The sequence below is a fragment of the Callionymus lyra genome, chromosome 5 (assembly GCF_982586985.1).
Source record: "Callionymus lyra chromosome 5, fCalLyr1.hap1.1, whole genome shotgun sequence".
In the NCBI taxonomy this organism is placed as follows: Eukaryota; Metazoa; Chordata; class Actinopteri; order Syngnathiformes; family Callionymidae; genus Callionymus; species Callionymus lyra.
This window is the reverse complement of record NC_141822.1, coordinates 23,566,893-23,711,071: the sequence shown is the minus strand read 5'-3', so window position 1 is coordinate 23,711,071 and position 144,179 is coordinate 23,566,893. Positions and strand designations below refer to the sequence as shown.

The 144,179-nt window shown below is 39.4% G+C and overlaps 9 protein-coding genes across 12 annotated transcripts; 5 read left to right on the top strand and 4 right to left on the bottom strand.

Moving 5' to 3' along the window:
- Window positions 1–7,295: 7,295 nt before the first annotated feature.
- nhlh2 (nescient helix loop helix 2) lies at window positions 7,296–8,838 on the bottom strand. The gene is made up of 2 exons (XM_087792568.1): window positions 7,960–8,838; window positions 7,296–7,851 (listed from the first exon to the last, which is right to left on the bottom strand). The coding sequence occupies exon 2, from the start codon at window positions 7,795–7,797 to the stop codon at window positions 7,426–7,428; it is 372 nt and encodes a 123-aa protein (XP_087648694.1). The 5' UTR covers window positions 7,798–7,851; window positions 7,960–8,838; the 3' UTR covers window positions 7,296–7,425.
- Window positions 8,839–45,151: 36,313 nt separating this feature from the next.
- Window positions 45,152–47,566, top strand: LOC148079831 (uncharacterized). The gene has a single exon (XM_087792567.1). It carries the CDS (start codon window positions 45,152–45,154, stop codon window positions 47,564–47,566), a length of 2,415 nt encoding a protein of 804 aa, XP_087648693.1.
- A 1,133-nt stretch (window positions 47,567–48,699) lies between these two features.
- hpxb (hemopexin b) lies at window positions 48,700–51,798 on the top strand. Its single transcript, XM_087792566.1, has 9 exons — window positions 48,700–48,789; window positions 49,185–49,210; window positions 49,386–49,460; window positions 49,540–49,685; window positions 49,757–49,910; window positions 50,095–50,307; window positions 50,384–50,476; window positions 51,131–51,409; window positions 51,476–51,798. The coding sequence occupies exons 1-9, from the start codon at window positions 48,725–48,727 to the stop codon at window positions 51,700–51,702; spliced, it is 1,278 nt and encodes a 425-aa protein (XP_087648692.1). The 5' UTR covers window positions 48,700–48,724; the 3' UTR covers window positions 51,703–51,798.
- A 5,182-nt stretch (window positions 51,799–56,980) lies between these two features.
- Window positions 56,981–58,729, bottom strand: LOC148079829 (gap junction alpha-3 protein-like). The gene is made up of 3 exons (XM_087792565.1): window positions 58,661–58,729; window positions 58,008–58,561; window positions 56,981–57,752 (listed from the first exon to the last, which is right to left on the bottom strand). The coding sequence occupies exons 1-3, from the start codon at window positions 58,727–58,729 to the stop codon at window positions 56,981–56,983; spliced, it is 1,395 nt and encodes a 464-aa protein (XP_087648691.1).
- A 6,237-nt stretch (window positions 58,730–64,966) lies between these two features.
- On the bottom strand, window positions 64,967–67,194 carry LOC148079828 (gap junction beta-2 protein-like). Its single transcript, XM_087792377.1, has 4 exons — window positions 67,024–67,194; window positions 66,350–66,502; window positions 65,250–65,398; window positions 64,967–65,186 (listed from the first exon to the last, which is right to left on the bottom strand). The coding sequence occupies exons 1-4, from the start codon at window positions 67,192–67,194 to the stop codon at window positions 64,967–64,969; spliced, it is 693 nt and encodes a 230-aa protein (XP_087648503.1).
- Window positions 67,195–68,684: 1,490 nt separating this feature from the next.
- sap18 (Sin3A associated protein 18) lies at window positions 68,685–69,844 on the top strand. Its single transcript, XM_087792564.1, has 4 exons — window positions 68,685–68,837; window positions 69,209–69,318; window positions 69,385–69,507; window positions 69,590–69,844. Exons 1-4 carry the CDS (start codon window positions 68,766–68,768, stop codon window positions 69,744–69,746), a joined length of 462 nt encoding a protein of 153 aa, XP_087648690.1. The 5' UTR covers window positions 68,685–68,765; the 3' UTR covers window positions 69,747–69,844.
- A 1,091-nt stretch (window positions 69,845–70,935) lies between these two features.
- On the top strand, window positions 70,936–73,679 carry rtraf (RNA transcription, translation and transport factor). Its single transcript, XM_087791513.1, has 8 exons — window positions 70,936–71,074; window positions 71,372–71,496; window positions 72,426–72,525; window positions 72,650–72,730; window positions 72,799–72,887; window positions 72,983–73,051; window positions 73,114–73,162; window positions 73,242–73,679. Exons 1-8 carry the CDS (start codon window positions 71,014–71,016, stop codon window positions 73,394–73,396), a joined length of 729 nt encoding a protein of 242 aa, XP_087647639.1. The 5' UTR covers window positions 70,936–71,013; the 3' UTR covers window positions 73,397–73,679.
- A 7-nt stretch (window positions 73,680–73,686) lies between these two features.
- Window positions 73,687–107,210, bottom strand: nid2a (nidogen 2a (osteonidogen)). Of its 4 annotated transcripts, XM_087791508.1 has the most exons (54): window positions 106,869–107,210; window positions 106,314–106,499; window positions 106,009–106,125; window positions 96,280–96,381; window positions 96,047–96,186; window positions 95,739–95,871; window positions 95,327–95,665; window positions 94,980–95,091; window positions 93,844–93,883; window positions 93,586–93,695; window positions 93,381–93,514; window positions 93,206–93,317; window positions 92,691–92,891; window positions 92,379–92,609; window positions 89,668–89,814; window positions 88,655–88,783; window positions 87,044–87,180; window positions 86,866–86,971; window positions 86,607–86,740; window positions 86,423–86,528; window positions 86,108–86,347; window positions 85,581–85,714; window positions 85,410–85,515; window positions 85,135–85,268; window positions 84,972–85,077; window positions 84,697–84,830; window positions 84,526–84,631; window positions 84,251–84,384; window positions 84,069–84,174; window positions 83,820–83,953; window positions 83,641–83,746; window positions 83,392–83,525; window positions 83,221–83,326; window positions 82,916–83,040; window positions 82,735–82,840; window positions 82,539–82,672; window positions 82,364–82,469; window positions 82,161–82,294; window positions 81,986–82,091; window positions 81,776–81,909; window positions 81,600–81,705; window positions 81,389–81,522; window positions 81,204–81,309; window positions 80,988–81,121; window positions 80,637–80,742; window positions 79,721–79,850; window positions 79,554–79,654; window positions 79,317–79,492; window positions 79,102–79,231; window positions 78,165–78,336; window positions 76,610–76,767; window positions 76,370–76,493; window positions 76,183–76,295; window positions 73,687–74,087 (listed from the first exon to the last, which is right to left on the bottom strand). In XM_087791508.1, the coding sequence occupies exons 1-54, from the start codon at window positions 107,070–107,072 to the stop codon at window positions 74,047–74,049; spliced, it is 7,176 nt and encodes a 2,391-aa protein (XP_087647634.1). In that variant the 5' UTR covers window positions 107,073–107,210; the 3' UTR covers window positions 73,687–74,046. The 4 variants fall into 4 exon arrangements, with proteins under 4 accessions (XP_087647634.1, XP_087647638.1, XP_087647636.1 ...); XM_087791512.1 differs by lacking the exon at window positions 106,869–107,210 and having other exon boundaries at window positions 106,009–106,241; window positions 106,314–106,439; XM_087791510.1 differs by lacking the exons at window positions 83,820–83,953; window positions 84,069–84,174.
- Window positions 107,211–113,359: 6,149 nt separating this feature from the next.
- ptger2a (prostaglandin E receptor 2a (subtype EP2)) lies at window positions 113,360–125,284 on the top strand. Its single transcript, XM_087791507.1, has 3 exons — window positions 113,360–113,485; window positions 114,746–115,645; window positions 122,519–125,284. The coding sequence occupies exons 2-3, from the start codon at window positions 114,824–114,826 to the stop codon at window positions 122,786–122,788; spliced, it is 1,092 nt and encodes a 363-aa protein (XP_087647633.1). The 5' UTR covers window positions 113,360–113,485; window positions 114,746–114,823; the 3' UTR covers window positions 122,789–125,284.
- The last annotated feature ends 18,895 nt before the right edge of the window (window positions 125,285–144,179 follow it).

Sequence of the window (144,179 nt, the reverse complement as noted above, 5' to 3'; positions counted from 1 at the left end):
GACATATGGTCACCCATCGGCCTCCACCATTACATAAGCCCGCTGTGCGGCAAGGAAGGGGTGGGGCGAGGTGTGTTTGTGGTTAAAACGTGCTACTTTCTCACACACTTGCACTCACAGGAGCGTCAGGCTGTTGCACTGCCCCTCAGCTCGGGCTCGGGCTTCTCCTGTCACTTCCTTCTCCGCTGCCCCTTCTGCCGGGTTTTTGTAAAGAATAAATTGAAGAGGAGTCGATGCTGCGGAAGCTTATGGGATGAGGAGCACAAATGGCCTTGTAGTGCTTCATGGGCGACGTACAGATGGACCCGTCCATTCAATAAGCTGGAGCAGAAGTCTGTCTCCTCGCCACTGCCAGAACCACAGAGCTTGTTTTGTCTTCTGAAGAGGACAATCTGTTGGTGCAACATATTGGCACTTTTTCTTCCCTCGCTCTTTTTCAAATAAAAACATTTCCCAGGGAAGATTGAGGCCCGGGACTAAGACAACATGGCATTTTTTAAAAGCACTTTTGTTTCAATTTGGTTTTCTCACAGCCATTTACCTCAAGACCACCAGCTGGATGTTATCTTTTAATGCACTAAGAACAATTACATTCTGTTTGGTACAACTTTTTCTTTTCTTCTCCTGAATGTCATGGTCTTTTCTTTTCATTGATTATTTCAAGGGTCCCAGGCCCAAATAAATCTGTATATATTAAATTATTACACTGCAAAAAACAGTGTTTAAGTCCCGATTCAAGAAAAATCAGTTGGAATTTATTTGTCACATTTAACTGAAACTTCCAGAAAAAAAAACTTCATTGGAATTGCTTTAAAGTCGTAGAACTAAAAAAAGAAAAATATCCTGATATAGCAAGATAAGCAAACTTTATTAATTCTGTATATCATTCTTTATTTCAAAAACATTGCGACAGAAAATGTTTCTAACCTCATTGGTAGACATTTTTAATGTGTCACGCCTGCACAGAATTCTTTAGCGAGAATTCTGACCTGCTCTAGTAGAAGAACTCACATTTGCCCAATCCTTAAAACTTATCACTGGCTGCCAGTTTCTTTCAGGATCCATTTTTAAATTCTGGTTCTTACTTTCAGATCTATTCATGGTCAGACTCCTCCTTACATCAGTGATCTGATCCAGCCTTACACCCCAGCTTAGGCTCTGAGGTCGGTGGATCAGAAGTTACTGATGAGGAGAGAAATCCTTCCAAGGTGTTGCTCCTTAGCTTTGGAACGATCTTCCTCTCTCTTCGTTCGATGGATCTACTGACTCCTTCAAGAAACATCTAAAGACATTTTTTATTCGTTCAGGCTTTTCGGCTAATTTTCTTGGGGTTGCTGTATTTGTCCTATGTGTCTTGGCCTTTTAAAGTATACTGTATATTTTAACTGTTTTTTGTTTTTGATTTTTAATGCGCTTTGTGACCCTGGTCTGAGAAAGGCGCATTTACAAATATTTACTTATTTACTTAATGCAGCATCATTGTCTTAATATCTTAAAATAAGAAGCTTATCTGGACTTTTCAGGTCAATGTTGCTCATCATTATGTCTAATAAGACAATTTTGCTGTAAAAAATGTCTTGAAATATATATCGAAAAGTCTTTTTTCTTACTGACCAAATAGACGATGACAAACTTCCTTTATCAAAAACTCCTGATATACTTAAAAAATCTGAAAGTGTTTCAGTCTTGTTCTAGTAAAATAATTTCAGATTTTGAAAGAAAATACAAGATGAGGTTTCTTTCCCCATCTAGCAGATTAAAGAAAATACTGTATAAGTAATTCAGACGTCATTACATTTTACTAGAAAAAGCTCACAAGTTTTGCTTCTCATCGAAATTCTAAACTATGACCAACTTACCTACATACAGTTCATTCAACAATAAATGATGGAGTCTACTGACTCCTTTAAGAAACATTTTAAGACGTTTCTATTTGTTCAGGCTTTTCCTTGAATTTCTCGAACTCCTGTGTTGTTCTCAGTATTATCTTGATCTTTAAAGTATGTACTTTTTTGAGTATTGTTTTGATTGTTTAAGCGCTTTGTGACCCTGGTCTCGAAAAGCGCTATATAAATAAATATTACTTACTTACCTGATTTTATTGAGGTGGGTATTTTGAATTTTTTTCTTTTAAGTATATAACAATTTAAAACATCATGAAACAATAATGTTGTATTTACTCAAAAATCTTACTAAAAAATCCAAAATGGCCTACTTTGCCTGACATGGGATCTTTTAAGAGATTATTAACCTAAACTTTGGCCACAAAACATCCTGGTGTACATATATCATTCACCAGAATTGTTCCCCGACCTCTGGGTCTGGGCCCGGTACTGGTCGGTTAATTTTGATACTGGCCAAGACAGAATGAAAGGAAGTTCATCTAATTTCTGCTGAATTGATTATTACTGTTGAAATGGGTTTCATGATTTTTCATGCACTTTGACGTCTGTTTGTTCTTTTTGTTTGAGCTATTTTACCTTTATTTGTATCTAAAGGACGGTCTCTTTAAATGATGTCAACATTTAACCAGTCTGTGGTGCAAAATATAGTTGATGACGGATCATATCCCAGTTACTTGGGGCAATCACCAGGAGACACCCTGGAAAGGTGGCCAGTCCAACACAGAACACATACAGTGAACCACTCTGTTAGCCACAGAATATCATGACTCATCAATTAACCAGTACGGGGGTGCAAGGAAACAAATAAGAACAATTGTGTGAAAAACATGATAAATAAAAAGCTCATGTTTTTTATTTTCAATGTTAACATTGAACATGTGTCTAAAGCAATATAACTATACCATTGATGTCCCAATTTATTAGTAATCTACACCACTTACCAGACCTCATAGCGAGTTGAAAAACCCAAGACAAACCATTTTTTAAAAGCCTATGAATCACTTTGATTTCAACTGAAGGAAACTTTCCAGATTTGCTGGGTGTCAGGGTCAGAAAAACTAAGCCGACAACAGAAAAGTCGCCTCCATAATTGCAGGGCCGGACACGGAAAAAGTGGCGGATGCTGAATTGAGAGAGATGTACAAGGCCCTTGAGCTGAAAACATTTTCTTCTCCCTTCAACTGCCACACGTACAAAACATTTGAAATAAGAAAATCTGCTCCTGGGAAACCTTCACCACACCTGCCTCCTCCCGAGGATGAAAGATTGACTTTGACTCCCACTGTGGACACCAGTTCAATAAATAATTTGCTTGACTTTACACCTCCTAATAAGGCTTTGATTAAAGCGCCCCAACATCATCCGGTCTTTTTATAGAAGCTGGGATCGGCCTATATTGCAAATGAATATAAATATTTGGACCTTTTTGCTCATACCATTTTGGCAATATCACATCTCGGCCGTGAGCTCGCTCATAAATTTCCATCTCTCTCAACCCTCCTCTCTCTTTCTCTCCTCGGGTTTCCCACGGGAGGTGCCAGACGGCCAGTAATTTGGTTGTCTTGGCTCGTCTGGAGTAACACCTGCCCCCTCTCTGGGGATGAGAGAGCCTTTCAGCCAGGAGCACACATGGAGGCTACCACTGCCTTTAGCTGCTGACCACTGCGCGAGCGCAGGCTGGGGAATCTGGCGGTGTGTGTATGTGTGTGTGGAGGTGCACACTGATTTAATCTGGAGTGCACAGTCAAGTATGAACATATCAGAATATTGGAATTCAAGCAATTATATCCAATATTAAAGTAAAAAAGAGTTTGATTCTTTTCTGTTTCACTGCTTCGTTGCAGCACCATGAACATAAAATAGTAATGTTTTTTTGACTTTAAGGTTTGATAATTTTGTTTTTTCTAATGGTCAAGTTTCTTTCCTCCATCCGACACTTTTTTAATTTTTAATTAAAACAAACTTTCATTGTTCCCAGAAGTTTATTCACTGCAACTTATATTGAGAAAATCTTTCAACTGTAAGTCTTCCTTCTAGAGAACTTCTATTAGCGAAGTCATCAAGGCCCCAAACATGGCTTATGACATCGATGTATCTAACCAACAGAACCGTTGTCTTCAAACAGAGGTGAGATCTTCCCTGTACAGAACTACAACTAGCAGAAATCAGGTTAAACCATCTAGAAATGTTAGCATCATGCTACGAGTCAAGTAGACTAAAGAATGGATTACACAATGGACGATACATTAAAGTGTTAGTTTAACCAAAAAGCTATTGGATAAAAAAGTTTGGATTCTTCAAAGGTTTTTAACTTGCAATTGTGAGACCTGCCTCAGGCCTTTTGTATTTCTATCTATTTTTTATTTTTGTTTAATTCATTTGAAGGCACTTATATAAACATGCACCTGTTGCAATGGGCAAGACGTGGCTATTGTTTTCATGTTTTAACATAAATGTCTGTTTCAATAATAAGTATACCAATACTTTATTTGTATTTTACATTTATATATATGTATCTGCATTACATTGATATAATTTGCAAGTACAGGATATGGTCCTAATGAATAAACTAAACATTGTGTTACACCACAGATAATAATTGTATGATCAACAGTGTCAAACTGGGATAAAAAAGACTTAGAATGGAGATATCAACATTATCAGCTGCTAAAAGGAGACCCTCGGTTTGATCTAAATCCAGTTAAAAGAACAGATGGAAAGTCTTGGCTAAGGCTGGAAGTTTAAAACAGGTCTCACAAATAAAGTTTTCACTTGACACTGTAAAAATATAGATCCTGCTGATTCATGTTTATATTTTGGATCAGCAATTGATTTCCTTTTTGACAAGCTAGTTAACCTAAATGTTTGTGTCTGTGTCTGCTCTTTTAAAGTTACGTAATTAAGAGTTTGAAATGACAAAAGTGTATCCACCGGTACCTATTACACTGCGGCACATAAAAAAAAAAATTCTTGTAAGCATCCGTAACTGCGAGTGGATGAAAGTTTAAAGTCAAACTTTGATTTCAGTTCTGAAGCAGATACGTGCAGACGCTGTTATCTCTGTTAGTAAACCTATACAGAGAATCTCTTTCCTTATCTATGCTATATTTTGCAAGTGTGTGTTCTGTGGGTTAAATAAAAAATAACTCCTTCTGTTCACTTGGTAATTAAATATTAATTCATCATTGATTGATCAGCAGCAGCAATGGTTTATTCACACACACATGCACATGAAAGCACATACACATGCATGCAAGCAAACATACGACTCCTTTTAACCATGTAATTTCAGTGCATAGATTTATCCTTGAATCATCACTGTTTAAATATTCAATTAGGCTGTGTAAAAAAAACTCAGTTTCACCCATGCCTGTCTATATATTATATATAAATGCATGTATTCATTTGGGACTTTTTCTTTCTATAAGAAGATTATGTAATTCAGTAGTTGGTAATATATGTTTATTACCCTTAATAAAATATATCCTGCTCTACTCCATTATGCTTTTAATTTCAGTGTCACTTTGTTTTCCTTTTCATATTAAATACTGACATAGAGATTATGATTATCCTTTTATTTTTTTGATTTTTTTTTGTAATAGGCCACCTGGGAGCCGGTGACGTCATAGCGCCACACCCACGCCACTAACGAGCGAGGAATTACACTCAAAGCGCACTGCGGTTTGGGAGGCTTTAAATCACCAGAAAAGTATTTTAAAAAATGAATTTGCGAAAGTGATCTTACTTGACTTGCTTCTATGTCTGCGTGGAAGTGCGTTACGTCATCTAACGTGTGCGCACGCATGTATGGAGCAGATGTCACGCGTGTTAAAAAAACAACAACAACAACAACATCTTGTTTTGTTTCCAAGTATTTTCGTATTTTTAATGAAAAATAACAGCGGAAAATATGAAAGTTTGTCCATTAGAAACCAGCTGTCACACAACACCTCTACTACAAAAGATCTGCATAAAGCAACAAGTAGCTACACAACCCTGAAGAGAGAAAAATCTTTGGATAGAGGATATGTTTTTCCCTTCACTATAAATCACGTCATATAGCAGAGACAAACTGGGTAGTAAGAAAAAAAAAAGAAAATTGTTGTGGTTCTTTTTTGGTCACAGCAGAGAGAGTTCGCCATCATGACCGCTGACTCCCTCTCACATTAAAATGATGCCAATTAATCTCTCAGTCACCTCTCGCCTGTTTAGGGAAATAAACATTTATGGAGGCATAATAAGCTCCATATTGAAGTGCTTATCGTTGCTGTGAATAGACAGCAGACATTTGAACAAAAACAAAAATGATAACATTAAATAATTTGACAAACAATATAGGATGAACAGAAAGTGCCTTTCACAGAGAACATATTCCACATACTAAAATAGAAGCAACAAACAGATATACATTAGTTTTACTAAAAGGACGCCAGCCTATAATAAATAAATAAATAAATATATTTAAAACAAGTCAATAAATAAATAAATAACTCCATTGAAGAACAACAAAAAAAAAAGATTAAGGTCACAATTTTATACGTCAGAAGTGGCACTTGTACGCAGTAAATCTGTTTTTTTCCCCCCTTTTCGGAGAAATCTAACCTAAGTCTAAAGCAGCTATGTGGTTTACATCCGTTCTTTCTGTTTCTTACATCTTTTTTAGAGGTGTAGATTGATGATGGGAGGAGGGATGGATCACTTGTCCGTTTTACTGCCAAGATAAGAAAGACAAGAAGGTTGTATTTTCGTTGATTTGCAAAAAAATATATTTCACGACTTTTCTAATATTTTTTTTATCATTCACTGATTGTTTTTTATTCGTGTGTATTTAAAACAAAAACTAATAATTTAATTGTGAATAAATCAAGGGACGTTCTTACCATAAATCGATAAGAGCAGTATTTTTTATGGACACACTTGTGGACGAAATCAAAACAACGAATTAAGCATATAACACTGTCATTTGAGTTTGTTTTTTTTAAATCAAAATCTAAAACATTTAAGACATTTTAAGGTATATTTTTGGTCACACTGATTTTTTTTTTTCAAGTTTTATCGTTTGAATTAAATAGTAACGGTTTTTAAAAAACATGGTTCGATGACGTGAAACTTTCCTCCAAGTGACTTCCAGCACCAAGAGTCATGGCTCCAGCAGGCATGTGTGTGAAGGATGATTCCATCTGACAAGCGACTCAAAAATCGAGACGTTTGCTCATCATTTCTCGTTGTCTCCAAACTTCTCTCCTACATCCATGAACAACCGCGTGAGAGCTGCCTCTTTAAGAGTCAATATTTACAGCCAATTTAACAAAAAAAAGTAGGAATTTCTAATTTAGACACGTTTTAAAGGCCTTTTTTTTTACGAATAAAGTCCTCCTTAAAATCCGGGCCTAAAAAATAGACATCCTGTACACATTATGAACATCATCTGCTTCAGAAAATGATCAGTCGACATTTAACCCCCCAGAAAAAAAAACAACCACGAGTCCAAATCTCTCGCGCAAAAAAAGGTGTTTCGGATCTAAACATCCAGGACGTGGTTGAGATACGAGATGTAGCAGATCGCCAGTCTGAGGATCTCGATCTTGGAAAGTTTCTTGTCCGGGGGTAACGTGGGGAGTAGTTTCCGAAGCTCCGCGAACGCCACGTTGAACGCCTCCACGCGGATCCGCTCCCGGGTGGCGTGGGCCGAGCGGTACTTGGCCGTGGCCCTCCGGCGCCTCCTCTTCTCCTCCCGGCTCAAGGGCTGGTCGGATTTGCACCTCACCCGCTCCTCGCCCTCCGCCGGCTCGTCCGAGGTGCAGCCCGCGGACCTGAGGCCGTTGAGCAGCGACTCCGGGTCGGACTGAGTCCAGGAGAGGTCCGCCTCCGTTTGGTCCGGACTGAGCATCATTTTTGGGTCTCTCTTGTGGTGGGGGGGTCGGGTGTCACTCTTTTTTGGAAGCACCTGAAAAAAAGATAAATAAACGATATATCAAGCGTGTTTTTTTTCATCCATCATTTGAACCATATGGATCTTATTTTTATATTTTTCTTATTTCAGTTTAAGACTCACCTCACAAAGTTGAGCGACAATTTTTCAACTCTTTTTCAACTCCAGATTAACTCATATTCCAGCGACACCATCAGCCGACACTTGACTTTTTTCTTTTTTTTTTAAGTGACAAACTTTACTTTCTTTTGAAAAGCAACATTTGGGTCTGAGTTTTGAAAAAAAAAAAAAATCTGGGGGGGAGAAGAAAAAAAAAAAGATGAGAAGATCCAGGGATGTTGAGAGATGGTTATCAGAAGAGTGTCAAGTGTCCAGCGGAGGAGAGACAATAGATGATGCTGAAAGTGGCTTCTTGTCTATCCGCGTGTTTCCCCGACAAAGATGTGTGAGATAAGAAGCGCTGATCTCTGGTCAGCTGAGGGCGGATAATCCGGGATGTTTTTTCCTCGTTCCACTCTGTCTTCCAGCCGAGTGTCAAATGTTAGATAAGATCCGAACCATCCCGACTAATAAAGGCTCACTTCAGGGACGGAGGGGATGGAATATATTTGAGGAACGGTATTGTTCTAACGCCGCCCTCTCTTACTCACTCCTTCTCTCTCTCTCTCCCTCTCGCTCTCTCTCTTTCTCACACACACATACACACACACACACACACACTCCTCACGCCCCTCAGCCCTCAAGCGCTCTACCTCCCGTGGGAGTGGAGGGCAAAGAGAAAGAAGGGATGTGTGTGTGATAAAGGGAAAAATCAGGAGAGGGGGGGCAGTGTGGTGGGTGAGTATGTGTTTTGGTAAATGATTAAAAATGTTTTTTTTTTTCGTTTTTTTTAAGGTGTTGCTTGCTACAGCATATGGCAGCGAGAGGAAGTATTAATATAAATCGATAAAATAAAAAAATAAAATATGAGGTGAACCATTGCCCAAGAGGGACCTTGAAATTAAAAATGTTATTTGGTGTTTAAATGCCAAGTTTCAAACATTAAATACAAATGTTCAATATTAAGGTCTAAATATTTCTGATATGATTTGTAGATCTGAAATAATTCCATGATTTTGCAAAGTAAACCCGTATTATGCCGGTATTTATTTTCAACAGATGAAAAACAACGGAAATATTTGATGTGATAGTAAAGGTTATTAAATAAGACGTCCCTTCAGGATGAAGCAGGAACCAATTGTAATTAAAATAGTATTTCAATTATGTTGAAAAAGAAGGTCCCCTTAAAAAATAAACAAAATAAGATTATAATGTGTCATAAAAACAAAAATGTAACTAATTCAAAGTATCTCGGATCAGATAGTATTAACAGTATAGATAATAGGTTTGGATATAAAAAGTTTCAAATAACAAAAAGACAATTTCCTATTTCCGTTATTTGTATTTTAAAAACTTTGTAAGATAGAAGAAGTCAATAAAAACATAATTAACCCTTGTGTTACCTCAGGTTCAAGGTGACATAAAGGACCGAAAAAATAAATGTGTTTATGGTCGTTCACCTTGACCCAGAGACAACACAAGGGATACCACAAAGACATTTGTTTTCGGGCATTTGGGTCACCGTGACCATGAGATAGCACAAGTGTTACCAAAAATAAGAAGATTGCATCTAGAACCAAGCAGTGAAGGAATCTGTGTCCAGCCCCAGCAGCGTAACAAAGATGGCTTCCATTGTGAGATATTATTCAGGGGTTAAAGTCGGCCGAGGAAACCGATGAGTCGAAACATCCTCTCCCTGCTGTGGAGCTGAACGTTTGTCAAAGCTAGCACTGACTGAGTGAAAAACGAAACTACAGACTAATCTCAAAATGATAGAACGGGCTCAAGCAGTGACGTTCTGACACTTTTAGTGATGGTTCTGTTCATGAAAACCACCTGTGCTGCCCTGTCATGACTGCTATTTTTTTTTGTGTCTACTTCAATTAGCACATTTTTGGGTCCTTTATGTCGTGACAAAAAACGTAATACCACTTGTGACACCATTTGTAGCTCAACAAATTCACTTAAGTTGTCATCCCTAATAGCCTAAGACACACGGTATATAAGCTGTTGTGCCATTATAAACTCTTTAACTGAAATAAACATCTGATATGCGGCACAAAATCCAACCTAATAAAATATATATTTTCGACAGAAGTGTTTCCCGAGCCTCGTCACTTCATCTGTGATCCATCCGCGGATACAGATTTCCCTGCTCAAAGGAGCGTTTGATTTCCTTCTCTTCAAAGTCCCATTATCATTAACCTATCATCTAAAATTCCACATTTGTTTCCGTCCATTTTCCCCTCATCTTCGGCGGGGCCTGGGCTCCCGAGGAGCGGCGCTGGCCAGCAAGTGTGGGGACTAGCTGCGCCTAACGAGGTGATTAAAATGATAACGGGAAGCATGGATGACTTGCCGTGGCCCGCAGCCACCGCCATGCATGCTGCCGCACACACACTCACACACACACTCTCACACACACACACACTGCAAGTGAGAGAGAAACCAGTGCCAGGAGGAGTGTATCAGTGTGTGTGCGTGTGATACAGGGGGAAGAAAGTGAATGCACTTGTGTGTGAGATGATGGACAGCTCGCCTTGGGCTCTGGCCGGGTCCGGGAAGTGTGTGTGACACAGGGAGACTCACAGCAGGGTGTATCGGAGACTTGTCAGGACCAGGAGACTGAGGTCTCCTGACAGCTGGAGCCTGTGGACACACACACATGCACGCACACACACACTAATTGTTCCGCAGAAGAAGAAGCTGGGTTCTGAGCTTGGTGGTCGGGAGCGGCGAGACCCCTCCTCAGACAAGACGGCCCCTGGCCAAAGACATGGAGGACCCCTCCTAGGCTGTTTTGTTCGTGCCTGCTGCAATTACACTCCACAGCTGATGTGGCGAGCGGAGAGACCCGGCGACTGACTGCAGGGTGGTTCTGTCACCAGAGAGCATGATGGGTCGATCCTGGTGCTGCTCCTTTACACGTTGATGCAGAGAAACACCAGAAGAAGAATTATTGTCTGTGAAAACAAGAGGGTTATGTTCAGTGTATCCCAGTGTGTGCTGGTGTTTTTTGTTGCAGAGAGAAGAGGTCAAAGGTTCAAAGTTCACAAAGCGTGGTCAAGTCCAGGAATTACCTGTTAATACAGGGAACAGGAGTCATCTTGTTTCATGTTATCATAGGATTCAACATAAAGGGTGTTTCATACAAAAGAACGTTTTGACTTCGCAGGAAACATGTTGTTATTAACGTCGGCGGCGACCGACCTTGTCCGACGGCTGATAATCGTGTTGGTGTGTCCCGGCCTTAACAACCCTTTTAGGTATCCAAAAACGAGATTGTAGATGCCTCAAATTGCAAAACGAGAATAAAAAAACAAACCCCCAAAAAGTAAAAAGCACTCAGAGAGGACCGACTTCCATCAAGCATCTTACTAACCAATGTCTTGGTCCTTTATTTGTCTATAATCTTTTGCCATTTGATATAACACTATCATTAACCGTGAAATGAACTCAACTGGACCCACAAACTAAACTAGAAAGAAACTGGATCTTGATCTTTTTTGAGTGACAAATCCTTCAAAAGAACTGTGGATCCAGATGGTAAATCAGAACACGGCAAAAAAGAAATGTAATCGGGTTCTTCTCTCATTATCATTTCCTTATAAAAGACAAAAAACAAAAATCAAATTATATTCACCACAGTCAACTAGTCACCCTGGAGTCAAGTATCTGGTATAAATGGACAACCAAAATTAAAACAAATATTTACCATGTGTTTACAAGTGAATGGATACAGGTTGATGATGAATTTATTGTATTCTTTATTGTTTTTAACTGTACCCTTCACAAAACACACCCATCAAAGTCCTTCACTCCATCATCAGTTTTACTCTCACTGGCATCTTTAGTTGTTAATATAATATATAACGCATACATAATTTAGTCTGGTCTAAATCATTAGAAAATAAAATGGAAACATCAGGTCTATATAAATGCTGCAACTTAATGCATTAAAAAAACAAGTGTTATACAATTGACCAAATTGATAAATAACTTAAGCACAAGACGTCCAACACACACAAAAAAAGATTAAATATTAATAAAAAGAAGCACTGATTTAGACTGTTATAACTTGATCACATAATCACACCATTGGAACCAAAATCACAAATCTTTCATCATATAGTTTAGAGTTTTGAAACATTGTGAACATTCGAAAAAAAGTTTCTATTTGGAGGTAAATTCTTCACATCTTTCTTCCTCTGCACTGATGTGTGACAGCAATTATTGCTCCCATTATTACACAGATCCAGCTGAGGTCTGAGACAAACGCAAGAATCAAACTTTCATCCAGAAATATCCATGCTTTCAAACAGCATATTTTCAGGTAAGAACATCTGATAAATTGCGTTGACCCAAGTGAGTAGTGGCAGAACCTGCGTGTCGGGGTGCACAGGAGCCTGCAGCTGCTTGTTATGTCAGGGAAAAAGCCTGGACTGGAGTGACACACTCTCTTGTCACCCATCACACAACTACAAATCTAAACAATCTGGGAGAGCAGTGGGATGGAGCTGTGAAATGGAAAGGATTAGTCACTTTGTCAGGGGGTGTGCAAGACGTCTCAGACAAGGAATGACGGGGGGGGAGTGCAAGTGGAGGGGGGTGATGCAGACTGATAAGTCCATTTAGAGCTTACCAAAATAGTGAGCACCCCCCCATCCCCTCCCTCAGACCTGAACCAAGGTTGTCCTCTTGACATTGATGTGACATCATAATCATCACAAAAATCCTTTTCCCTGTTTAAGTTATTGTTTTTTTCATTACTGGAGAAAGTGGTCGCGAGTCAACTCTGTGATTTACCTCCATGACAACGATTCATTTGAAGTGTTTCAGTTTGGTTTTAGGGAACACCACAGCACACAGACCGGCCTAGTAAAATTTAGCAATGACCTACTAATGGCCTCTGATCAGGGCCGTGTTTCAGTACTTGTTCTTCTGGATCTCAGTGCTGCATTTGACACCACCTACTTCTGCATAAACTAGAAAACCAAATAGGCATTATTGGAACTGCCTTAAACTGGTTTAACTCTTATCTATCAGACAGAACGCATTATGTACACGTCAACCCCCTCTCACAGACACACACTAAGGTCAGCTATGGTGTCCCACAAGGTTCTACTCTTGGTCCAATCCTACAATCTACACCGTGTTCCAAATTATTACGCAAATTGTACCTTAACAATCAAGGACTGTATTGTGTCTCAGGATCTCTTTGGATCACTGAAATCGATCTTAGACACCTGTGACCAGTTAGTTCTCAGGGTGATCCTAATTAAGGAAAAACTACTTATGAAGGGCGTTCCACATTATTAAGCAGATGACCATTTCCAAGCAATATGGGTAAGAAAAGGGATCTCTCTGCTGCCGAAAAGTTTGATATAGTTCAATGCATTGGGCAAGGTATGAAAACCTTAGATATTTCAGGAAAACTTAAGCGGGATCATCGAAAATGTTAGGAGATTTGTGGCTCATTCAGAGCACACACGGGTTTGTGCAGATAAGGGCACAACGAGGAAGGTTTCTGCCAGACAAAAACATCGGATTAAGAGAGCAGCTGCTAAAATGCCAATACAAAGTATCAAACAGATATTTGAAGCTGCTGATGCCTCTGGAGTCACACGAACATCAAGGTGTAGGATCTTCCAGAGGTTTGCAGTTGTGCCTAAACCTTCTATTAGGCGACTCCACAACAATGCTCACAAGCAGAAATGGCTGCAGTGGGGCCCAGAAATAAATGAAGACTAGTTTTTTGACGGCTTGTTCACTGATGAGTGCCGTGCAACTGTGGATAGTCCAGATGGATGGAGTTGTGGATGGTTGGTGGACGGCCAGCGTGTCCCAACAAGGACAACGTCAGCAAGGAGTTGGTGGAGTCATGTTTTGGGGCGGAATCATGGGGAGAGAGCTGGTCGTCCCCTTTAAGGTCCCTGAAGGTGCTAAAATGACATCTGTAAAGTATGTGTAGTTTCTGTCTGACCAGTCCCTGGTACAAAAGGAAGAACCGTGCTTTCTGTAACAAAACCATCTTCATGCATGACGATGCACCATCTCATGCTGCCATGAATATCTCTGCATCATTGGCTGCTATGGGCATAAAATGAGAGAACCTAATGGTGTGGCCCCCATCTTCCCCTGACCTCAACACTATTGAGAACCTTTGGAGCATCCTCAAGCAAAAGATCTATGAGTGTGGGAGGCAGTTCACATCCAAACAGCAGCTCTGGGAGGCTATTCTGACATCCTGCAAATAAATTCAAGCAGAAACGGTCAATGGATGCAAGAATTGTGAAGTTGGTGTCACATAAGGGCTCCTATGTTCAAATGTAACTTGAGCTGTTTAGATGATTTTGATTGAAATTCAGTATCTATTACCCCCTTGTGCTGCAAATTTAAAAAAAAAATAGCATTTTCAGTTTATAACAACCTATAAAATGTTATAGACATACGTTTATCGCTGGGAGGTTTGTTCAATAACATTCTTATTCATTAAATGATGACTTGAGAAAAATATAATTTGCGTAATGATTTGGAACACAGTGTATATATTATTCCACTAGGAATCTTGATTAAAAGACACTCTATAAAAGTCTGTCAGGATGATCTAAGAAGTCTCTCAGAACTCTTCAGCTCGTTCAGTACTCTGCAGCTTGTGTTCTGACTAAGACTAAGAGGTGGAACACATTTCCCCTCTGCTTTCTTCTTTACATTACAAGGACCTTACAATCCTTAAACTCAGATCTATTAGTTATATATAAATCTCTAAATGTAGATATGGAGCCAGGGACTTCAGTTTTCAAGCCCCTCTGCCCAGAGGGCTTAAAACTTTGCTTTTCGTTAAAGCCTACAGTCAGGACTGACTCAGGCTCTGAACCAGCCCTTTTTGGGTTGTTTTTTTTACCTGCTATAGGCTTAGATTGTTGGAGGTGCTTTAGACACCGAGCTCTCTCTCTCTCTCTGTATATCCTTATTTTTCTGCATTATATTCATCACCTGTTCAGTTTAAACCCACACTCTTCTTTTCTCCCGGAGACCCAGGGTGCCACCTCCAGAGCTGCTGCTGGATCCAGGATCTCCACCACGTCATTGGACCCAGCTTTCGTTTCTTTCCAGCACCCTCCATGGCTCTCTTACTCTACATTCTTTTCTTTCTCTATATCCTCCCTCACTCTTTTCTCCATCCATCTGTCTACCCCCCCCCAACCCCCCATCCACGCTCCCAGCCGGTCACAGCAGGAGGCCGTCAACATTGAATCCGGTTCTGCTCGAGGTTTCTGCCTTCTAAAAGGAAGTTTTTCATCGCCATGTTGTGATTCACTAATTTTTTAGTTGCTTGGATCTTTTTTCCCTTTCTCCACTATAGTCTTACTTCAACTGTAAGTGTCTTGAGATAACTTCGCAAGGATAAGACACAAAAAAATTGTATTGAATTGATTTACTGAACGTTGTTTTGTTGCATTTCTTTTTCATTACTAGTTAAACTCTAAATATGACTGTAGTGGGAGTTGTTCTTCTCAACCCAGAGACAACAAAAGGAATACCTAAAACACATTTGTTTTCGGGCCTTTGGGTCACCTTGACCCTGAGATAACACAAGGGTTAAGAATCTTCTTATTTTGTGTAAAATACAAATAACTGTATTGATCTGTGTATCAACATGAACATTAATCTACTCAATTTTTTTTAATAATCTAGGGGGGCCACATTAAATCACTTGGTGGGCCAGGCTAGGCCCCCGGGACACAGTTTGACGCATGTGGTTTTCTTTTATTAGTGTAATAAATGGACACTGGTCGTGGAATCGAGCGCGTATTTATTTAAAGATCTTTCAACTGTTTTGGGTTGTCCCTGTAATCACGACTTCCTTGGCTCAGTGCAGTGGCGAGGACCCCTGATGGGGCCACGTGGGGCGTGTTTGTGCCCAGAACCATGGTGTCCAACAGTGATGTAACGCCTCACATTTGCATCACTTGGACACAAAACATTCTGGGCGGTGAGCGACGCCAAATTGTCTTCGTGTTATGTCCCCTCTTTTCTTCCTGGGTAATGAAACAGGCATTAGACTGGACCCTGGCCGCACATATGGGCGTGTGTGTGTGTGTGTGTGTGTGTGTGTGTGTGTGTGTGTGTGTGTGTGTGTGTGTGTGTGTGTGTGTGTGTGTGTGTGTGTGTGTGTGTGTGTGTGTGTGTGTGTGTGTGTGTGTGGAGTGGGGGTGGCAGTGTCACTCCGGGCCTGAACAGGAGGTGTGGGATCCAGAAAGCTGGAGGTCCCATGTGAGAATGTGGCCATCGTCAGCGCTGCAGTGGCAGGCCTCGGCACCATCTGTGCTCCCATCAGGACGTCCTGCTCGCGCTCCCCGCCACCCAGACACATATGGACACACAAAGGTGCTCCGTCTCTCATGGACGCTGCCAGTTCTCACAGGGGACGCGGCGGCCAGAGGACGGTGAGGTAGTTTCGTCGACGGCGCTGACACAAGCGTGATGTCAGACGCGTGATGAGTCAGCGGATAAGAAGCATGAAATCACCACCTAGTTGTTGTTATGGTTCTACATGGATTCTCCTGATTTCAATAAAGGTTTAGACATGAATGTGGGTAAAATTAGAATAATCAGCTGATTGGTTTTTCTTCTCATTTTAAACTATTAACTAGGGTTGTCACGATACCAGAATTTCAGTTGTGATACTTTTCATTATCTTGGTTTAAAAAGGTAGCCTTTAGTGAATACACAACTTTATTAAACAAAGAAAACCAACAATCAAAGAGTGGTGATGGTAATTTTTTTTCCATGTAGAAAACAAAACTAACAATATAATACATTCAAACACTGTTGAGCAACCTTCAAGTATAAAAACAAACCCTTTTCAAACATCTGTCTAACAAATGTGCAAATAAATAAGAAAAGTGGTGACGATCGATACATAAAAAATAAAACATTTTTGTCTTATAACTGTAACTGTAAAAAGTTTGAAAGATGATTTATAATTGAACCATCTTTCCTGCTGATAACAACAACAACAACAACAACAACAAAAACAACAATAATAATGATACATTTTATTTGTGTGCACTTTACATGAATTGACCTCATAGGGCTACACAGAAAAATATATATATATATATATATCAAAATAAAATTTAAAAATCAAAATATTGGTTAAAACAATAAAAAAAAACTAAAAAAACACAAAGTTCCATGTTTATCAATGCATTTTAATCATTTATAACAATAACAATCTTTCATAAATAAACTAAAATCAGTGGAGGAATCAATTTCAATAATTTAATATAATTCTAAACTTTAGGTTTATTTCAAAGCTCAACATTTTAATATAATTCACATACAGCATAATGTTTTTTCATAAATAAAATGGTATGGGACTGTATTTGTCACTAGAAAATATTCTAAATCATGATTGCTTGTGTAAAAACGTTTCCTTCTCGAACACAAGAGTGAATCTCTGGACTTTAACAAGCTGCGGCTCAGATGGACGAGGTTCAGCGCCTCGTGTTCTTCACTGTCCACTTCTCCACTATCATTCCTTAATCACTGGCTCGTCCGGGCAGACTCATAAATCCACGCCTTGCTGGCCGTCCCGTCCTGCTCTCCAAAGACCTCCAGCTCCAGCACCTCCCTCTCCAGCCCGTTGACCCTCCATCTTGGCCAGGATCCCCTGCAGAAGCAGAAGAAGCACCTGCCTCATTTGCCGTGTTGGTGAGGCTCCACATCCTACTCCCTTCATACCTGATGCCCGTCCTTCCCTCCGGCCCTTCATACCCCCCCCGCTCACCAGTGGGGGCCCCTGCTCCTACGTCCAGGGCCTCCAGCTGGCTGATGAGTTCATTAGGTCCAGAAGTCTGCCAAAGAGTGTGGAGCTACTCTGGCCAAACCATGAGGGCATCAGGGGGCCCCTGGTGGCCATTGGGCAAGAAACAGGGCCGTTGGAGTTGGGACAGAAACTCTCCGGTAACACCACATGTTCACACCCACTGTCCACTCGTGGAAGTCGGAGACTGTTATTTCCAACATTAGCAATCTGGTTCCGGACTGCAACTTCAGTTGGGTATTGTGGGTTTGAGGGGGTCCACGCAAACAATGAGGGAAACAGATTTCTAATAATCCCCACAGGTCGCAGTGACATCTGGCCCCACACTTGAGCGTCGGCTGAATTAATGCAGAAAAACACAAAACAAAAAAGCGCCCGGGGCACAGATCCGGGGGACTTAACGGCCCGCTTTGTATGTGTGTTTATCAGTGTGTCAGTGTGTGTATTGATTGTGGCATTTGATCAAGTCAACTGCTGTGTGTGTGTGTGCACGTGTGTGGGTGTAAGTGAGTAAATTTAACTCAAATTAGTGGAGGTGTACAGCTGTTTTACACAGAAATGCACAATTGTAATTGACATTATGGAGATTTAAAGGGACCAAACTATTGTGTAGCACTATTTCAACATGTTAATCAGGTGAAATACAGTGTATTTCACTCTAATTTCCCTTTTTTTTTTAAACCTTCTCTAACCTTAAAAGTTGTTTTTTAAGGGATTATGGAATCACAAAATTTAAAAGCAATTCTCTTAGTGTAGCGTAACAATTGTTTTTCTTCAGAGTTATATTCAAAATAGTTTTCTGTGTGAATACGTTTCCTGATAATATTACAAGATCCACAGTATATAAATATTGTGCGTCATTTTGAATATACTGTATAAAGAAGAAAGAATTAGCCGTGCATTAAAATAAGGGTAGTCATATCAGTCTAGATATAGATAGTGTTCAGTTTTACGTTTATTTGTTTTTCAATCTCATCTTCTCAGTTTCATCAGTTTCACTAAATTACACCTTGGAGTCAAACCCATTGTTGCTGTGTTTACATCACTCATGTTTAATAGTAGATTTGTTTTTACAATCAGACATTTTCAACGATTGTACACTTCAAATTTTGCACAAGTTTTTTACTCACTATCGTGGAATTTTCGGTCAAACATTTGTATTGCTAGTCAACCAAATGATAAGCTGAAATCAATCAGTTTTCATCTGTGAAGGAACAATTACAAGCTCTGATCAAACATTTTTCAGTTGATCAAACAAGATATTTTTTTAAGATTAAAAAGGAGGAAAGAGAGATAAGGTCTTATTTTTTCTTCACATTTATTCATACCTATATACAGTATTTTACTTAACAAAATATTTACTTCAAACTTCTGTTTACATTTTTTTTTTGTATATTATTAATGTTTCCTAATGCTGTTTTAACTTGTGTCTTATTTAAGTGATCATTTATTCATTTTAAGTGAGCATTTTATATGTAATGTCCACATTATGCAACTTTGTGATGATCTTTTTCTTAAAATTACTTTTTACATTTAGCTGTAGCCAGAATCTCGTGGTCATAATGGAAGAACCTATTGAAACATGAATAACTTTTTTGACCCAATTTCTATTCTTAAATCTATGGAATGGTGCGACAGGAACATTTTTATCAACACTAAGATTAAGAGTTTAGGCTGAAACACTTGAGCTCAGTTGACCAGTACAAAAACATCATTTTTATTGAGAACATGTTTGAATTGTTTATCATTTTTATTGTAATTACTTTACGTTTGCATTAAAATCTTGTTTGACTGTACAGTGGATGAGTTGTTCCTATTGTAAATGCTAAACATGACAGTAAATAAAATACTTAAACCAGACTTTGCCACAGTTTACGCTTTGTCATTTTTTCCATCTTCATTTAACAAATCTATTCATTCAGGGTTGTGTTTGTCTCAAAATACAGAAATATCAAGTTTTCAGATTTTAGGTGATGATCTCAGTGTGGTAGAAACCATGACTGGATTGAAGGATGCAACAGGACGTCTTATTGGGAGATAGAAGATTGAAAAAAATCCATTGGAAAGTAAAGGGTTATAAAAAAAAAAAAGCAAACAGGTGTAAACCGGTTGAACAACCTGGAAATCTGGACTTTTCCAGTCATTTACAGAGTCTTTGTTTTTCACTGTCATATATTTTAATATATTTCAAATGTTGAAGAACATAAAAATGAATACATGTTTCATAATGTGACTCAAAACTGGTCCTTTCTTTTCTTTTTTTGAAACTCCTGACAGCCATTACTTCTACTCAGTGCCCATATTGTAGTCTTTGGTCACAGAAATGTTGGTCTCCCCGAGTCTATAGTTACTGGTTTGGTCGTTACCATTAACAAAAATGCAGTCAAGGCAAAAGAAGCTCACCTGGAGCTTCAAACCCGACATCTCCTTCTCTCTCCCCTCATGGTTTCTTGGCTCTCCGTCATCCTCTCCCCTCTCCTGGAGGGTCAGCTGGGGTCGGGGCCTCCACGGCTGGGCTCAGGTGTGGTCTCAGCTGGGCCGGAGAGGGTGAGGAGAGAGAGAAGGGAGGAGAAGAAACGCAAGTGGAAGAGATGAAAACGAGTCCGTGCTACAGCAAAAACTCAAGAGGGAGTTGAAATTAAAAAAAAGAGAAAACAAACATGTGCGATCACGCAAATTAAAAGAAGAGAGACAACAGCTTTGTCCCTCACCCGTTCTTTCTACACCTCCCCCATCTTTACTCTCTCCCATCCTCTCTGACTCCATCTCTCCTGGGAGAGGCCTGGCCGGGCTTGGCCTGAACGCCATCTGCTGCATAATGTAGCGGGATGGAACTCCAAATCCTTCATTTCCACTCACTGCCTGTCATCCACGTGTGTTTGTGTGTGTGTGTGTCCACTTGTGCGTCACAGTCGCACGCACCGAAGGGTGTTAATGTTTGAGTGCGTGTGAGATCTCATTTTACGGATGTTGTGACATTACCCCCGTCCTGATCCCGCGTTGAGTGACGGGGCTGGATGGAGTCTGGTGGTCCCCCCGAACGTGTTTCAAAAAAAATCCCAACTCTTGGGAAAAGAGTGTCGGAGCGAGCCATGGCGGCGAGCCAGTGATGTCATCAATGTGCTTTTTGTTTACAAGTTAACACAACACGGATGCGCACACACAGTGTGGTGTTTAAGCGGGCCCACCCCTCGCTACGCCACTGGTAACCCAGAGGTGCCGAGAGTTGTCCCTCCGTGGTCCCCGTGGGGCCACAGTGAATTGGGGGGCCATCTGTTTTCTGGTAATAAGCTTTCACTTCATTCACCCGTTCTCTCCATTTCCTCTTAACTCTTCTCCGCCTCTTCCTCTTGTTCGGTTTTTTTTTTTTTTTGCTCTTTGCTCGCAAACAAAACAAAGACGCTTCTGGATACAAACGCTGGCTGAGAGCTCAGAAGATAAGACGTAGGGAAATATCACAGCGTGACCTTTGAACCCCCGACCAGCTATCTATGGCTGTTGACACAAAACAAAAGTGACACATCCCTCCTCACACGTGCCCCCCCCTCCAGCTGCTGGGCACCAGCGCCACCACAGTATTTCATATCATTCCGTTCCGTCTTTTAAAATCATTTTCAGCCGCCCCGATATTTTCTCTCAAATAAAACACGGACTAGTCAAATCCCGCCGCGAGACGAAGGTCCAGCGTCGCCCCCCCCCTCACCAATGCCGCCCAGGCCAACTGCTTAAGATGTTCATCGATTTACATTTGGTTCACAAGGTTAGAACGTCTTCAGAGATGCCCTTCAAAATAATATAAAAAAAAACGAAACAGAAAGTAAACCCATAACAGAAGAGCCAAACTATGAGAAATGAAACCTCGTCGGCGCTGGTGGATCTTCACTCAGAGATCGAATGATGAATCGGACGTTTCATATGCCCTTTGACCTTCAAAACTAACTGTATTGTGTAAAGAGGTACTCTAGATCGAACGTGCCCTTCCTTGTCTTCAATTGGTTGTTAGGTTGTGGTGTTTGCAGCAGAGAGAGTAAAACTTTCATCAAGTTTATTTTTGTATCTCAGCTTCTGCTATAAAGCTAAAGGACTTGTTTAAAAAATGCTTTAAGATTATTTTCAAAGAGCCTATTTGTGTAAATGACAATCTATGGTTTCACATTAATACATATATTTCTATCTGTGGCTACTTCATTATGAAGAAACTCTTTTGATCAGGGGTCCTCAACATTTTTTGGACCCGTTGAATGTTGGCATTATTTTCACGGACTGGCCATTGGATACAAATGGCAAAAAATAAAAAGGCACGACCTGCAAAAACCAAATGTTAAGTCTAAAGGATCTCATTGTGACGTTGAATCACTACTTTAACTGTTTTTTAATTAAACTTTTTTTATGACCTTTATGTAACGTAGAAGACTGTCTTGAGAAAACAACTTTTAGACAGTAATATTTATGTTTTGATTAATTTGCTGTACCGCTTAATCTCTTATGGGGGGAGCTGGAGTCCATCCCAGTTTCATAGCGCAAGAGGAGGGGGACACCCTGGACAGGAGGCCAGTATTAAGCAGGGCACACAAAGACACACAACCATTCAAACACACAATCATACTTACAGAAAATTTCCCAAAGTTTTAAATCAACCTCTGTATAATTTTGTTCAGTGGGAGTAAACTGGAGTGCCCGGAGTAAACACACAACACAGGGAGTACATACAAACTCCACACTTGTCTTGTCAGTTTTTTCTTCCTGGTAACTTCAAAAGGTCGCTCAGTACTTCATATGAGAAAAAACACTGCTGTAAAAGAGTTTGGGGGTCACATGACACTCACAGACTCTCCGATCGGGTCACAGGGACAAAGTTACAAAGTGTAGGCATTATTCAAATAAAAGCTAAAGAGAGCTGCTACATGATGATAAGAACAATAATTACAGAAAATATGTAAACTAATAACAATAATTCAAAATGTTACTTGATGTTGCTTTAAGTGCCACATTTACAAAGATCCCTATGCAGATGCTACTTAGGTTAGTTTGACCACAACAAGGCAAAAGTAGTAGTAGTAAACATGTCTCTGTGCTACTGGTTAACTTGCTCATTTTACTAAACACAACTAGTTTACTAGAAAGACAAAATGCACACACACGTTACTATGTTAAATCAGAAATGTAAAAAAATCATGAACGGTGGCTCTCACTAGTTGACATGTACAACGTAAAAGTCTTACATGTATACATGTTAAAGTCAAAATGTACCCCAACTAGTTAATTAATCAGTTATGTTTTCTTTACTTGTTAACATGTAGGAAGTAAATTGCCTTCTCACGTTAACATGCTGAATTTTATGAGGCATCATGTTCACTAGTTATCCTCAGTTCATAATCTTTCAATCAATTTTTAATTTGTAACTAGTTAAATAGTGTGCATTATGCCTTTAACTAGTTTACTAGTTAACACTTTTAGACCCTCTTGTTACTGGTGCATTTTTAAACCTTCACTAGTTCACTAGTAATGTAAAACTGCATGACTAATTTACTAGTAAGCTTATTTTAGGTTTAACTATACACTAGTTAACTAGTGTTGACATGTGATATCGAGGATATGGAATAAATCGTCCACTCAACCATCAGCATAAACACAGAGAGAGTTTGTCTTTTTTATTAGGCACGACAGAGACGGACGCGTCAGCACTTCAATGCAGCTCTTCACCAACTGAAACAAGTGTCTTCTTCTCTCTGCATTCACCATCTTCAAAGGCAAATTGTTAGCATGTAACTATGGGAATTTTATACACGCAAAGATTTACACGATCGAATATATATTTCTGCATTTTTTTTTTATGACCTTGAACATGCTCAATTGTGTGTAAACAGATTCCATGTTTTTGCAGTGATACACAGTTACATGTGCTATTTTAATATAATAAACATTTACATGTATTTATTATAATAGGAGAGCACACAGATAGTTTGATAAATCTTCCCCCGAATGTCCATGTGAACAACCCAGCCAGGATTTGCACCAGCAACCAGACACGTCTCAGTTGTGCAGCTCCAAATGTGATTGAAGTGAACCTGCTCCTTGTGTGTGAGATCAGCAATTCCTTGTCTCTGCTTGTCATCATCTTGACCAGTCGGTCGCCTATTAGATGCTGATTGTTTAAGTTTTGCAGGGACATTGGGCCGCCAAGAATCGATTTGAATAGTTGCCATGGCGACGGCGGGACGGGTGGAGGCCGAATCCTAAAAGCAAGAGAAAAAACTCGGATGTAAGTTTCGCGTCCTGACATACATTACCACGGAGCGAAACCTTGAATGCGACTGCAACTCTGTCCAAGGTTTCTATTCCTGCCCGTCTTTTCTGCTCGTCTCGCTCTCCTTAAGGAGACGAGGAAATATGTGCGAGCAGTCACATCTGCTCCTGCACAACTTAAATCTAACAACACATGTATGTTTCATTACGGCGGCGCATGACAACACCCATATGTCTTCTGATATTGTTCATTATCCCGGCCGTTGCATTATCTGATTTATGCTTTCCTATGTCAGGTCTCAATACAGACGAGTGTTATATCATGATTATGAGCGGGCCGGGGCGCTGGGATGCCGTCTGCATCTCATTGAGATTGAATCAAGTGGATCAATATACGGAGAGAGGGGTGAATGGGAGGGTGTGTGTGTGTGTGTAGACAGCCTTGAGAGATCAGAGAACACAACTGATGTTGCCTCTATACAGTATTCCCCCATTCAGTCTTTCAAACACACACATGTATTTTTGAAACCAGAGTTTATTCTTTCATTCATTCATTTTCTAACGCTGTTTCCTCTTTGAGGGTGTTGGGGGGGCTGGAGCTTATTCCATCTCCTTCGGGCGAGAGGCGTGGGACACCCTGGACAGGACGCCAGTCTGTCATACATAAAGACACACCATTCCACTAATATGTTTCACTGTTGTTAGCGGTGGTATCCGACCACTAGGCTATGGGCTGGTGTCGTCCATTTGTTACCAGGAGGCATAGACAGAAAATATTGTATCGTTGATGAATTGATTCTCACTGTCTGAGAGATGTTTTTTTTATTTTCTTAAGACAGGGCTTTCTATGAAGTACCATTAGCCTGTTTCTTCTGACCCTGCAAAGTCTTTGATTTAGTCACATTTACCAAAAAAACAAGCGTGTTCCTGTGATTTAGAGTATATTAAAACAACTGCAACTTTTTACGAAGCCATCTTGTTGCAGAAAAAACGTTTTTTAACTGTTGTTAGAAAAAAGGTTGAAGGAAACACCTGTTAATTAATTGTCTTCAACTGAGGAGGGATGATAATCAATATTCTCCTAATAAAATAAATCGTATCGACCCTTAAACTTAAACACTTACTGAGATATTTCTTCCATCCGCATTCCACTGTCACTCTTAGTGTGTAGAGAACATCCTATTTTTTTGTTTGTTTCTTTGTTTTGTCTAATGAGATTGTTGAAGAAAAATGATTAAAAATGTATTTTTTAATAGAAACACATTCAAACATTTTCACTATCGCTATATTTAAATTGAGCATTAAGCATTAATTGGGTCAGTTAACTTAAACCCTAACCCTAACCCAGCCACTTAAAAAAATTAAAAAAAACAACATTACGGAAAATATGTCAAAATCTTACTTAACTTTACCTCTAATCCAAATTGAGTGTGTTTGAAATCAGCTGGTTTGTTGAATTGTACCTCTAAATAAAAGTATTATATTTTTAAATGATGTTTCTGTCAGTGAGGTTGTGTTGTGTGTATTGTGTTGTGAGTTACAGCCTCAGGCTAATATCTATCAAAGTAAAATGTTTATAGCTTCAATTTCCATCACATTTTTAAATAAATCTGAGGAACCATCCTTTTTTAAGATATCGACTCGTCAAATCAATGTCTGCTTTTCTGTCTTTGGCTTTTCATTCCGTGTCTGTTAAAGTCTGAAAACTAAAATCTCACAGCGTTGTCTTACATCCACCACCAGCTGTTTGAAAATAATTCAATGGATAAATCGACAATCCAGGGCCGTGCTCAATGACAACAGAGACACAATTTTTGTGTTCAACTATCTTTCTCCGTCCACACGCCTCTTTGTGCTGCTCATCAACTTCATGAGGTCATATCTCTCGAGAGGCGCAGCAGGCCGTCCGTCGAGCGGGAGTCGGACTCTTGCTCGCTCTCATTTGAGTGCAGATTTACAAGCCGTGTTGCCACAGGAGCGTTTTTTTTTCTAGTCTTATTTAAGGAGGTTTTTTCCGTGCTGGTTGTGCAGAAGCTGTCAAGTGAATACATGTCTTGCAGAGACCGACAGCAGCAAACAAGCTGTCTGTGATATGAAATTGGAAAAAGAAGGCAGCTCAGGTGCTTTGCTTATTTGGCCATTTGTTCTGAGAAAAAGATTCCCCCCTTGTTGCTGCGACTTATTTCGCCGCTTTGATGCGCACACACACACAGTCGTAAAACACACACACATGCACCTCACAATTACACTAATTTAATGCCTCATTCCCCCTCTATTAATTGCTGATTTGATGCATTTTTGTTCCTGCTCTGAATTAAGGGGTTGCAACATGCTTCACTACACAAAAGGAAGCTGTGATTTATTCTTCATCTGGGGTAAAGAAGAGAGAGGGGGGGGAGACTGGGTGTGGTGTTTGGGGCGGGGGTTCATGCATGGGCATAACCCGGCCCCTGAAGGAAGGTCCCCGTTGCCAGCTGCCATCTATAATTAAGCTGCCCCGCCGTGTCTATCACTGATTATGTTTGACCCGGCTAATAAGGCGAGTGTGTGCCATCCACATGTGGCAGGAGACCCTGTACCTTCAACTCTTAGGTGCCCCTAAATGGTAGATACACAATTATTGGCTGCTTGCAAATGACAAAAACTCGCCAAGATGTAATAGTTTGTGAGCAGGCGGTCACATCTGTAGGTACGCCATGATCCCAAAGTCCTTATTTTTTATGAGTTAACCAAAACTCAACTGAACCACTTGAGGTCACTTTGTACTACCCCCAAAAAAAAATGTAATTAATAAAAATACATTTTTATTTTATTTCATTTTAAAATGAAATGACACTGTACAGCCAATCAGCTGCGTCGTCAGATGTAACCCCGACACATGTCGTTGGGATAAAAGTCACACGAGTCTTTATGTTTATATAAAAGTGGTAAAAAGTGCCATCAAAATTGTTGTGTTCACTCTCAGAAAAAAATGTTTTTAAAGGGCAACTAATGTGAAAATCCAACTCTCCTGACTCACAAATCTTGAAATCTCCGCGAACAAGACGTTACAAGAGCAGCGTCCATTTTGATGTAATAATACTGTCACTCCTCCTCCAGCCAGCTGTAATCGCACCCGCTTTATTTATACAATGAGTCCCTTGGAGGTGTAGACTTGAGGGATTGATGGTGCGTGGTGACAAACCTCAATGCTTGACCAATCATCACAGCAGAATGGGTGAGGTTATGGTAAACAAGATTGAATCTCTAGAAAAACAACGTTTTTTCAGTGGGCGGGGCTTAAGCACATTTTCTAATGTAAATATTTAAATGAAAAGAGAGTTTTGTAAAAAAAAAAACAGTCACATACTGGTGAGTACAATTTAAATTAATTTAAAATTACTTGATTTTCTGGAACTCCTGTTGTGTTATCAGTGTTATCTTGCCATTTAAAGTATATACTTTATTGAATATTGTTTTGATTCTTTAGGCTCTTTGTGACTCTGGTCTAGAAAAGCGCTATACAAATAAAAATTACTTACTTACTTACAATAGAGGTTCAACCTCTGATTAAGACACACTCAAATCTACACATTAGTTGCCTTTTAAAAAAGGGTTGTTAACGTTTTTAGCACCCGACGTCATCACAAGTTAACATGCTAAAGATAGTAACAGAAGTCATAAATCGGTTGTTTTCATTCAAAGTGCATTAAATAGTTGTAGAATACTTTGCTATGGAGCAAAACAGTCACAACAAATCCAGAAATGACTCTGAGAAAAGATTGGATCAATCATCAGTCCGTCTTCCTCAGCCTTTGGGAGGTGAAGAAGGAGTTAGCTAGGAAATGGATGCTGGTGTTTGCTAAAAGGAACCGGAGGCAGCGTTGAGCTTGTCAAGCCCCAAGTAGTGCAGTCTTTCTCTGCTGTCAGAGTGAGTGAGAGGTGGAACAATTTTTCCTCCAGGTGAAAAGTTCTGCCAGTCACAGCGGAACAGACGCCCCACATAAATCAGCTTTAATTTGCTTTGTCTTTTTTTTTTTCTTGCTCAAGACAGGTTTTGGATCAGTTTCAGTTTCAGTGTAACTTATGAAAGACAATATTGTCGACACCGACTGAGATCAGATGTAGATTAATGTTATTAGTCGAGACCTCCTCAGCGGAAGACTAAGATTGGAGACTGTCGAGAGCTGTCCAAGACCAAGACATTTTGAAATCAATACCAAAATAACACAAATAGTACACACATAACATTGATAATATACTCCAGTTATACTTAATAATTGCGTCACATGTGTCATTGACAGTCATTGACTGTGAAACTAATCATAATTACACCTACAAACTGGTCTGGATGAAGAGAATCCAAGAACAAGATGGTACACCATTGATATTCACCTAGGATTTTGTGGGGGTCACATTTTCAAAAGGAATTTCTCTGGCATTTGCTTACTGTAGATTATCAGTACAAGATCTGGGAAAACTAGAGCTCCACTGCTTACCGTAAAAAAACAGCCTTTACCAAAAACAAAGCCAAGTGTTGGCAAGTGTAACTACAGTTTTATCGGCTATCTTATAACACATTCATTATTTAAGGGGAGGAAATTTGCCGCAGGCCAGATCAGGCGCTTTAAGCTATTTGGACTGGCACTAGGTTGAATAACCCTGTCATAGACCATAGAGACCAAGGACATAAACCATTGAGACTAAGCTATAGACCATTGAGACCAAGACCAAGAACCGACATGGGCAAAGTGCAGCCCCTTGACTGTATTTATGTGGCCATGATGAGGTCAAAGATCAGTACAAACTAACGATTATATAAATTAATAATTTATATTATTCATCGCTAGTCACTAAATAACACTTTTTTGGTTTATTTTTTGGGGCTTTCTTTCCTCCACTTTTGTCATTTACCTGTATGTGTATTTATTTCCCATTAAGATGATTTAAGTAAATATAAATAATATTTGTAAAAAATATATCAAATAAAAAAGAAGAGATTTTAAAACTACAACAAAATACTAATTTAAACATTTTTTAACTTGATTTTGTACTTTTCGCTCATTTATTTTTGCTTGATGGCCCCTCACAACAGACACTGTATAAAGTGTGGCCCCTGAGGAAATGTAATAACCCACCCTTGCTGTAGACCATTGAGACCAAGACTGTAGATCATTGAGACTAAGAGTGATCTTGAGAACTAGACTTTTTCCTCTGAATGTCAATGTACTGCTGACGACTGTTTTGCGTTGAAAACACCAGCACCAGCAGGGGGCGTTTGGTTATGTTTAGAATCAGAATAATTACAGTAAGCTTTGACAGTCAAGTTTATAATTATTATGATTCCAAATTATTTACTTGAAAAAAAAGGTTAGAAAGAATAATTGAAAGTGCAAGTTGGAACAGAATGTCCAAAAAAAAGTGCTGACCGTGCCTTTAAACTCCCCGCTCAAATACATAGTGAAATTGATTTTGTGTAATTACTTCTCTGAAAACTGCCGTCTCCTCAAATGGCAAATCCCAGGGAGGGACATTCTCGTTCCGGCGTGAGTGTAGCGATCAGTCTAAATTAATAATAAGCAAATCAAAGCGGCTAATTTAATGGCGACTATGAAAGATTAATACCTGACATTATCCGAGCTGCTGTGCTGTAAGTGGATACACCCACGCTCGAGGTAAACCAATCACATCTCCATGAATATGACATTAGACACATTGATTCATCAAGTTTGGAGACACGGTTTGAAGATCCAGAGTCCACCGAGTGTGACTGTTCTATTTCTGTCTCTGCATCCCTTCTTCCCTCTGAGGGTCCAGAGGCGAGAGATCAGTTTGGGGTGGAGGAGAGCTGGTGTTTGGCCTGAGGGCCCCTTGGACACAGATTCTGTCATTGTTCCACAGCTGCCACTCCACCCCCGCCTCTCCGTGGCGCTCCTCACCTTAAGGGGTGTCCCCCCCCCCCCCCCTGCTACCCCGCCTCTCTAATGAAGAGTGACACGCGTCCGGAGGATCGGATCTCGTCTGAAACCGAGGCCCTCGCCGCCTCTGCTTTGTCCCCTATTATTGACTGCTGTGGCGCACACTGACTTGCAGCGACGAGCGCGCCAAAATACCCAAGAGGCATCGCTCCCAAATCGGCAGGGGAGCTCAAAGGGCACATGCAATTGCACAGAATCATGAAGACCTAATTCTCTTTATTCATGAGCTGTGATTGATATTAGTGGAAAATGAGGCCCTCTAATTGTACCCCCTTATATGAGGAATTTCTTACGGGCCCAAATGATGCTCTGTGTGTGTGTCTGTGTGTGTGTGTGTGTGTGTGTGTGTGTGTGTGTGTGTGTGTGTGTGTGTGTGTACACGAGTGTGTGCAGGCTGCTGTGAGACATCAAACTGACATCTCCTAAAGGGCATCCAAGCAGGGGTCTCTGACATATCACTTGAAATATTTCATGTTGTCTTGTTGTTTCTGACAGTTTGTTGCCTTTGTATCATCAAGAGAATCAAAATACCTCCCCGAACAGAGTCCGTCTGAAGGAGGAATCCGTAACACCTGCTCAGTGAATAACTGACCGACAAACCTGTTGCTTATTTTGAACAAAATCATCCAATTTGTCATGTTGATTTTATTTAGTGTCCAAGCTTATTAGTGTGCAATACACTGCTTACATTTTTTTTTTTAGAAATTGTAAGATTTTTAAAGTTGGAATCAATTATAAAACAATTCATTTTCTACCGCTGATTCCTTTTAGCAAGATAACCCGGGGGCCAGAGTCTATCCCAGCTGCCTAGGGCGAGACGCGGGTCAAACACCCTGAACAAGTGGTCAGCCTGTCGCAGATCACTCACTGATACACATCCATTGACTCGTGCACTCACACTTCGACACAATTTATGTATGTTTTTTGTCTGTGGGAGGAAACCAGAGTACCAGGAGAAAACCCACTAAGCACTCATTAAATTAAGAAACTTAAATATATTACAATTCATTATTTTATTTCCACAGAAACTGTGATTTATTTTTCAGTATTTCTGCCACACGTTTATTATATCTGTGTATTTCTTTTGATAACTTTTTGGCTGTAAAAAAACAAAAAATCTGTTAAAATTAGCTCAATCGAAAACAGCAGGTTGCAGTATAGTTGGAATACTGCTTTGCACAACAGAAGAAGTTTTGTTTTTTTATTTGTAAAACGCCTTTGACTCTTTGAACATAAGGTCTTTAACACCTTCCTAAATCCTCACGAAACTCCACCAGGATGTAGTATTAATCTAACAATATTTTAAAACAAAAATGTTTATGTGAGAGTTTCAGACGGTTCTAATGTTGTGACATAGTCGCCATAATCCATGGCTCTGGTTGAAGAAATCGTTTTCAGTTTCATGAAAATTCAATTTACCTCATTGTTTTAACAAATAAACTTGCTTTTTACAGCACTAACTTATTTCTTACTTCAAAACTGTTGTTCAAGGATATATCTAGAGACATCCATGGCTTAAAAAGATTTGTACGGTGAAATGTATAAAACCGGACAGTCATATGATAAGAGACGACCATGTGAAATATATTTATTTAAAAAAATAATAAAGCAGCGTAACTCAACTGAAGCACAATGTAAGTACACACAATGCAAAATAGAATCTATTAAAAACAACATGATAAACGGAAGTTCGAGCTACTTAAAGCTTGGTAGTTTCAAGCAGAGCGCGGCGTTAGCGTTCATGCTAACTAGCTTCCCTGTTGCGTTGACTTACAAATCACAATATTACTTCAAATTTAGCAAAGTATCCTATTTCGTTGAACAAAAATAAAGTATGAATCTGACTATGGATTAAAAACATACCATTACGTCCAACAACAGTTGTGTTAAGTTAAGTTAAATTTCAGTTCAACTCACTTGGTACCACAGCTGAAAAGGAAAAGGATCTTGTTTGAAAGCTATCAGTCACGACAGAGACCGACAGACAACGAGGGGTTTTAAGAACACACAACAATCAAGGGGAAGTGGGATCAGGTGAGACGGAGACACAAGTGACACGAATCAGGGAGATCAGTGCTGTGTCTCAAATCGCATACTACTCTTAGTATACTAGAAGTTAGTAGGCATCAGTTTAGTGTACGTACTAACTAGTATGCAAATTCTCCACAGATAGTATGTCTCAAATCAAACACTGCTGCTACACACTAACCGGAAATCACATGACAGCTTCTTCTTCTACTTCTATTTAACGATGTTTCAACCAGCTGTTTGAACGCTATCAACGACACCTGCTGGCAGCACGTTTTGCACGTTTGGGAAAAGAAATAAAGAAAAAATATGAGAATCTAAATATTCGCGAGATATTTAAGCTGGTATCAGCAGCGAAGACGTGTTTATCCTCCTACTGCTGTGGAAAATACACCTGTAAGTATATGAATATATATGCATTTATATATGATGTAACTTCCGTTTAAAACGTCATTAAGATGGCGGCCGTTTAGTGTGGTTAGTGTCCATCGAACCATGCTCAGTTTTGTGGGCGTGTTAGTACGCCAATTTAGTGTGCATGTGGCACTAAATTTCGCATACTAAGAATTGAGACGCACTAACGCACTAAAAATACTAACTTTTAGTACGCTAGTATGTGATTTGAGACACAGCACCAGACTCAATTTTCTGGTAGTGGTAATTTAGTGCTCATTGTGTACTACATTTTCGCACACTGCTAATTGGAACACACTTGTGCACTCAAAATACCAAGCGTAAGTGCGCGATTTGGGACACAGCCTTGGACTTCACAATAAAACAAGGTAGTGAGACGAAAGGGAACACACTTCCCATGACACTTGGTATCTAGTGTGAAAGGGCACATGTGACTTTAAACATACAATCAAGTCATAAATGTATATTTCTTTATAAATAGTCCTTTGCTAAAATAGTCTCAGTAACATCCTTTAATAATTTAATGGTCACGATTTCATTATTCGCGTTAGCATCTCTTGAACCACAGAGAACACAGGAAATCCTTCGCTGCTCTCAAATGATTGTTTTTCAGCGTTAGTTAAGATTGTGCTACAAAAACAAGGAAGCTGTCAGCAGCTCCACTTGTCACTTGTGTCTCTCTCAGCTCGGCACGACGCATCCTTCTGAGCGATAATTGAAATCCACCAGGGAAAACACCCTGACCGGCTCAGGTAAGCGCAAATTGCGGCGTGCACAAGTTTTTTTTTGTTTTTTTATATGGGCCAGCGTGCACAGAACACACACTCCCATCAGACGAAAAACCAAGGTGTGTGTGCTCATGCGTGTGTGTGTGTGTGTGTGCTTGCTTTCAAGTGTGTATGTGCACCCACCAGTGTAATGTGATAAGCTCCAGCAAAGCACATACCTGATGCCATTAAATGCAATTTCCCTTGTGTGTCAGCCGAGCCATTTGTCAGCTGCTAACACTGCACGCTTTATTAAAAACCTCATCCGCTTCAATTAACTGCGCCCGCAAAGCAGTTTAACTCCACTGTAATCCTGTCAAGATGTTTAAACAGGCCACACGTACAGTTGTTACATCATTTCAAATCTTGTCGAGCAGTTTTTCCATCGTACATTAGCCCACTTTTTCAGCAGAACATTCTTCCGGACTCTGCGGTGCAGCGGGAAGTTTTCTCCTGCGATGCCGTGTTTATCTTGTGATTGGAAGAGTTTTTGGAAGTTGTTGACTCTGTTTGGTTCCAGAAAGCGTCTGGTCTGGTCCTGGGCGTTCGCTTCTCGCTGGTTCTGTTTAAGATTTATGAAGAAAATTGTAGTTTTTCTTTTGGAGACTTGGATTAAAAGTTGGAGGTTGGAGGTTCATGACGTGGGCAACTGGAAGGAGGCCTCTGGGCACTTTTTTTTGGCGTGTTAAAAAATTGATTTCTTGGCCGAAAAAATAAATTACAAAGCAAATGATTAAGCAGCCATTTTGAAAATTGAATACTAAGCATCTTCTTTGCCTCTTCATGTGTGCACAATTACACACTAACATGCTAAATAAGAACAATTTCTATTGCTTTCAAGTTTGATCAATGAGCTGCATGGTAAATGTTTGTAGAAATTTGAGTACTCACATATTCTGAGTCTCTTACTCATTAGATATTTGTTATTTAATTCGATATAAAAACCCTTTTAATTGTCAATAACAAAGTTTATCAGTCAAGGACTCATAATATAGACAATGTGTGGAAAAATGTCCTAAGGGGCCAATTTATATCTTGGGCCTGGAAACATAATTTTAAAATGTAGCTTTATTTCTATTCTGGAATAACTTAATAAATAAAAAAAAAGTAAACACCCTCAAATAAAGAAGAAGGTCTTTAAGAATTTAGAATTTGTACAAACTTGGGTTCATCATTTATTTGTTCTTGTATAGTCCTTTGATGTGACAGGTTTTTATACCTCAAATCAATGATATAAGGATATTTATTATCAATGATAATGATTAGATAATGATAGAAGTGTAAAGTGGGACTATAAATATATATTTAGAGGAAATAAAAATGATCAAAAAACAGATAATGTGTAAAGAAAATAGGGGAAGTATAAATAAAATTGATCAGATTCGGGCGAAAACTTGAATAATTGGGCTTTTCTTTAATTTCATTAAGAGCCGATGCCAGCTCTTGTAAATGTTTTCACAAAATCCCCAGAGACGGAGTCAAATAGTTAAACATCACTGTTCGCCTGAGTCGTGGCCACAATGAAAGAGACTAACAATGTATTTTGAATTAATCGATGTATTGTTTTAGAAATAACGGTGATAAGAAGCCAAACATTTATTCATTTGGTATTCATTTTTATCAGGGTATCTTAGTCTATTAAACACTCATGTTTTAAGTCCACTCCCACACAAACACGCACACACACACAAAGGTGTGTGGGCAGTTGAAACATGTGTGTCAGGATGATTGACAGCCGCTGACACACAGACATGATAAAATAATGAGGGTCGCAGCTGAAAATACTCCAACCTGCACCACAGAAACAATTTATTTTTCTCGAGTGTGTGCCGTCTTTTATTCCCACAACAAGATAACACCTCGCCACACAAAGACGGCGTTGAACCAACAACCAGCCTCCTTTTAGTGTAGGAACTGGACGAGCCAACTGTTAAATAAACGACTAATGTTGACATATTTTGGTCGTGATCGGCCATGTTGGATTCCTTCAATTAAAGCCGGAGACAAATCTCCTCGCCTAACACTGTGAGGGTCTTGGACGTCTGTGCGGCACACACACCTGGTGGTGGCGGCAGGGGTGTGTGTGGTGGTGGTGGGGGGCTGTCACTGGGGGGTGATCTGGGGTGGAGTTCTCAGGAGAAGTGGAGGTGTAAATTGGTTGAGCGGTGGGTGCAAAGTCCTCTTGATGCTTCATTGCTTCCTCACACCCGGAGAACACGTCGTGGGCAGAGAGAGGAGAAACAAACTGAAGAAGTTTCCATCCTGGAGTGAGACCACTGTGGAGGGAGGGGGGGATGGAGGGTGGAGGGGAGGGGGCGCTGTTGACCACGAGCAAACAGATTCACACTTTAATTTCATATCTATCAACGTGACGCTGATGAAATTTGAAAATGTAATCAGCGAAACCAAAGCTAAAGGCGAGCAGGTGTGACTCGCTGGTGATCATGACGGAGACCAATTGCAATTAGATCCAAAATGGAGGGTTGCTTGTGAGGGGTGTGTGTGTTGGGGAGGGTGCGGGGGGGTGCCCACTTGCACAGTATGTATTTTTAATCAGACTTATAAGCATCTGTGACGGAGGACGAGGTGATACAGCATGTAATGGTTCGCAAACATCCACACGTCGGATTTAAATGTCACCTGTTTGTCAGGTTTGTCCGTGTTTTGTTTGGCCGCAGAATTTATTTGACAGACTTTATAGTCCTAGGATGGACAGTATGTGAAAAAAAAGAAGATAAGAATATGAGCCCTTATTGGTTTGAAATTGTTGGAAAAAGCAGCATCACTTTCACTTCATGAATTTACAGGTCATTCCATAAATATGTCTAAAATGACTCAAATTAATCGTGAATAATGTCTTCACGACTCTAATAAACCCACTACTGCAATTTAAGCACATTTATTAAAGAAAGAAAATAAGTGAACTGAAGATGGAAATTAGCCGTTAGCTATAACCTTGCATATTCACATGCATTTTTACATTAATATATATTGTCCCTATTGTAAATAAATAAACTTAACCAAAACTTAATTGTAATAAGTAACAATTTTGTGAACATCAAAGTCAAAAGTTGTCAAAATAATTCCGTACACGGTCTCAGATTATTTATTTTTCTCTAGAAATGGTTGTTTATCTACTGTGTGTAGTATTTTTTAGTTTTGTAATATTACTGCATGTAATATTTTTCAGATGTGCCAGTTGTTGGCCTTGTGTTGAGAGGAAGACGATGATAAACGTTACAATTTGAATTAATGTATTAATCATATTATCTAAAGATCAACCTGGGAACAACTAAAGAAAGACTTAAAATGAGATAGATCACCAACTGAATAATATAAGTTTACGTTAATATATATATGGTGAATAAATGAAAACTCTGGGGCGTAATTACTAAAAGAAGATTCTCTATATCTCAGATGTTATCAGTTTGTCTAAACATGTATCAAATGCCTTAACATGGTCATAAATCGTCGCTGATCTCCTCGTAATTCCTCTTCATCAGCAGAGGCTTGTAGTTTCTGGGTCAAGCCCTGCAGCCAGTTGACGCCCCCCAAACCCCCAAATGCTGCTTCAACCAGGATTCATTTGTGGAATATGCCATCATTCTTTCCACTAACAACTCTTTTTATACGTAGATAGGAATAAAACAGCAAAATAAATGTAATATACTGATTAAACACGGTATTTAATCAAGCAAAAGATATAAAAATGGAATGTTACAAATGCATATTATAATCATACAGTTCACTAAAGTCTTAAGTTATGTTTATAATACAGTTGAATTAAATTGGTGACACACAAAGACTGTTTATGGTAAATATATCGCGTCAAATTTAATTAGTATTTAAATACAATTATACACTGGATGCAGCTGAAAACCCTCTCGCCCTCCGCTTTGGGAATTTTGACTTCCCTGGAAAATATTCTCATCAAAGCATAACTTATTAGAGTTTACGGTGCCATAAATATCCCATATTTGCTTTTGCCAGCCTGTGTGTTTGTGTGTGTGGCCCCTAACTCTACCATGTGCTAACCTCACACAGCTGCACAGGCCCCTGGAGGGTTTGTCACACGGGCAACAGAAGAAGTGTGTGTCTGGAACGTTTGTGGGGCGGAGTGGGGGGGGGGGAGGTTGTGTGGACCGAACACTGTGACTCTCATTTTCATGCCGCGCCGTTCTGGCAAAGACATCGTGCAACCGCTGTGGTTGTGCGTCTCCGGTGCTGCTGCTCAATCTTTGTGCGACGCCTGTCAGTTAGCGTTTCCATCAGAGGACGTCTCCTGGCGCCGAGGTCGGTCGGACAAATCCGACGCCGAATTAGCGAAGCCAGCTAGACAAGTTTTTCAGCGACTCAAATTTATTTTTGCGGTTTTTCTCTTTGACAAAAAGCATAAACAGTCCCAGACAACAGAGTTTCGGAGACTCAAATATCTCTGTCAATCAAAGTCCGTTTCCTCTGAGTGCGTTTTCTATCTGTCAAGGGTCACAGAGAGTGAGGATGAGACGCATCCCCTCCATCCCCCCATCCATCTCCTCCTCCTCCTCAGAGGTGTATCTCTACCTTGTGCATCACGTCTGGGCATGACCTGTTGCTAGGTAACCCTGGGTCACAGCTGCACACAGTGGCAGAGCCCTTTTTTTATTTATCAGTGAGTTATGTGGGAGACGGGGGCTGTAATTTATTAGTTTGATATTGGGCAGGCTGTGCAAGTTTGGGATTGTAAAAGGAAGCGACGCCTCCAGCTCATCAAAATGCTCATTCTGATCCGAGGGGCCTCGGTCCGCGGAAGAGATTCACAACAACGGAGGAGATCACAACATTACAAATTCATCCGCTTTCTTACTAGAAAAATCAAGCATCTCCAACAACAAAGCCAATGGTAATGCACTTTCCATGATGGTAATTGAACAGATGTGGTCAGAGCTTAGAGGGGCAGAAAAAAGATTTCATCTCACGACGATATTCCACCGATTCATGTCCAAGGATGAAGAGGCTGCACACAAACAATCCGGCTTTGTAGTCCCGGGTTCACCCTTGAGAGGGATCCAGGCTAAACTGCCATCAGACTAATCAACTTAACACGTTTCCTCTCAAAAAACTGCCGGATTCTTATGAGATGCAGGGAAATTCCAAGGTCGCCGTTTTACACCAAAGGCCAAACTCCTTTGAAAATAACACAAAAAATACGTGACCAATTCCAGCTGATGGGTTGGCAGTCTTTTTTTTTTTTAAGTTGAGACTCAGATCCGGGCACGGTGGGCCACATGTGGTCTTTTGGCTGGATAAATGTGGCCTTGCCTATTGAAATGATGGAGAAATGTTTATGGCAATAAATTATCAGAAGCATTTAACTCACCAAAGAGTGAAAATATAGATACACATTATATTGAAACATTCAGTATACATATTAAAATCAATAAATAATAAGGAAAACAATAATAAATATAATACAATTTAATAAAATAAAAATAGGTTGCCTCTGGGTCATGGTGAACGGTTCACAACAATATGGAACCACATTTGTTTTCGGAGTAACACAAGGGATATATATTTATAGATATAAATATGGTCTGGCATTATGGTATATAATATAAGTGGTCAATGCTCTTTGTCTAGGCAGTTAACTCTTGCACAACAAAATACATTAAAATTATTTTTTATTTGATAAATGTTCATTAAAATCATGTATTGTTTTATTTTTATTTTTTATCTTAAAATATTCCCTTCATATTAAGGCCATGTTTCTCTCCGATGGCAGTTCTTCAGATCATTAATAAGTTTACATGAAAGATTTTAAAGCTGAATGTGATCACAGAAACGTTAAAAAGAAAATGTATTAAAGCAGGATAGTCACTTAAATGGTTTAGATTATGGTTTAATGGGTATTTACTTTCCCTTTGATGGTGTCTTGATGTTTTTATTACTTTGCATCCGTGGTTGATATTAAAACTTCTCTTCTTCTTCTTCTCTTACATCTTTATGTTTTTTGTGGTTTTATTTTGATACCCGCATCCACCAAAAGACCATCTTTTAAAGTATCCTTTGATAATATTCTTGTTTAGTTAAGAACATTTTTTTTAATCAACCTCATGAGGTCTTGCTTCTTGCCCTGTGTAGCTGGGATAGGCTCCAGCTCCAGCCTCATGCGGGAATAAGAAAATACAATAAATGAATGAATTTAAATTGCTCATTGGTGGAAGCGAAGTGTATTGGTTTGTTTTCCAAAAGTTTCGGTGTGTCTTCTTTTGTTTGTTGTAATTGTGTGTGCATGTTGTGTTTTTTAACTATGACATCAGCTATCAATAGTTTGAATAGGGTTGTTTTTTTTTTTACTAGGTACCATCTTGCAAAGGTTAGTCTTTTCCCCACGATATACATGTGCGTTGGTTTACAAAAGACGGAAGATTTTAAAAGACATGATAGAAATGAATGCAACTTCCGTCTCCAACCCACTCCTGTAAAGTGGTTTTGGGATCACTTTAAATGCATAGTGAATGCACTGTTTGGATCAGGGACGCCAACCTTTTCTTAACTTAAAGCTTCTCCATGGGTACTTTGTGACCTGAAGGGCTACCATCAGTTTGTTACACACTTCATAAATTACTTAATATATATTATTAAGGTTAATAAATAATGCTCTAAAACAATAATCACAACATTGATTCTTCAAACATAATAATATTGTAATTGTATTGTGGCACCACATCTGTTACCCCTGGTTTAGATAATAGCTTTACTGTGTAAGTCAAAGCAATAATCACAGAAAATATGATTGAAAAAAATATATATTTGGATTTTATTATATTTCTCTGATTCTGATTCTGAATCAAACCTGAGGCCTGCTATATAATATTCATGTCCATATTTATTGCACAGCAGAAAAAAACCTCTCCCACCAAGCCCCATAATGCACTGCAACAGTTGAACTCAATGTAACAGAGGACAAAGTTTCTCATGAAAATTTTAATTTCTTATTAAAACAAACCTTCCGTTCGACACCTCTGATGTGGAGGATCTGGCAGGACAACGCTGCGAACGGCTGTGCTACATGACAAACTGCGTATTTTCCGGCGACACTTGACTTTCGTCTTCATTTGTGATCTGCTCCTCGTCCGCCTCCTGGCCCCGATGATTGCATCCCGGGTCGCCGGCACCAGGCTTTTGTTAAAGGCCTCTCCTTAATAATAACATGCGTGTGATGAATATTTCTCAGATGCTTCCTCCAGGCCATTTCTGATCAAAACAAATGCACCTGCACTTTTTTTTTTTCCTCTCCCCTTCCTCGCAACTCAACTCCCCTAGGACGGGTAAAAATTGACTCCCTGGCTTCCTCCACCAGGCAATTACGTGCCATCTGTTCCCATCTTGGTTCTTCCAGCTCGTTTTGTTTCTGCGATTGTTCGTCTAATATCATCGGCCTGAAAGTGTTAGTGAGGATGGGGGACTTTAAGGGGAGTACGGAGGGAGGGGTGGGGGGACCAAAAATGAGGAGTGGCATGAAGAGGAATTAATCGAATCTCAAGCAGAACTGGATCTTCCCCCTCTGAAAGGAGATAGTCCCAACAGATCGAGGACCATTACCATATTCATCACATATGATTGGCTGCTGTATGCAAAGTGCAGGAGAGCAATTGGACTTTCTTGACTGCGTTTTCTAAATCCATGTGTTGAACCTTCAACTCTTGTCTTCTCAAACTCTGCGTTCATGTGGAGTTGCTGCAGGGATCGGAGGCAATAATGAACCATTAACTCCGCTGTCATGCAGCTAACTGATTTATTTACATGTAAACACACACACACACGAGGCTGCCATGGTGTTATTGTTTTGTTACAGTAACTATTGGGGTCGTTACTCTCTGCCAGGCGCTGATATAATTGCGCTGATGTTGGGGGTGAAGCAGCATCTGGAAGTGAGGAGTTTTAACGCCGGTATCAATAACTCGTTGACCACCTCGGGCCCGTGTGATTCCACATCTTGGCTGACAGAATGGAAGATAGAAATAATCACTCACAACACCCGACTGGCAGCCTGTAGGACCCCGAGTGACACCCGCATACACTGATGGCTCATGAGACATCTGCGTCCAGGGAGCAGTGTGTGTGTGTGTGTGTGTATGTGTGTGTGTGTGAGAGAGAGGGAGTGTGTGTTTGATGCTTTTACTGTTGGAATCAAAATATGTTTTTAGATCATCATTGATGTGTATTTATGACTGTTCGTAATAAGAATTTCCTTTTTAAATTCACAGTAACAACTGATCATATATGAAAAGATATAAGATAAATCTTGAACAATATGGAAGAATTAGTGTTTCCTTCACTGTCCGTGTGACAGTAGGAATTATTTTAATCAAGTGCTTCTGAAACGAATTGTTTTGTCAGAACAAGCTTTTATGTGGTTGTTATTGTTATCACATGCTTTGAATTTTAGATTGTATTAACTATCTTTTTTTTTGTTTAATTATCGATATGTTAACGATCTTCAAATATTATTAAACAAGGGTTCATGAATCTGCAAGTTTTAGTTAATGGACATTATAAGGTCAGAATTAAAAATATTCTTTGTTAAATGAATGGAACTTTAATCCATAATATAAAATAACCAATAGTAAGTATATTAGTAAGTAAGTATTTTTTATTTGTATAGTAAAGGAAAAAATGTTTTTTGATGATTTTTCTGACGGTACTATCTCCTTATGGCTTGTTTCTCCAGTTCCTTCAGCTCTCACTAGTAGGTGATGCAGTGATTTTGACAGTCACTAATGCGCTGTGACCACTCTATCCAAGAGAAGCTGAACAGCCCTCTAGAGGTCAGTTTGCGAATTACAATCGTCTTTCCAAATAACAAAATTTAATAGAATAGAAATCGATTGTTTTTTGTTTTTTAATAGTGTCCTTAGTATTAGAAAACAATTGGAACATTTTGTAATTGATTGGCTGTTTTCAACATGTTATTTTTATTTTATTTTATTTTATACAATAACTTGCCGACTAAAAAACTAATACTATTTTTTAAACATTTGTGTAGCTCAATTTACGTTGAAAATAAAATCTAATTTCACAGAGTTCAACGTTAACCTCTACAGGTTTTTTACTATGAAAGCTTTAACTTTTTGTATTTGCTGTCATCTAGTGGATAATATTAGTATTGAATGGAAACCATGAATTCTCCAAAAAAACGATTATTGTTAACTTTATTTAATTGCACATCACACCAATTTAAATATTTATTCTAATGTATTTGTAAAAGCAATAATGTGTTGAATAATTTTTTGGGTCGAAAAGCAACAATATTTTACGATTGCTTTCCTTGAAGAATTAAAACTGCAAAAATCAAGTATATAACTACCATTAATGTGTATCATTATGTCTTGTATATGATGATAAAAGGTTGGGTGAAAGTATATCAGTCTTTATAACTTTCATTAAATATAAATCTAATGTTTGTGGTTAAACTGAGACATTCAAAGTGTTGCCAAAGGCCCGGATTTTCTTCAGATCATTAATGCGATACATGATGGACTTTAAAGATGAAAATGATCGCAGAAAATTTGGGAAAAAAGTAGATGAAAGCAGGAAAGTCACTGAAAAATGAGATTTATAGATTATGCAGCAGCAAAAATATTTATTTTTACTTTTCTAAGACATACATTTATAACTACTTTGCAAAGGCAGTAAACATTGTATAGAAAGGTAGAGAGTATGAAATGATTTTCCAACAGCGTGTGAGAAATTGCTAAAGAAAAGAGCTTAAAAGAAAGAGGGAGGGGAGACGAGAGGGGGAGTGACGGCAGGTGCGATGAAGACGCAGAAGCTGGAGGACAGAAACCCGCGCTGCAGCGACCCTGACTTCAGGTATGACCTTCTTGTTCTTTTACCTTTTAGATGTCTTGCATGAGTTTTGATTGTGCAGAAAAAACAATTGTTTGAAAACTGTGAAATTGTTCTTACTTTACAACAAATAAAACATTTTCATCTTCAGGGAACAAAGTTAAAAACGACTCATTTATTCCTATTTGGTTCTCTTAGTGTTGTACTTTAAAGTGACTGGAAAAAGTTTTCCGATGTTCTGGAACGTCGCTGAGCATCCTCTCAATTATGAATGGTATCATTTATTCTCTGGTCACAGCGCCTGAGCAAAGCTGACTGGTATCGTAGCAACATGTCTCATTCATCATTAAAGTGGAGTAACACGAGAAGACCCCAAGGCTTCTCTCCTGCAGACTGACAGGGATTTGTTCGTTTTCCACATGAACCGATCTCCTCTGTGACACCAGTGTGTTCAACTTTTTCTAAGTAGAATTCCAAAATTGTATCCATTTGCACAGCAAAATGACATGTTGTTGAGAAGCACGGCTTCTCTTCCTCTCAGCCTCATGTGCTGCTTCACCTGCTATTGTGTCCAGATATGATCCATATTCCTGCAGGTCAGGGCCTAAGGGATGGAGTGGCCGCTCTCCTGGCAGCAGCAGCACACATTCCACATGTTTGAGATGAAAGACAGAGCTTGAGTTTCAGTGCCCTGAGCTGATAAGAAGCTTCCACCAAAAGTGACAAAGGGCGCCTGTGCTGCCTTCGGAAGTGACCATCGGAGACCGTTTGAACGACCACGTCTTTCATTCTCACTCACCCACAACTTCAACAAACAGCTTTAATTCCTGATTAATTCACTTTTAATGGCTGATCTGACTCTCAGATATGATGCAGGTTTAGATGTGGGACGAGCTACAAAGAAGTGTGAACACAAAAGTGACATCAAGGGAAAATAGGACAGCAGATACGTGAGAGCACTTCAGTGTCTCGTGAGAAACCGAATATTGTGTTGGATGGATAAAGTTGCAACACTGGGAGGCTGTGACCCAGATTTCAGAAACAAACAAACACTGTGCAAAAAAAAGCTTTGTTTGTTTAAGTGACACATCTTTGTGAAAAGGTAGGTTCTGTTTTCTGATTGTGAGTTTATTTTAAGACCTGGTTTGTACTCTTTTTACTCCGTCACTCATCTGGAATCATGATAATATATTTTACTCAATTCATTATTTGAGAAATAAAAATATAATTAGACATAAAAACAATTAAGAATGCCACATTAATTGTTTAAAAACATTGTTTTTTAAAAAAAAATTTACCGGATGAATTTAAGTTTCGTTCTTAGTTGCAAAAGGCTAAAGTTTCAAAGAACAGCTATTCCACGCTAAAAGATCACTAATGAAAACTGAATGTTTCTTCTACCTATTGCCTTTTCATTTAATAAACTATTCATCCTACAAAAAAATGTTTCATTAAGGTTTAATGTATCGAAGCATAAAGTGTGGTATTGAGTTAGCATAGCATGATGTTCTTTTGCAATTATTTTAATGATTCAAATAATCTGAGTGGATTAAAGTGTGACTTAAAACGTTCACAAAAGTCTAATTTCATAATTTAAACCCTCAAGCACAATGACCCAGATAAATTAGAAATTTAAAAGTATAATCTTACCAGAAAAATTCTTAGAATTTGCCGCTAAGCTAACTGTAGATAGCTGTGTAGCATCCACCGACAACAAAACATTCAGCAGGAAAACAAACAGTGTAACAAACAAACCTTAACAAATATTGAGCCTATTTCTCTTCTAAACACTTGAGAATTTGAAGGGAAACTCAATCATTTCTCAATAAAACATTGTTTTAAGTTTTTGGCATTCTATGAAAATTCCTTAAATTCAGTTTTTTTTTAAAATAAATACATTTGGCTAATGTTAATTTTTAACATGCATAAAGTTTTTTATTATTAACATATTTTATTTATTAGTGCTTACAATGACAATCGTTTTTTTTCTGCTGTAACTGGAATTTTCTCATTAAGGGACTAACACAGAATGAACTTTTATTAAATATAATAACATATGATTTTAATCTGATTTATTCTGATTTCTATTTCAGAGTCTTTAAACTCCTGGATCAGATTTAAATCCAGACCAACCGCCTACAATGTTGATGCGTTCTCATTCTGAGAGGAGAGCCCTGCTGGGATTCACCGCCTTGCTGACACAGAGCACTCCAAAAACACAAGACCCTATATCTCCATCCCTCTCCTCCTTCACCTCCCGTGAATCCATATTCTCAGCCGAACCTCTCGCGACGCCTCCGCCCTGGGTGTCCCAGGCGCTCACCAACCTGGAGCAGGGCGAGAAAGAACTGTTGAGTCTCAGGGAGCGGCAGCAGGTGGAGGTGGAGGAGGTGAACCGTGAGTTGGACAGTGCCGTGTTCGAGGCTCAGAGAGAAGAACGTCGTCTCCTGGAGAAGATGGATAAAGATCACAGAGAAGCCCAGCGGCAGATGAGTCAACTGAAGAGGGAGAACTCCGCCGCCGTTCGGGTTGTACAGTCACTGGTGGATCAGCAGCTCAGAAAGATAGGGCAGCTGAAGGAGCAGATCCACAGATGGGGAAGCACTGCCACTGGAGCGAACAAATGTCAGCTCCAGAGAGGAGTGGCAGAGGCCACGCAACCATGGGAGATATCCATGACCATGAAGAGGGTGCGTTTCATAGCAAGCCCACAGTCGAAAACCTTCTGCTTGGGAGAGGTGGACGCTCAAGAGCAGAGCATGACGTATCCCATCGGTGTGTGTGGTGTCCAAGGTCAAAAGTGTGCTCTGCACTCAGGAGATAAAGCCTTTTTAAGCAGGACGCCCCTCGAGATCCGCAAGGATCCACCGCCCAACAAAATCTCGCCGAGGCACAGTCCGGATGAAGGGATGAGAGCAACGAGCGGAAACATGCGAGTCATTCGAAAACTACGTCTTTCAAGCTCGGCCGATAATGAAGATGACATCAAACTGCCAAAGTCTCCCACGACAAGACAACGGCAAGCGTCCGAATCCTCTCAAGACGAGGAGGTCGAGTCCGAGTGCTCGGACACGCTTGGGCAGGACATGGTTCTCCCGACGCCACAAGTGTCAAGTCAAGGTGAGTCTGAAGGCGATGAACCTGATGGTAAACAATGTGTGACAAAGAAAAGTTTGATGATTAAAGGAAAGAAAAATAGATTGGCTAAAGAGGAACTGCCCTGCGCTCTTGATGACCAGGTCGGAAAAAGAAGCAAAGATAAAACCAGACGTAAAGGATCCTTCAGCAGAGGCAGCCTTGTGGATCTTTCTCCGAACAGACAGCTATCCCTGTCCAAACAAAAGTGTGGCTCGTCATTAGACAGTGGAAGTCCTCCATCGCCCGTCGACAGTGAAGATTCCTCCGAGACCTACACAGTCACATATCCTGATCAGAAGGACGCATCCGAGAGAAAGATCAGCAGAATGCAAATAGCCCTGGAACCACCAACCCTTGACCAAAGCCAAGGACCAAAGTCTGTGGACGATCTTTCCAGATCACATACCCATGTCACGGTGGATCTGGGTCCAAACCGTGTCAGCAGATCAATTTCCCTGCCAGCGATCGAAGGTGAAAAGATACATCTCACCAAGGATTCAGAGCAAGACAAGAAGGTAGAGACCGTTGATGAGGTGGAAGGTTCGCCTGCACTTGATTCTGCAAGTCTTGTCAAGCAAATTGGAAAGCAAGGAACTGGTCGAACTGACTTCAACCTGCCGAGTGGCGTTCACGCGACCACGAAGGGCCAGCTGTTCGTGGTGGACTGTGGAAACGCACGCGTTCAGGTCACTGATCTCCAGAAGAACGTCGTGCAGCAGGTGTCGCCCTCCGGAACGGAGCGGTCTTCACGCATCTGCAACTACTTCGATGTGGCCGTTAATTCCAAAGGTCTGATCGCTCTGACCTGTGCCGCGGAACGAGCCTTGCTCGTGTTCAGCCGCCATGGACGTCTCCTGCAAACCTTCGGGGGAACAACCATCAGTTGCAGCCACGAGGAGCTCGATGCCCCGAGAGGAGTGACTGTGACACGCGAAGACGAGTTCTTAGTGGCCGATATCAAGCGTGGGACCTTAACGACCCTAAAACTCGACCACAAGACGGGGGCAAGGGTCGAGCGCACAGTGGTCTCAGGTTACCACAGACCCTATCTGGTGGCTGCTTGTCTCAACACAGGGCTGATGGCCGTGTCAGAACGGGGTAACGAAACTGGACGTGTCCCGTGCATACGTGTCCTAGATCCTGGCTGGACCACCATCAGAATCCTCGGGGTGTGCTCGGGTCTCGGTCCCGTCCTCACGTGTCCTTGGGGCCTTTGCATTGACAGCGATGGGGACGTTCTCGTGGCAGACTGGGGCAAGCAGCACCACCGTGTTCTACTGTACCCCGCGACAGGTGTCGGCTGGCCCATACTGAACGATAATCTCAGCAGCCCACGAGGTCTGGCTTTACTCCCTGAAGGTCAGATGGCTGTGTCCGACAGCATGAATCATACGATCAAGATCTATCGCTACAAGTGAACAAGAGATTAGAGCAAAGCATCTTTATCATTTTTCCGCTCTCAACTTTTGAACGTATTAAATTGGGGGCTTGAATATCTTCATTATTTACAAAGGAATATATGCTGGGTACATTTTGGTTTGATTAAAATTAGTCTTTGACTTTTAGATAGACAAATTAAGTTTTATATTCTTGCTGATTCATTTGTACTAACAAAAAACAGATATGGTTTTTATATAGTTCTAAAGAAATAGGATATATATTATGGTGGCTAGGACATGCAAAACAACTTTAAGCTCTAAAACAAAATAACAATTTCCAGAAAGAAATTCACTGACCTTGAAACCAAATTTCAATTCCTGTAATATAAATTTACCAAATCCCAAACACAATTATAATTTCTGTTTACAAATTGTAAAAGCTATTAAAGAAATAAACAACATTGAAATAAAACAAACAAAAAAAATCCTGTTAAAAAGAGGTAAATAAATAAAATTAAAATATCAAAGTTGTTCCTCTGTTTCTGGAAATTGTTACTTTGTTTCACAGTTTGTAAATTTACAGCCAAGATAGTCGATAGAAGATTAAAATAAATGTTTTTTAGGACTTGGCATCATAGAAATAATCATCTTTCTTAATTTTGTATTTGTGTATGATTAGAACTAGGGTCTTGTTTTAGGCCAAATGCGTAGATTGTACAAGTCTATAGAAAAGTTTCAATGGTAGCTCAGTAGATTCTTCTTAACTTTGTTTAAAATAGTAGACGAAGATTTAGGTTTGTGTTTTTTTTTTTTTTTTAACATTTCCTGAATCACATTTTGACTTAAAAAACATTCTAGTTCTGTTGATTTCTCTGAATAAAATCTGAATAAAGTTTGACATATTGTTTGTTTTGCACAATTTTCTTGCATAATCAGAACAGAACAGAACATTTAAAGGAATTCCCGACATTCACATAATTTACCGATAACTGGATTCTGGCAAAACAACATTGTGTCAGGTTCATATCTTTCCTTTTTGTGGTAATATCTCTGAGTCATTGTGTGTAGTTCTGTTAAACTTTGTTCGATGATCGGCCCATGCAAACAAACTTCCTGCCCTCTGAACTCTTGAGTATAAAAGTGCACCGTCAACTCTTCGCCACCACTGCTGAACTCAGTGGATCCTGGAAGAAAAACATGAAGTTGATCACCAAAGTTCTGGTTTTATGCCTCTGGGTGTGCAGGACATACAGTGTCCCAATGTAAGTAATAATACTTATAATTATAATACTGGTAATACTAAACTAATGTTAATCTTATCTATCTTATTTTGAAGCTCCTGTGTTGTCGTTGTTTATCTTGATCTTTTAAGTATATATTTTATTGAGTTTTGTTTTGTTTGTTTAAGCGCTTTGTGACCCTGGTCTGGAAAATCACTCTACAAATATAATTTACTTTCTTACTTACTTATTTTGCTTTAAATTTTAATTAAAGTCTGAATCTTGATTATTTTAGAACCAATATCATCATAATATTTTATGAACAACTGCAGATCATGCATTTCTTGTCTCATCACTGTTTGCTATCAAATACTTAAAAAGGGTTTAGGTTTAGATCATGGAACTGTCTAATATAATATTTTTACAATTCTTTACAGGCCCACAGTTGAAAACCCAGGAGGAGGTATGTGTTTTTGAACTAAAAAATAATTTTAAGAAAAAGAGCATGAAATGTCCCCTACAATTCATAACCAATGCTAAGGTCTACATCTGTTTTATTCCTGTGATTGAGTCTATGTTGTAATTATTACCCACAAGTGTAAAAAACATACTGTGTATCTTTTCTATTGACGGAGCAGATCTAGACCGATGTGAGGGTATTGAATTTGACGCCATCACTCCTGATGAAAAAGGAAACTATTTCTTCTTCAAAGGTGCACATATATATTTCTTAATTAAAGTCTTTCAATGTAAAAGTTTTTATTTTTTATATTCACTGTTTTGCTCATTTAGGAAACCAACTATGGAAGGGATTTGATGGTCCAGTGCATATGTCAAATGAGTTCTTTCAGAATCTAGGTGACATCCATGTAGACGCCGCCTTCCGCATGCACAACAAACAGAACTCCAAAGCCCACGATCACATCTTCTTCTTCCAGGTCCAGGGACTTTTTATTTTTAAGGATGATTTAAACACCACTCAGTTCTTGACCCTGCTGTCAACCTTCAGGGTGATAAGGTGCTGAGTTACTATAACCAGACCCTCGAGGATGGGTACCCCAAACTGATCACCGAGGACTTCCCAGGTGTGCCCTCTGACCTGGACGCTGCTCTGGAGTGTCCTGAAAAAGAGTGCAAGTCGGACTCCGTTCTCTTCTTTAAGGGTACGCTCTCAATCCTACCTTCAGATCTGAGTTGTGTCTGGTTAATGATATTGAATGTGTCAAAAATTGTCATGTGATTTACAACAATCGTTTCTCAATATAAATGTACATGTTGAGTGGAAAACTACAACGCTTGCATAGTTTTAGATGTGAATAATTATCAGTTTTATACCAATATCTCCAGGAAACGAGGTGCATGTGTTCGATATCGCCACAAAGACAGTGAAGACAAAGAACTGGCCTCACCTGCCTGCATGTACGTCCGCTCTGCAATGGCTGGAAAAATACTACTGTTTCCATGGACACAGCTTCACTGGGTTCCATCCCGTCACTGGTGTCGTAACAGGCAACTACCCAAAGGATGCCCGCAAATACTTCATGAGATGCTCGAACTTAAGTAAGTTTGACCAAACTATATATAAATCGTTAAATAGAGACATTGGTTTAAAAGTATTTACCATTGTATCTTTCAGCTCATGGAGGTGATTACAAGACCCCTAAATGCAGCGAAATCAAACTGGACGCTATCACCACTGATGACTCTGGAAAATCATATCTCTTTAGAGGTAAAATCACACCAAACATACCTAAAACAATTAATACATTAAAGACTTTATTTGTAGTTAAAAGAAAATTAATTCTGGCTCCCCCTAGTGTCTGAATAGAAGACATCATATCAAATAATAAATAGTTGATTATATAAATTATTTTACTTGTTTTCAAAGAGTCGTGAAATGAAAGAAAAACATTAATAATGTTGGAATGTTATTTAATATTGCTGTAATGCAGAATGTATTTCTCAGAGAAAAATTATATATTATATTACATAAAATTGACCAATACATTGTTTAAGAACTTTCTAAGGTCGACACACGTCCAAGAAAAAGAAAAATAATTTTAAATGTTATGAGCGAGACAAAACTCAAATCAATAATTTAATTAAATACAGATAGTTTGATGCTTGTTTTTAAAAGTTTTAATCAATTAAATAAAACTGATAAAGTGTCACATTGTAAGGCTCATGTTATTTTCTATATATATAAATTAATTCCAAATGATTAAATACAACTGGTATTAATGATTACTGTTCTATTCAATATTTTAAAACTTTATAATACTAATGGAATAATGAACTAAGGTACATATAATACAGTTTAAAAGCCTAACTGTTTTTACACCAATTGTCATGATGTTTAAAGCCTTGTTTTCCTCGCGCACAGGTCCGATCTTCATGCGTCTGGACACCCGTCGTGATGGTCTTCACGCCTTCCCCATCAACACGATGTGGAAGATGTTGCCCTCTAACTTGGAAGCAATTTTCTCTTACGCTGACAAAATGTACTTCATCAAGGACAATCAGGTGTACATCTACAAGGTCGACGCCCACAACACACTCATCGATGGATACCCCAAGTCTCTGAGCGATGAGCTCGGCATAGAAGGTCTCGTGGATGCTGCTTTTGTCTGTCCCAACCAACACGTCGCTCACATCATCCAGGGTTGGTTTACCGTCATTCTTCAATCGTCGTTGAACATTACAGCACTTTTTTTTTTTTCTTCAACAGGAAACTGGATCCGTGATGTTGACTTGAGCGCCACCCCCAGGACGGTGGGCGCGCCCCAGCCTCTGCCTTTGAAAGATATCGACGCTGGCCTTTGCGCTGGTGATGGAATTAATCTGTTCAAGGGACCTGACTATTACCACTATGTAGATGTAAATACGCTGGTTTATAGCAGAATCGCCCCAGTACCTATTAAGATCACTTCAGACATGATGGGATGTAGGGATTGAAGGAGAGAAAAAAACGTTTCAGAAGAACAGCATCAAGAGTGTGTCCTTAAATCATGTCATAATTCTCATGAGTAAAATAAATGTTCATAAAAGAAATCCAGTGTGACTCTTTCAACACAATGTCTTCTTCTTCATTTTGTAGATTGTGCTGATAGAAAGAGTGACCTATCATTTAGACTCTAGAGCAGTAGCTCCCCAAGTGGTGACGAGGAGCATAGCATTTTTTTTAATGGAAATTGTTATTGTCCTTATTTGACCTGTTAATGAATCATGACAAACCCTTATTTGTTCTGTGTAAGCGGGGCGTCTCTGAACATAGCTCGGTTGTTTCTCTCTGTTTTGTATAAAAATAACATTTATTTTAGGTTCAAATTAAATACATTTTAAGGAGCTTTTAATGTGCAACTTTATGGTAAACAAATAAAAGTATGCAAACGTTCAGTTAAGTAGAAAAATAGATGCATTTTTTATCGTTATCTCTCATAACTGTGGCGTCTTCTCCTGGAAATGGTGTAGGTTGAATTGTTTAAGCTTGTTAACTGTCACCACATTGAAGAGGAATTATTTTTCCTTTAAAAAAAAAATGAAACTAACATCCTGCCCTGAAAATATTAGTTGATGCAAATGAAAAGATCTATAAAATTACCCAATCTTTGAAAGAAATTATAATATGTTTAAGATTTTTTCATCAGATAAGGGGTCTGGGGGACTATATTTTTGCAGTCCTCGTGATGTCAGAGTAATGGGTAATGTTAAGACAGCTAAAAATTCTATTTTTTATTTATTGGATTAACAACTTTCAACTTCATTTAGTTTTTTTCACTAATCTCCCTCCATTTTTCTTCTCTGACCGTTTTTGTGAATATTTCTTGCCCCTTATATAATTTGACTTAATATAAATTGAGTTTATATATTTTATTGGCATCTTTAGGTTTTAAGTTTATCTCTTTTTCCTTTTTTTTTTAATAAGTTTTCACATAATATTATGGCCCCTTCGCTCCTCTTTTTTGGCTTGATGGCCCCTCACAACAAAAACAGTTTAAATTGTAGCTCCTGAGGAAACCTAACACATTTTCTTAATTCTTTTTTAGCCATGATGATTTGTCAATTTTCCAGTGACCTCACAAAACCATTCAGACATAATAATATAATATAATATATAATATTAAATCTTCTGTGTTGTTCTGAAGTTCTTCACACATTTGTGCATTGTGCGTTTGGAAAAATATATTACAGCCATTTTGGTCTACTTTTCTGACTCCTTGTTTGGAGGCACACGCCCACATGATGCACATGATACCACGGTGGATATGTCATGTTTGGACTCGTGCCTGTGCGAAGATCAAGTGTGCGGAGGTTCGCCCGCTGCATTCTGCATTGGTCTCGGGGTGACTGTGGTATTAGCAGGCATTTGAGGCCTTTCACTGCCTCCACGGTTTTTTGTTGCGCCTAAATCCGAGGGACTGTCGGAAACAATGAAGGAAGCGCTGGCCTCAGCACGGCTTAACGGGCGAGGCGGCCCCGGACACACAGATGCGGAGGGCGACCCGCTATCGAATAATGTGAACGTGCTACGATTTTTGCTTCGGTGCTGAATTGAGATATTAGCTGAAGCAGGTGTTAACGTTCTGGATCTACTCCCATGTATGATTCATTGTCATGCGTGCCATAACCTCAAAAAAGGACTCAGATTATCCCTAAAATTAATGAAATCCTGTCCAGATTATCCTGCATAACATTTTTCCCGGGATCGGTTTTCTCTAGATCAAATAAAAAAGTAATCAAAGGACATGTTAACATTTCACATTGATTGCGCTGAGGATTGTTATAAAGCTGTAAATGACCCGAAGAAAATAAATGAAGGTTAATCAAACATACATTTTTAATCATTTTATGGACACTGAAATGCCAGTTCATCGAGTTCATCATCTCCTGGACTATTAGCATCAATCAATCTCTATGAAGAAAATGTATCAAAGCTCATATGTTACCAAAACTTTATTCAGTTGCAGTTCTGTAAACATCCGAAGAAAAAGAACATTTACATCCACGTGTTCTAAAACAAACAAAGCACCATCCTTCAGAGAATCCTGCCAAGTGGATTGAACTGTTTTTACATGTGTCCCTCCTCGAGGGGACGCCATGATAGTCCCGTCAAACAACCTCTGTCTTACAGCAGTTTGGACTCTTGCCTAGCTTTTAAACCCATATTTAATTTCTCTTTAAATAAACAAAATATGTCGCTTCTCTTTCCGTCACCTTTTATTCAAATGTTTGACTAAGACAATGGTCCAGCAAATGTGCAAATGTCATATCAAAAAGACTAAAAACAGCTCAGAACATCAAGGTCATGATAGAAATAAAACAATAAAATAAATTACCAACCTTTGATTCAACTTGTTTAGAGACAAAGTTAAACATAATGTCTTTTCTGAGGGGGGAAATTTAACGTTTTTGTTTTTGGTAATAGGAGTGTTATTTGAGAACATTATCTACGATTTGTTTGGCAAGCTTGTTGAGTAAAGCCTACAAAACATTTTCTACAGAAAACATCTGGTGCTTTGGTAGTTTATTGGCAGCTCTGCCTGATCAGAAACACCATCTGTCAGCTAGTATTGCAGAACTGCATTGGTGCTGGAGAGTATTGGGCAGAATCCTTCTTTCTTTTACTGAATAACAAGAAGTTAACTGCCTACAAAGATCCTGTGGTAATATAAGCAGCAGTTGTTTTTTGTTTTACTTCCTGTTATTCATCAGTAGAGCTGCTTATTATAAGCTACTTTTTTTTACTCCTAATGTTTAATGTTTTATCACAACACACCATGTTGTCACATTATGGAATTGTGTTGCAAGTTATGCAAATTTCATGAAAGTGCAAAAGGCAAAATGTGTACAGAAGACATGTGTGAAATGAAAAATTGGCTTTTGCCTTTTGATGAGCAATTTAGGACATTCTAACAGGTTATTCAAAATAAAGATAAACACTTCTTACATTTGCTGAAAACAGGCAGTAAATGCATTTCATTTGCACTCACCAACAACCTCCCCATCACCCCCCTCCCTCAGAAAAAAAAAAAATCTATAGCTACACTTTGAAATCAACATCCTCGTTTAGCAAAACGCTATAAGGAAGCCCACAGTTCTGTCACACTGCAAACACAAGCATCTGGAATATGTTTTATGATCTCCACGCTGAAAAGCTAAACTTCAATTTTTCTAAAACTGTATTTTGAGGATTGTTTTTGGTTCTAACTACCATCAAACTAATATACCAAGTGACGACATGGGTCAGTGTTAAATAAATCAAGGCACTATTGCGGGTCTCTTTAACATCCGTAGCAACTATTTGTCAGTATGTACATATTTATACACTTATTATGAGTTCACCCTGATGTTACCGAAGTGATGTTGGTTTGGTTGAATTTGGTTTTAGACTCACAATACGACAACATTTGTCCAAAAGTGCAAACATATCATTGTTTCTCCATGTTATCCCTCTAAAACACAAAGTAGTACGTTTGACTACCAGATCTATCACTTTTTTTTTTATCACAATCCAAACTAGTCCTTACAGAAGTCTACATCTAGTTAATACTGGTTGGTGGTTTGCAAATACACCAAATGCACTATCTCAACAGGCCGTCGGTCCAACACCTTTAGAACGATTTATTTCTTTTGACAACAACAAAACTGCCTCAAGAACAGGACTACTCATGAAAATAGGCTCCAACATTTTTGGCTGACCCATGACATAGTGGTTACTGGGGCGGGGGGTTGAGAAGTTTACGATAACCAAAAGTTACATTTGACTATTGCTACCTGATAGAGCGACGACAATAATGGATATATAGCAGCATATATTGTACCACACCCATCACAGCTAGTGTCCTTTTTACGTGGTCATATTGTTTTATTCTTAAGTCTGCAATCCATGATGAATTCTCGGCTTACTCTCTGGCCTCCAGGTACAGTGCAGCATTAATAAAGCGTTAAGGCAAAATGGAAATGGAAATTTTCTTTGATACTGGAAATCAAGATTATGACAACCAGTTCCTGTGGAGATGTTCAATAATTGATGGTTCATTCAGTTAACTTTGTGTTTTGTGAAAGTCCCTTCTTCATTGTTGCGACTGTGACAATTTGGACAAGTCGTACACACAGAGAAGTCATCTATAGATAACTGTAGAACAGGGATCACCAATGCTGTGCCCATAAGGACCATTGATGGCATTTGCAAGGCATGTTCTATATATTGTATTAATGTAAAGAACATTAATACAATCTTTAATCTCTCAGCTAAAGGGGTCTTTGAAACACAACGCCACCTTACTTAAGGAACCAGTGCAACAGTGAAGACTGTCTCACATTAAGACTCATAATTTTCTTCTGGTTTGACTTCGGAGCAGCCCTTCAGGAGACGAGGGGTCTGACTACATCTCCATTAGCTTCCTCAAGAGGTTGCCTCGTTCTCTCTTCCTCTCGCAGTTTTATCAAAAACTGGATCTGAGATTTCTCTCGGCCCTTGTTCAGCACATACCGATAGTTTCGTCAATGGGCTCTGAGTTTCATCTTCTTGATTTCATTCACAGATTAAATCCAATGAATCAAAATGCCTTTACAGTCGGTACTCTTGTTCTCATAGTAGAACACACTGGGCAATCCTGAATTGCAAACTATGGTTTTTAATATGTGTCCCACAATATGACTAGATTGAGACTATCTGTGGCTCCCACTTATATCCCATGTTTAAAAAATGTAGACATCTTCAGGGTTGGAACAATGTTCCTCGTCCATAGAAGGTAACTTTTCAGTAAGATTCTTGCAACACAACAGATATTGAGTCTTTATGTCACTCTAATTGATGCGACGATAGAATATAAAAAGAAAGACATTAGTTCCAGGTAGGATTCCTTTGAATCAGCCCGATGTTCTAATGTTTGTCTTTATACCTTTTCTGTGCTTCGACTTTTAGTGGAAGGTGTTCTACAAAAGCTGGATGGAAGTGTGTATTTTAGATGTCTGTTATTGGGAATTTTCTACTCATAAATACACCTTGGGGGTTTTAATTTGAAGGGTTTGATAACAATGAGAGCCCTATGTAGTGGGTTTGGTGGATTGTTAGACAATTCCTGTGAAGCATTTTGGCAAGGCACTATGGAAGACTTTTGCATACCCCGAGTTCTGAGCCGTTATTTTTTGACAGAGTGCATGTTTTGGTTACGTAGGTGTGTATGTGTGTTGACAGCTTTCTATGCATATCCGTTGACATAGGAACCAGCTACACTGCCAAGTCATCCGGACGCTCTCGGACTCCGCCACTCCTACTGAGACGCCCGGGCTTCTGGACATTTGCTGCAGGAGGTGGATGCATCTCTGCCTTGGTGACCACAGTGAACCCCTCATCTAGTGGGAGCATAATCACGGGGGTGTTTCTTTCATCCACTGAGAACTGTTTGGCTGAAGGGGGGTAGAGAGGGGTATTGCGGGGCAGGGTGGGGAAAGAGGACATGGGGTCTTCTAAAGAAGGTGTTGAAGAGGAGGAGGACTCTGAGGCAGGGGGAGATGGAAGAGGGGATGAGGAGGAGTGTTTGCATTCTTCAGGGTTGCTAAGCTCCAACTCGATGTTGCTTCGGTTCTGCTCCTCTTCTGAGAGTGGCCTGCTGCTGGTCTCGTCGTAAATAGACCCCTGTAACAAGACGTCTTCTACCTGCATCGACGTGATCTCGGGTGGGGTGGATCTGTTCTCCCTGAGGGAGGCTTCAGTCGGACCGTATGCACCTCTTTCTGCCGATGCGTCCTCTATAAGGGTGACGCTGGCGTACACGGGCAGATTGTCTAGCACCAACGGTGAGCTTTGCTCAGGGATCGTCTCGGCATCTCCCGGCAACTCTTCGATCTTCATCAGCGCCTCGTTGGTGGGCACGAACTCATTCGTCACCCCCTGCTTGAGCTTTTTCCAGCCCAGGTGGTAGATCTCAAGCAGATTGAGGACCAAAGAAATACAGGCGACCATCAACATGAAGATGATAAAGATGGTCTTTTCTGTCGGCCTGCAAGTTTTCCAAAAGAGGTGCAATCAGTAAGACACTGATCCGGGAATACATTCATATTATGTTGAAAGTTGTGTGTTTAACACACCAGATATGACTAACTATAACCAAATATATATACCTTGTAAACACTAATAATATTGGGACAGACGTTTGAAGGGTATTTTGACAGTTTAAGGTATAAATATCTCCCCTTTCATAATTATTTTTGGATTTACAGACAAATAAAGAAACACTTGCTCTCAGTGATCTTACCTGGAGATGAAACAATCCACAGTGTTGGGGCAGGGCCAGCGGCGACATTTGTACAGAGGCCTCAGTTGGAATCCATAGAGGAAATACTGTCCCAGGATGAAGCCCACCTCAAACAAGGTCTTAAAGATGATGTTGAAGATGTAGGTCCGAAGTAAGGCTCCTCTGATGCGGATCTTCCCGTGCTCGTCGCGAATGGGAGGCTTCTCTTTCTTCAGCACTCCTCCGTTGTCTACTCCTTTGTGGTACAAAGGATCATGGTTGACCCGGTGGCGTCCAGCCTTACGGTGCTCCTCCTCCCGCTCCCGCCGCTTTTCCTCCATGCGTACGATGTGCAGGACGTGACCAAGATAGATCAGAGTCGGTGTGGAGACGAAGATGATCTGGAGCACCCAAAAACGGATATGGGAAATGGGAAAGGCCTCATCATAACACACATTCTCACAACCAGGCTGTTGTGTGTTACACGTAAAGTCTGATTGCTCGTCGCCCCACACTTCCTCTGCTGCCGCCCCCAGGACCAGGATCCTGAAGATGAAGAGCACGGTCAGCCAAACCTGAGGAGGACAACATAGAGCGTCAAGACATGATAGTGGATCGTAGAACTTGTTGCAAGTCCGAAGAGAATCAATTGAAGGGTATTTAGAGAAACTCGCCTTTCCAATGACAGTAGAGTGTTCCTGAGCATTCTCCAGCAGCCGCCCCAGAAAGCTCCAGTCACCCATGCTTTTCTCGATATTCTAGCCTAGGGATGGAACGGAAGATAGTTTAGCTCAGGGGTCCGTGACGCATGACTCTAAAACCACTTATTGATCTCACATCCTCCTTTTATTTAAAGAGGAATTTTGCAATGTATAGTATTGTAGAAATGTGTTTAAGGACAATTAGCTGCTCCACCAACTATCAAATAATTCTTAATAATTCTTAGAATCTGACTTTTTTTTTTAGGAAATACAATATTAAAAATGTATTATAATAATTGGGTTTACAATTTGATTGACCTTTAATTTGAAACGCCATACGCTTAAAATCAAATGAATTTGGTGCTTCAGTTTATCAAAAAAATACTACCAAAACTGAATAATTCTCATAATCTATTTGTTATAGTATCACAAGTTAGGAAGTGAAACAAAGTTTGTAATTATCATAATCTATTCGTTATAGTATCAAAAGTTAAGTAGCGAAACAAAGTTTGTAATTATCATAATCTATTTGTTATAATACCACAAGTTAAGTAGCAAAACAAAGTTTGTGGCTCCAAGTGAGTTTATAGGCTCTCTAAGTGATCAAAGTTTCCGACCCCAGGTTTTCATCTGAAGCCTTTGTGGCCTTTTGACATTGATTGGATCTTTATCCTTGAGCACACTTTACAAGAGTAAATGTCAATTCGGGACAAGCAACAGTTCACCAAGATATAGAATGAATCTGGGATTTTGTACACGTGATTAAAAATTAGTTCTAGGTCAATGTTGTCAAACTTTACGCACATAAGCCAACATTTATAGATGCCAAAACTAAACTGCAAATTGACTTTTCATTTTGATGGGATTGATCAATGGGAACTATCTCTGTGTTTTTTGTACTTAACCAAACCCTCAAATCTCTTTCATTCAGCATCAGTTCTACTCTTACTGGAACTATTTGTTGGCATGAATAATCTCTGAATCTTATTTTGATTGAATCTTTTCTTTAACACTGATATCATCATAGATAAAAAAAAATCAACGTGAACTTTAATCTACTGTGATTTTTGAGCCAACCATCCACAGTGGGCCACATGAAATGACTACGTTCCAGGCTAACTGAGCATTTGATCAAGTTAATCCAACAGTGTTCAGCCCGGTCTGGCCCGGCGGAGGCTTTCACGTGCGTGTGCACACTAGCAGACAATAGTTCACGCATCTGTTGGAAGCCAACGAGTGGATAACAGCTCGTTGAATGCTCGACTCATCACAGGAATGCTGAGGCGGGCAAATGTTTGCCTGTGATCAATTGATATAGACACAGACAGACAGAGGGAGAGAGAGTGAGACAACAATAGCTGATGCCGGGGGCGATTCTAGGATCAGATGTTCACTGGTGCTGGCTAACCCTGACCAAGCGAGAGAAACTGCTTTGTTAATTTGCAACCATATTTCACACATTTGAGGGAGAAAAAAAAACCCTGTCATTTTTAAAAAATGTACACTTAACAACAGAGTTGGCCCTTTCAACAATGTGAACCATTAACTAGGTCCCCAGGGATTTTTTCACATCATTTTAGTCCCAAATGAGAGCATTTGATCTTCTGCAACAATCCACATCGTCCTGACTTGATTTGTTTTTTTTTGTCCAAAGTCTTCTGACCCATCATTTACAAATGCAACATAAACTGTATGTAGCAACGCAGAAAGTTGCATTTTCCCACAATTTTTATTTTAATTCTTAGTCGAGGGCCAGCCAAAATGTACGGTTTGGAGGCTCAAAATTTCTTAGTCATCTTTGAAACACGAGCATAAACGCAAACACTCGACAAGCAAATTCCTTTCCATCAACGCGTGTGATTCAGAGACTTTAATCCAGTTTTGTTGAAAGACAATTTTGGTGCCTAAACTGGGTGATTAGGTACAAGAAGATTTGGTGTCTCTTTGTATCCTCCCATCTGAATTCCTGCTCCTAAAAATAAATCAAATAAAACAACTTCTAGGCCTGTTTAAAAGTCCACTGATTTGTGTGCTTCTGGAATACATTTCATCTCTTGATTCGCATTGAAATAAAATAAAATCACTGATAAAACAGGCATTTTTATCCAATTTACAGCATCATTCTCCTGGATTTTATATTACAATTGGTGGCTTTATTAACAATGTGTTTAATATTCTGTATATATACACTTTCACACAAGTTACTAAAAGCCACATTAACTTGTAACAAGAGCTACTTTCCGTCACATAATGACGTTAACAGAAGCAGTGAGCTTTGAAGAACCAGTATCTTGACCTTTAAAGTATATACTTTATTGAGTATTGTTTTGATTGTTTAAGCGCTTTGTGACCCTGGTCTGGAAAGCGCTCTACAAATATAAATGACTTACTTACTTACTTAGTATTTGATGGTTTACTCTGGATCCTCACACTAATATAGTGTCTCGTCAACTCACCAAAAAAATACCTCAAATAGTAAGATTTCAATGCCCCCATTTTTTTTAGTTTGGCCTGTTTTATGACCCAAACATTTCAAGAAAAATAAGGAGAAGTTGTACGTTGGACGAAATGCTGTCTGTCTCAAAAAAAAAAAAGCACAGAGAAGCTGCTGGATGAACATTGTTCAGGCCGGCTGACGCTGATGGATCAGAGCCTTTTGTGTCTCAAAACTGGCGAATAACTCACTGGCTTTGATTCTCAATTTACATTTTTTAAATACTTATGTCAAGTGAATATAGCGAATAGTCTATACACTTGTCATGAGTTCACTCTGGAACACAGATTTACACCAGGAATTATGCAAGAACCAAAAGTACAGGAGGTTAATAGAGTTTAAAGAAATTAGGTTATTATTATTTTTAGAATAATTCATTATTACATGTTGGGAATGTTTTGACTTTCTTTTACACCATAAATTACATTAAAAATGTGTTACATTGTTAAGCAGGAAAAGTATTATGTTAAAGAATGTATGATGTACTTAAAATGTGTCTAGATTACTAAAGAAAAGTTTTCTTTGGTTACGTCATGTGTTTTTAAAAGAAATTCTGATGTCATACCAGTTTAGAACCGACATTTTAAATCCTGGTCACCTTTTTTTTAAATCAAATATACATCTAGTTTAAACAGCAAGCACGGTTTCCGCTCAAATGCACTTTAATAAAATTGTTTTTTGTTGTCGTTAGTCTAGTTATTTTTACAACACTTTTTTTACTTCATTGGTGATAAATCGTGACTAAAGTTTACATAAAAACAATACTATTGAAGATGAAAAACATATCAAGAATATTATTGTAGTGGAAACATATCTGAAAGCAAAGGATTTTAAATCAACAGAATTGTGTTGGTTTTTTTTGGTCACTTTTTCTGGCCTCACAGAGAGACGCCGGCCTTGGCCTCCTGTCTCGACGGGAAGTAAACCCACCACTATAGGTGTCAGATAATCCAGCAGGTGGATGGATGATAATCCCTCCTCTCCTCCTCCCTCCCACTTCCACCTCCTCCCTCCATCACTCAGGCTCGTCTTCTTACCGTCTCCGGGCGGCGGCGGTGCTTCTTCTCCCGCTCCTGTCCTCCTGCTTCTCTGACTTCGGTGCCCGGCGGGTGGAGAGGGGGGAGTCCACGGGTCAGGAGGGGGGAGGAGAGAGTCACCAAGTCGCGAGGAAATGTCTGGGAATTGGCGCGAGTCGCTGTCAAAGTGTCTCGTGAAGGCTGCGACCCGCGTGGCCACTGTCCGCGGGAGAGGGGCGCGAGGGGGGGAGGCGTGGGAGTGTGTGGGCGCGTGTCACTCTCTGACCTCACCGGCTCGGTTCAACTTTTTTTTTCAGCACAGGTCACGTGAAAGCAGAGCGACACTCTTTTGTTTGGAAGTACTTTTAATTTACTTTTAGTTTTTTTTTTTACAACACAACTCATAACACTTAAAATTATTGACTCAACCTTGAAGAAAGAATGTCATCAGCAGAGACCAGTGTGTCGGACGCTAGAATAAACACTTACAGATTTTTTTGATTTTTTTCTACGGGACAGACTCTCGAAGCAGTAGGGAACATCTCAGAGTAATACTATGGGGCCTTTCGGAGTAATACTAATGAGCCTATTGGAGTAATACTAATGAGCCTATCGGAGTAATACTAATCAGCCTATCGGAGTAATACTATGGGGCATTTTTGGAGTAATACTATGGGGCATTTTTGGAGTAATACTATGGGGCATTTTTGGAGTAATACTAATGAGCCTATCGGAGTAATACTAATGAGCCTATCGGAGTAATACTAATGAGCCTATCGGAGTAATACTATGGGGCCTTTCGGAGTAATACTAATGAGCCTATCATAGTAATAGTAATGAGCCTATCGGAGTAATACTAAGGGGCCTTTCGGAGTAATGTTATGGAGCCTCTCGGAGTAATACTAATGAGCCTATCAGAGTAGTACTAATAAGCCTATCGGAGTAATACTATGGGGCCTTTTTGGAGTAATACTAATGAACCTATCGGAGTAATACTATGGGGCCTTTCGGAGTAATACTAATGAGCCCATTGGAGTAATACTAATGAGCCTATCGGAGTAATACTAATGAGTCTATTGGAGTAATACTAATGAGCCTATCGGAGTAGTACTAATAAGCCTATCGGAGTAATACTATGGGGCCTTTTTGGAGTAATACTAATGAACCTATCGGAGTAATACTATGGGGCCTTTCGGAGTAATACTAATGAGCCGGAGTAATAGTAATGAGCCTATCGGAATAATACTAATGAGTCTATTGGAGTAATACTAAGAGGCCTTTCGGAGTAATGTTATGGAGCCACTCGGAGTAATACTAATGAGCCTATCAGAGTAGTACTATTAAGCCTATCGGAGTAATACTATGGGGCCTTTTTGGAGTAATACTAATGAACCTATCGGAGTAATACTATGGGGCCTTTCGGAGTAATACTAATGAGCCCATTCGGAGTAATACTAATGAGCCTATCGGAGTTATACTAATGAGCCTATCGGAGTAATACTAATGAGTCTACCGGAGTAATACTAATGAGCCTATCTGAGTAATACTAATCAGCCTATCGGAGTAATACTATGGGGCCTTTTTGGAGTAATACTAATGAGCCTATCAGAGTAATACTAATGAGCCTATCAGAGTTATACTAATAAGCCTATCGGAGTAATACTATGGGGCCTTTCGGAGTAATACTAATGAGCCTCTCAGAGTAATGTTATGGAGCCTCATGGAGTAATACTAATGAGCCTTTCGGAGTAATACTATGGGGCCTTTCGGAGTAATGTTATAGAGCCTCTCGGAGTAATACTAATGAGCCTATCGAAGTAGTACTAATGAGCCTCTCGGAGTAATACTAATAAGCCTATCGGAGTAGTACTATGGGGCCTTTCAGAGTAATGTTATGGAGCCTCTGGGAGTAATGTTATGGAGCCTCTTGGAGTAATACTAATGAGCCTATCGGAGTAATACTAATGAGACTATCGGAGTAATACTATGGGGCCTATGGGAGTAATACTATGGGGCCTATCTGAGTAATACTACGTTGCCTCTCGGAGTAATACTAATGAGCCTCTCGGGATAATACTACAGAGCCTCTCGGAGTAATACTATTGAGCCACTTGGAGTAATACTACAGAGCCTCTCGCAATTAAAATATTTAGCCTCTCTGAGTAATACTACGGAGCCTCTCGGAGTAATTCTACAGAACCTCTCGGAGTAATACTAGGGAGCCTCGCTAAAGTATTTTAAGCGCGCCTCAAAGTCTGAAAGTTACGGTACAATTCCCTCAAATGTTGATCCAAATATATTTTTTTCTAGATCCTGCCCTGCCTGGGAGGACGCACGACTTAGACGGATGTTGGTTAAAAGCTATATATTCCCACTGAGCCTTAGACATCTATTAGAAATTTTGTATAAGCTTGGACGGAAATTTGCACGTCTATAATCGGTCTATATTTTAGACCAAATCTAGATGACATAACTTTATCAATAAATAGTAAATGAAAACACAAAATATAGAATAAACTATACTCAGCTGTTGAATTAAAACAAGATAAACAGTAATTTATCAATTTACAGAGTAGCTTAGATTTAGACTCGATTTTAACGTCTGAATCAAGGCCTCGTATCAACGTCTTGACGATTGAATGAAAAAGTTTATAGTAGCGACGGCTAGTCTAATTCTAAAAAACTTTTTAGACCACTTTTATACTGCCTAGATGTCTAAGGACATTTGGATGTCTATAAGATTGAAAAATGCTGGGTGGTTTGTCAAAGTCAAAATCTCCACCGTGCCACCGCCTTGGCCACCAGGTAGGCCAGCTCCACCATGTTCAGCACCATGCAGACTGAAGAGGCTGTGGCCATGAACACAGTGAAGATGGTCTTCTCTGTGGGACGTGAGACGAAGCAGTCCACCAGGTTGGGACAAGGCCACTGGTCACAGCGGAGCAGTCGAGGCATTTGGAAGCCGTCGTACAGAACGTACAGCCCGTACCTGTGTGGAGGGGAAATAACATTTCAGTAACAGACTGGATGCTAGAGCGAAAGTCATCCCTACATGAATCCTCCTTCGAACAGCAGTCTGAACACCAGGCTGAAGGCATACGTCCACCAGAGGGCGCCAGCTATGTGGAGTCTACGTGTCTTCAGTGTATCCAAATCAGAGTCCTGCTCCTTGCTGTGCAGGAAACCAGTTCTTCCAGAACTCTGTCACACAGAATGTCACTGAAATTACTCATCATATGAGTCATAAATATTTTATTTATTAATCAGATACAAGTTCATCTTGTTACAGAAGAGAAGGTATATTTTAAAATATTTTTTCTAACTGACCTGGGCTTTTACATCAGGTTGACTTAAAGCTTGATTGTGTAAAACTAACGATTTTCAGGTAATTTTTAAATGGCAAGACTTAATCTAGAGACCCGAGGACCAATGTGGGCCATTAGATTTTTGGCCCGATACTCAACATTTAAATTTATTTTGTGGAAGGCCTGCACATTTATTTTTTCCAAATACACAGCTCACATTTTTGAACAGAATAACAACAGGGTGTCCTGTGTACTTTTTTGGGGGTACGTATTATCCTGCACTTCCCCCTTGTTAGCACATTATCAACCCAGTCTTATAATATACTGTGTTTAATAGCTGTTTCATATATTTTTGTTTTACTTTTGTTTATTGACATTAAACCTTTTTCATGGATGTCCTCTCCATAATAGAAAAAAAACACAGAAACCTTTATAGCCAAGTAAGCAATCCAGGAATTCAAAACAGAACCAGACAACAAAGAAGCAAAGGCTAATAAAACGACAATAACGAGACTAATGGATTTGTAGGTAAGCAGCAGTTTCCAACAGCTCCATTTAAATGTTGCATATCTCAATAAAGTTCTATCTGTCTATCTATCTATTTTCAATGTTTTAACATGATGTTTGTCTAAATCAAATGATCTACAATTGAGAAATGTAAACCTTTGTAACGTTTTTTTTTTGTGTTTAATTTACATCAAGTATATATTTTTATTTCACTCTTTCTCACCATGTAAAAAGGGAGTTACTGCATTCTTTGCACCTTAATAAAATCGACTGGATACGCCCTTGTGAACCGTTGGTACAGTGACACGACAACAACCTGAGAGTTGCAAAGAACATGCACCTGAAGAAGCTGTCTGCGATCTCTGTGGTTGCGATAAGCCACGTGCATAGTAACCAGGAGCGTCGGTGTGGAGACGAAGACAAGCTGAAGACACCAGAGGCGGATGTGGGAGACGGGGAAGAATTGATCGTAGCAGACATTCTCACAGCCAGGCTGAAGATCAAAGGGAAACCACATGTTATTCAGATATAGATGGATATAAACTTTATTGATATCCGAGAGAGGAATTTATGATCCAGCAGCATTCATTTTCAAATAGAAAGAGTAATAAATATACACACATCAATGTCCGATAAGACAAAATTAAAAGATACTTTATTGTGAAAATGTAAAAATAAAATAGCAAAGATAAAAAAACAAGATAAAAAAAAAAACGGAATAAAAATGTTAAAATAAAGAGTGTTACTGGTCTTTATTAATGTTTTATTATTTCGATTTTGAGAAAAAACAAATGGCCAGAATTTCAGGATCAGAAGCAAAATTGGATAAATACATTTATTTCCAATACAAATTAAGAAACTGTCTTCTTGAGAGACTTCTAGATGCTACTAATGCCTCTAAATAATTGAAACAAACATGATTCTAAACTATAATCGCAGCTACAGTAAAGCAAAGGTGCTTCCAATCCTTCGTTTTTTCTCTTCCAAATATCAGCCAAAGAGGTGATGAACTACCTGAAGGGTGTTACAGGTGAAGTCTGACTGCTCGTCTCCCCACACGCTCTCGGCGGCGACCAGCAGCACCATGACTCGAAAGATGAAGAGCACCGAGAGCCAGATCTTCCCCAGACTGGTGGAGTGACGGTTGGCCCCGGAGAGCTGGGCGTACAGAGCCGGCCAGGACATCCTGGAGAGAATGATCGGACGGAAGAGATGAAAGCAGTGGATGAAGAGGAGTAAAGAAGGGAGAGAGAGTATGGAGGGGAATTCGAAATAAAGGAGGGAGAGAAGAGCAGTGCCAAGATCCATGTGAACCAACGAACCTTCCTGCCCACTGAGAGCCCGACGACACTGAGCCCATTCAAGAGACACAAACTTTCATCGCACTCGAACTTTCATCGCAGAGATTATTTAAATAAACCCTTTTTCTTACCTTGAGTCTGAACAATCGGATCAATTAATAGAAAAATATTGTTGGTCCGACCACCTGTTGTTGTGTTTGTGACTGTATACAGTAGGAGTGAGTGGATACGAGAACTACGGTAACCCAAGTTCGGGACGATAACAGAGCCGCTCTCTGTGCTCATTAATGACTGTGACCCGGAGTTTACACAAGAGTGGGAGTCGAGGCGACTTCCTCAGATTACTATCACAAAAGTGGTGCTGAAATAAAATAGGAAGCGGCTCAGAGTCGTTCCAGGACAAAGCAGTGATTCGGTGAAGTGGGTCAACATGTTTGTGAAGATCAAAAGAAAAGTTCGCTCTTAAAACCTTGATACCCAATTGTGTCCTGGTTGAGAGTTAAGAAAGTTAAGTTAAGAGAGGCGAAGTCCAGCACTGACATGCTTCATGTACAAACACGGCGGTGAGTGAGGGGGTGAGAAGCATGTGACTGCCGAGCTCCATGTTGGCGGAGGACTTGGCAGAGTGTCATGAATCACTTTCTTCCCTGAGTGAACGACTTTTTGGTATCATTGAAAACAACTAAAACGAGATTACAACTTCTTCTTTTTTTTTGTATCATTCATTTGTTTTTCTATTCACACCAGATGGGCTGGTACTAATAGCGACAGAGCAGTAGAGGCTGCAGGAGTTTATAAAAGAAGAAATAAAGAAGAGCAATAAGAAAGCATATTGATTTTGTTTGTTTCTTGTTCTATTTATTTTTCTGAAAGAGAAATAACATCAGAAAAATCATTTGTACGAAAAACCGAAAAATAATTAACTCAGAATAACAGAAATAATTACCACAAGACATTTTAAAAATAAATGAAATATTAGCACACACAACAAACAAAAAAAATAATAACCCCGAAAAAAAGGGGTGTTTTCTTCTCAAGTGAATACAATACACTTCAATAGAACACTTAAAAGCGTTTTACGATAGAGGGCAAAACCAGATAGTGTTTCCTGCGTTTGCAACACGGAATAAAATTGCGAAAAGCAGTATGATGCCTTGTTTTGTTTCAATGGTACAGACAAAAAAGAATTTCAGATAACCACTCCATCCTTAATAATGAAATTATTCAAACAATAACGTTTTTTTTTTTTAACCTTACCTTAATGAATCAATACATACGTTGCACTACTCGCACTTGTAGTTGATACTCCAAGCAGTAGAGGGCGCCACCGTACCGTTTGAACACTGCAGGAGACGGCTTTCGTACGAACTGACTTCCGGTGAAGCGCGGTGCTGCTTGTATGTTCGGTCAACGCACGCTAAGAAAGAAATCCAAATCGAGATAAAGATAATCGAGATGGCCCTTGAATCGCGGATCACACAAGAGGAGATCAAGAAGGAGCCAGAGAAGCCCATCGATCGCGAAAAGGTAAATTAAAATGACAGTTTATTTTGCTACTTTCGTGCACGTTAGCATGTTGCTAATCCATGTTTGCAATGAGATCTCACGTCTGCGTTATCTTGAGATTGTCGTGGATATTTCTAACTGGTCTTAAAACAAGAAGAAATATAATATGCATACAGTAATCGCGTGTCGATTAATGAATGAAACTATATATCTATTGGCAAACTAGCTTAACTATTATATTTGCATAACGCAACGCCATTTAGTTTTATGAACTTTTAGTCTTCGAAATCAAAATATACACCGAATGTGATGCTACTTTACGGGCTAGCGTGCGGAAAACATATCTTTATTTATTTCAACTGTTCATCGTAAGCTGTGTGTTTCTGTGGTAGACCTGCCCCCTTCTCCTGAGAGTCTTCACAACCAGCAGTGGTCGCCACCACAGAGCTGATGAGTTCGCTCGTGGAAATGTCCCTTCCAGTGAGCTGCAGATATACACTTGGTAAGTAGATGTTTTTTTATCAGCTAAACGTGTCACCGTCGTAACTAACGTTCGTGTGTTTTCCAGGATGGATGCAACCCTGAAGGAGCTGACCAGTCTGGTGAAGGAGGTGTACCCAGAGGCCAGAAAAAAAGGGACTCACTTCCATTTTGCCATCGTCTACCCAGAGCCCCGTGCGAAAATGTACAGGTTGGTTAGATACTTTTTTTTTCTCTAAATTCAGATTTCCCTTGTATTGAAATAGTAGTAATTGTCTGATTTTCCTCTGCAGATTGACTGATGTTGGTGGCACTATTTCTGGCAGAAAGGGTCCAGATGACTCCATAACTCTGCAGTCCCAGCGCTTCCAGATAGGAGACTACCTAGACATTGCCATTACACCACCAAACAGAGCCCCCCCTATCGGCGCACGCATAAGACCATTTTAAACATGTCTGTTGCTTTCTTCTTCTTTTTTTTTCTTGTTTTTGATCCATCTTGACTGATTGTCTTCTTGCTTTTTTATCATAATAAAACTTCGTTTCAAGGAATTTATTGTCATTTCATCCACCCACTGAAAGAATTTAGTTTCTGAGCGACTGGAATGAGCGCAATACTTGAACAGCACATCAAACATTACAAAACATGGAGCTGTATGGAAGAAGTCTTTAGTATCAATAGTAGCACAGAAGAGCTGTGGACCATAACATCGAGTTTGCTATGTTGTTAAACCAGGCTTCTTGCTGAGAGCACAGATGTTAACCAAGTATATTGTTTGGTGGTCTGCTAGCATTACGGCTTCCCTAGTGAGTTCGCAGTCTTGTGTCTTGGAGTGATGTCCTCAAGAGAGTAAAGTCTTCCACCTCAGGATGAGTTATGTCCAAACTAACTTCAGAAATTGATCAGCCGAAACTCATGTTTATATTGTCCAAAAAAAGTCGTATCAAAATAATCTATAATCATTATCTGTCAACCCAGGAGCTAAAGCTGCAGTCGGATGGTCCAAGTGTGTTTCTCCATCCACCACTTTTCTTAAACTTTGTCTTATTCATACCTATTTTGCTTTCTCAAATGGAACATGTGGAAATAAAATTATAAGCTTAACTCCGCCAATCTATGCCAATATGGTTATAAAGTGTATGTAAACTTTAATTAAAAAAAACAAACTAGACTATCAGATGTTAGAAGTTGGGATGGATTGACATAGTTTTATGGTACACAGCAGGGGGGCATAACTACATACATTATTATCCTGACAAAAATAAAAAAAACATATTTATTTGAATTATTTTGCAGATGTCAATTAAATCCAAAACATATTATTAATTATTTTGTAAAATTGTGTAATTCACATGCATCGTGGCGCATTTGTTGGAAAGGAAAACATGGATTAGGTTATAAAACCAGATTGAAGCAAAGTGAATGAACACTCAAAAATGATATAAATGTAGTATCTGTGTAAAACGTTTTCATAGTGATTTAATCTAACAAATTAATCTCTTTTATGCACATACAAACAGATGTTAAAACTATATTCACGTCATTTAATTTATTTTATAATATTTAATGTACGATACAGCATTTTCAGACATTTACTTTGAAACTCCAAATCGGAAGTGTCGAAGCCTGTTGGCGCGTGCGCTGTGTGGAGCACTGACGGCTGTCTTACGAGGGATCTTGATTTAGCAATAAAACTAAAACAAATCCGCTCAGCAAATGTTTCGAAGAAAGCTGACGGCTCTGGATTATCACAATCCTGGCAGCTTTGACGCCACAGGTTCGTTAAAATCGTGTTGGACTGTTTTATGTTCAGTTAAACGTGGACCCGGTGACGTGCGGCTTCTACGGAGCCCCGGAGATCCAAACTTCATTAGAAAATATCCCTTCTTTTCTAATATAGAACTGCTGTATTTAGAACATATTGTGAATTATTATTTTTTAACACATGTTTGTCAGATAATTTGTGATACAAATGAGTCGCAAACATACATGTTTTCGTAACCATTTCAAGCGTGTTGTTCGCTGTCGTTGCGTTGACTTTTCACAACGATATTGTCCATGTTTGTCTCCACAGATGAGACTCAGTTCAGGAACTGCGTGGTTTGGCTGGAGGACCAGAAGATCCGTCACTATAAGATAGAAGACCGAGGGAACCTGAGGAACATCCCGGGCTCCGAGTGGCCCGCTGCCTTCCAGAAGGTGTGTTCGAACCACTAATATTTACATGTCTGTCTTTTTTGTGTTGACAAAATGTATAATCCAGTTAAATGTGAATATGGCGTTTAATAGTGACATCTAAGTCGACCTGTGGATTTACATCAGCAAATAAAAATGAAACCAAGATACATATTATGGGGGCTGAGAGGTGGAAAACAAAATAAACACATTCAGAAATGAAACACAATCACTGAAAACAGATTACAAATTCACAAAAAAAAAACTAAAATCAATTGAACAATTAAACAAATTCACAAAACACACAATCGTTGAAACAACTTAACAAATCCACGGGACACAAAATCGCTGAAACATTTTGAAAAATGGAAAGAAAAGACCTGAAACACCTTTGTAATGTCTCTAATTTGTATTTTATTGATCTTTTTTTAATTTAATTTATAATTATTGAATTATTTTTTATTCTATTCTACCATCACCAAAAATAATCCAGTTTCTTAAGAAATAAACAAGTTCTGATTCTCAACTGTCAACATGACACTGTGTTCCTCCAGTACCTGATTTATTGTATTATTTTCTTTTGATCATTTATGATTCTCTGATTGAATCAGTTTTCAGTTGGATGTGGACCAACATGGTTTTAGCACATATAAATTAATTACTTTTTTACTTACAAATTAAAGAAAAAAAAAAGACTCAATTTCTATATCTAATGAACCTTATTTACAACTTGTTTTTGTGTCCCGTGTGATGAACACGGCTGAAATAAAGCCATGATATCTTTAATACAAGGACACATTTGGAAAACTTGCAACTGACGCAAACCTGTCGATGTTGGAGCTCGTCTTTGCGACTGTACACTCAAAGGCAAAAGCAAAGAAGAAGATATGAACCTGACGTCATCAACCTTCCACTTTATATGAAGTAATTGGTGTCTCTGTCGATGTGTTCAGTACCTTCAGGACGTGGGCTGTCCATTCGGTGCTGTGCAGCGTCAGGAGGCTGTTGACTGGCTGTTGGGTCTTGCTGTGCGATATGAATATGGAGACAATGGTAGGTGCTTTATTTCTAAGCTCAAATTAAAAGCCAGATCATCGCAGTACTGTTGACCACCAGTAGATGGCGCTGTAGTTAAAGTATTTGTCAGTTCATCTTTGCTCTCTCCTGCTGTGTTCAGTGGACAAGTACAAGGACTGTCAGCCGCTCTCTGCGTCCAGCGACAGCAACAAGCCTCTAGATCCTCTCGTCAACCTGGACAGTGAGTGACGGTTTAAAAAATAATTAAAAAAAAATGTGCTTGATTACACAAATGTCTGTCGTCCTCAGGTGACTCGCCAAACTTTAAAGCTGGAGTGACGGCTCTGGCCAACATCCTGAAGATACAGAGACATGACGACTATCTTATCATGCTGAAGGTGTGTGAAGTTTGGTTCAGCGGTTTTAAGATTGAAAGATATCTAACCTGATATATTTCATTAAATATTTCTCTGTCTTTCTTCTAAAACTCCAGGCAATCCGTATTTTAATCCAAGAGAGACTTTCTCCAGAGGCCATCAGCAGAGCCAGTCAGTCAAGAGAGGTAAAAGATGACTGACTTTTCAGCAAAGAACTCATTTAACTTGCCTGCCGTCATCTCTCCAGGGTGTTCCGGTCGCTCTGGACCAGCACATATTAGGGTTCGACACTGGAGGTGAGCTGGCCATAATATATCAATTTTTTTATGTTGTCGTGCCACACATGGTGACAAACTTTGGCGTTCATTCTTTCAGATGCCATTCTCAACGAAGCGGCTCAGATCCTGCGACTGTTGCACATCGAGGAGCTGCGGGAGCTGCAGACCAAGATCAACGAGGCCATCGTTGCGGTCCAGGCCATCATAGCCGACCCCAAGACAGACCACCGCCTGGGCAAAGTGGGAAGATGAGAGTCAAAGAGATGGAGGGGCAACTATAGTTTTACGTTGAAGAATGGTGGACGATAATGAGCAAATTTTCTGTTGAAATCTGAAATCCAATCCTAATTTTATTTTGTTTGAAGACTAAGGGACTTTCAGATCAAATACAGCCCGCTATAATCCACATGGACCCCCCCCCCAGCCCACCCCCAAGAACTGTCCTTAACTAAAGTCTGTTTCCTTTGTTTTATGTTTGAACTGATGCTGGATTGTTGTCATGTAGAATTAAAACAGACCTAGCGATGCAACACGAGCTCAAGTACCAAATCACATTTTATTGTTATAAATATCACGTCATGGAAAACAGGTGGTTGTGGAGAAACCGAGGTTTAGTAGTGCAGCAGGGCGACGGGCGATTGACCAGAAAACATGATCCAATTGTTGGTGTCGGGTTTAGATCCGTGGCGTTCACAATAACGTGTCTTTGATTCTTAGTTTCACAAGATTTTCTTAAGTACAAAAATACAGTAAAAAAAACAAAAACAGAATGAGGTATAAAACAAATTTACAAAACACTTATTTTGGGGGTTATATCTTTTTTAGGTAAGGGGGGGCGGAGGGTAGAATTGGCTCTGGTTTCCTTCAAGAGTTTTCAGTCGCAGGGTTCGGGTTTTCAGGAATCACCCCCAGACCTTCAGCACCGAAGGACCTGACGGGCTCCCTGCAAGACAAAGACATGTTACTATACCATATATTGCAATGTTTTACAATGCTGTAGTAAGAAGGGTATATTTGTAGTACTGTCTTGAGGACTTGACTCTGGTGTAGCAGAATTTACAGACCACATGACTCTTGACAAGTACTCTTGTACTTTTTTTTTACTTTTTTTTTTTTAATCAAAATTTGTCCAAAATGGGAAGCTATAAAAAGCTGCTAGAGTCCACTGTATCCTCTCGTCCTCAGTCATCGCTGGGATCTCGTGGTATTTCATTGTTCCTTTGCTGCAGAGGATGTAATGACTGCTAGCTTCTGAAAGTTTAATTGACACAAAAATGAACAAACGCTGCACTACTTGCATGTGAATTGTTAATAATGATAAAAAAAATCTAGATTTTAAACACAGTTATTTGAAATATAAACCATAAAATAATTTTGATGAGAATGAATTGACTTAAAAAAACAAACATATTTTTAAAATGTTAAATAACCATTAAGTATTGTGGAAAATAAATTGTGATATTTAAGGGTATGGATATTTTTTAACCTCCCGATTACTTGACCTCCTTGAAAACAAAACGAGAGCAGAAAGATGATGCAATAGTAATGAGAGAAGAGACGCACAAGTGTCTTCAATCTATCATCATAATCCAAATTACACTCTTCATCTGCAGCCGCCAATCCTGCGAAAGTCTGCGGCGCTGGTGTGATGTTGCAGATGTGTGTCACCTTTGACGACACGTCGTCCAGGCTGCCACTTTAGGGATTACCGTGTGTTCAAGACGACACTTTGTACTTAAAAGGTGCTTAACACAGAGCTTTGCGACCGTCTTAAAACCACACGAAAACGTCAACGCATCAAACGGGACGCAGGCAAAAACTACAGGTAGAGTCGCGCACAGCTGTGTAATCATTGTTCTTTGGTCTTATGTCCGCTGGCCACAAGTAAAGGGACGCACACAGCTGTGTAATCACCCATGAGTAAAGGTAAAGGTGGAGCAGAAGCTGCAGGCAGCTGTGTGATGACTGCTCTCTGGATGTAAAGCCATGAAACATGAGTGTGAATCCTCCTCACAACAGTCTCACCCTCAGGTTGTCAGAGGTTATGTTGATGAATGTGTTAGTGATACGTGTCACGATCCAGGGGCAACGATACGATATATTCTGATACTGTAGGAACAGTGATATAAAATATATACTTTAAAAGGCCAATACACATAAGACAAACACAGGAGTCCCAGAAAATCAAGGAAAAGTCTGCACAAATAAAAGTGTCTTCAGATGTTTCTTGAAGGAGTCAGTAGATCATCAAACACAGAGGGAGAGGAAGATCGTTCCAAAGCTTAGGAGCAACAGTCTGGAAGGATTTCTCTCCTCTGGTCCTGAACCGTGTTCAGCATCAGTAGATTCTGATCCACAGACCTCAGAGCCCGAGCTGGGGTGTAAGAGTTTTAAGGAGCGGGGAAATGTGAGTTCTTCTACTAGAGCAGGTCAGAATTCTCGCTGCAGGGTTTTGAATCAACTGTAGGCGAGACAGCTCCTTCTTGTTTAGACACCAAAATTTAAAACAAAAATATTTTTACAAACATTCGCTTTAAAAGCTGCTGAAGTCGACTGTATCCTCTCGTCCTTAGTCATCACTCAGATGTTATTGTCGCTTTAGTTGCGGAGGATGCAATGACTGCTCCAGTGTTTAATTGCAACACAAAAATCAACAAATGAAGTGTAAATTTAATGTTAGTCGTAATTAAAAAATCGAATTATTTTATTCTTCACACACTTAATAGAAATACAAACCATGAAAGTGATAAACTATGGTAATAGAATAATACAATAATATTAAACTTGAAAATGTTTTGAGAATAAATAATAACTAGTTCAAATTAAATAAAATATAAGATAATATATATAATATAAATAACCCCTTATTTTGACTCAAAGGTCAAAGACTTAGTTAATTAATAAAACTCTATTGCTTTAGTCTGTTGGAGGAAACCTGAACAAGAAAACCCATGCAAGAATGAACATACAACTACTATTTTCCAAAACAAATGTTTTCCATTGACACTTTAAAATACCAGATCCTCCTCTTCACTCACCTGATGGACAGTGCGATTCAGCTACAGCGAGGCCGTACAGGTGAGAGCGCTGTTCGGGAAGGTATTCGTCCGTGAACTGGCTGCTGTCTTTGCTCACGGCGATCACTCCGTCCCTGTGCGACGAGGGAAGATGGTGAGAACGAGCACAAGGTTGCGCGATAAGAAGAATAAAAACACATCCGCTGACCTCCTCCAGTCTGTGTAGTAGAAGTGGTTCCTGTAGTAAACCATGCTGAAGGGGTAGTTGAGGGTCGGGTGGATCACTCGCCGCCCCGAACCGTCCGGGGACACACACTCCAAACGCTTTGTGCCTGACAGACAAAAATGGAAATTAAGATTGAAAATGATTATAAGTAAATAAATCATATAGAGTATACATAGGAATACTAGTATTGGAAAACAAGTGACTTGGCTCTGGGAAAGTTACCTGCATCAGCCCAGCAGATCTGACCAGACGAGGCGTCGTAAGTCAAAGCATTCGGCAAACCGATCCCCTCTGACACCACCACCCTCCGGTTCTGACCCTCCACTGAGGCGCACTCTATCTTGGGAGCCTCCCGGTTCCAGTCGGTCCAGTACAGGGTTCTGTGGAGGTCGAGATCATCATCGGTGAGTGTTAATTCGTCGTGAGTCTTCATTTTGAAATCAAGGCAAATAAATGCAAAAAACACCTTCAAATAATCCCTAATGTGAAGTGACAAGAGGAAATCAGCGAAAAAAGGGCAGAAATCCTTGAGGCACCGTCTATCTGGCGCTGATGAGGTCACGGTCAGGTTACTCAGAGCATGTGCGACCTTTGAACTCTCCTCCCCGGAGAGTCTTAGTGTGTGTTTGTGATCACAAACTCTTTGAATTTAAACACCGTCATTCCCTTTGAAAAGCATCTCCAGGCTTCACGTGCATGTGTGTGTGTGTGTGTGTGTGTTGTGACACCGTGTGCGTGGAAACAACAGGTAACACACACCACACAAGCAATCACGTAACACATGTACACACACACACACACACGTCTGTGTGGCTGTTAATCAGTGTCAATGCAGTAAAAGCAGATGTGAAACATCTATACACATGTTTGTGGTTTGAAAAGTGCGTATGGAGGCTGTTGTGTGAGTATTTATTTGTGCAGGTGTGTGTGTGTGCTTCACAATCATAGTGTAAGTGCTAAATCATAAAAAGTACCAAAGCTGCCGCAGTCTTTACCTTAAGGTCTTGTTTTTGCACTGACGACACCACACACACACACACACACACACACACACACAATTTTCTTGTATCCACACATGGCCCTGATTCAGAAAATCAACTGTCAAACCAATAATGTGGAACATACAGTCCAGAGTTTACGAGTCAGGTTTCACTACCTCGTGTAATCATTTTTATACACTATTTCGACACACTAATACACACACACACAGTTCTAGAGTGGTATTATCTGGCAGGCACACACCGTGTTTATTATGTGATTAGATGAAAGGATGAATTACAGATGTGATTCCTGGAGAGAACTGATCACAGCCACATGCTCTCCTGTACTGTGTGTGTGTGTAGGTGTGTTTGTAGGTGTGTGCGTGTGTTTGTAGGTATGTGTGTCAAGCATTAATGGAATCAGCTAAAAATGGTCAAGATCTCTTGGTAACGCCCTCAGAGAAAACACTCTCTTTTATGACTAATTACAGCCGTCTCATACTTCATTTACAATCTGGCAGGTCTAGACTCATCAAGAGCCGTCTGTGGTTCGCCTCTAAACTGTTACACATTGTGTTAATGACCTCGCTGCAGATCTTGTTGTCTGACTGTGGACATCTGCTCTCTCCTCTGATCACCGTGAGTGTATTTTGTTTCAGCAGACAGGACCACCACCAGGAGGTCACCCATGATTGAGGACAGGAGTGAGTGGATGGCTGGTGGTTTTGGTTCTTGTGAATCTGAAATGAGTTTGCCTGCTCGCTGAGGATGAGGGGAGACGGAGTTCGGGGTCTTACCCAGTGGATGAGACGACAACGATGGCACGCGGGTTGACCAGGTCTTTGTCAAAAACGGTCCTCCTTCCGCTGCCATCCAGGTTGGCGACCTCGATTAAATCCTGGTTGGAGTCGACCCAGAACATCAACCTACGCTGGACGTCCACCGCCAGACCCTCGGGGCTGATCAGATCTTCAGGAAGTAGAGGCTCAGATGTTAATGCGTAACCCCCCCAAAATGCTTCTTAAATAGCCTCTCAATGCTTGAAGACCATCATATGGAGGTATATCAGAGACATCAGAATATTGGATGGTTGAATTTAACATTTAAAATGTTGAACAATCGATTTTCTTTTCTTTCTTTATTTATATAATAATTTTTATTGAATAATTACTAAAGAATTCATGAATCTGTATATAGAAATGTTTAATTGTTTTTTTTAATAATTAGATTCAACATTTAAAATATTTTATACATTATCATTATCAATATAATTCAATACGCTGATGCTATTATATTAACATTTTATATTGAATCTAAAAGGCTACAAATAAATTAATAAAAAATACTGAATGAAAAAGGAATTTTTAGTATAAAATCATTATTTTTTAAAATATTAATTAATCAATTTTAATTATTCAATAAAATAAAACAAAAGTTTATATTTTAATATACAAATTATTTAATTCTAATTATTCAATAAAAACAAATTCAATATTTAAATAAAGAAATTATTCAATTAAATTTATTCCGCCAAAAAATAAACGCTTGAAAAAATATTTCAATAAAAAATACTATTCCATATTATTATTACATTATATTCTGATGTCACTGATATACAGTAGATCCAAACATTACCTACAGTAACACGCACTATATATTGCACTATACACTACACTTACACAGACATATAGATAATTAAATACTCAAAAATCTAAAGGTCTCATCTTTTCTTACCTGTGTTTATAAGTATTTCTGGCTCCGATCCAGCAGACATAGAGGCTCGATTGATTGTCCTCGCAGACAAGTCCGTCCAATAGACATACTTGTCTTTGCAGTCATATGACAAGCCCACCACGATAGAGCCCTGGACACACACAGAATAAACACACATCGCTACAGCAAGACTGCATCAGCAGAGCATGACGGACGGATCAACAAAACGTCTTTACATGTAGGGTCAGTAGTGTTTTGGACCGTGTTGGATCAAGCTTGGTCCCATTAAGAGGCAGCGCTCCTATTTTCTGTCCCTGAGCGTAGAGTAGAGTGACCTCAGTGTCGGGAGGAGGAGGGGTCACGTTCGGCGTGGGGATCGGGCCAACGGTGGGAGGAGCCACTGAAGGAAGGCCTGGAGATAAAATGATTAGTTAGTTGATTTAAAAAGTGATTTATCATGACTTGAGACTCACATGCTGGTTTGACAGCATCATGGGATCTGGTCCCAGGAACCTCTCGTCCATCCTGGTCCACACACCAACAGTAAGTGGTCGCCCCGTAACACTGGACAGGACTGAGAGCGGAGCGTCAATGAAATATTGTCGGTTGACAAAACGTAGCCGTGTGAAACTGTCTTTACCTAAATTGTCCGTCGGGTTCACACTGAGGCAGGTACTGCTGTGGATCTGGGTTCCCTCCGTAGTGCTCTATCAAACTTGTCCTCCATCGCTCACACACGCTCTCGGGGCGCAGGGTCGGGTATACAGCGACTTCAGAAGAAAAAACAGTCAGAACCGAGGCTGTCAACGATTTAAAGCTTAAGCTAATCGTCTGAATTTACAAGCCATGAAATGTCCTTATTATTTTTTCAAGCTGTTTTTTCTGGTTTAGTTGAGTCGTGACAAGTGGGGGCGCATGATTTATGGGGACCTGAGCGGATGTCACATCTTGCTTTTGTCAAAATTGTTTACCTTGTTCAACCGGTTCAATAACTCACTTTACAGGAGAGCTTTAAAGGCAAACCCAAACCACTTTAGGCTCCCACTTTTGTTTACACTATACCTCTGGCTCACTTTTAGCAGCGCGCAGTTCCCACGAGACACCTCTCGGAGTCCAGAAAATAAAACATAGTCTAAACAAACAACAGAGCAAGTAGTTAGGAATCGGCTGATCCAATGATTCAGGGATCAGAGAGAAATACACCTCATAAGTCGACCACGAGTAAAGAACATGGGAATCTATAAGGAAACTCAGAGGCGGATCAAGCACAGGGCCATGTTATGTTTGGATTTTGTTGCCTTGGTAACGTCCGCCAGCACAGTGTACCACGAAATGACCACTTCAGATGTTTGGGCTGAGTCTCGAAAAACTCAATTTAGAGAAGCCACTGACTTCACAGAAGAGCCTTCATGTGTACATCGTAACGGGAGTGAGAGGCAAACAGCTCACAGATGCATGTACCCGTTCACTGCCAAAACCTCGTACATGTTTATGGATAACACATTATCCCTAACCCTCCGCTGACTCATCTCACAAAAACACACGATCAATCTTACTTTGTCGGCCACACTCAACGGGGGTAGCGTCCGGGGAGGTCCTCGTCCCGGATCGTTCCTGACCCTCGCGGTTGACGCACCAGCATTCTCCCGTGGAACCATGACACTGGGAAAAATAGCGAGTCCTCTTAATGCTTTTGAATGCAGCAGAAATTATTTTATTCTTTTTATAAATTAGCTCATTGTATTTAAGTATTATTTAAAGGTTTATGTTTAAGGACTACTCTCCTACATTTTATTTTTGTGATTATTTATGTCCTCCAAAAAACATTTAAACAAATATCAAAAGACCAATTTGAAAAAAAGTGCTTTCTTAACAGAATCTAAAAATGTGTTCTAAACAGTTGGTACCTGTCGAGAAACATAGTGTCCGTCGGAGTTGCACTGCGGCACATAGACTCCAAGGATGGGGTACCCCTCGGAGTTGGTGGTCTGGACTCTGTCTCTGTGGTGCTCACAATGGGTTTTACTGCGCTCTGGTTCATCTTTGGATTGTGATGGCGAAAAAAAAAGAAACAAGTTTTCTTTATATAAACTCAAAAATTATAATTTGAAATGTACACTTACCTGGTTTATCACAATCTGTTGGAAGGGAACCAGGTGCAGTTCTTGTTCCAGAGATCTCTTGTCCTCCGTTGTCCACACACCAGCAGTGTCCGGTGGAACCATGACACTAAAAGTACGTTTAAAAATTAATTATTAGCCACATCCCAAGGAGAAAATAATAAAAATAAAATAAAGCTTATAAAAACCTGTTCCTTTGCATATTGTCCATCTTCGTCGCACTGAGGTACAAACACTCCACTTAGAGGGTAACCATCTGGACTTGTGGTCTGGACACTGTCCCTGTGCTGCTCACAGTGAGATTTAGGAGGCTCTGGTTCATCTAAGGATGGAAATTATCCATTAATAGATCTACATAAAAAGTGAATGATTGTGGTGTTTAAAAAAAAAGATAGATACCTGGTTTGTCACAGTCTTTTGGGGTAACACCAGGCGCAGTCCTTGTTCCACTTCTCTCCTGTCCTCTACTGTCCACACACCAGCAATGGCCGGTCGAGCCGTGACACTGAGATTCAGACAACAAATATTAGGACAAGTACAACACAGAAGGATGAGAAATAGGAACGGAATGTAACCTGTTGTGTTGAGTAGTGTCCATTCTCGTCACACTCGGGAACAAACACTCCAGTTAAAGGAAACCCATCCTCGCTGGTGGTTTGGACACTGTCTCTGTGATGCTCACACTGAGTTTTGGGACGCGCCGGTTCAACTACAGATTTTACAGAAGGAAAGTCATATTTTATGTGCTGCCTGAAATAATTAAATTTAAAGTAATTTCCTCTCACTTGGTTTGTCACAATCCTCTGGATCAATACCAGGTGGCGTCCTTGTTCCGGGACGTTCCTGGCCCTGACTGTCAACACACCAACAATGACCAGTGGAGGGATGACACTACAAACGGAACAGTGAGTATGACAAAACAAACACACCATTTATCAGTAAATAAGAACACAATTAAACCTGTTGAGGTGTGTATTGTCCATTATCATCGCACTGAGGTACAAAGGCGCCGATTATAGGGTAACCATCTGCACTCGTGGTCTGGGCGCCGTCTCTGTGGCGCTCACAGAAGGTTTTAGGACGCTCTGGTTCATCTGGAGATTGAGGACAAAAGTTCACATTTAAGAGATGTTTAAAAATAATACGCATTTCATTACAAGTACCTGTTTGGCTACAGTCTCTAGGTGCACTTCCTGGTCGAGTCTTGGTCCCTGGTCTCTCCTGCCCACTACTGTCCACACACCAGCAATGTCCGGTAGATCCGTGACACTAAAGCACATACAAAGAGTGATGAGTCTAATGTTGGCTTGGTATGTATTTCAATTCATCAGTTCTCACCTGCAGTGGTAAGTACTGCCCGTCGTCGTGACATTCTGGAACAAAGACTCCAACCAAGGGGTACCCTTCAGAACTGGTGGTCTGCACGCTGTCTCTATGGTGCTCGCAGCGTGTTTTGGGGCGTTCAGGTTCATCTGTTTAAAAAAGTGTTATCAGATTACATTTTTTCAACTCCGCTGGTCATTCGAAGTCTCACCTGGTTTATCACAGTCTTTACGGGCAGAACCAGGTGGAGACCTAGTTCCAGGTCTTTCTTGTCCACTTTTGTCCACACACCAACAGTGTCCCGTGGAGCCGTGACACTTCAAATCAATCAAGGAGTTAATGTCATTTTTTGGGGAAATCTAAAAATTGGTCACTTTAAAAAACAGTCTCACCTGCTGTGGAACGTACTGTCCATCATCATCACATTGAGGTACATATGCACCGAGAATGGGGTAACCTTCTGGGCTTGTGGTCTGGACACTGTTTCTGTGGTGCTGGCAGTAGGTTTTTGGTCGCTCTGGTTCATTTGGAAAAAGACGTTCAAACACGGCATGCAAGACATTAAAAATGAATTATGTTAACCCTTTCACTCTGCTACCACCTTTCTATTTAACTGTCTTTGCTTGTGGTTTGGCGGTGGGTTTGTATTAACCCATTTCTTTTCCTAACAGCTCTAAACAATGACACACAGTCTCACCTGGTTCGTTACAGTCCTTTCTAGGGGTACCAGGTGGAGTCCTGGTTCCAGGTTTCTCTTGTCCACTTCTGTCCACACACCAACAATGTCCCGTGGAGCCGTGACACTTCAAATCAATCAAGGAGTTAATATCACTTCTTTTTTTTAAATAAAAACTTTAAACAGTCTCACCTGATGTGGAATGTACTGTCCTTCATTATCACATTGAGGTACATAGGCCCCGAGAATAGGGTAACCCTCTGGGCTTGTGGTCTGGACACTGTCTCTGTGGTGCTGGCAGTGAGTTTTTGGTCGCTCTGGTTCATCTGGTGAATAAACAACCACATGCAAGACGTTAAAATGTTTTTTAGCTATAATTTAATGTGACCTGTGCATTCCATATTTTTCCTAACAGGTCTAAACAATGACACACAGTCTCACCTGGTTTTTCACAGTCCTTTATAAGGGTACCAGGTGAAGACCTGGTTCCCGGTCTTTCTTGTCCACTTTTGTCCACACACCAACAATGTCCCGTGGAGCCGTGGCACTTCAAATCAATCAAGGAGTTAATACCACTTTTTTATTTTTTTTTTAATATATAAACTTTAAAAAAGTCTCACCTGTTGTGGAATGTACTGTCCATCATCATCACATTGAGGTACGTAGGCACCGAGAATGGGGTAACCCTCTGGGCTTGTGGTCTGGACACTGTCTCTGTGGTGCTGGCAGTGAGTTTTTGGTCGCTCTGGTTCATCTGGTGAATAAACAACCACATGCAAGACGTTAAAATTATATATGGCTTAAATTGTATGTGACCAGTGCATTCCATATTTTTCCTAACAGGTCGAAACAATGACACACAGTCTCACCTGGTTTGTCACAGTCCTTTGAAAGGGTACCAGGTGGAGACCTAGTTCCAGGTCTCTCTTGGCCACTTTTGTCCACACACCAACAATGTCCCGTGGAGCCGTGACACTTCAAATCAATGGAGGAATTAATGTCATTTTTTGGGAAAAATCTAAAAATTGGTCACTTTAAAAAACGATCTCACCTGTTGTGAAACGTACTGTCCATCATCGTCACACTGAGGTACATAGGCCCCGAGAATAGGGTAACCCTCTGGGCTTGTGGTCTGGACACTGTCTCTGTGGTGCTGGCAGTGAGTTTTTGGTCGCTCTGGTTTATCTGGTGAATAAAGAACCACATGCAATACATTTAAATTTTGATTACCTCCTTTAATTTTATTATGTTTTGGCTAAATGTTTGGGTGAACCAGGAATACCATTTATTTTCCTAACAGCTCTAAACAATGACACACAGTCTCACCTGGTTCGTTACAGTCCTTTCTAGGGGTACCAGGTGGAGACCTGGTTCCAGGTTTCTCTTGTCCACTTCTGTCCACACACCAACAATGTCCCGTGGAGCCGTGACACTTCAAATCAATCAAGGAGTTAATATCACCTTTTTTTTTTAAATAAAAACTTTAAACAGTCTCACCTGATGTGGAATGTACTGTCCTTCATTATCACATTGAGGTACATAGGCCCCGAGAATAGGGTAACCCTCTGGGCTTGTGGTCTGGACACTGTCTCTGTGGTGCTGGCAGTGAGTTTTTGGTCGCTCTGGTTCATCTTGGGAATAAACAACCACATGCAATACATTTAAATTTTGATTACCTCCTTTAATTTTATTATGTTTTGGCTAAATGTTTGGGTGAACCAGGAATACCATTTATTTTCCTAACAGGTCCAAACAATGACACACAGTCTCACCTGTTTTTTCACAGTCCTTTGTAGGGGTACCTGGTGGAGACCTGGTTCCAGGTTTCTCTTGTCCACTTTTGTCCACACACCAACAATGTCCAGTGGAGCCGTGACACTTTACAAATGGATCAAGTTAATATCACATTTAAAAAACATATAAACTCAGTCTCACCTGTTGTGGAATGTACTGTCCTTCATCGTCACACTGAGGTACATAGGCACCGAGAATGGGGTAACCTTCAGGGCTTGTGGTCTGGACACTGTCTCTGTGGTGCTGGCAGTGAGTTTTCGGTCGCTCTGGTTCATCTGGTGAATAAACAACCACATGCAATACATTTAAATTTTGATTACCTCCTTTAATTTTATTATGTTTTGGCTAAATGTTTGGGTAAACCAGGAATAGCATTTATTTTCCTAACAGCTCTAAACAATGACACACAGTCTCACCTGGTTCGTTACAGTCCTTTCTAGGGGTACCAGGTGGAGACCTGGTTCCAGGTTTCTCTTGTCCACTTCTGTCCACACACCAACAATGTCCCGTGGAGCCGTGACACTTCAAATCAATCAAGGAGTTAATATCACCTTTTTTTTTTAAATAAAAACTTTAAACAGTCTCACCTGATGTGGAATGTACTGTCCTTCATTATCACATTGAGGTACATAGGCCCCGAGAATAGGGTAACCCTCTGGGCTTGTGGTCTGGACACTGTCTCTGTGGTGCTGGCAGTGAGTTTTCGGTCGCTCTGGTTCATCTTGGGAAGAAATCCAATAATTTCTGTTCAGGCTGGATTTATTAGCAATAAAAGTTTTTCAGCAATAAAATGCATGCGCGTGTGTTTAAACTTTTAACTGCCCTCCGCCCACACACGGAGTGTAGCGGTGATATCACCTGTTTTTCCAGGCATTCCAAGGATTTGACCCACCGACCCAAACACTACACCACTTACAAGGTTAGGTACACACTCAGTAAAACCTGCTGTCTGTTTAACTTGTCAATGAGTTGAGAAATTGAGGGGTGCACAGGTCAATGTTAGCATGAAAGCCTTTGAGAGTCCTGACATAATACATCTGCTTACACAGGTTTTGCAACTGCACTCCAGGGAAGCCAATGAGGAGTCAACAGAGCTATTTCCCTTTTTTTTTACCTGGTTTGTCACAGTATGTTGGAGGTTGTCCCGCTATGGTCCGTGTTCCTGCTCTTTCTTGCCCGCTTTGGTCGACACACCAGCAGTACCCGGTGGAGCCATGGCACTGGAGTGTGGAGTAGTGTCCATTGACTTCACACTGAGGTACATAGGCTCCAACTATGGGGTGACCCTCTGGGGTGGTGGTCGGAACACTGTCTCGATGATGCTCACACCGGGTCTTTGGAAGCTCCGGTTCGTCTTTGACCAAAAGTCACATTATTAGTTTGTATAAAGAAAAACATTTTATACAATACAATTGAACTATTGAACTACCTGGTTTGTTACAGTCTTTGGGGGCAGTTCCTGGTGGAGTCCTTGTGTCTGGTCTCTCTTGCCCTGTAATGTCCACACACCAACAATGTCCAGAAGAGTCGTGACACTAGCAAAGAAGTAAGGTATATTATTAAAACATGATTTTTATCCATCTTTTACTCAGTGTATATTTGGTAGTACATACCTGTAAAGCCCGGTACTGTCCACTATCATCACACTGGGGAACATACAGTCCAATTATTGGGTATCCCTCTGGGCTGGTGGTCTGCACACTGTCCCTGTAGTGCTCACAGTGTGTTTTTGGACGCTCTGGTTCATCTAAATAACAAAATAAACAACCATGAACATGAATCATTTAGATAAAACACATCAAATATAATGTCTGAAATATAGCTCTTTTAGGTTTTTTCAAATATAACATGCTACATGAGGTCATGGCTCACCTAGTTTGTCACAGTCCTTTGGTGCTGTTCCAGGTGGAGACCTGGTTCCAGGTCTTTCCTGTCCCTGGTTGTCCACACACCAGCAATGTCCTGTTGAGCCGTGACACTGCAACAAAGTGTTTACGTTTCCGATCTCGATGTCTACGAATCCTCCCACTTGAGCCAGAATTTGTTTTACCTGCTGTGTTCTGTATCGTCCGTCGGTGTCGCACTGAGGAATGAAGGCTCCAACACTCGGCTCCCCGCCTTGTTCAAGACCACGCTGCAAACTGTCTCTGTGCATCTCACACTGGCTCTTCGGACGCTCAGTCTGCTCTGTAGATAAAAAGTTCCAAATGTTTTTTATTTATTGTATTGTTTTCATGCCCTAGATTAGATTGAGATCAAGTTTCTATCAGCTTGATCAGAATCAGTCAAACATACTTTTCCTGGCGACAATTAAATGCATCAACATCAGAACTCGTTGAAACAAAAACACACAAAAGCATGTAGAGAAATATTTTTACATCTGGCACTGGGTTGAAAAAGGGCGGAGGTGTCCCCACCCACCTCTAAGGAAACATTCACCACAAATAATGCTGTAAAATTACATCAGACTACATTGATGTTAAATTACTCCGAATTGTATTTGACTGTCCTACGGGAAAGGTTCATCAACAGTTCAAACTGAGAAGAGAACACACCTTAACCTCCTACACATTTTTCACACGTGCTGAGTTGCTCTGTTTCCCTATCACTTTTACTCCCTCTCCGGTCTTATCTCTCGCATTAGTGCTCCGACTCTTATTTTCACATTTGTCACCCTGCCTCCCTCCTTTGCCGCGACTCCTTGTTCTCGCAGCTGCGAGTTACTGCTGTGGAAGTTATTGTGTTTTCGCTTTGACAAATATGTGAGATCCCTCCAAATATCCGGCTAGTTTTGGAACATTCTGTCCTACGAGCAGCACTGTTGTGTCAACTGCACCTGACACAAATGTATCTGCAGGAGAGAATGACATCATGAGAATATCACGGATGAATCTGAAACACATGCCGTCTCCTGTACATGGTGTTAAGGGACTTAAAATTCTTGTTAATGTTATTCTAATATTTATTTTCATCTTAACTATTAAATGGGCAGTAGAGCTTTTTCTTTTAGGGGGCATATTTGAGTAATAATATCATAATTATTATTTAGTAATTCCAGTGATGGGTGAAATATTTGTATAAACGTGTTTTCACTATTTTCAAAATCTCAACTGGTCAGAAGATTTGATACTTGTGTCCAATTAGCACCAGTTCTGACATGCGGTAGTAACTGGATTGAAAAGAAATGCAGATTAATTTCGTTTTCGGATTCATTACTAAATTAGTAAAAATCTATATTTCATATTTTTGAAAAATAAAGACCATCTGAACTCACCTGGAAGATTCACCTCCTCATAAACGCCATCTCAAACACACACATTATAGCCCCGAAATAATAGTGACAGAAAATAAGACAGACAAAGTGTTTTGTGATATGAACACACTTAAAGCATCCTGTCAATATTTTAGAAGAATCTTTTTTCCAAAGCATGTTCCCAATTTTTTAAGCACTATCGAAGGAGTTACGCTGTTTCAAAAGCATCCGTTTCTTAACTACAAACTTAATTTTTCAAGATAAATGACCATTGAGATGATTAGCCATTGGAGTGAACATGAAGATTACAAATGTCTTAATGATAAATCTCTAACAGGGCCTGATATTTCTCTACAAATTGTAAACCCAAGAAAAAAACTCATTTTTACATTTCTGGCTAGTACTCACCAACACAGGTGCGACCATCGGAGCCAAATTCGAAGCCGCTCTGGCACTGACAGCGATGGCTTCCAGGCAAGTTCACACACTGAGCATGAGCCCCACATGCAGCCAAACCCTCTGTACATTCGTCCATGTCTGCAGGTGGGGGGAAAAGAAGAAGTTTTTCTATAGGAACTACAAGCTATAAACCACATATAACCTAATGCACATGTTAAAGCTACAATTAGGGATAATTACTAGCACTTTCAGGACGTATACAAGGTTTGTGAGGTACCCACACACCTGGACATTCTTAAAAGTATTGCACAATAACCAGGGCAGATCCCCACACCAATTACGTGACTAGAAAACAAACACTTTGGCTCATGGGAACTAAAGCAGATCCTTCAGGTCTCATGGTGCTGTCAGCAGGAGACAGAGACATGATGCTCAACTAATAACAGGCCAAGCACCACCTTAAAGCAATGGAAGTCCCAGGTAATGAGGTAATCCCGAGTGAAGAGGTCGAGGTAATGTGGGCTTCTGGTGTAGATGGAGGGTTAAAAAGGTGGGATTCCTTCACTCCACATATGGGGACGGAATATCCTTCCAAGAGGATCCCAAACTTATAACTTAAAAATGCTGCTTTGAACGCCTCAAGGCCTAAGATCAGGGGCTTCAAACTCAACTGGGTAGGGGGGCCACCAGAGGAGAATTCTTGTGGACTGGGATGCAGGCTAGGAGTCTTTCAGCTTTTTTCTCTTAAAGTAGTTGATCCAAATTTCATTTGTACCTTGTTTTTCACCATTTTTGTTTGGTTTAATTTTATGTAGTTTTTTGTGTCCTTTCCAACTCTATTGGATAACTATATAATCGGAGCTTCATAAATGATAACCCACCGCACCCATAAACACTTCATCCACTGGAGGGCCAAAGAACATAATATCACGGGGCGTCCAAAGAAACCTCCAATGCTTAACTATTAACAAACATTTGTTATGATTTGCCACAATAGCAAATGATTCAGTAAAAGTACACACCGTAACAGTTGCGTCCGTCTCCTGTATAACCTGTAGCACACTGGCATTGAAAGGCTTGTCCCTCCAGTGGGATGCACTGAGCGGTGGTGTCACAGTCATGGTTGCCAGCATAGCAGGGGTTCACTAACTCGGGCCCGGTCGGCTCAACTGAAAGAGAAGAATATTTCTAAGAATCAATTTATTTGAAATCTGGATTATTTTACGTTAAAGAGCATAGTGATTACAAGTCAACGTAACCAGACACACATGTAACAGAGTTTCAGACGAATTCCCACAACCCGGTTTCCTAAAAGGAAGTAACTCGGTTCATGTTCGCAATATTGAACATATGGACAACGTTAGACACAGTTTGTATATGGTGGAAAAAAAATACAGCAAAATAACTATAAAAACTTTGATTAATGTTATAAATCAGGTCTTCAAGGTAGTTTAAGTTGTGAGGAAAATATCTGCTCCTGATAAAGTCTCACACTCTAACATTAACCAGCAACAGACTTATAATCTACTTGGACAAATATACAGACACAGACATTAGCAGCAGCTTGAATTCATCTCCCGAGGCCAGAACCAATTCTGGCTCATTATCAGAGCGAGCGATAGGGTGACAGAGAGAGAGAGAGAGAGACTCTTTCAAGTCAGGAGTGTGTCTGGGAAAGACTGGAAGATGAGAGGGGGAGATACACGTGGACTGCAGCAACGATAGAGGATAATTAAAGAGACAAAGTGAGAGGTCGGGCAAACACGTACGAAAAACACAAACGCTTTAAACAGAACACCATCAAAGTCTTGAACACAGTTATCCACCTGTTGCTTTCAACCCTCGACAAGACGTTCAGCATTAGTAGTGGCAAAATGGCTGTGGTTGAGTACCACAATTACTACACTGTCAATCATTACTTACTGCTGCGGTTGATGGGAAAAAAATGTGAAAACTTGCTCGAAGGGTAACGCATAAATCTTGCGCAGGTATGAACTTGCACCAATTTTTGCGAAGAGCATTAATATAACAAAAATGGCCTGATCAGCAATTTTATTAGTGTACTGGCTCCAAAAACTGTACAAACTTTATAAATTACACTGTATTCTATCCCATTCCACTGAGTGTTTATGACATGATATCATCTGATCTCTTGAGACTCCCTTCTACAGCTGTGCAGCGTAAGGTTACCAGTATGCAGAGAAACAAAACTCTGCGTTAAGAAAAGACACGGAAGAAATACTGTTTATTGTTTCTGTCGTTCTTGTTTTGCGGTGGAACGCTTTAAAGAATCTGTCGATTAATAATCATATTTGTGGCAATCCTCTTGGAAATAGTAAGCCAGCCATAGTTTTTCATGAAAATGCAAAATATTCTCGCAACTTTGCAGGTGTTGTTCAACGAGGATGCCTCTAAAATAAGCATTCAGAGTCTGAAAAGTTTGTATCTTTTTGTGTGTATGTGTGGGGGGGAGGTGTTTTACCTCACCCTTCCTATCAGTTCACTGATTTTCATTACATCACAGGGCAGCTATTTACACAGCACCCCCCTACACACACACACACACACACACCAGCAAGAATATCTGTCATTGGCTTGGATATTGTTTCCCAGAGTGAAAGACCTGAGAACCCATACACATACATACACACACAAGCGCACACACACACACACCAATTAAATTATGTTTACAAAACCCCTGATCCCTTCAAGCTCTTCCAGCTGTGCTCTCAGAGTATCTCTGCACGTGTGTGTGTGTGTATGTGTGAAATGTTTGATCATAACCTTTGAAATCAGCGTGTTGACATGTGAATGACAGAAATTTGGTCTGGATTCCAGAAATTGTTGAAAAAAAACAACTATAATATGACTTGCTCTCCATCATCTGGGGTCCAAGAAGGTCCTTTCTGGACTGTCTCACCAAGACTGGCTACAGAAGCCTTTTGTTGACTGATACGGAACATGAGTTGTGTTTCTTTCTAGTGGGTTAGAAATAATTGTTCAAAATCTGACTTAAAGTGTACCAGATTTCGTTGTTTTTTTAATTTCCTTGAAATGTTAATACTTATCTGTACTAGATTGTGAAATACAACTTCTCCTGGCCAACTTTAATATATATATTTCATTTTTTTAAAATTCATCCAGGGTTAAAACCCATTACACAAGTTTTGATATAGGCATGTGTGAGCTATAACTGTGCACTTATAGTTGTTCGTTTAATATTAAATTGATTTTGTCACCGATATAAGTTTTTAAAGCTCAGGTGGACTACATACAATAACATGGCTGACGGAATTTCATCCCAATAAACTTGAGTTTGACACATTCGCAGAGGCCTAGTACTGGTCCATGAGGCTTGTGATATTGGCCACACATAAAAAGTAAAAGAATAATTTTTAAAAAATTGTATAATCGCTGCTATATTGGTTATTACTGTCTGAAAGTTTTTATTCTTAAAGAAACACTAAATATTCTCAGAAGTAGAATTAGCCAGTGACCCGCATTTTGGTCAATTTTTGAACCTGTAAAGGTACAAAAAAAACAACCAGGGTTTCCGCTGATTCCGCTTATGGTGAGATGTATTTCAAAACAATACTTAAATTTTTTTTTTAAAGTTGTGCAAATGTATTTTAACCGTTTTTATTTGAAGGTCGGTCCGTGAATATAATCAAACCATTCCGTAGTATAAAAATGTTTGGTGACCCCTCCTCTAAGTCTTTAAACAGCATCTCACCTCCCACTGGACTGATCTTGTTGGTGATGGCGTATCTCAGGATCCGTTCCTCCGTAACATACATGACGAACACTCTTTCCATTGTGATCTGCAGCGTTTCGACAGGGGCGGCCCGGTTGTCATGGCGACAGTCACGGTACGTAATATTCTGCTTCAGCTGGAACGAGAAGGACTCAGATCCTCGGTCTGCAGAGACCACCGAGTACTCCCTCACAGAAGTGGAGGTCGCAACTGGAATAAAAAAGATGGGGATCATCTTTAAGCAAAAAGTTTTGGGGAGTTTTCTGGTATAAATGTGGTCGTTGTTGTTACCGGATGGGTAATACTGGTAGATCTCCTTGAAAGGTTCCATGGTTATTTCAGCTCCAGGAGGTAAGAAAGGCACATTCCCCATCACGACTGTGTCAACGGTGAGGTGATTGTGGTCGTCCAGGCCTCGTCCTGTCTGGACGATCGTCACCCGCTGATTACCGGGATAAAAAATCATCTCTGCGTGACGAGTGAACTCTGCGCCTGGAAACACAATAAGTCACAAATCAGCAACAACTGATGTAAATGTACGCGTAATTGCAGCCGACCAGACCTGTTTAATTGGATCAAAATGTTCGTTCATGGTCCAACATTAGGGTTTGGCATCAGTGCTCAAGTTGTTTATCGTTAAAAAATTATTGTTACTGAACACAAACACACACACAGCTGTTTTCTATTGAGGGAGGGTAGAGGCTTGATATCAGCCTCACATCTCTGGAGAGGTTTTTTGGCTACAGCGAAGCACACAAACAAACACACCCAATGTAAAAAGTTAGAGTTGACAATAATTTCTTTACCCGTGATTTTAAATCCAGCCTGGCTGTTGGGGAGCTCCAGGGCGAACAACCACCCAAAGAGTTCTCCTATGGGTGCCAAAGCCATGAGAGCCCAACCCACCATCTCAGGAACCTGACCATGGACACACGGTTAGAAGGTTACAAAGAATTGATTCAGGAAAAAGAAGAGACTTACTTCGCTGACGGCTGTGTACGCTCTTCCGTCGCCCACCACGATATACGCGTGTAGATCAATGTTGTTCAGTTCGACAGGCGTGGAACCCACAGTCACTGTACCTCTCAGTTTACCGCTGACACGCTGAGGAGCACCTGAACAAGTGTGAAGAGGAAATAAATGAACACATATGTCTTGCTTTAAGACTAGAGGTCAAGTTTCTCACCATCAGGCAGACAATGGCGACCATTTCCATAGAATCCGGGTCTGCAGTGGCAACAATAACCGGAAGCATAGTCCGAGCACATTGCATTCTGGGAACATTGCTGTTGGAATCTTGAAAAAGAAGGTGTGGACGGTTAACGTTATTTCTTATTTAGTCACTGCTTTCTTAAATTAAATAACCTAGCATTTTGTTTTATTGGTCATTTAAGTTATTTGTTACTCATTGTTAGAAGTAAAACACCATAAAAACAGAACATACCTGGCACATGTTTCTTTATTCTCTGTGGTGTACTGGATCACTGAGGACCGACAAGGACAGCACGTTCAGTTTTAACATAACAGACACTTTTTTATACCAGGGCAGTCAAACTCAATTACACAAAGGCCCAAAATCCTCCAACAGTCTATGATGCTGGTCATAGAAAATGCATGTTTACTAAACAGTGTGAGCCAGACTGTTCTATTGTATTTTCATTCTTGCAGGCCAAGTATATCCTAAATATTTCCTTGTTTATAATCCTTCCTGTCGTTGAAAGTCTCTGAATATTTTTTTTAAGTTTCACAGTATAAACATGATTATTTATGATTATTTGCTGTGACAACCATCAAGCAATCCACAACAAATCACTTGTCTGGCTAGATTTCGGTCCCTGGCCTTGAGTTTCACCAAGGGATTTAGATTAACACCGGAAAATAAACAGTGGAAAAGAAAATGTATGATTTTTCATCCATGGAAGATCTTTCTTATATTCCCCAAAATAGGGTTCAGACCGACATAATTCACTTACGGAAAATACAAAGTCATCAAATTGTCTCATTAGCTTGTTAGCATGGTGATGATCAACAAAGTCCAAATGTTATGGAAGACTTGACTGGTCTTAAATATATGTGGGCGGAGTGATGTTAAAATGTATACACTACTGACACACTGCACATCCTCTCCCACACAGAGATATAACACAAGTCAAGACTAAACTCAGAGATGAACCAGCTGTTACATTCAGGGACTCTCACTGTAAACTGTCAACATTCAACATTATTTGTTTGGTCCTGAAATAAATATGCTTAAAAGACTTAGTCTGACTTTGAATGGACTTTCTGGGATTCTTGCAGGCAGGGAGATTGACAGAGAACACATTCTTATTAATGGTTGCAGAGGAGGGAGTCACTCTCGCACACCTGGGAGCTCAAGAGCACAACAGCAGTATTGTACTGGCAGCTGCTGAGCTGCTGAGTTGCTCACTGGCGGATGGCGAGGTACTGTTACCCTGCCGTTTCTCACAGTATCCTACCGACTCTTAATGGAACACCACCAGGAAAAAAAGAGAGGAGGGAAATTCCTCCCTTACCAGCCATTGTAACATACAGTTTGATTCGGTCTTTCACATCTCTTACCTCCCGTGTCAAAATCGACATCATCCTCATCCACTGTGACCACATGACCTCCAGGAGTGAGTGGAGATTCATTTCTGTGAGGAGGGTAAACATCTGCCTCCTCCAAAGGATCCTAACAAGGGACAGATGATGGTTAACAACTGTTTTCACTCCAGATATGTTATGTCTGTTGTCCGTGAAAGCCGATATCAACTCTGTCCAGATGCTTGTGAAGATAGATTTGGTGTGAGGTATAACTTATATATAATGACTTGCAGTTGGTTGAGAGCACAAACGTATAACATATAAGTCAAGTTAGTCACTTGTTCTGCTTCTACTTTTCTAATAGATGGTTATTTCTTGGATACCTGCGGATGCTGCTCCTCGGGAAGCTGAGATTTGCCGCCTTGGACATCCTCAGGTAGATTGGGGTGAGCATTGTTCCTCTGTGCTGGCTCCGAATTGTACCGGGGTTCAGGCGCTAGTTGTGCATCTTCACTGCCATGTGGACCCCTATAGTCTGGCTGATTTGATGGAGGCGTGGGTGATTGAGGGTTTCTGGGCTGGAGGGTTTCTACATCAGGAGCTGGGTGGAATTCTGGGTCACCGCCAGTTAAAGGATAATCCTCATCTTCCTCTTGATGGTCAGCTTCAAAGTTGTTGTTTGTATACTCCTCGAACTCAGCGTACTCTGGAGTGGTGGTTTCCTGTAGGAGTAAATACAAATGTTAATGTATAATAATTAGGACATTTTAAAGATTATATTGTTTAATTTTTTACCAGAGAGGTCCCAGGTTTTAAAGGAGGGGCCGTAACAAGAAATCCACTGATGGAGGCAGGAACAATGTTTTCAAAAGAGTAACGACTCCCCGTGTGGAAGAGCCAGATGCCCGGGATTCCAGTATTGCCAACTCTGGACAGGAAATAACACCGTAGATTACACTCTATAATGGCTACTTTCTTTGCGTTGCGTCACTATGTGAGGTTATGTGTTGAATAATATTTTAAAATAATGCTTTTATGCTCATGATAATTAATATATGTATCTGCGCAAAAGAGACATTGAGCCTTAAACATTTTGAACTTACTTGTAGAGGTTTTGAACGCTGTTGACATCAGTGGTGACACTGTGGTGTGGTCCCTCAGTTCGAGAAAAAATAAGAAAAGAAATTTCTCCTCTGCTGAAACCGACTCTTGCTGGAAGCTCAATGTTGACATTGTACGACTCCTAGAGAAAGATAACACAGAAGTTATAAGAATACTTTCAAAACATACCAAGCATTGAATAATTATTTTCTATATGGTACTACATTTATCGTACCTTCGGTCTGGTACCGAAAAAGTTCAAGCCTCCTTCAGGGTAGAGGAAGAGAACGTAGGAGTCCGACTCATCGTATCCAATGACTGCCTGGAATGTATTCAGCTAGAGAAAAACAAAAAATGAGTTTGTTAAACAGAAGTAAAAAGCAGTAAATAAGATGAGTATTCAAACACAACATATTTATCCTCTCAATCACTTTTAAATCATTTAAAGATGTTCAGTTGTTTTTAGAAGTAGATAATGATATCTAAATATAAAATAAACTATGTATACTAGCAGACAACATTTTGTCTTGCACTGTTTCTCAACATAATGTATTTTTATATATATAATATTAATGAATTGTATTTAACCGTTACAAATTGATATGCACACTTTGATGTAGGAGTCTTTTATTTTATTTAAATCTCATTTTATTTCAGGAAGTACAATTAGTAACTAGTTGATCAGCTAATGACCTTGACCTCTTTATCAGACTGACTCTAAAAGTGTATTCATCAATGCAGATGTCTTGGAAACAACCACTAAATATAGATTTGGAAAAGGTCCATAGAATTTTCGTTGGCTTTAAAGCAATGTACAATATCCTAGCTACAGAGACTTTACTTATAGTGTTACTATTAGCCCTAAGGCTAACTCATCACGTAGCTATGCTAATGTCACCAAAATTGTTTGCTAGCATTAGCTAGCTCTAAATAATGGCACAACTGGCTAATATTTTAAACATCCACGGCCTTGTTTTGTTACCTTAGCACTAGCATCTCAAATTCCAACCTCATGAAGAAAACCCAGCAGTACGTTGTCAGAATCTCAGCGTTTGTGAATAATTGTAGTCAGCTGTGTTGATGATGATTTCACCACGTCGCCCTCCGCTCACTTCGACCACCTTTGAGCTTCACTCGCTCCTCGTGTTTGACCTTCACACTTCTCCTGCCCTTTATCTCATTGACCTTCACTCATCCCTTGTTTTCGCAGCACTCACGTCTGAGCCCCTCGCACTTCCTCAAACTTAACACAAGATCCCAGTGTCCCAGTTGAACAGCCTCTAATTCGGGTGAATATAATATAACTTTTTTTTTTTTACTTTTCCATTCATTCAGGCACGTACCTAAAAGAGTGTGTATGTGCGAGTGTGTGAAAGCTACTCTGCCTCCTAAAACCGCAGTTGGAAAAACACAGATTTACTGAATGACTCTGTGATCCCATGTTTTCCTTTGGGACATAATCATGACACACACACGGACAAGGATGTGTACACACACACACACACACACACACACACACACACACACACACCTTGGTCTCTCAACCCCCAGCCCAGATGTTGATCTGCACAGCTGTCTTCCTGTGCGTCTCTGGACATCTTTCTCAAGTGACGTTCCAGCGAACGCTCCAGATGTGGTTACAGTGTGACACATGTTGCACAAACACAGATTCCTCATCCATGTCTAATCATGGAACGTACGTGTGTTCGGTCGCCTAATTGTTTACGTCCACATCTTTAAGCCATCTTCTTGTTTGTGGGCGTGGAGGATCCCGGAGCCCCGGGGTACCCTGTAACGAGCGAGGAGGGGGTCTTTCTGGTGTCCTTTTGTCTTTATGGAGGAGGGAAGGCGTATTTTTTGTATTGTATCTCCAAGCAATTTAAATAGTTGCCGCTTATTTTCTGGCATTCCTTAAATAGCAGATAAGACACACATTTGAAGGAGGCGGAAGAGCTCGGAGATAATGTGAGAGTCATTTGTACGCAAATGAAGCGTCTGTCTAATGACGTATTTTACCACACCTGAAGTGCATTAAGTTACAATACTCAAATCTAAAGTATTTGTATTTCTGGTTAACCAATACTGGTTAACTAGTTTAGATGCTCGCTCACAATTGTTCAACACTTGAGGGGAGGCGCAAAGAACAATATCATAGATACAACAACTTCACTTATATTGTTTCTATTAGCCACTATTTCTGTGTCTAAAATCGCATACTTCTCAATGGAGGTTAGTATGCATCAGGATATTGTACGTACTAACTATTACGCAAATTCTCGAAAGATAGTACGTCTCAAATCAAACACTGCTGCTACGCACTAACCGGAAATGACGCGACAGCTTCTTCTTCTACTACTATTTAAGGATGATTTCAACCAGCTGTAGGAACACTATCACCAACATCTGCTGGCAGCACGTTTTTCAAGTTTGGATCAAGAAATATGAGAAACGAAATATGCGCAGTATATTTACGCCGGGCTTGGCTGAAAATGCACCGGAAAATTCACTCCATTTGAGTGGGAGTAACGTAACTTCTGTCAACATCACTAAGATGGCGGCCGTTTAGGGTATATTGTGTCCATCGATCCATACTCAGTTTTGGGGGCGTTCAGTACGCCAATTTAGTGTGTATGGCGCACTACATTTGGCATACTAAGAATTGAGACGCACTTACACGCAAAAAATATTAAGTTTAAGTACGCAAGTATGCGATTTGAGACACCGCTTATTTATTGTGCTAGCATTAGCTAGCTTTGAAAATGGCAACTACTTGAGTTCTTTAACAATAATTGTTGAAAGCAAACTCTTCCTTTTTAGCTTTTATTTTCAGCTTAAAACTTTTATATTTAATATTTTTTTTGTTTTTTAGCTTAGCACTAGCATCTTGAATTCCAAACTCACGAAAAAAAAACCAGCATATATTGTTTTGATTGTTTAAGCGCTTTGTGACCCTGGTCTGGAAAAGGGCTATACAAATAAAAAATACTTACTTACTTACTTACATATATTGATATGCTGACAGATTCTTAGCATTTGTGAATAATTGTAGTTTTAATTATTTTCTGGCGTTCCTGCATAGCAGATAAGACACATTTTAAAGAGACGGAAGAGCTCAAAGATAATGCGAAAGTCATTCGTAGGCAATTGAAACATCTGTCTAATCCCATATTTTACCACACCTGAAGTGCACAACACTCAAATCTAAAGTATTTTTTTTTCCCTACAACACTGGTTAACTAGTTTGGATGCTCGCTCACAACGGTTAAACACTTGATTCAACCTTCAACATTTATCTGTAGCTCACCCTGTCTTGTCATGTATGTGTTGGCAAAGTTATGTTGTGTTTAGCAAACAGCTGGAGCTCAAGTAATTACCGCAAACACACATCAAAGATGGGACGGAGGGACCCCTGCCACACGGAGACCCTCCCTACAGGCCTTTTGTCACACCTCCGTTTTTAAAAGAGTGGCCTCACACAAGCAGACACACACACATTAATCGTCTCCAGGTCCAACATGCTTGTTGTCGCATCCCTAAGATGTTTACGCGGAAACATCAGTCGTCTGGTCCGTTTGTCTGAGGCTCAGAAGGCGGGTCTGGGAATCGCCCGCGAGCACCGTATGCTTCGTAGAATAGAATCCTGGGCATGAGGTGTGAAGCCAACATGCTAACTCAAACAGTCAACATATATCTTAATTAGGTTTGTTTTGTGATGCATCTAAAGTGAAGTATTTCATCCAACGCTTGTTTTGAATTAAAGGATTAGCAGCCCCAGGAAAAAAAAACACTCATTCCACATTGTTAGTTGAACCTTTACAGCATTATTCGTGAATTCGTTTGTTGCTAAGATCTCAGTTTTAATTGTAAAAATGGCAAGAACATGTCGGATTTAAAATAATGTATTATGAATATGGTGATATAGTTATATTGTAATTTTTTTCATACAAATTTGCCACGTGTGAGTAGCAATGGAGGGAAAAAGCTACGCTAACATTGACTTCCTGTTTAGCCTGTAAATGATTCAAGGGATTTGACAAAACCCACGGCAAAGTTACTACATGTGTTACAGATAAAGTGAGTAACACTGTAGAGTGCTTCAAGACGTTTCCGTTTATTGAGTCTGAAGAGGAGGAAGAAGTAAGTTTTAGCAAACCGTGTTAGCTTCATGCTACATCTGTTGAGTTATTTGTTTTGTTGTTGTATAAGTTTTCCAGTACACCAAATCACTTTGATTCCATTTAAAGCACTTAATCCATTTTTGTGTCATATAAATATTGCATAGTGCTCATTTTTGTTTGATCTGTTTTTCAACGTTTCTTATGAAATAAGGACTAATACTAACACTGTCAATTTGCTGGGAATTCTGGAAAAAAGGGAAATATATATATAAAAAAAGTGGTATGTTTCTCACAAGGTGTTTTTAGCTTCCTTAGAGTAATGTAAGCACAATTAATATAAGTGTTACTCTTTACAATTTAAATTTAAAGAAAGTAATATGGTTACTTATTGCTTTGAATTGAGAGTAATAAGTAATCAATGATACATTACTACTTGCAAACTAACTCCCAACAGTATCACACCAACTGGAATTGTTGATGCTTTTGAAGTGGTATTATTATTAATGTAGAACAGGTATCTCCTTATTTTTAGGAACTGAATTTTGTCAAATATGTGGAGGTTAAGTTCAGTTTAATTGTTTGAAGATTAAGGGAGCACCATATCTTAAAACCCTCTTCTGACACAATCCCTTGTTCCTCCCCCCCATTTTTGAGGTTGAGCCAAAATACAGACCTGATGTAACTGCTTGTGTGGATTATTTTTTTCCCCTTCAACAAACAATCTGCTGCTCTCAGACCCCGGCTTGAGATGGTTATTGTGATTAAATAAAGAAAAGCCCAGACATCAAACATCTGCTCGACATGTGCTCTGGCTAATCAACTTGTAAAATACAAACATTAGACATTTTTTATTCGGGGAAAGTCAATGACCACAAAACACACTTGGCCGAGGGTTTGTCAGCCGAACAACGTACGAACACAAAAGCTGCTTCCAGGGAACGAAAGAAAAACCCCATTCAACGGCATTATCACCGAGCTCTCCCTGCCTTCACTCCACCAGCTGGAGTCTTTTAAACTACCTTACTGTTCCCAGATGAGCCGTTCAATCTTCTCGCCGTGCTCATCACCACGTTTAGTCTACTCGCCTAAGTGACTTTGGCTGAAACGGTAATCGACGTCTCATCTTTTCTGCTGTAACGAAAAGTTCTGGATGGTGTTTGGAGTTAACTCGGGAGGTCCTGGCGTGGGCAGCTGAGCCGAGACGCTCCTGACACACATGGAAGAGACGAAGAGCAGCTGCAGGCCAGTTGCCATCCTCACCACAGTGCTACGAACGGAACTGCCTACAGCGTGGGAACTGGCACGCTACACACACACACACACACACGTGCACACACACACATGGGCTTGTATCTCGCTGTTGTCATACAAATATTGCTGATGGGGGGAGTTACTTTCTTGTCAAGCACAATCCAAAAGCCACCTCTGGCTGTCTTGAGGAAATTGTGGAATTTCAGGGCTTGTGAGTGAATTCAAAAAACCTTTGATCATCAGACAGAGAGAGGTAGTAAAAGTAGAGCCTTTTTTTCTTAGATGCCAAACACTTTATGAACATCTTAAAACAACAGAGGACGACAGATGGGACTTTATAAACAGGTTTGGACCAGTGTGTCCCGAGTTACCTCCAAAATGATGATACACTGTTTTATTTTAGTGCTAGAGTTGTTTAAACTTCCAACAGGTGGAATAAGACCAAGTGAAAGCCCTAGTTTCCCACATATCAATTCACCAATTGCACTGTACTTTCTTGAAGAATTTTTCAGCTTTTACAATTTAATTCAAAACTAGTTTAGCACAATAGTTTTGCCTTAGAGATCAATGAAAAGAAAACGCTTTGGAGCCTCGACCACAAAATGTATATTTACCAAACAGGAAGTAGGTATTTGACATTCGTGGTGTCTTTTCATTCTTTGAAGCTCAATTTGTCTTAATTATCGGTGTGTGTACTCCTCCACCAAACAAATATTTTTTCTTCAACACACTACTTATTTTGGACAACCATCATCTCTGTCCCTTCTCTTAAACACTGCCATAATTAGAGGTCACCATATCAACATGAGCATTACTTCATTGATTAGACCAAACCCTGTGCCTAGAGTATGACACCAGGACTGTTGCAGTGCATTATGGGATTTTTAAAGTGGGAGCTCTAAATGATTTTTCTTATGGAATTATATCACAACTCAATTGTAGTTTTTATTTCATTTAATTAAGTGTCACACTGACGTTTGATAGGACAATTTAAGAAACTAGTTGAAACTACTGACCTTATAAAATACATAACTACACAAAAAATAAGATTTAATTGATGTACAGCTAGATATTGTCATTATAAACGTATAGCTGTATCACAAAATAGCTTTGGTTTATTTCCCAACATTTTTATTCTGAAAAAAAACAAGTTTATTCCAAAGTCAAAGCTAAAGGTTACAAATGAAGATTAAATCATAAATTAAAAGAAAATGTTGGTATAGAGAGATATATATATCTACATATATAAAAATGTATTTGGTCATAATACAATTGCTCATTTATTTTCAGTTGTGTAAACAAAACACATGTTAAACTCAAATTTTTTGGTAAATTCTGAGGGACTTTCCAGCTCAGTTTACTACAGCCACAAGATCGTGTCCTGGCTAATATGTACCTAATAATGAGTCCTGAGCTGCCTCTTGGCTAGAACACACAATGAAACACTTAGGGTTGTGTTGCCGTGTTGCACAAACTTTCTGTTACAACTATGAGCAAACAACGTAAAGCGACCAACTTGTGCTCAGCGTCAAATCAAGTCGGTCCTCAGAGCCGTGTTCGATGCATTTAGGAAGTCTGCGCTCACTATTTCAACTAATGAATGTTGAAATAGCCGTGACCTCTTTAAACACCAGCATACCGAGGACCAGTGCAAACAGCTCTCGTCATTAGCTAGATTGAGTGACATGTTGTTTCAACAGCATATTTGTAACGTGGCTAAAGTGGCGCAATTACAATCTCATTAAGATAAAAAGCTACGTTTACACACTCGTTTCTGAAGCCAAAGGTTATTTATTTGGCTTGTGAAGCGTTTTGCTTTGCCATCGCAGTGTGAGACATCTCGACATCCAACCCCCCCGGACCCCAAACACAACACCCCCCGCCCTCTTGCTCCCACCTCCACCCCTGATATACATCCTGACAAACACACACCTCTGGTTAATCTGCTCACACATACATACCAGTCGACCCCCAACACACCGCCCAGGACCACTTCAAAGGAAGGTGCCAACATCCCAGCCAAGTCCAGACCCTTCCAAATGGACAACCCCCCTCCTCATGCAAGGAGAGGTTTTATAGTCCAGCTTCAGGCCCTAATCAACATCTCGGTGAAGGTGGACACACTCAGGGGCTAATTCCAACAGTTGGTGCTCGGAGAAGATCTAATCAGTTGTGTTCGCTCGGCACCGGTGTGGTCCCAGATGAGAACCGGGGTGTACCTCAGATGTGGCTTAAAGCTGCGCATCCCCACTTAAATATTTCAACATTGAGCTTTTGATCAATCAGACGGAAAGCTTAAGGGAAACCAGATCACTCGAAGAGGGGACACAGATGTGAAGGAGGACGAGACAAAAGGAGACCCCCTGCGGTTTTCACTTAAATCTCCCACTGCTGTCATCCCTCTGCCCCATATGCTGGAAATAAGCAACAAAGCGGCTCTGAAGTGATAAGTTCAGATCGTCTGGTCTTTACACAGCAGTAAAAAAAACATTTCCTCTCAAACAATACAAGTGCTACTTTTGAGCTTTAAAGTTAGTTTAACACAGTGAAAAACTTTTCACTAGCACACAGAAGCACTTGAAACCCTCTATAGATGTTTAGTAGCCCTTTTCCACTCCTATTCCATTACTTTATATTTGTATTTGATGCAATATTTTGTTGCTTAATAAAACCTATGTAAACCAAGCTTTTTATATTAATCATAGGCTACACATTCAAACAGTATTAGACACATCTGAATACATTTTTGAGATTTAAAGTAGCATGATGTTCTGGCAACTGTAATCAAAACCTGTCAAACCCAAAGGATTGGGTCCTAAAAAAGGCCAACCAAGTCCATACTTTGGAACCTGCAAAAGTTTTCAAATTTTTCAGTGACAGGGATGTCCACATTTCCTTTAGAGGAGCGAGCATTGGTCGAGTGTGAACGGTGACTTCCAAGAGTTTTTATTCAGAAATGTACCTTCATCCAGTTTAACACAATATTGAGAACTTCTTCATGGACAGTTAGCAGCTTCACTTTGTAGTGTTTTCATTTGACTCATTGGATTTTGTTATGAAAAGCTTACGTGGCATTACTAGAGTTTTGCCATTTAAAATATGAATCTTATATTTTTTAGTTGAACAGTATGTTTCATAACGGAAGCTGCGGAAAGAAATCTTCGTAAGGGGAACAAATTTGTGATAGGATGATGTCTCTTTTAATCTTTAAAATGTTCTGATTAAAAACACAGTTTTTTACAAGCAAGAGGTTCTAAATGTCGATGGGTAATAAGAAACTTCCAAAAAGATGTGAATTTAATGTAAAAGGAGATGTCTTTTTTTGCGTATCCCTGTGTGTCTTTTGGAGAAGCCTGATGCTAAAAGTTACATCACTACATTCTATTGTCTATATTTCCTATTTCCATATAATATTAATTTTTGTTTGGGGATTTTGGCTCCTTATGTCCAGAATCCATAGTCTAGGACAGTGTTTTATTAAATATATATATTAAAGACAATTTTTTAAAATGTCACATATTAGTTAACAGTTTAGTTATTTGGTCTAATGAATTTTTTTTTGGTCAGGTCAGGTTATAATGATTTCCAATGCATTATTCAATGAGTGTCTACCAAAGTGTAGAAAGTTGGCGATGCAGGGCAGTTAATACGATGAAAAACCACTCTGTTAAATGGCTTCAACACTTCTCCAATAGAAGTGAAGAAAGCCGTGTGGGACTCTCTTCCATCAAACCTACGATTATCACAACTGTTGAGAGATGTTTGTAGAGAGCTGGAAATTCTCCAGTATTTCTGCCACTCTTCAGGAACTGTCTCTAGTCCAGGATAGCACCATATATAAGCATTGGATTTTTTCACGTTCACGATTCTTTTAACATAAATATTCATCGGCACAAGTCTTATACACATGTTTTTAGCTGTTGCGTAACCAGTTAGAACCAGAGGGTGTTTGGGGTGAACAGTTTGCGGTGGCCCCTTGAGAGAGCCCCCTGGACCACCACCAAGATGTATTCCATGCTTGCTTGGTTCATGTCAGTCAATTGAAGTCATTACGGTGAAGGCCTGTTCATGTCCTTATTGCACAATTGACTGATAAATTGAGCTTAACTCACCTAATTCGATTACCCTGTGAGGGCTTGACCTGTGCTTGACTTGCACAACTTGAGTTTTCCTGGGAAAACTGGGAATCTGTCAGTATCCTGCACGGTTGCGTGATCAGATTTTCAGACGAACTGTTCTTCGGAACATTTTCATCTTTTAAGCCAAAGAAAAATCGAACTCAAAAAACATCTTGTTAGCAAACAGAACAGGAAGTAAAGTCGGCCGTAAGATTCAAGCATGACTGGTCACAGCCTGTTTGGATCTACCTGTGTGTGAACTAAAGGATAACGAGTCGGGAGAAGGGACTCTTTGATGACCCTTAAAGATGACCTCTGACCCCGCGGAGAGGTTAAGAGCCAGCTTACGAGGGAATAAAGGCTTACAAATAGACCCCCCACCCCAGGCTGATTACATGCGATGCACACATTTTAGGAATTCGGGACACCCCAAGGGATGCACGGCATTCCTCAGAAGAGGAAATAATAAGATGGTACCTTATTGGAGGGTCCTGTGGTCTGGCTCTGCTCCTCGTAGGCGGCCACGTTCTCCCATGTTGCCACCACAGCGTGCGTGGGGGTGAATTTGGCGTCCGGGAACCCCCTTTGCACCTCCTGGGCGAGCAGGTGAATGATTGCATGCATGAGTGATTGCAGGAAGGGGAGAGAGGGAGAAACAAAAAAAAAAAACAGGGAGTTTTCAACAAGGGAGTGAGTTAATGGATGAAGAGCTGCAAAGAGGAAGAGTCCAGATCTGAAGAGGTTGTTATCTAAACTTGACTGGACTGGAGTTTTTAGCTAACCTGGGCCACTCTGATGAGCACGCTGGGTGTTTCCGTCACCCTGTAGTAGATCTGCCCTCGACCCCTGCTGGTGTCGATGTCGGCCAGGAACGGCGCCACCACCGGGAAGTCCGTGGGAAAGCCGTCGTCCACGTACTGCTTCTCCATGGGTAGGTCCTGCGCTGAGATGATTCCATTGGTGGCCACCTACAGAGGGGAAGAAGCGTCACAAAATCAGCCTGGAACCACTGGAGAAAATTCATGAATGAATTGCAGCGTAAACTTGGAGATTCTCTCGAGGTATTACGTCGTGCACTTCAGGATTTACTTCCTGAACTTTATTACCAACAACCATGTCACAGGTTTCCAACATTTTTCGCTTTTTTTTGCACTTTGTTGAAATTCCAACTAAAGCACAGAACCAGAGTTATTTCATTTCAAATTAAACTGATCCTCAACTCATCATTTATTGGCTTACATGATTATTTCTGACTCACTTCTGCACAGATGTTTGAAGCTTAACACAGTAGATAGAATCTGTAATAGACTTTGCAATCGTGAGAAAATGATACTTACATAGAGCTTGGAGAAGAAGGAGTCGTAGAAGTAGAGGGGTCTTGGTAGTGACAGAACTTGAGAGGTCTCATCGTCACCCTCTGCCAATATGGAATCTCCGCTTAAAGTCCCATATGGAAAGAGGTCAGCTCTCTGGATGGCTGTGACCACACTCAGGCTGCAGGAGCCCAGCAGAAACAAGGCCAGCATTTGCCCCCTCTCCATGGTAGAGCCGGGGGGAGATCGAGCCGCTCAGCACTCAGAGACCAGAAGGAGAGAGACACAGATGGACTCACAGATAGAAGAGAAGAGAGGGAGAACTCACTCCTCCTCTCCTCTGAGGGGCTAATACTCTGGAGGGAGGGGAGGGAGGAGTTTGGAGAAGGGGAGTCACGGTGTCATCGGATTGGTCAGGGAGGGTCTGAGTGACAGCAGGCCAGCGCTGGAGGTAACATCTGGCTTAAATTAAAGCAAAAATAAATAGAGAATTTTTAATCCGGATGTAACTCTGTCTGTTTCGCAACTATAAAAATGACTCATTGCACAATGAACACACACACAATTTCTTAAAAGCGGATGTCCGGTCACATCTGTCAACTTATGGAACCACAAGTCTTCTTAATATCCCATCAGAGGTACTTTAAAAACTCACCTTTAATAGCGTGTGTTTTACTCAAGGCTTGGACGCTATGTTGCCCCCCAGTGGTTTCATACAATTTAGTTTTATGTTTCAAAAACTCACATTAAAACAGTCAGATTTTGTATTCATCTCAAACACGTTTAACACAGGCAGCCTTGAGCAATTAATCTTCAGACACTTTTAGGAGTAATATATGGTCAAAGTTAAATCTGCCTTTGCAAAATACTGAAAAATCCAAACAAATTCAAAAAAGCATAAACAGGAAATTACTTTGTATTCTGCACTTCAATTAAACTTTATAGTGTTAATATAGTTTTAGCAGCAACCAAAATACAAGTTTTAAATGGAAAATACATTTCTTAATAAAGATTGTATTTGTTTTATTATATTTATATTTATATTGAAATATTTCGGTATCTATACTATACAGCTAGCGTCCCAAACCTTTTCTTTTTTGCAGCGTGGACTAGTTCAGTTTTTTCGGCAGTATATACACAGACTGAACTTCAGATTAAAGCAGTAAAAATAAGTAATATGGGTGATTTCACACATTTTTCAATATGTTAACAGGTTTTTTTTTTAAACAAGCGTTACTTGGACATACCATCTTTCTTCAAAACAAGACACCTTTTAAGCAGACGTTATATAAATTGTTTTTTTCTGTGGCCTGGTAACAAATGCCTCACGGACTAGTCCTCGGACCAGGGATTGGGAACCACTGCTATATATGATATATGTTATGTATTTTACATGGGTTTGCACTGGTACGTTTTCATGTATTTCTACACACAATGATAGCTATGGGCTTGTTTATTTTAATACCCAAAGTGAGTAGTGAAAGACACCATATGTCACTCTGAAAACAGCCTTTCATAAATGAAAGTCTTCAAGAACAGAGGTGTCAAAATCACACAGGGGGGAACAAACCTAAAGAAAAAACAGTCTGAGCTGAAAACGGGATTAGCTTATATTTAATTATCCGACCATGTTTGATCACCGATACAAATTTGATTTAAAGCTTTAGTTTTGACACTCTTAGCTGTTTCAACAGCTTCAACTGTTTCAGTCCATTATAGGAGTTCTACAACTTTTCAAGCTTCAGTTTATTTTGTATTAAAGTCCTATATTATGAATTTAATCTGATTTCTGAGTATTCTGTAGATAAGCGTCATAAATAGGCAACATTTAATGCAGTGTTCATAACAGAACACAGTTTTAAAAGATTAAATATAGTTTAAATTTCATATATTTTTCCTGCTGTCTTTGCTTCATATACAAAGACATGTTCCAGTTATAACCTGCATCCTGACATAGATCCCTGAAATGATGCAGAACACATGCCAGCCTATAGGCATAGGCGTTGTCATGCTGACACAAAACCACAGAAGAAAATATGCAACAAAAAAATGGAAATAATGTGATAATACATTGGAGATGTTGGTGTCGACTAACATCGAGTTTGAGATGTTATCACTTGACAGTGACAGACATTAAAGAATGTTGACCGGGAATCAGTGTGTTCGATTGTAAGCACTCGCAAGAGAAATGGATGGCATAGAGGATTTAAAGTAAAAAACGTTTTTTAAAACATTTATTCCAATTTTGATACATGCCAAATTAACCACGAGGAGCTGATGATGTTTTTAGATGATACCATGCTGTGTGAAAGCCATTTATGCTATATCTTAAACCATTTTTTATAAATGGCGTTCGTATGGACACATTTAAATCTACGTTGAAGTACTTTCCCACGTACACTAAAGGATATACAGGGAGTATACAGAATAAGAATGCAGAGCTCCTAATTTATGTCTTGTCATGTTTTTAAGTGTTCCAGAACATCTATGATTTATTTGACTCTAGCTTAAAGCCCAGGTTCTTATCAGGGAGAAGTGTTTCCTTTGAAAGAGGCAGTGATGTATATGACTATGGGCGAAAACTCCACATTATATTAAATAACACATTTTGACAAAAGTTTAACAGAGGTCATGTGAATCCATTTCGTTTTACAGAGAAGTTGATACAGGTTTAGCTGTAATAAGTTCATAAGTAAGTAAGTAAGTAATTTATATTTGTATAGCGCTTTTCCAGAGCAGGGTCACAAAGCGCTTAAACAATCAAAACAATATTCAATAAAATATAAACTTAAAAGGTCAAGAAAAATACTATATTATGTGGCTGGACAGTAAACTATAAAAAAGTTCAGAGTAGACTGTACTTTCTGAGGAGGCTCCGATCATTTAACATCTGCAGGAAACTCCTCTGCATGTTTCTACCAGTCTGTGGTGGCCAGTGTCCTGTTCTATGCTGTGGTGTGTTGGGGTGGAAATGTGTCCAAGAGGAAAATCAACAGGTTGGACAGGTTGATCAGAAAGGCTGGCTCTAGGGTTGGCATGAAGCTGGACTCACTGGTGACAGTTGCTGAGAGGAGATCACTGGACAAACTACTGTCCATCATGGATGATGACAGTCATCCTCTGAACACTGTCATCAGTGAGCAGAGAAGTAGATGGAGCACGAATGCTCCTTACCAGATGCAACACTAATAGTCTCAGGGACTCATTTATTCCTCGTGCTGTTAGACTGTGTAATTCTGAGTTTGGGGGCAGGAGTGAAGTGAAAATATTAATTATTATATCTTTTATTTGTGTTATTTTTCTTTTATCTATTTTCTTGATGTTTGGATTTTTGTCATTTTTCTTTTTTTTATTGCACTTTGTTCTTTTTCTTGTTTTATGAATCTATCGTCTCTGTTGCTGTGTGCTGGAAAACCATTTCCCTGAAGGAGACCTCCAGAGGGATCAATAAAGTTGATCTATCTATCTATTGGAGTCTACTGACTCCTTCAAGAAACATATTAAGACATTTTGATTTGTTCAGGCTTTTCCTTGATTTTCTGAGACTCCTGTGTTGTTCTTGTGTTATCTTGACCTTTTAAGTATATATTTTAATGAGTTTTGTTTTGATTGTTTAAGCGCTTTGTGACCCTGGTCTGGAAAGGGGTTTACAAATACAATTTACTTACTTACTTACTTACGTACTGACTTACTTTCTTACTTACTTACTTATTCTGTGTTACACAACCATTCCGAGAAGCTGATAAAAAGTAAAACATTTTTAAAATGATCATTATTTTTATTTTATTTATTTATTTTTCAAGTTGTTTTACACCTAAAATGATAATGAAAAGGTTACAAGTATAAGAACGAGTGAAAGCTATGGCGTTCATGGACTCGTGTAGAGAAACTGCATTGACTAAAAATGGCCAGTAGATAGCACCAAAGTTAAACCAAAAGTTAAACCAAACTCTATCAACGAGGTTCATGTCCACACTTGAGGATACACAGCGCAGATTAAAAACAAAAAATCTGTTTTGTGTACAGGAATCAACCAATTCAATAACATGTCAGTCAATTTCAATTAGATTATTTATTTTATTCGTGAACTATTTAAAGAAAAAACAACTGAGTTAAATGGAGGACAAAATCTGGACTAGGTTTATATACATAGATTTATCTCGTGGTATTAGAACCAGAAAACAATTTCTGCAATGTTGCAAGTGTGTTGACACGTGTGCTCCTGGGTGTGTGTTTTACAGAGATTAAGGACAACAACAATAAAGACTGCCGATGTCAGCACTTTCCCCTCAACATGAGTCTAACAAAAGCTGTTTATATCAGCTGAGCTGCAGGTGTTCACCGTTTAAAACCCGGTCCAGGATCTCTCGGGGGAAATTGTAAAGTGTACACGTACTATCATGAAGGTATCTGCACAAACAATTAAGAGCACAATTCTTTTTTTAAACACCAACGTGTACAATCCCTCACTGAATGTTTCTAAAAGTTTTATATCTGAAAGGCGGAGCTACAAGATGTTGTATTCTTACTCTACAATATTTTATTTAATCTAAAAAATATCTTCCTGGATTATACATTATACACTTTAGTGAAAAGATAGATAGATCAACTCTATTGATCCCTCTGATGATCAATGGTCCAGCATATACCTTTATGTGAGAGTCAGTTTTGGTACTTTAATGATGCAGAGTAAAATTAGATAAGTGCTGTGAGACATCAGTGATGTCGTAATGACACTGCTAAGTATTTCTAAATGGCCTGGAGCTTTCAGTGGACATCACAGTCAATTTTAGAATTGGCAAATTCACTCAAGGGTGTGGACTATATATTGAATTTGTCCTTTGGAACATAATGTTAACTGCTAGGATGTGATTCATATTCACAATACGATCGTCAGCATCCATCAAAACAACGATAATGGCCGCCTTAAAACAGGCTGCATCATTACGCTTTAAATTTGTAAAGGTGGGAAACACTGTCTACACACTTTGCACTCTGACACACACACACACAGGCGTGTATGCTACCCCTCACCTATATCCAATTACACATGTCTTCTGTCTATTTGTGATATTTTTGGAGAGAGCTGCATGTCAGGCTTTCAGCGCCACAACCAGTGTTTATAAGAGAAGAGTGTTTATGTGCTTCTAGAGGAGGGTAGTAAACTGTGGTGGCACTTAGCTTAAACCACATCAACATCTGGGATTCAGAGTCTAGTCGTTGTGTTATTTTATTTAACTGGGATAACTCAAAAACATAGCAGACTCCAGATCAATGGCTTTTTAAATTTAGAGTCAACTTGAGGTCGTCCAAGAATGACACTGAGTGAACGAGTCAAATAATGACTGAGGGTGACTCAGAGAAGATCATAAAGGTGTCCCCTTGATGTCCTCTCGTTTAAAAAAGGACAAGAGAACTTTCTTCTGAGAAGTCTAAATCAACTCTATGTGAAGACGCTAAGTGACTGCCTGAACTCATCCGAGGCTGAGCATTGTTTAGTCAACCATACGTGCACACACCACCACATATACTCTCAAACTAATGTACATTATTTTGCTTCCCTCATAGCCACACATTGAGACCCACATGATCGCAAGAGGTACACGTGAACTACTACGTGTTTTTATTCGTAAAATATTTGTCACCTGCTGTTTTACATACCATGCCCTTTGCTGACACATGTTTGCCATTATATTTCATTACAATGAAGGCATCGGATTACTCAAACCCATGCAGGAGCCAAGGTCCGAAGCAGTTCAGTTTCTACATAGTAATATTTTTATGATTTTACTCCGTCACAGGGGGAGAGAGGGTCACTAAAGAGCAGGATGAAACCTTGTGAAACCTTGTGGCTGTGAGGTAAAATTTCTGAATCAATAAATTGTGAATGGCCCAAGAGATAATCACTATATACTGCTTAGCCTAGCTAGTCGATATGTTAGCTGCAACTATTCTGGTGAAATTCTACCTCACTGTGACACTACATTTTTATGTAAACTAACCTTTTATTAATGAAAGAAAAGGATGATAAAATATGATATCTATCCATTAAAAAAAACTAATAACGAGGATTATTTTCATAGCAATTACTGGTAATATGTGTCTGACTTTAACGTAAGTTAAACGTCTTCAAAACAATATTGTTTAATTCAGGGCTTTTTTTTAGAATTTTTCTTTTACGTGATCATCTAAGAAACAGTCATCATAAAATATATTATAAACAGAGTTCTTCCTGGAGTCATTTTACCTTTTTCTGTGCTTTGATGCTGTTATCTTTGCTTATGTCAACAGTTTGAGGAAAAAAACATTCAACACTGAGGTCAGACTGTCAATCAATCAATCAATGGACTTGTTTGACTTGCATCACGAATGTAAGTTTAGTAAGTAATATTTGTATTTCTCGTCGGGGTGTCAATAACTGTGGATAAGCTCCAGCATGCCCTCAGAGATGGGTGTGCACGTTCCGCGTGACGTCAGAGCAGCAGTCCCACATGCCCCTGGTTCATTCAGACCTGGATCATCCGTGGCGTCGCCTCGCCCTCCGGACTCAACGTTCCAGCGCCTCACGTTCACACTCGCTTTTTTGGCTCCTTCACCTCGGAGTCTCTCCTCCCAACAACCGGAGGCAACGCGTTCATACGGTGAGAGAAAAATGTTTGCGTGCTCTTTTACCGTAGTAACGACGCGTGTGCCGCCCGGTCTCATCCAGCGCTCTGTCAAAACTTTATTTAAAATATGTTGATTACATTTATTTTTTTAGCGCGAATCGATCAATTTTATCATTAAAAGTTTTAATAATACAACATTTAATTGTTCATTTTCACTTTTTATTTTTCCCATTTTAGTTCTTAATCTGGGTTTTTCTATATGGCTAAAAAGTTACGGTTTATTACGTTAATAATGTGAAGAAAAATATTTTAAATAATGAGCTTTTTAAATGGAGCATGTAGTGTGTGGTCTTTAATACACACCTGGACACATCTGTCAGGAAAATTATTTCACAGCTGCGAGAAAATATTTCTCTGCCAGAGAAAAAACAGCGGGAAGTTAGAGATGAACTTTCACAGCAATGATAAAAGTGGGAGTTTCAGTGAAAATATACCTTAATTCTGACAGTTAATTTCACAATGACGAGTGAGTTTTAAGGTCGGTTACACTTGAAAAAAAAAGAGGAAGTTTCCCAATGTTCCTTAATATGTCACCGATGCCTGTAACTTTTATTACAAGGAAGTAACTGATAGACTTCATGAAGTTTGCTGTCAATAAAATGTCAAAAAATGAACGATAAATAATGATCTGTCTGTTGTTTAGTGTCTTGTCAGAAGATCAAATAGTGAAGCATTTAAATGTGTACATGCATCTTCTGGCAAACTACACCATTGAGAGTTTTTCTTTCCAAGTCAATGCAAAGCATCATTTTTTGTATAGTTCTTGGTGTTTCCAATACAATTTACCATTGGCTTATGATACAATGTATCAAAGATAGTCAAATAAATAAATGTAAATACATGTTTGAGGCAAACACAATTAGTCCAGTAGATGTTTGATGATTATCTTTTTTCTGTATGTTAAGCTAAGAAAGTTAACGGTAAGCACTGCAAAACCTGACTTTAATGTTAAAATGTAATTTATTTTTGACACTGCTCTCAAAGGTTTAAAGTAATAAACTCAAAACTATTTACAATAAAATGTTTACAAAAGAGCTCAGTGATTAATCATTATAAGAGAAGATTGTGAGCACATTTTTCTTAATAACAAACAGAATGATAACACACAAAGAGAACAATGTGAATTTCTATGAAGTTATTTTTGTTTTTTTGAGGTTGATTAAAATATATTTATATATAAATATAGTATAATTTATTTAATTTGATTGTTTACATTTCTTTTTTCCGCTGCAGGTTTGACCAGAATGGCTGAAGACAACCTTGCTGAACATATTTTTTGACTTAAAAGCATTTTTTCAACTTCATCGCACCATGTCTCGGGACATCCTGGACCCGTGTCACGACAAGGAACACATCGACCCGAGGGAGAGCCCCCTCATCAGCGCCATCATGTTCGGCGCCGGCATCTTCGGCAACGTGGCCGCGCTGGTCATCCTGGAAATCAGGCGGCGCCGAGAAGCCAAAGCGATGGTGAACCGCCAGCGTTCGTTGTTCCACGTGCTCATCACGGTGCTGGTGATCACGGACCTGTTAGGAACTTGTCTGGTCAGTCCACTGGTGCAGCTGTCGTACGCACACAACACCACTCTAGTGGGTATGTCGTCGCTAGACAAAAAGGAAGTGTGTAGGTACTTCGGCGTGTGCATGACTTTCTTCAGCTTGGCCACCATTGCACTGCTCATCTTCATGGCGCTTGAGAGATGCTTCTCCATTGGTTACCCCTACGCCTACAGCCGCTACGTCACCCGTAAATGTGCCTACATCACCATCCCAGTCATCTTTCTCTTATGCACTTTATTTTGTCTCCTGCCATTTATTGGATTTGGTACATATGTTCAGTACTGCCCCGGCACCTGGTGCTTCATAGACATGAACCCTTCAGACCCGAAGCATCGAGTGTACGTCAACCTGTACGCCACCATCATGCTGGTCGTGGTGCTGGCCATCGTGGCGTGCAACGCTTTTGTGGGGTATCAGCTCTTGAAGATGTACCGGCGGCGAAAAAGAAATGGCGGTTCGGTCATGGGAACCTGCAGCTCCCCCAGGACTACGTCAATGGCCCAGGAGGTGAACCATCTGATCCTGCTGGTCTTCATGACCATCATCTTCATCATCTGCACGCTGCCTATCGTGGTAAGAAGCGATCACACACATCTGAGCATTTATAAATTAAACGTCTTGGCTGGTCAGAAGACATAAATACAAGCGACGGTATTACAGGTTTAAAATACTTTTCGTCAAACCAGAGATTCAATTACGACAATCAAAATAGGAACTTATGTGACTCAGCTTCTTTGAAAGTATTACACACTTCATTACCAATGTTGTGTGTATGTGGACAAAGGTGCACTTTGTTTATAAACAACTGATTAATGAATTATAATAAATCTTGCCATTCATAGGAGACTATGACGTGAATATAATGTGTCTAAACAATACAATTTACCATTGGCTTATGATACAATGTATCAAAGATTGTCAAATAAATAAAAGTAAATACATGTTTGAGGCAAACACAATTAGTCCAGTAGATGTTTGATGATCATACTTTTTTTCTGTATGTTAAGCTAAGAATGTTTACAGTAAGCACTGCAAAACCTGACTTTAATGTTAAAATGTAAATTATTTTTGACACTGCTCTCAAAAGGTGTGAAGTAATAAACTCAAAACTATTTACAATAAAATGTTTACAAAAGAGCTTAGTGATTCATCATTATTAATGAATCAAATTACCAACGAAATCAGGCGAAGACAGTTTGGGATGGGGCCATAAGTATTAAAAGAAATAAATAATAATAATCAAGATGTCAAGATGTAGTTTTGCTTTTTTAACATCTTGCTCGATTTTTTAGGTTTCCTTTCACTAATTCCACTGCTTAACTAATGCAGACGCTTCAAATCATATATCAATATACACATTTACTGCAATCAAATCAGAAGGAAGTTTTGAAAAGGCAGAATGAATTAAAGGTTTGGGGTTTAGGGACATTTAAAAAAAGGAACTGTTGTGACAAGAAACAGTTTAACCACATTCCTAAGTGTTTCTCAGCTAATCATTGTTTTACTTTGAAGTGAACAGTGAAACTCCTTCTCTAATATTACAAATTAAACATGTTGTTTTTCGTTTAATTTGACACATGAACTTGGATTATGAGAAAGAATTAGAATTATAGTGATGCCTCAAGAAGTGACTCGGATTTCAGTTTGTATTAACACTGGTCTTGTTTGTGTATGCAATGAAAATGTGTTTTTCACATACTTTATTTTTTCATTTTGAAGTTCAATTTTAAGAATAATGAGTCAATCACATGAATTAAATAAATAAATACAAGTTTTATTTATAATAATATGATTGGAATCTGTCGCTTCAGTTTAACTATGAGTTAAGAATAAATGCTATAGTCTTTGTACTGCATTGTTCCTCATGGTTGGATCTACTTTGTTTATTAAAATAAATAATATCAGGGTTGATTGACATCTGTCATCATCATTTTCATTGACTGACACGGAGCAGTCAAGCACGAAAGTAGAGATTTTAGAGAGCCTTAAGGGCTGAGGTGGATAATTACTGAAAGTCGATCCTCAAATGAACCATCAGTCAGAGATTATAGGATTCTCTGGCAAGACGGCTCCTGCATCTGACTGTGTTTACACGGAGGTTATAGAGTAAATATAAGATTATATAATTATTGATAACATCTTTATTATAGAGACTTATGAACATTACAGTGAAGAATACTACAAGTACTAGCTAGTACGACACATTACAAATAATAAATGCATTTTGTTTTTTAATAAATAACCCAGCAGATGATTAAATTATATTATATTGACCTAAACTGGAGGTCAATTGATTTTGAAGTCGCACAATTACTGTAACGGAGAACTCAGGATTTATCACCAAGCTCCAGGTCATATACAGTATGTGTGTGAGGAAAATATATCAATATATAGTTTTGCAAATATAATATTTTTTTATTAGACCTTTGTTGTGTGACAGAGATGCTGCAGACTTTCAATGAAACAATATCAAGACATCTGAACAGAATATTTAGGATGTGTTTTGAGCAGAAGAATGATTTGTGGCTTCTTCTTTTTTCAAAGAGTGTCTTCTCAACTTCCGGAAATGATCAGTGAAAAAAAACCATAATATTTAAATTCCACTTAGTTCTGGTACTTAATAACTAAGGCTCTCTAAAGACAAATCCCGGCTGTAAATTGAAGATTAAACCGGTCAGAAATCTTAGCAGTTTTCTTTCAGTCAATACATGTTTCCTATTTAGTAGCAGATTTATGTTTTTCTGTCCTGGGCAGCTGTCCCATCTGTCATTGTGGCATCTCATTTGGAGTCAGGTGGGGTCAGTTAGTGTGACAAGTGGCTTTTCTGTCAAGAATTAATTTATCACGATAAAGGTCAAAACTCCATGTTAGGTGATTTGTTCGTTGGGCTGTAATTTAACTTTCTCTCCAATACTAAGTGGCTTCTGATGGAATTATTTCTGGGACGAAACATCACAATCTGAATACGTTGACAATATAGTTCAGTTTTTCCCTTTTTAGGAAAGGTGTCTCTTGCTTTTGAATAGATCATCATAATTACATTTTTTGGTTTATAAGAATGAAAACATGTGAAACAACTGAAGAAAAAAAATGTATTCAAACATTTTACTGACAAATAAAGCCAAAAAGATCTTATGTACAATGCGAAATAATACATTTAACAATGTGTAAACTTTATTTAGTTACTATTATGTAGATAAATGTAGTAGCTCAGGTTTTTTTTAATTAATTGATCACTGACATGTACAGCTATAACAATGTAATGCATTGTGAAGACAGGAAGTTGCTACATATTTTCTCAAGTACTCCTCATGGTGAGGTAGTGTGCTGCTCGTTGGTATGACAGTCACTCAGTGACGGCAGCAGCGTCAGCGAGAGAGCAGAGTGAAGGACGCTAGGATGGGCTGAAGAAACGAGACAGCGGGAGAGAGATTATAAGCAGTGAGAGGCTGAAACAGAATTAGGAAATAAATTGAGAGAATATTTGTGTCCCTGCAGGCGAATGTGAGAGCATTAATTCTTCCTCCTATTGATTGGTTAGCCTTTAAATGTCCATGGAAGGTCAAATATTGAACCAGCACATTACTCTCTCGGCTCATATTTCCACAGAATTGCCACATTATCTCGGTGCCAGACATTTACCATTTGTCGACCATTGCTGCTCAAAGAAACCTCACTTGCAGTACATCAATCAAAGTGTGACATTCACACAGATCTCATGACCAAAAAATGATCTATATTAAATAGTCTAGTAATGTATCTTCACAGCAGCAAGTTGTCCCAAACAAGTAAAAATCTAAAAAACTCAACAAAAGAATAACTCAGACCAAAGTATAACAACCTGACTCTGCAGTAAACGTATCAGGAGAATGTAAACGTAAACACCAGCAGGAATTCTAGCCAGCTCACGTTCAGGAATACTCTGGGCCCACGTAGGTGGTTCATGGACAAGCCAAAACAAAACCACCTCCTTTTATCTCCTTTGAAAATCACCATAATTTGAAACATGTGTGACTCAACAAAGAGCAGCCAAGGACTGTAGTCGGAGGGCTATGTTACAATGAACATGTGTTAACAAAAACATTGAACATGAAGGAAAAAGAAGTCCTTAACAACATATGAAGTATATTTGAGATAAATGCCAAGTCAAACCTTTTAAAGAACATTCCTTTATTAGTTTGTTAACTGACTAGAACTGTTGTAGCCGTCATGCCAACATTGGTAACTTTCTTATCATTTAAAAAGTAGGAAGTTTCTCACTGTCTGTTTTTGCCGAGACCACGCAAGGCAAAGACAATTCGGAGACCGTAGATCTAGGGCTGCGTATAGATTAAAAATGGTGATGCCTTCACGTTGATATTGGTTTCTTGAATGATAATTAAGATAAATTCTTACAAAAAAAAACCTGACAAAAAGAAATATGACATCAAAAAATGATTCGAATCTCAAGTTTTATTATTATCAGGAAGTTCAGAACTTCCTCACGAACAACCGGAAAGAAGTTTTCAGTATTCAGGAATTAACATTAACACATTAGAAGCTTCACTTTGTGGTGTCGATGTTTGACTTGTGTTATCATTAACTTAGAACATTGAGATCGTGACAAGTCAAAGTCCATGAAAACCTTTCTATGAGACCATTATAGAATAGAAATAACATTGAATTTATCCTAAATATTATTCATAACTAAGAAATCTGTGTACGTGTGAACATTTTCAAGACCATTAATTCAATTGTATTCACTGAATAAGGTTATATATATGCATTTAATAGTTCTAGGAAAAATGTTTTTTTCTAGTGGTTTTGTTGAGTCGAACTGCACACTTTCACTCATGAATAATTGATGTTGAGTTTTATATAAACATTGGTTGTAGAGCAATATGATACTGAAGCGTGAGGTCAGGATGTCACACGGCTCGCACAGCCACATTCACTCTTCAAAACTCATGCACACAGATGCTTTTCACACAGGAAGGAAAACCTGAGATGCAAAAATTGTAACTCATTTTTCCTTCACTTTATCAATATTTATTTGTGGGATGGCTGCTAGATAACTTTGTGTATCTACCGGCTGACGTTGTTTCCAAGACAGACGAAACAAATTTGACTAAGCCTGTCATGCTTGTGAATTTAGTTTCAGATATGTCTCACTGAGGAATCCCAAGAGATATCTTTGTCAGAGTGATAAAAAGCAATGGTTCAGTTTCATTGGTCTTATATATCTGCAGCACAAACCTTCAAACCAAAATTTATACTCACACTGCATCATGGAATGATACTACCTTTGACAAATTTGCCAAATTATGTTCCTTCAAATTGACCTGATTTATAATATTAGATTTAACTAATAATATGTATTTGTTCTGTCACTGAAAAGTTGAATCAGAATATGGAAGGAGCGATGGTTTATTGACTGTGCGTGTTGAAAAAAAGCAGAAGGATGAAGATGGACAGCGCAGTAGAAATAAAGAACAGCCAGTGTCTTACCCGTCTAACCAACTAGCCAGATATGATCGTCTGCCACTTCATCAGAAGGCGACAAGTGTGTGTGAAAGTGCTCAATGCGTTCTCCCAGACCTTTCAGATTAACTTTTATTACACTTCCTGTCGCTGCCGCAAGAAGAGAGAAAAGAAAATAGTTTCGAATTTCCCAGCTCATTGTGGCAGAACAAAACAAAACAACGGTTTACTCGCAGAAACTCTCTATGGAACCTGTAGTTTTGTTTAACTACTTACAGCTGTTTTACAGTTTCTTCACATGTACAAAAAAAATGGCACACAATGAAGAGCTGCTATTGTGTTACTCTGTGATGTTTTTTAGAGTTAAGAGTAAGTTTTTGTATCTCAACAAAAACTCTTGGTGATAAACGCCAATATTGTAGATTAGAAAATATGCTGTTTCAAGGAAATATCCTTTGCTAGTGAGGGACACAAATGGAAAATACATTTTTACCTCCATGTTCACAGTGACAGATCACAATATTGAATTTCAGGGGTCCTTTCTTAACCTTGTTGAAAAGTAAACTCCTCATGTAGTTTAAAAAAACCCTCAGTGAATAAGGATCTTTTGTTTACAATGCTTTCATTCCTTTAAAAAAGAACAAATACATTAACTTGTAAGTTATAGAGGTTTTCTCTGTCCTGATCCTTGTTAGGAGAAAAGGCAGGAAAATTAAACCCCTGTCTGTAAACAAGTACTATTGTGAGGTCATTTAAATTTTACTGCCTATTGTTCCTGCATGACCCCAAGAGATACAAGTTTTTATTCAACCTGCGAGCCGTCATGGCTTCCACGGATTGTATCAACTCCGAAGATCTCAGGAGCTTTGCTCCTTCTTCTACCCTACTGTTCGGTGATTCATTTGCTTTCCAGACAAAACATGATGTAACCTGAATTATTTTTGTTACTCTGACAGCTCACTGACCAAAATCATTTGAGTCTGGTCCTTTGAAGACCACAGACCTCCGGTTTCATCTAGACCAAGGGTCTTGAACTCAACTGGTCACCAGGGATCAACTGTTCTGGAGACTGGGCCACTGGCCGGGGCTGTCTTTTAGCCGTTTACTCTTAAATGATTTTACTAATTTATTTTATTTTTGGATGTTTAATCGCTTCTGGATTTTCTCTCCTTTCTTGTCTTATTCTATATTGAAATGTATTTACTTTGTGTTTATATATTATTCTTCTTTATACTCATTTTTTTAGATGTACAATTTTTGGCATTTTCCAAAAAGAATTTAGATTGAAAAAAAAGTGTTTTTTTTGCAGATTTCTGTGAATCTAATTTTCGAAATTTCAGAAATGTTTCTTTGTGTTTTTCAATTTTCAATTAAAAAAAATATCTTGCCAGATTCTTGAGACTTTTTATTGTATAAATCTGTTCCACCTTAACGACATAATCAAAGCCATATAAATGTTAACATTGGATGAAATTATCTTTATTCCTGAACCATCTGAAGTTGAAGAAAACAGTCCCTTGCTCTGCATGCGTTCATAAAGACTTAAGACAATAAACAGAGGGCCGCAGAATAGCATGTCATGGGCCGCAGATGGCCCTCAGTCAGCAAGTCTATTATTTATTTGAGGTTATTGCAGGAATGTGGCTTGAACTGATCTCAATGTGTCCCTCAGAAAAACAAGAATGCAGGTCAAAACCACACGTCTAACAGAATGGCGACAGTTGAAAAAAAAGTTGTTTGTAATTAAAAGCTTCAATTCGTCTTTTGAATTTGTTACAAAAAGCAGTTTGGCTGGTTGGGATGACGTTTGTTTGAAAATGAAAACTAGTGTTGACTTAAGGCCTTCCATGTTTTTGATCTCCTGCTGAACATGTGATACTTGTCTGATTTAGTTTGGGAAATTTGGAGAGGATGTAAAATCCACGGTCATACAAAGAGAACAGTTGCTTGGCAGCTAACCTTCTTTTTTTGCCTTCTCTTCCGCAGATCCGTGTCTACATCAACTCTTATGTGAAGAACCACCAAGAGTCGCACGCTCTGGACCTGATCGCCCTCCGTTTCATCTCCATCAACTCCATCATCGACCCTTGGGTGTTCATCCTGCTCTCCCCCAGCGTGCTGCACTTCTTCTGGGCTTCTCTCTCCAGAGTTCCTAAGTATTTCTCCGGAGGTTCCATTTTCAACTCATCAGGGTCCAAAGCTTTGTCGCCCACGAACCTGGAGCTGTCTCAGCCCACGCTGGTGCAGCATCTATGACCATATCCCATCGTTTATTAGCTCTATTTATTGCGGGCCACTGCGAGTGCTCATCACCGCAACATTTCTCCTAATATGAACTCTAATCCCTGTTTGTGTCTCATCACCTTCAGCTGCTCCATGAGATGAAGTCGTAGACAGGATTATCCGGTCCAGACGCTCGTGTTTATGCATGTAAAGTGCATCTACCTATTTATGCTGCTCATGTTTGTGTCAGGCTCATATATACAACTGCTAATGGGAGGTTATTTAAAGGCCATTGGTGGACTTCAATTACTCTCGCGTCATCAATCCCAGAAGTATCCACCTCCAAGTGAAGATCATTATTACATCATAATGGATTCCACTCTCGTAACCTTTTGTTCGCCCAGATTTCGGACGACGAGAACTTTATAAAGTAATAACTTTGGTCACGATGAGAGACTTACTGCATCTTGTAAAGGAAGACTTAGGAAGTAGTAATTTAGGAGAGATGGGTTTTTACATTAGTTGCCCTTTAACCTTTTTTGGCTTTCAAGGGAAATGCTGACTCATTAACTTTTCCAGTTATATACAAACATGACTCATGATTGAAACAACTGAGCGTAATACACAACTTTACCCTGGTATGTCCGAATGTAGGTAAGAAAAGGAAAAATGACAAAGACTGATGTAAAAAAAAGAAGTCTATTTTATAACTGAATACAGTAGCTAAAAAAACTCAGATCTTCAGAAAAGAGCTCAAAGGAAAGAAATTATACTCTAATATGTATTAAATATTTTATGGATTTATTGAAATTGGACATATTTTCATTTGTAATGGGGGTCTGAGCCCACTTTACCTTAAAGAAATATGTAGATCTGTTTGGGAGTATTTGAGACATGCTATAGTATATTGTATAAAGAATATAACAAGTGCTGCTCATAATCATGATCCACAACAATGGGTTAAGAATGTATTTGTTACGGCTATTCAGAAGATAGCTTCTATTTCTATTCTAGCTTGATAATGTTGACCACCTCTGACCCGCTAACTTCTGACCTGGCTGATGACCTGCTTCTGTAATCTCTCCCACCGTCCCCCTGATGAGGTCAAAAGGCCAAAGTCCTGCTGGGACAACTCAAGGGTTTCAATTATAAAACAGAATCATTCACATTTTTAAAAAAAAAGATGGGTTTTCAATGTTTCCATGGTCTCATCTCATGTTAATGGTAAATAGAAGTGGTTAATTTACGAAGTGGACTCTCGTTTATTCTTCAAATGACATTTGAGTCCAGAATGAATCGTGTTTCAAGGCAAGAGTCGTGACGAGTGATGTGGTTGGAAGAAGCCATAACAAGAGGAAAGAAAGAGAAGTTGAGTTATGTCCTAGTGGAAGCTTATTATTTTAAACATGGCTGTGTACGTTTGAGAAACGCACCATTAATCTCACTTCTCTCACTTGAAAGAGATTATTTGGAGGATACACACGGTTCTAATCAGCATAGGTGCAGAACCTGTTGCTGCACTCAAACATAAGGAAACCATTACGACCATCCACACAGATGATGTCATCAGATTGGAGTCAGAGACCTCCTTAATCAGGGTTAATATAAAACATTATAAACTGTTAAGTTAATTCATAAAAGTTGCTCTTGAAGTTTTCACTTTGAATTGTATGTATGTACACTTTTTTATTTGATTCATCTTTTGAAAAAGCTATTCGAGCCTCTTGATCACATGACTACCAAAGTGGAGCTTTTGTTCTGTACTTTGTGTGTGAAGCCTGTGTTGTTAAAAAATCATCAGTACACGTGAGAATGGACCGTTTTGAAAGTCAAGAGTCTTGGCTACGATCACCTCACAGACCAAAACAATCTCTCAACTGCTGCGGCTCCTCCATCCTCTCAAGGTCCACAAGATTCATATCCAGTAGCTGAGACCCTACAGCCCAAAGACTTGCTGGACCAGAGAAGAAAGGGGAATATTAGACGGGTCAGAATCAAAAACAGCAGCCTCAATAAACAGCATTCTTCTTAGAACGTTACACAACACCAGGGGGAATAGTAATTGTTGCCATAACCTTTTCAGTATTTCTTCCCTTAAAAGTCATGGAGAGCAGACAAGACTTAAGTGTCTGACAAACAAAATAAGCTGCGTAGCTGCCTGTTTGCGTGTGAGTGTGTGGATCGTCTGATGCGTCCATCATGTCGAATTCACCGCTTCCTGTGGATGTTTTGTGTGTTCAAACCACGACAATATGTGTGTGTGTGTGTGTGTGTGTTTATGACTGACAGCTCTGAAATGTAATGATGTCAAAGAGAATGCTGGCAAGATATTCAACTGTCTAATGAAATAAATGTACTGTAAATGAAGTGCACTTATGTGCATGTGTGTGTGCACATTTGTACAAGTTGTGTCAATAAACGTCTCATCCAGCAATGATTTGGTTCGACCGGCTTCGTGCATACAGAAAAACACAAACACACACATTCTAGATTTGTGTCCACATGCAGACAATAAAACAACATCTCTGTGATCCACGTGTGTTTGGTGTATAACCTCTAGCTCACCTCTAGATGGGCATTTGGATAAAATATACATCAGCGGGGACCAAAACATCTGCGGTTTTTTAACCGACAGGAAGCAGAACTGTCTCTTTCATTTCTGTTTTTTTTTTGTTGAAACAGCTTTTCCTCTGCGTGCTACAGATATGACTCATGAGTGATGGAAAAAATAATTAAATGAAAGTTACATTTACTGGTGGCATCTTCTTAATGCATCATTTTTAGGTACATCTATGTCTATAATATTTGAATATTATATATATATATATATATATATATATATATATATATCACCCATCATGACATGTTTTGAAGTTATTTTTATAAAGTTCTACCGCGTCAATAACACATTAAATCAACACATTAATAGTCCTTTAATGTCAACAACAGACCTTAGATATGGTGACTGCAGGTGTGTGTTACTGGCAACAGAGTTTGCACTAACTTCGTCATTTCCTTTAAGGAAATTAAAAACTGTATTTTGAGAACCATCAACATGAAAGCTGGACAATGTGATGGTGCTGGAGATTTGTCTCAAACTTTAGTGGACGGCGAACACATGAGTCATATTTAGGAAGAATCAAGTGGTAACATCTTGACTCAGATTGTTGCCGCTCATTATCGCAAACTTATTTTTATTTATCGCCTCATTTGCATTTGATTATCTGAAAGTGAAACTTCACTCTCCTCCAAACAACTGGCTGGCTTTGAACTTTGTGGAAAATATGTTGGCTGCGACTGGCCGGCGTCCAAACTCTTTTAGCTAATTACAACGAGCCTCCTCTGGCTGCTGCTCCTGGCAGATGAATCACCTTTCAGCAAGAAGACATTTCTTACTTTTACACTCTACTTCAACTATTATACCAATGTTTTTCTCTCTTGCTCTCACAATTTCTCTTTCTACATGTCCTCAGGTTCTACTGGGGTGATTTATACACAGCTATGAATTCTGGGCCGGAGGCATCCAGTGCAGACTCTCATTTATATTCACGTCGTTCAATAAACTGAAATTTCATTTAAGACTCCAGCGAGAATCATGACGTGTGAGGGAGAGGGACGGACGTGGAGGGTCAACTTCTGTCACATCGATGATAAACTCTGTATCCTGCCAAGTATTACTTTGAGCAAAGATTCATAAAGTGGTGTGGAACTGTTTGGATCATGTGACATGTCGTCTGTCTCTATTGCAAAAATGACTCAAGTCAAATATGACTCACTGATGGCTTAAAGTGATAGTTCACCTTAAACTTCACTCATTTTCTTCTCACCCTCAGGTCGACTAAGAGTAATAAGTTCCTATTTTTCAACGTTTCATCTGCATCCAAAAATTCACACCTTAAAAGATCCAAATACCTCCATGGCACTCGTCTGTAACGTCGATCTTTTATTGTAGCCTCCAGATTAGGAATCACTCCGAAAAAAACGTAATAAAGTCTGTATTTTAGGATAGTTTGTAGCAGAATATCCCAGTCTTTCAGCTTCATCTTGAAGTCCCCCATTGAAACACAGCTGAGTTATATGGATGTTTTTAGGCGTCATTTGATTGAAGATGCAGACGACTGAGCTCCAGTCGCTACCTTAAAATGAACAAACATTTTTTGTCAATAACTCTAAAAATTAGTTTGAATTTTGGTTGAACCATCACTTTAAATCCACAAACTAATTTCATATGGCCTGCCGGAGTGTTGGCTCAAATCAAAGTACATTAGCGTTGATATTGTGACCTACAAAAATGCCAGTGTTTGAGTTGAAATATGGATCACAGCCTATCCATGTCAACAATTACACAGAGAACTACAAGAAAAGAAACTCATTTCTTGAAGGAAAAAGATTTGCTCTTTGAAGGTGGAGATAATTAAGATATATTGTGCATCCAAGAATAAAAAAATGCTGCGCATGAGACTCATACTTCCTGTTACGGACACTTTGGTAAATTTACATGTTGTTCAGCAACTTAGATGGTTAAATTTAAACCTAAATTCAAGAAACATCTCAAGACGTTTTTATTTGTTCAGGATTTTCCATGATTTTCTGGAACTCCTGTTGTGTTATCAGTTTTATCTTGACCTTTAAAGTATATACTTTATTGAATATTGTTTTGATTGTTTAAGCGCTATACAAATAAAAATGAATAAATACAGTAATTGTAAACCCTGATTGAGTTTAAACTCCTGGTTGAAACTGCAGTTGAAATATAATTATCTTCTATTTAGTTCTACTGGACAAAACGTTATTTTATGCTTGTCAGAGAGTTGACGTTCAAACACTCCTGCTGCAGTAGCGCTTGATTTCTACACCGCAGCAGCAGCTAAAGCGCAGTCAGCGAGAGACAACTACATATTATTAAAGTATTCCCCGGGAAAACAACAGCACATGCCACTATCTGTAAAAAAAATGTGATCATCATTAGAAGTACACAGCTTTAATTCTATCGGAACTGGATTTTAGATAAGCGTATATGTGAAGAAATAGTTTGTGATGTAGTGAAGTTTTGAATCGCATGTATGATCAGGGATCTGTTTGATCAGTGACGTCACAACCTTTGCGAGAAGTATTTTCCAGCCACGGAAATTCCACGGTGGTGTAGCAGACCCAACAATCATCACCATCACGAGGGCACGCTACGCTTAAGGCTCATTTTTGCATTGGAGGGAAAAACAAGACCGTAAAATCTCCTTAAATAAACATTGTCAAAGATCAGCCTTTATCTCTGTCGCTAGCACATCCTGATTCTCATCTGAGCTGACATTTAAAGACATTATTACTATCAGCACCAACATGATGAAGGCTCCCCTGCTGTGCCTGGTGAACCCTGAAAACAACGACTGCCGCCAGGAAAGGAAGGAGGATGTTACTGTATGGCACAGTAATGAAAGCCGCACCAGAGGTCAGCGCGAGTGGCCGGGTCAACTCAACACAAGAGATTGCTCTTCAACCTACTTCCTCCCTCACACCATTCCTCTGGGATCACTGCAGTCGACACGAACCTACAACACACCTCTCATGGGCCTCAGTGATTCTGCACATCCTGATTACGAAATGTTGAGTGACCTCTTCATCATTCGTTCCTTTCTCCTCTCTTGGGTCACTCGTTTCATTTATTTAAAAATACTCTTTTTTCACATGCATTTCCAAGGCTCATAGTGGGAATTTTAAACCACATATTTGAGTCAGATTGCGGGAAAATGAAATTCCTAAACAGACCTTGAACAGAACCGCAGTTGCACGAACTCGACAATTAAGTAGATGCACGCCAGTTCTCACGGTCACTTCCTGTTTACATTTTAAAGAAAAGTCAGTTTGGTTCACCACTGATTAAACAGCCGTGATGTAAGTGAACACAACCAGATTGAAAGCTGTGAATTAAGAGTTATTTTCAGGTCTGTAATGGACATCATGTCGTGATATTAGTTATGGTATGTTTCTGGTTTTGACGTATAAGATTAAAACCAAAGCATCAGTATCTACCAAAAGCGTTGAGCTTCTTCCTCGCTTGTTACTCGACACACAAATGTATCAAACACACAAGACATGTAAACATAATCTTGTACGACACTCAAAACTGACCACAAACTGTTTTGTTCAACTGAGAAAAATCTCTAAACTTAGGAAAATGGTGTCACAACACGATCTGGAGTTTATAATCCATAAGCTTGTGTCTTCTCGTTTGTGACCCTGGTCTTGAAAAGTGCTCTATAAATATAAATTAATTACTTACTTACTATTGTAACAGTTTATTTTCGTGTCTAAACAAAAAGGACCTGTCTTAATACAAAATTCTGCAGCGAGAATTCTGACCTGCTCTAGTAGAAGAACTCACATTTCCCCGATCCTTAAAACTCTGTATTAGCCGCCAGTTTCTTTGAGGATCGACTTTTTAATTCTGGTTCTTACGTTCAGATCTATTCATGGTCAGGCTCCTCCTTACATCAGTGATCTGATCCACCCCAGCTCAGACTCTTAGGTCTGTGGATCAGAATCTACTGATGGTTCCACGCACACGCGATGGCCATTAAGAGTTCTTAAATTTGTATCTATTTTAACTGTGTATTGCTTTTGATTGTTCAAGCGCTTTGTGACCCTGGTCTAGAAAAGCACTTTACAAATAAATGTTACTTACTTACTTAATTACAATTTTAACCTTATGTGTTCATTGGTGAATTAATGTGATGTCTAGTCAGTGCTTTAGTCAAAAAGGTTGAATCATTTATTCCACACAATTTGTATACAATGTAGCTTTTAGCTATGCTAGCTTAAGCTAGCTAATTCTTTTTTTTAATTATGTCGTCAAAGTTTTCAGAGCAGAAGTTAGAAAATGGCGGCTAAAGTCAACGCTAGCTATTAAGCTGTGACTGTAACTTTGAAAAAAAGCCTCGTCATTTCGTAAAAGTTATCATGGTCGTGTTGACTGGTGAGTTCCACATTCCCATGAGGCGATCAAATCCAATTGTCCCGGGTCAAACTTTGAATATCAACATGAAACGCTCACTTCATGTAATTACCTGTCGATGCGTCAGCGTCATTTCCCACAATAATGACACGTGGTATCCTGCACCTCCTCCGTCGAGCCCGGTTCCCTGAAGAAACTATTCAAGTCCGAATATAGCAGCCGTTGATCCGGGCTGGCATCGGCCGTAAAAGACATTAAAGCTGCGTAATTGAAAAAGTGATTCATTAGCGCGGCACCTTAATTGGATAATCTCTTCCATTCCTGTGATTTGATGAGGTCAGCGGAAGGATGTGTGGACTTTGGCTTCCAGCACAGATTAGATTGCAGAGATCTGATACGTTGGTACGCATATAACATGGTTTTTGAACTGGAAATACATTAAAAGTGTGTGACTGTGGCGAGTACGACTTCTATCTAAAATAGTTAAATTGAATATTCGGTCACTGTATTCTAACTTAGCTCAGATTTTTACTTTTGAAGAACAAACATTTAAACTCTTGTGCGTCACATTAATTCCTGTTTTTTTTTTAAATATTTAACCTTCCTGATATTGACTTCTTGTAGTTGTCAGGTCGGTAATGTGTGCCTTTTTTCTTTTATTTGTTCTTTCTTTTCCCTCTTTTTGCATCAAGGAATAGTCTGAACTCGCAGAAAACTACACACTTTTAGTTCCAACCGGTCCAGATGACGCAACGTTAGCTTTGTTATTCATCCTGCTTTCCAGTGGCTTCCATAAGAAACACAAACCTGTCTTTTGCTCTCATTTAACTTTGTTCTGTCTGTGTGTGTGTCTGCTAGTGTTTGTGTGTGTATATTTGTGTGAGGCCATTTCTAAGCGTGGGTGTGTGTTTGTGTGTGTGCCCGCAATTTTGTATCCCTTTGCGCGTTTGTGTATGCACATGTGTGTGTGTGTGTATAAGTGTGGTTGTGAGTACATTTCTGTGTATGTGTGTGTTACTATCTGTGTGTGTTTACTTGAGTGTGTTTCTGTGTGTATAGGTTTCCCTTATGTGTGTCTGTACATGTGTTTGTTTGTGTTTGCATGTTTGTGTGATTATCTTAACATGTTTACTCATTTCATGTCATAATCAAATAATCATGATTGATAATATAAGATGTAAAAAATGAAGAATTAATAAGATTTATTCTTGTTTAAAGTTGAGTTTTAATGTAAAAATGTTCCTCACCACAAGTTGATTGAAAATATCTCTCTGGTTAAAAGTCAAAAATATATCATGACGATGAAAATAGAATCTACTAATAGTATAATATTAGTTTGTTTGTTTTTAAATTATCCTTATCGACAGCTTCTAATATCTTGCAGGAATAATACTCAGAAATATATACATTTTAGATTAAATAAAAATTGTTTTATTTCATTTTACATTAAATATTTTCCCAACACATCAACAACATTACATTATCTTTACATAATAACTAAAAACAATGTTGTATTGAACCTAATGTAGCCAGTGTTTGGTCCTAATTAAAGAACCTCGAGAACAGAGCCTTGTGGGACACCAACTGACCTTTGTTCTCAGGGAGCAAATGCTTTGACTGAGCAGCAACACAATCATTGACGCAGAGGCTTCAGAAGGACTCACACTCTTTATCTCTCGGTGGCCTTCAGCCAGGGATTTCCTCTCCCCGTCATGAGAAGGTTAAAACAGCCTGTGACTGGATGGAGGTCAGAGGTCGTCACATTCACAAAATAAATAGAGCTCGGAGGGACAGAGGACGAGTACGGACACGAACTTTAGCACAGTTTTGCTCGGATTAAATGTCTTCTGGTAAATTGTGTTGGAGAAAGGAAGCTGGAGATGGTAACAAACAACACATAAGCTGCATGAGAGCAAAGAAAAAGAAAACTATCTAAAACAAATTTATGGAACTTCTTTTTTTCCACATTCCTCTGAATAAACGCTTGTCTTCATCTTCGTCGTCTGATCACTGCTTACATATTCACACAGTCTGACACGGAAGATTTTAGATCCTGAGTTAAGAAGAAACTTCAATAACACAGAGAGATGAATATATATTTGTACTTGATGAAAAAACACTGGAATAATCTTTTATTTTCTTCCTGTAGTGACATCAGTGTCCACCTCTGCAGATTTAATAAGGGATAAAGGGGAATATGAAGAGAGCTCTCACTGGAATGTTGGCATTTTCTATGTACAGGTGTCCTAGCATCCAAATATTTGTCTGTCTGACCTACCATCCAACTATTTTACTGTCTGTCTTACTATCCAACTATTTAACTGTCCATCTTATGTCTAACTAATTGTTTGTCTGCCCAACTATTTGTTTGTCCGTCCAAATATTTGTCTGTCTGTCATACGTCGAGCTATTTTACTGTCTGTCTCACATTCAACTATTTGTTTGTCTGTCTTACGTCTAACTATTTGTTTGTCTGTCCTACTGTCCAACTATTTGTCTGTCTCTGCTACCGTACAACTATTTGAATATCCTGCCATCCAACTATGTGTCTGTCTCTCTTACATCCAACTATTTTACTGTCTGTCTTACATCCAACTATTTTACTGTCTGTCTCACATACAACTATTTCTTTGTCTGTCTTACGTCCAACTATTTGTCTGTCTGTCCTACCTTCCAACTATTGGTCCATCCTACCATCCAGCTATTTTAGTGTTTGTCTTACATCCAACTATTTCTTTGTCTGTCCTACCGTCCAACTATTTTACTGTCTTTCTTAAGTCCAAATATTTGTTTGTGTATTTTACTGTCCAACTATTTGTCCATTTTACCGTCCAGCTATTTTACTGTCTGTCTTACGTACAACTATTTGTTTTTGTGTCCTACTGTCCAACTATTGGTCTGTCCTACCTTCCAACTATTTGTTGGTATTTCCTTACGTCCAACTATTTGTTTTCCCTACCATCCAACTATTTATCTGTCGGTCCTACGGTCAAACTATTTGTTGGTATTTCCTTACGTCCAACTATTTGTTAGTATTTCCTTACGTCCAACTATTTGTTGATATTTCCTTACGTCCAACTATTTGTTAGTATTTCCTTACGTCCAACTATTTGTTAGTTTTTCCTTACGTCCAACTATTTGTTGGTATTTCCTTACGTCCAACTATTTGTTGGTATTTCCTTACGTCCAACTATTTGTTAGTTTTTCCTTACGTACAACTATTTGTTAGTATTTCCTTACGTCCAACTATTTGTTAGTATTTCCTTACGTCCAACTATTTGTTAGTTTTTCCTTACGTCCAACTATTTGTTGGTATTTCCTTACGTCCAACTATTTGTTGGTATTTCCTTACGTCCAACTATTTGTTAGTATTTCCTTACGTCCAACTATTTGTTAGTATTTCCTTACGTCCAACTATTTGTTGGTATTTCCTTACGTCCAACTATTTGTTGGTATTTCCTTACGTCCAACTATTTGTTAGTATTTCCTTACGTCCAACTATTTGCTGGTATTTCCTTACGTCCAACTATTTGTTAGTATTTCCTTACGTCCAACTATTTGTTAGTATTTCCTTACGTCCAACTATTTGTTAGTATTTCCTTACGTCCAACTATTTGTTCGTTTTTCCTTACGTCCAACTATTTGTTAGTATTTCCTTACGTCCAACTATTTGTTCGTTTTTCCTTACGTCCAACTATTTGTTAGTATTTCCTTACGTCCAACTATTTGTTAGTTTTTCCTTACGTCCAACTATTTGTTGGTATTTCCTTACGTCCAACTATTTGTTAGTTTTTCCTTACGTCCAACTATTTGTTAGTATTTCCTTACGTCCAACTATTTGTTAGTATTTCCTTACGTCCAACTATTTGTTAGTATTTCCTTACGTCCAACTATTTGTTAGTATTTCCTTACGTCCAACTATTTGTTAGTATTTCCTTACGTCCAACTATTTGTTAGTTTTTCCTTACGTCCAACTATTTGTTGGTATTTCCTTACGTCCAACTATTTGTTAGTATTTCCTTACGTCCAACTATTTGTTAGTTTTTCCTTACGTCCAACTATTTGTTTTTCCTACCATCCAACACGTTGTCTGTCGTATGCCTGCCTGTCTGTTCCTCCATCCATCCATCCATCCTGCCAGCTATCTACAGCTAGAGGATCATTTTTCATTAGGGTTTACCACGACTAAACCTGCCTCAAACATCTATGTCCAGATTGCACAAATCTTGTATTTGTTTTGACCAATTCAAAAACTAAAATTCTCTAAGCTTCTCTCCATGCTTAAGTCATTTTTTATTTTTGTTATTCCCCTTTTCAGTATTCAAACAATCGAGCACAAATTCTCTGAGGACACATGGTGGAAAAGCTGAAATTCTTGGTGATGACTTTGCCAGAGCTGCAGCGGTGTCCTGTTTCTGAGACTAATTTAGGAAGAATGATGCAGCTTCATGTCAGTCGCGGTTTCTATTCCTTTATTTAAAACCATTTTTTAAAGGCTCGGTCTTACAAGGCTGGGTGGGCTGACTTTATGTTGTGAGCAATAGTTTATTCCTCCGTCAAACCGCCCCGTGATGCCTCGGTTCACTGTCGTGTCAGTGTTTTCCGCTGAACAAGTGACATCAGGGTTTTAATGATGGTGAAACTGGAAGCGGGGGCGCTGTGGTCAGCACAGGAAGTGATCTCCTAATTACTCACGGCGACGGGTAAAAGCAGTGTTTTTAATGACGGGTGAAAGCAGAGGTTCTTTTGTGTGTCAAACAGCAGCTGAAGATGAAGTAAGAATGAATGAATCAATTATTTACTTCCTGGACGAGAGGACGCTCTTGTTTTGTTTTTTTTTGTTTTTTTCTTGCTAGCATTTGAGCTCCTCACCTGCCGGTGCTGATACGGGGGCTGCGTCTTGGCTCAGGTGTCCTGCAGCTGGTCACTGAGAGATTCCAGCAGCTTCCCTTAATGTGTCACTGGGGTCTCGTCTCCAGCCGCTGCAGCACATGTGGACGCTGATAAGAATTCTCATCCTCCCTCTTCACTATCTCAGCACGAGTTTGTAAGAAACGTTGATAAAAATGTGCTAAAAAAGTGGTAAATACAACTAATTGAATAAAATATTTGAGGAAATAATTCCATCACCTATTTTGGGGGGGGATAATAAATAAAAACGCTTAATTTCGCTGGTTCAAAGCCCGAGCTTATGGGGCGTCTGGCAAATGACAGTTATTTGTTAATGATGTCAGTCCATTACGAATCCATTCACATCTGTTCGGTATGGGTGGGGTCAAACATTATTCTGGAGAAAATTGAGGGATTTTGTCAAAAGTTCTTGATCTGTTCAATATAATCAAGAACATAAGATATTCCCTAATACACATGTTTTTAAAAGAATGTGTGATTTGTTAATAAAGAAGATTCAAACCCCAGACGAGGAATAATGAGAAATACAGTCAAGGATATTTGCTCTTATCTCAAGTAGAAACAGAGCGAGTTACTCATTCTAGCACTGGATGACACAACGATATCAACATTAGATGATACTTTAATGAGGATCTGACACATATATCCTTCTTGATTCAGGGATTTTCACATTTGAAATCAGCTCTGCTGCATAACTGTCATGATAGTAGTCAGAGAAAATGTAAGTTCTACATGTCCTTCTATATCATTGGTTTTATCAGCTGTTTCATGTTGTCGCTAGTGTCGACGGGTGAGAAAGATGCTGTTACTGTTCACTGAGTCATCTTTTATACATATCTAGGCATGTTTGGTGCTGTTTATTTGCTATTTTGTATTAAAGTTTTAATTAAACAAACTACTCAGATTGAGTCATCATGAGCTGTACTTCAGGTCAGTTTATCTCTTATAGTACTTTCAGAAACAAAACAATATTAAGATGGAGCCACAAAGTCTCAGCTCGGGGACAAGATCTACGTCAGTCATGTGATAAGATGAGGTTCACACTCGTCTCTGTGGAAGCGATTGATGTGGCAGATGATGGACGCTGAGTCAAATATCTGACTCAGTTTTCTTGATCTTGTTTTAATTTAGTTTGTTGAATGTTTAAAACACAACAGATGATCATTATTGCAAAACTTCTTCTTTTTCAATTCAAGGAATATATTTTTACAGAGAATATCATCCAATTGTTATCATCAAATATTTATATAATAATAAAATGAATGGAGGAAGAAAATAGCGAATAAAAAAACTTTTGCAGCACAAAACAACACTAAACGTTCACTTTGCTGTAGTAAAACAGATCTTAAAGTGGCATCACCTCTTCATTGTGTGTATTAATTATTCCATACAATCATTTATGTTGATCACATCTCAGTTTAGAAGACATGATCGTACATTTCGTCTTTAGAATTTTTCAGATTCTCATCTATACATCTGTGATTTTTGTTCAGCTACAAATCTTCCAACATCATGTTTTATTTCATCATCCTCAACTTATATCAAGTGAAAAATCTCTTATATTCCAACCTATTTCTCTGTATTTTCACTTGTTTTTACTATGGAAGTCAATAAAATGGTGTTGGCAACTTCACCCTTCATGTCACACATAACCACGAAAAGACTGTGACACTGACAAAAAACATCTTTAAAATATCTTTAAAATCCCCAAATTTCGAATATAAAACATATTTCCATATAAACCACACAAAACTATATTTAAAAAAAAAATGTAAACCAATAACTGATCCATAAAGTAGTTTAGAAAACTCTACTCTACCTGCACTTTTATCCTTAGAGGATTTAGTTTTTATTCTTGCTCAAATATTTTGTTGTTAAGTGTCTTGGAAAGCACTCTTTAAAATAATGTATTTGTATTGTTATTATTAAATCTTGATGTAATTGTAATAATTGAATCAGAAAAATGGTCATCATTTTGAAGATCACAAGAAATGTATCCCACCATTGGGCATAACTAAGTTCAGTATTGGATAGATTTGATAGAAAATCACCGCCTGTGCTTCCTAAACTTGGAACTCGGGAGACAAAGTTTCAGCCTGACTCTCGGTTTCTGGTCTGCCAAACATGTTTTTGTGAATCATTGATTGTTATCTCAGGAGATGAGTGAGAACTTGCTTATTTACTACTTTTGTTTCTAGAGTTTCTGAGCCGCACTAAAATTCATGGGAAAAGAAGGACTTTTTGTAACTTGTTGTTGTTTTTCTTTTATTGTGAAATGTAAATGCAGTGACAGTGACAATGACAGTCCCAGAGGAGAGCAGGAACAGAACAAAGACTGGCACGTCAGCTTCTTCTCTCACTGGATACACATTCTTCAGGGGTGTGTGTGTGTTCTAAGACGGAGGTGTGCTGAATGAGGCTTGTCAAGACTGGTTCAACTAACGCTAACGTCTTCCAGGAGAGTAAAAGTGTGACTGTTAACCTAGCGACACAATTTGATTCTTTAAAGTTTCTAGGAGTAACGGATGACATTGATAATTTCTCTGATCTCTTCCGAGCCAACTTGACGGACTAACAAAGCGTTTTAACAATCAAAACAATACTCAAAAAAGTATATACTTTAAAGATCAAGATAATACTGAGAACAACACAGGAGTTCCAGAAAATCAAGGAAAAGCCTGAACAAATAGAAACGTCTTAAGATGTTTCTTAAAGGAGTCAGTAGACTCCATCAAGTGCAAAAAGAGAGGAAGATCGTTCCAAAGCTTAGGAGCAACAGCCTAAAAAGGTTTCTCTCCTCTGGTCCTGAGCCGTGTGCGAGGAACCATCAGTAGATTCTGATCCACAGACCTCAGAGCCCGAGCTGGGGTGTAAGGCTGTATCAGATCAGTGATGGAAGGATTGTAAAGTGCCTTTCTCAGACCAGGGTCACAAAGCACTTGAACTATACAAAACAATACACAGTAAAATACATACTTTAATAGGCCAAGATAACATGGAAACAAACACAGGAGTCCCAAGAAAATTAGGAAAAAGCCTGCACAAATAAAAATGTCTTAAGATGCTTCTTGAAGGAGTCAGTAGATCCATCAAACACAGAGGGAGAGAAAGATTGTGAAAACTTAGGAGCAACAGCCTGGAAGGATTTCTCTCCTCTGGTCCTGAACCATCAGCAGATTCTGATCCACAGACCTAAGAGCCCGAGCTGGGGTGTAAGGCTGGATCAGATCAGTGATGTAAGGAGGAGCCTGACCATGAATAGATCTGAAAGTAAGAACCAGAGTTTTAAAGTTGATCCTGAAAGAAACTGGCAGCCAGTGAAGAGTTTTAATGATCGGGGAAATGTGAGTTCTTCTACTAGAGCAGGTCAGAATTCTCACTGCAGAGTTTTGTATTAACTGCAGGAGAGACAGCTCCTTCTTTGTTTACACGAAAATAAAGTGTTACAATAGTATAAACGAGAACTCACAAACTCATGGATTACAAACTCCAGATCCTGTTAGATTAGAAATGAAGTAGTTAGCTACTCGCTGCTGCAGATAAATTGACAGAACAAGTCCTTCTCAGGTCTTCAATCCAAAAGCTATTCAGTAAATCTTTTAATTGGTGTAAAAAACAACCAGATGCAAGAAGGTAACAGCAAAGCTTTAAATTACTTCCACTTTAAGACGTGTTAAGGAAGCAATTTTTTTTTTAGAATTTTCCATTCGTCGACCAACAAAAATTACTTACATGAGTAACTAATTCAACATTTAGCTAATTGAGAAGAGAATAAAAAACAAGTTATATATAAGACAAGTGCGGTAAGATGACTCAAAACCAATAACTAAGCAGAAAAAAATGAAGGACGACGATGGTAGAAAGATCTATGTTTTGATGATATTTCCACAGAGACTGGTTCTGATGTCAAGTTACTGGAACCTCTCCTTGTGAAGCATCTTTGATAGCATTCAAAAATAATCTCATAAGTATAGATGGTAATTATGTGACTGCAGTGACGCTCATGTTCAACCAAGAAACCATTTAAAAAAAAGAGATTTTGACAAATCTAAGATGTTGTTTCCTTTTCACTGCCATGAAATGTGACGTTGATGACATATGTGGGTCCGGTGATGGCACAGATTGATTGTCAGGAGAAACAGAGAGAGTTGGTGACATCATCAACAATTGAAGTTAGTTCTGTCAAAGTCATGGCCTGGGGGCCAAATCTGTCCACCAAGTCATTTTATGTGGCCCATCTGATGGTTGGTTCAAAATTATGATTATTATTATTAGATTATGTCTATTTGATGACTTTAAAGATGCCAGTGTTAAGATAAGATAAGGAAGAGATATTATGGATGCAAACAATAATTATACAGACACTTCTAATGAGAGTATTTGATGGGAGTTGTTAAGGAGAAGATATTTACTATAGACTGAGTCACTAAGAATGAAAACAGAATATCTTTGTACTTCTTACTACTGACAGTTTGGTAAATACAGATTTTGTTCATCCAAAGACCAGTTTTTGGCCACTTGTGTGATTGAGTTTGACACCTCTGGCTGAAAGGAAGATGTAGGACCAAGTGGTGAAGAAGAGCAAGTTGATCATATGAAAAAAATTACATCAACGCGTTTATTTAAACTATAACTTTCCAAACAGCTGATGAACTTGTCAGCGGTGAAAAGGTATTGTAATATAAACTGTAATAAACAATCTTATACTCTCTTGAGCGGTTGGTTTAACGAAATTGATACTAGCAACAAAAATACAATAAAAATAATTGTGGCTTCTGTCGGGCTCCATGTTGCAAAATCTCAAGATGAATTCAAGGAGCGAGACTCGGATCGCATTGGTTGATTTCGCTCCGACGTTGCGCCTTCGTCAGGCTCGCCTTAAATGGCCCCATTTTCCCGCAAACCTACATCCAAAATATTTTTACAAATTTTCACTGCGTGTCATGCCAAAACAAAAGCACTAGAAACCTTTAAAACAGAGGACAATCTCGTCGTTCTTTGCGGCAACACAGGAGAGCATCGAGAGCTCAGCTTGAAGTGAAATACATTTCATTTTGTTGTTAAGTTGAAGATTTACGAACTGCCAGGAAATGGCCTCCATTTGTCTTTCAAACAGGCAAAAAGCAAGAGCTTCTGGACCACCCCTCCGGGCGCCGGCATTCCCTCCATCCTGTTCCATTTTCCTGGGGAGAACACTGGACTTGGTTATTGTTTTAAAAGGATTGTTCATTTTGAGATTCATTTTTTTGTTCACGTTCACAGAATAAGAGCCGGTGCCTTGGAAGTGCAAAAAAAAATAATTGTGAAACTTTAACATTTAGAAACTCTTACAAATGAACAAAATTGTATTTGAAAAGAAAAAAAAAATTCACTGAATTATGAATTTTCATTTCAAAAATTGTGAAACAAATTTACAGAACTGTGAAGAAAAAAAAACTATTTTAAAACAAATTTAAAATCGTAATAAAAGGACTGTAGAAACGTTTTTAAAGTTGTGAAATGAGTATGTACATTTTACCTGTGAGTACTGTATATTAACTATTTCAGTTTTTAGTCTTTTTTAATTGTTTTCTACTTCCAGCCACCGGAGAACAAACAGCTGCTACGCTAAACCTATGATATGGAACTTTGCTTTACTACATTGACAACATTGAATCAGTCCAAAATGACTCCTTGTCATGTCATCATCAGTCATTGTGTCATTTCTAAGTTTTAGGTTTGTTTGAGGGAATCTGAGTGACGCCAAAATTCTTCCAAGCACAAATGATGTGTTTATTTTTATTCATTTTATTATCTGTTAATACCTTTAACGTTGTTTTCTCCTCCTGCCATTGATTGAAGCAGAACCTCTGAACATCCCAGCACACCAGGAGAAGTTATTTGAGATTCATTAGTTTCACAAGTGAACTCAGACATCATTGAACACTCTCGTCACTCGAGGACTAGCAACAGCTGGAAGGATCAGCATCTTCACTGTAGATGACTTCATCAAATCTGACTGTCTAACCACATGACGCTGCAGCATCTGTCACCGGACAAGAGTGCTGGGACTGAGAGCACTTCTTGTTATTGTCTCGCCACAGATCCATTTTCAGGCTCGCTGAGTGCAACCAAAGATCCTCAGCCACAACATCACAATTCTCGTATTAATAATTACTTATTGAGGTGGAAACATGTGTTTCAATGGATCTTTGGGGAAAAAAAAAACTTTAAGCTCAAACTGACAAGATGCATTGATACAGATATTATTTGAGACTCCCTACAAGATATATTTCTATTTATATGTACTTTCCTCCCTTCCTCTTCTCTCCCACTCTTTCCTCTGATCAGGGTCCACTTCAAACCCCCCCCAACACTGACCCCACATAAATATTGAAGATCCTGCGTTCAAACATGTTGGTTTGTTGTTTAACAACCAGTATTTTTCTTCTACCTCCGCCAGTGACCACAGGGATTGGGAGGCTTCATCAGTATCAGATGAAAGTTTATTAGGAAACATTATTACTTCAGTTCAGGATCCAGACTCCATCTGATAATCACTTGACTCCTGGGTGACACGCTAATATTTGATTTAAGCGGTTAATACGACTTCCAGGATGAGGCACGCCCACTTTTAGTGATACAAGTGCATCAGAGGAGTCCTTCCACCTTCTTCAGCCGCAGTTTTAACAATGACTCGCATGATTTCCTATCAGTGTTTTCTATTCAATTAGAGTCTTCTATTCTTTAAACAATGGATTTGATATTCAGCAAGAAGATTGCAGCTCAGGTTGGTAATGTAACGGCATATTCTAGGTGTTTCCTCTGCGCACTTAAAAAAACAACAAATCCATATCAGATCTGGGCAAAGTGTGGCTTGCATTTATTTGTCCCTATAGACGTCTTGGTGTCGCACTTTGAAACTGAACTTGCAGATCCCAGAGGTTCAACTTCGCCTGAGTTTGCTTTAGCAAGGGTCAGAAGAAAAATTAGAAATTACTTAAAAGAAAACAAAAAAAAAACATAAACAGTTCAAAGGATGATGTAAAAACAAATACATTTGAAAACCAAATAAACCCTGAAAAAAAAACAGTGAGTTCAGGTGGATTATGGGCTTTACAATTGCTGAATGGGGCTGAAATTATCACCAAAAAAAGAGTCTCATAAACAAACTGGATTTATTTTGTGCCCCTTGTGCCCCCTTGACCTGAATTAGTTGCCCCCCACACCTAAAACTTTCAATGAGAGGTCAGTAGTTTACATGCTAGTATTTAAGGCATTTTATCGAGCAGTTTGGGAACAGACAAAACAAAACGCAGACAGACAGACGGACGGGCAGACGGACAGGCAGACAGACCGGCAGACGGACAGACGGACGGATGGACGGACAGAAATGAAAACCAGACGAACAAAGATAATAATTTATTTCCTCACAGCCAAACATATCACTGACTAAAAACATTGCTGACTGTGCAGGTAGTTGTGTGGCAGCAGCAGCAGCACGCGGGTCATAAGTGGAGGTGAAAGGTTAAAACTGCAGGGATGAGCAGCACCGTTGATGGAGTCGAGTCTGCAGATCAATAATGCTGTTGATTGATGCACTTCCGCGACCAACCGTGTCGCGCCACATCGCTCAGGAAGCTGACATCATCTGAAGTCGTCTTTCGTATGCAGGGACCTCAGATGAGAGGTAATGGTGTGTGTGTGTGTGTGTGTGTGTGTGTGTGTGTGTGTGGGTGTGTGTCATCGAGCAGGTGAAGGTAACTCACCTCCGGACACAGATGGGTCGAGACACTCGGTTTTGTTTGACCTTAAAAAGATTCACTTTAATGCGCACATAGTCACACAAACACACTTGCATGAGAGAAAATGGACAAACATAAATCACATGAATGAGGCAGGCTGGCCGATTATTACCTCATACACACACACACTTACTACTAAACATACACAAATACACAGAAAAACACAAACACACATGCACACATGCACTTACACTTACACCCACACACGCACTTTAACAAAGAGAAACTGAAAAATACGGTTTTTGGTTTGTTTTTATCTTAATCTAATCAGAAAGAATATATCGTTTAATATAAAAAACATTGGTTCTACAGGAACAGGGGGCCGAGTCCTTCGCCCAGAGTAGCTGGAATGAATAAATGTTTTAATACAGAGATATTCTAGATTGTGTGTGAGATTTGACTCCAGAAGAAAAAACAACACACAATAATAGGATGATTGATGACACACCTATTTGTACAAACTTGTTTAGTATATTTAATTAGAATACGGGTTTATGTTCTTATAAATGTATTAGTGGACTAAGTGTTTATAAGGTTGGTTATTATTTTAGTTGCTCACACACACTGACACACACACACACGATGCAACAAGACGCAACAACACAAGACAGAATCAATCGTTGGTTCAAGTCGAGAGACCCGAGCAACATGACGTCAATCCACTGACGGTAACACTGTCAAGACAACTTGAACAGGAGAGCTCAGGTTTATCAGAACAAACACACACACACACACACAAACACACACACACACACACACACACACATACACACAGGTTGTCTATGTTCAAGCACACACAGTGGGACATTCCTGAGCAGCAGAGATGAGGAGGATGTTTACCAGGTCTTAGATGAAGAGACAAAAAGGAGCTCAAAGAGGAGGATGTTTTCACTGCTGCAGCTCTGTGTGAGAACTGGTTACATCTAGAAGAGATCCACGCTCACACACACGCACACACACACACACACACACACACACACACCCTCACACAAACACACACACACACACACACACACACACACACACACACACACAAACACACACACACACTGGATAGACCAATCTGAGCCTAAAAGCTCACAAACTGAAAGACAGTGTTGATGTAGAATCACTTAGTTCCACTCAATATGAGGTTTTCTAAGGTAATCTAAGAAGACGCTCATTAATAAGTCACAATCAAACACTGATTCCCAGTCTGGGTTTAATGTTTCTATATGAGCTCATCTCAGACCCGGGATCATCTGGGAGTTGCAGTGTTGGTCGCAGAACAGAGGATTAGTGGATTTTTTTTAGGGAAGTCAGAATAGACGAGAGAGATGTTTGTGAAAGGAATTGGAGGTTTTTTTCTTATCACAGGACGACTGGGCGTTTGAAAAATTTCCTCATGAATGATAGAAACTCGGCAGAACAGACGGTGAAACTTTCTATTATTTTAACCCAAAAGAAACAAACCCAAAAGTACTCTTCCCTTTGCAACATGTGCTGCACATCTTGACTTCAAAAGCATTTTTCTTTTATATCTATCTGAGGAACTATGAGCTCGCAAATCTTTTACACAAGCAGATATTACTTCAAAAAGGGGGTTCAGGTGAAAGATTTTCTTACATTCTAGAATATTGATTCTTATATCATTAGATAGGGCTATTTCTGAAAATTAAAATGTTTTTTATTTCATCTTTTTATAATGTTCTATTGGGGAGTAATGACAATTTTAGCTCTAAGAAATCGAGGATTTTGTTCACCAGGAAACAAAGGCCTTAACAAAGGGGGCACTGGGGTC

Excerpts from the sequence above, each read along its gene's own strand:
- LOC148079829 (XM_087792565.1), bottom strand. The coding sequence starts at position 58,729 with ATGGGTGACTGGAGCTTTCTGGGGCGGCTGCTGGAGAATGCTCAGGAA. Across the intron at positions 58,562-58,660 it reads ACTCTACTGTCATTGGAAAG|GTTTGGCTGACCGTGCTCTT; the intron begins GCGAGTTTCTCT and ends TGTCCTCCTCAG. Across the intron at positions 57,753-58,007 it reads GTGGATTGTTTCATCTCCAG|GCCGACAGAAAAGACCATCT; the intron begins GTAAGATCACTG and ends GAAAACTTGCAG.
- rtraf (XM_087791513.1), top strand. The coding sequence starts at position 71,014 with ATGTTTCGAAGAAAGCTGACGGCTCTGGATTATCACAATCCTGGCAGC. Across the intron at positions 71,497-72,425 it reads GGCCCGCTGCCTTCCAGAAG|TACCTTCAGGACGTGGGCTG; the intron begins GTGTGTTCGAAC and ends CGATGTGTTCAG. Across the intron at positions 72,888-72,982 it reads ACTATCTTATCATGCTGAAG|GCAATCCGTATTTTAATCCA; the intron begins GTGTGTGAAGTT and ends CTAAAACTCCAG.
- ptger2a (XM_087791507.1), top strand. The coding sequence starts at position 114,824 with ATGTCTCGGGACATCCTGGACCCGTGTCACGACAAGGAACACATCGAC. Across the intron at positions 115,646-122,518 it reads TCTGCACGCTGCCTATCGTG|ATCCGTGTCTACATCAACTC; the intron begins GTAAGAAGCGAT and ends TCTCTTCCGCAG.
- sap18 (XM_087792564.1), top strand. The coding sequence starts at position 68,766 with ATGGCCCTTGAATCGCGGATCACACAAGAGGAGATCAAGAAGGAGCCA. Across the intron at positions 68,838-69,208 it reads AGCCCATCGATCGCGAAAAG|ACCTGCCCCCTTCTCCTGAG; the intron begins GTAAATTAAAAT and ends TTTCTGTGGTAG. Across the intron at positions 69,319-69,384 it reads GAGCTGCAGATATACACTTG|GATGGATGCAACCCTGAAGG; the intron begins GTAAGTAGATGT and ends TGTGTTTTCCAG.
- hpxb (XM_087792566.1), top strand. The coding sequence starts at position 48,725 with ATGAAGTTGATCACCAAAGTTCTGGTTTTATGCCTCTGGGTGTGCAGG. Across the intron at positions 49,211-49,385 it reads AGTTGAAAACCCAGGAGGAG|ATCTAGACCGATGTGAGGGT; the intron begins GTATGTGTTTTT and ends TTGACGGAGCAG. Across the intron at positions 50,477-51,130 it reads AAAATCATATCTCTTTAGAG|GTCCGATCTTCATGCGTCTG; the intron begins GTAAAATCACAC and ends CCTCGCGCACAG.
- nid2a (XM_087791508.1), bottom strand. The coding sequence starts at position 107,072 with ATGGAGAGGGGGCAAATGCTGGCCTTGTTTCTGCTGGGCTCCTGCAGC. Across the intron at positions 96,382-106,008 it reads CCACAGGACCCTCCAATAAG|CTGAATACATTCCAGGCAGT; the intron begins GTACCATCTTAT and ends GTTTTTCTCTAG. Across the intron at positions 76,296-76,369 it reads TACTACACAGACTGGAGGAG|GGACGGAGTGATCGCCGTGA; the intron begins GTCAGCGGATGT and ends CTCGTCGCACAG.
- LOC148079831 (XM_087792567.1), top strand. The coding sequence starts at position 45,152 with ATGTTGATGCGTTCTCATTCTGAGAGGAGAGCCCTGCTGGGATTCACC.
- nhlh2 (XM_087792568.1), bottom strand. The coding sequence starts at position 7,797 with ATGATGCTCAGTCCGGACCAAACGGAGGCGGACCTCTCCTGGACTCAG.
- LOC148079828 (XM_087792377.1), bottom strand. The coding sequence starts at position 67,194 with ATGTCCTGGCCGGCTCTGTACGCCCAGCTCTCCGGGGCCAACCGTCAC. Across the intron at positions 66,503-67,023 it reads TCACCTGTAACACCCTTCAG|CCTGGCTGTGAGAATGTCTG; the intron begins GTAGTTCATCAC and ends TTTGATCTTCAG. Across the intron at positions 65,399-66,349 it reads ATCGCAGACAGCTTCTTCAG|AGTTCTGGAAGAACTGGTTT; the intron begins GTGCATGTTCTT and ends TCTGTGTGACAG.